Consider the following 144,179-nt stretch of genomic DNA (forward strand, 5'->3'; position numbering starts at 1 on the left):
TTTGTTTGTTCATTTATTTTTTTATATTTCACATACATGTGGATCATACAGTATGTCTTTGTCTGTCTGACATATTTCACTTGGCATAATAACCTCTAGGTCCATCCATGTTTTTGCAAACCACAAGATTTCATTACATTTTATTGGTGAATGCTATTTATTGGTAAATATACATACACACATATTATGTATATATATCAAATCCTCTTTATCCTTTCATCTAATGATGAACATCTAGGTGACTTCCATTTCTTGGCTAGTGCCACTAATGCTGCTGCGAACATAGGGGTACATACATCTTTTCCAGTAAGTTATTTTCTTTGGGTAAACACCCATACGATCCAGCTTACCCAAATAAGCTGGACCATATGGCAGCTCTATTTTAAAAATTTATGGAATCTTCATACTGTTTTCCATTAGTGGCTACACTAATCTACAATCCCACCAACAGTGTATAAGGGTTCACTTTTCTGCACATCCTTACTAAGACTTGTCTTACAGATTCAAAAACTTGAAAAACAAAAAAATTAGTTTGCCTTAATAAATATTGAATATATTCCACAAAATAGAAAAAAAACAGCTTACAAGAGGCACTAGAAAATACCACAAAATAGATCACAAGCAACATGTTTGTGCATACATCTATGCATGTGTCTGTTTATGAAAGAACATACAGACATGTGTACACCCATATGTACATGAACGCCCATGCGTGTATAACATCAGTTATGTTTTCCATCAGTTAACAGTACAGGAAAATGTAAATTAGGAAGTTAAAAATTAATACTAATTATGATAACAAGAAACCACTTTAATGTTTACTTGATATGTATACTGCCTTGGTAGTTGTCTAATTGGTTAAAATTGTCTATGTATTTTTCACTTTTCCTTATGTTTTCATTGCATTTCTTAAAAATCTATACAATGGAATATGGTAAAAAATATTGTTAGGACTAGGATTTATGGTTAATGTAAAAGTTGCCACGTCCAGCAAGTGGTAAATCCTGCCACGTCCAGTGCGGCTCTGGAAAATGTACCTGAGTGGGAACAGAGGGAGATGAAGAAAAGAAAGAAGACAGAAAGCTGGGATCAGGAGGTTCACTGCCCACTGATGGGGGAGCAGTGGTTCTGTTTTATTTTTGCACGCTGCTTTTATACAAGAACATAATAATTGGCATAAGTAGTTTCCCTTAGGCAGAACAACACTATTTCTTCTACTTTTCCCAAGCCATATCTCATCATGACCTTCAGCTTGTTTGCCTGCCTGTGGCTACATTTGCACATTCTTATTCTCAAAAGGAGTTTGCGGAGGCGAAGTAACCCTGGGTTGCCCTCGCAGACTGCAAGGACCTTGTCAGTTTACAATCTGCGCTCTTGAACGGAGTGAATGTATTTGGGACTGGATCGCCCACTTTATGTTCTTGACACTTATAATTTTTTTATCCATTCTTACTTCTGTATCAATTTATTGTAAATAACTATATTTATTTTAACAGATTATCCATAGAATTTTTTAAAATAATTTAATTATTTTAATTAGTTTCAAGTACACAGTACATTGGTTAGACATCTATATAGTTCGTAAAACGATCCCCCCAATTGCTCCGTCTCTCCCCTGACCCTCCACCTAGCCAACGTATTAATGCTAACTGCATTCCCTATGCCATGGTCCCCATCCCCTTGAATATCCATCAGCTACTAACTTGTACTTCTTTAACCCGTCACCCTATTTTCCCAATCCCCAAATCTCCCTCCCCCTGTCCATCACTAAATTGTCCAGTATATTAGTGAGTCTGTTTTTGATTAGCTTGTTCTTTTTATTCCTTAGATTCTGCATATAAGTGAAATCATATTGTATTTATCTTTCTCTGTCTGACTTAAATACCTTCTAGGTTCATTAAAATAAGAAAGGAGAGGAGGCATCTGAGAAATGCAAAGGAAAGGGCTTGCGGAAATGACCAACTCACCTGGTTAACGTCCATTCCTGACTGCCTTTTCCCTCCCGCTACTCCCCAGGACTCCCCCTACTCCCCAGGACTCTCCAGCTAACATATCTTCCCATAGCTACCTTCCCCACCTCAAGGACTCTCCAGCTCACATCTGTTGATTCATGGCTTGCATTCCAACTAATGTTCTTCCTTATCTCTGTAGCTGTGTAGGAATAACAAGACTGTATAAAACTGCCTGTCATGTTACAATCAGGGCTCAGCTTTTTGATAGGAATCCGCGGAGCAGGTGCCAGCATTAATAAGTGCTGCTTCCTGCCTATAGGCTCAGTGTCCCATCTCTCCGTTCAAAAACCCTATAATAGTGCTGGTAACACCAAGGTCACGGGTTCTACAAGACAAACACCTATAAATACATAAGACCAGTGGTCTGGAAATTCCTCCCCCATCTTGCAGCCCCCCACCTGAAACCCCCCCTCCCCATCCTGAGTCATGAGACACACATAAAACTTCAGACAAAGGAATCACACACCCCTTGCATGGACACTGCAGAGGTATATAAACTGTAATAAATCTAACCAAGGAGAGCTCGTGCTTTGGTACTGTTAAGCCCCACCCACTCTACTGGCTAATAAATTCTCCTTTCTCTAACAAAGTTGTCTGAGTGTACAAATTCCTCTGCCGGGTGTTACTTCCTGCAACAAAAGCAATATCTTTTTCCATCACCTTCCTTTTAGTCTGTGCGGGTCTTTTAATCTGAAGTGAGTCTTTCATATTTTTTCTTCTTAAAGAAGTCTCTCCAACATTTCCTGTAATACTGGCTTGGTGGTGATACATTCCTTTTGCTTATTTTTGTCTGGAAAGCTCTTTATCTGTCCTTCAACTCTAAATGATAGCTTTGCTGAATAAAGTATCCTTGGTCGTAGATCCTGGGTCTTCATACTGTCAAATATTTTTTTCCAAGGACTTCTGTGCTGCATAGTTTCTTTTGAGAAATCAGGTGCCGGTCTTATGGGTGTTCCCTTGTAAGCAACTATCTGATTTTCTCTTGCTACTTTTAATATTCTTTCTTCGTATTTAACCTTTGCCATTTTAATTATGATGTCTCTGGGTATGGGCCTCTTTGTATCCCTGATTTTGGGGATTCTATGAGCTTCCTGGGGTTTTATGTCCATTTCCTTCACCAGGTTAGGGAAGTTTTCCATCATTATTTCTTCAAACAGCTGTTCAACGTCTTGATTTTCTTCAGTTAGGCTGATCAGATAGGTATTTGGACCCTTAATAGTGTCCCATATGCTCCTTAAATTATTTTTATAGTCTTGGCATCTTATCTCTTGCCATTCTGATTGACTGTCCTTGGCTTTCCCATCCTCTAGATAGGGCATTTGATCCTTTTTTAAATTCACTTTGTTTATTCTTTTGTTTATTCCATTTAACATACTTCTCATTTCAGATAATATGTTCTTCATTTCAGACTGGTTCCCTTTTATAATTTCCATTTCCATTGTTATGTTTTTGATCTCTTTGTTGAAGTTCTCTACACTTCCCAAAAGTTCATTGAGCATCTTTATAACCAGTGTTTTGAACTCTGCATCTGTTAAATTATTTGACTCCATTATATCTTGATCTCTGTTCTGTTCTCTCGTATGGCTTCTGCTTGTCTTCCCATTTTGGCTGCCTTTCCATGTCTGTTTCTATGTACTAAGCAAAGCTCCTAAGTCTCCCAGTCTTATTAGTGTGGATTTATAAAGTAGGTGTCTGTCCAGTGGCACAGTCCTGAGAACGGTTCAGCTGCAGGCCAAACTTAGCCCAAGCTTCTACCCCTCTGGGGCCACCTATTAAGATTCAGCAAGCAATCCACACATGCTGTGCTTATAGTTGCCTCAAAAGCACAGCCAAAACCGAGGCCAGCTGCCTCCAGTGTGAGTCTAGGCGTGCTCAGGAAGGATCACCTGACTCTCTGAGGATACACCTGGATGTGGCTTGGGTGGGGCCACAAGTTGGGGGAGGTGGGGTTTCAAGGAATCCTCTGGGCTGAGTGACCTCTGTTATCCAGTTTGATGACCACACGACTATGGTGGCACTGTGTCCAGTGCACTGGTAGAGGGGAGGGCTCAGCAGGGAACAATGGATGCTGCTGGAATTTCTGTACAGAGCAAGTCTCGCCTCAGCCTTAACTCCGACAATGTCTCCCTGTAAGTCCCTGGTCCCCACTGCACGCAGCCCAATCGGCACTGTTTTCAGAGTGAGCAGGTCCCTCACTGTGAAAATCCGCTCACAGTCACAACCCCTTTAAGAGGCTTCTGCTGCTGCCACAGCCTCCGTCTCACTCAGCCACTGGGACCAGGCAGCCCCGTGTCCTCGCCTCATCTTACTTTCTGCCATTGCAGGGATTCTCCCTAGTTGTATGACTTGTTCATCTAGATCTCAGGCAATTTTTCCTTGCTGCTGCTCCTTGTTTCCATCACAACTTTGATTTGGTCGCCAGAGGGATGAACAGAACTTCTTACTATCTATGCCATTTTTTTTTCAGTCTATAGGAGAATTTTTTAAAACAGTCCAAAAGTGGAAAGAAGCAAAACCTCCACCAAACAAAAAAACGGATAAATAAACCATGGATGGGTACTCAGCAATAAAAAGTTATGTGTTAAGTGTTGCAACATGAATAACTTTTGAAATATTTTGCTACCTGGAGGAAGAGAAACATAAGGTTACATATAGTATGATCTCATTTATACAAAATGCCCAGGATAACTATACCCATCAATGCAGAATGTAGCTTAATGCTTTCTTTTGGATGGGGGTTAGAGTATAAAATGACTCCCGTAGGGCATGGGATTTTCTACGGGAGGTGGGGAAGGTGATGAACGATGAAAGTATTTTGCATGGAAAACATTGTAAATATACTAAATCCCACTGTACTGTACACTTAAAATGTGTGAATTTTGTTTTATGTAACTATATCTCAACAAAAAACAATCCAATATCTCCACATTTAATTCAGAAAATAGTTTTAATTCATAGACCATGGATAGCAGTTTCAGTGTCCATTGTAGTAATAAAAGGAAGATATAATGATGATACCAATGATAACAGCAAGAGGGGAGAATTAAGGGAGATATATTTTTAGGTCATTGCTTAAAGGTCTTGACATTTGCATGATTTCCATCTTATATGAATTCTTTGGTGATCACAAAGTGTACATTTTTGGTAAAGTTCATTGCATTTGTTACATTTGAATTGTTATCTTTCCAGAGGCTTAAATAGTGGATAAGCCTTGCCATAATTTGTGTGGTTTCTCTTAAGTATATTTATTCATATATCAAGTGAAGTGTGAGCCCTGGTTACAGGTTGTGCCACATACATAATTTTTTTTAACGCCTACAGCACCTGATATTCCTAGGTGGTCTCCCATCCAAGTACTAACCAGGCCTGATTCTGCTTAGCTTCTGAGATCAGAGGAGATCGGGCACGTTCAGGGTGGCATGGCTGTAGACCACATACATAAATTTTATCTCAATCATATTTTTAACTTTCTACCATAAATTCATTAATGAATCGCAAAGTTTGGGCTTTGAATAAAAGCATTATTACATAAATCAGAGGGGTTTTTTTCCTATTCAGTATAGATTTTCTGATTTCTAGTAAGGTTTGAAAAACTTTGGATAAATTTTAGCCACATTCCTTAAGTTTGTAAGGTTTCTCTATACTATGCATTCTGCAGTGATGTACAAGGTTTGAATTTTAATGAAAGACTTTGCCATACACATTACATTTGTGTGTTTTCTCTTCAGTGTTTGTGCTCTGATGTGCAGTAAGGTTTACAAATTGGGTAAAAAATTTGCCACACTCATTGCATTTATAAGGTGTCCCCTCAGTATGGATTCTCATGTTTTGTAAGAAGTGCATGCTCTTTAATGGCTTCATCACACTCATAATTACATTCATACGGTTTCGCTCCAATGTGTGCTCTTGAGACTACAAATGTGTGAACATATGACAAAAGCCCTATCACATTCATTACATTTGTAAGGGTTTTCTCCTGTATGGAATCTCCGATGTACCATTGGGCTTGATCTTTGGATAAAACCCTTGCCGCGCATTTGACTCTTGTGTGGCTTCTCTACAGTACGTAATGTCTGATGCATTGTCAGGTTTCCAAACAGGGTCAAAGCTATGTCCCATGCATTACATTTGCAAGGTTTATCTCTGGCATGAGATATCTCATGACTCCTAAATTGTGAGCACTGGATAAAAGCTTTACATTTAGTGCATTTATAAGGCTTTTTCCTGTGTGAATTCTCTTTTATCCCAAGGTAGAAAATGGTTTTAATTATGAAAATGTGAAAATTATATTAAAATGCATACTTTAAAAGAAAACTGATTATAAGTAAAAAAAAAAAAAATCCAGGCCACAATATGAAATGTTCATTATGCATGCATGAGGATGGCGAGAAATAGACAAGAATGGAACAAAATACAAATCGTTGAATATGGTGTAGGATTCTGGCTTGTTCTGTTTTTAAAGTCATTATGTCATCTATTCAATGATAGACTACATTTTAAGTTTTTGAAGACCAAGAAAAATATGGAACCCTTCAGGAATTTGCATGTTATCTTCACGCAGGGGCCATGCTAATCCTCTGTATTGTTCTGAATAGATTCTCTTATGATTCGTAATAAATGAATGCTCCTTAAAGTTTTTGCCACACTCATTACATTTGAATGTGTTCTCTCCAGTATGAATTCTCTCGTGACTACAAAATTTTGAACATGTGATAAAAGCCTTATCTCATATATTACATTTACAAGGTTTTCTTCCTGTATGAAATCTCTGATGTTCCATAAGGTTTGACCTTTGCACAAAACTCTTGCCACACACATTACATTTGTTGGTTTCTCTGCAGTATGTAATTTCTGATGCGTAGTAAGATCTCCATATAGGGTAAGAGCTTTGCTACATATTACATTTATAAGGTTTTTCTACAGTATGAGATATATCGTGACTCCTAAGTTATGAATGTTGGATAAAATCTTTACTACATTTAGTACACTCATAAGGTATTTCTCCTGTATGTATTCTCTCAACACTGCACCGGTGTGAACATGTATGTTACATTTATAATTACTCAAACTGTAACATCTATAATGAATATACTTTTCCTCCTGTATGAAATCTCTGATGTAATATAAGATTTGACTTTTGGGTAAAACCTTTGCCACACACATTACATTTGTATGATTTCTCTCCACTAGGTAATTTTAAATACTTAGTGAGGTTTGCAAATAGGATAAATGCTTTGCCACACTTATTACATTTGTAAGATTTTTTTTTTTCCTACAGTATGAGTTCTCTCATGATCCATAAGGTGTGAGATTTTGCTAAAAGCCTTCCCACGGTCATTTATCAGAGTTTTTTCTTGTTTTCTTGTAAATGTGTAGGTAACAACGGATATTTTTAAATCTTCCTATATTTATTACAAGAGTTTTTGACACTAAGAGGGATTCTTTGAAATGATGAAACAGAGCAATCATTGGTGATAGTCTTCTCAAATTGATTGCATTCATTAGTTTTCTCCTCATTTTGTACTCTCTGCAGATCCCCCTGGTGTGCCACGTCTATTATCTAAAAAACTTTACTTATTTGAAGCACTATTTTTTTTGTTGTTTTAAGAAAATCCTTACAAACAGCTTGTCCTGCATGAAATACTGGTTTGCGTTATTTCTAACAGAAACATTCTCCTTTTGAAAAAAATTTGGGGGTTTGTTATATTGCCAATCTTTTCTGAGATTTCTGTTATGGCAAAAGCATTTGTCTGTAATTTCTTTCATTGTATCTCCAATTCACTCTCAAAGGTATACATATATTCCAATACTGCCTTGAGGTCAAAATCCTTGATGCCATGGCTCTTATTTCTGTCCATTATCCGAAGATAGTATAATTCATCTTTACTAATGTCCGATCTTGTTGATAATTCCTTGATTGTGAATCCAACATAAAGGCTTCCTATTAGATTGGGAGATAAAGATTTGATATTGAATTATGTAATTACTCATATTATAACACTTATAATGAATATAGTTTGGAAGTTTCTGAAGCATGGTCTTCAAACAGTATTTTGATATAATAAATGTGAAGAATACTTCATAGTTGGAAATTTTATCTATGTCTTGATTATATAACTACATGTATGAAATCACTATTGAGATTTTGGACTATATTCCCTAAGTCTTAATCTTTATAATAATATGTTTTACCAATAATGTGTTTAATACTGTGTCAGGATATGATGCAAGCACAAGATACTGTGTAAGAAAGGTTGTTCAATGACATGAATGTAGCCAGATCCTCAAAATAGATCCAGCCAGAATTGGGTTAGAACAGACTTCTTCCAATAAATGCCCCCAGACACTATCCATGTACCCCCCATTCCCCAGGCACACTAGGTCCTGGAACTTGTAATTGCCCTTTCCAAGCAAGCATGTAAGGCATTTCCTCCCTATCTGGGTTGGGTCGCATCCCAGTACCTCATCATCTTGCTCTGACAGCTTAGCGTCTACCACAAGGCATGGAGGGTATCACTGTTGTCTTGCTACTGCTCAAGGCACATCTAGAATGTAAATTCTCTTAGTTAACTCTTAATGTAATGACGAACTCATCTGCTTTTTTTTTTTTGGGTCTCTTGTCTCCAGAAATTTTTTGGAAACAAAATTGGTGAGCCAGCAAGGAGCCTGAAGAAATCGGCCTTGGGAAAGAGTCATCCACGGGGCAAATTCCTGGTCGGCCACCTACTTCGATGTGTTGGGGGATGGCCCCTATGCAAGATCTGTGTGGATCATTGCGTATGGGGACATCCTGAAAATGCCAGCTGAAATTATCCATTTCTTTGAAGTAGTATTTATCACACTTTGGCAAAGAAGGAAAGCCCATGGTTGCAGCTGTGGGCTGGCCCCTCCTGTGAGTTGTTTGGGTGGCAACTGAAGCCCAGTGAGAGGCAGAAGTCAAGGTTACAAAACTGGAGAAAGAACTAAAACTAGAAAAATATGTTAGAATGTCTATAACTTTGTCCTTTGAACAGATCCCACTTCTTTTATGGAAGCCATGAGATATCTATTTACATTTCTTTGTATATTCATGTGTATCCACATGGATGTGTTGTGGACGTGTGGTATTTTCTACCTCTGCTTATGTAACGGAGGAGCCCCAGGCCTGGAACTTGCACTCGGGTTCAGATATTCCGGAAGAAAAACCAGGAGGACAAGAGGGTGCAAAATGCAATTTATTACTCATTTTTGAACAGTTACCAGGTAGGGAAGCCTCAGGAGCAGCTGGTTAAAGCTGCAGGAACAAAGCTCCTGACCAAGAGCAAGCAGTTTTTTATGCACACAAGCAGAGAGAGGGGTAATCTCATTGAGGGAGCAGCCACCTTCTCAGATGGACAGGAGCGAGATGTGCTGCTTGGTTACAGGAGCAGATAATGTTCACAGGAGCAGCAGGAAATGTCCTTGGGAGCAGACACTGCTGACAGCTCTTTGTGTACTGCCTTCCCTGGCTGCTGGCTGGGCAGCTATCAGTCTTCTGTGTATATGGAGGAGCTATGTTCTGAGTTAACCCTATACTCTACCACGACGTAGGTCCTCCATCTCACATTCTTCGCATCAGTTCTTCCAGACAGGGAGTCCCTGGGTGGTTAGAGCGTTTGCATATTGCATCCATGTATCACTAATACAATAAAGGCTATCTCCTAACACTAACAGTACATATAAGCCAAGTGGTCCTGTTACCAGGTAACGGCCCCAAGAGCCAACAAGGGCCACCAAGTGGTTAAGGGCTTTGCTCCAAGTGCTGCAATGCATGAGGTGATAATTCCTGTTACAATTCCCCCCAGTCTCTTGATCACTCCTCAATCTTGAGGGAAGAGAGGCAAGAACCGCTCCAGTCGTTGTCTGCTATAAACGGGCAGAGTTCGGGGGCTAGAGGGATGAAACTGTCCTACATTCAAATATATTGTTAGCTTCTGGTTTTCTATGAATACAAAGTACACTTCTTCATGATTCTCTGTAAGTCCAAACTCCCCCAGAGGTGTTACTGTAGGTTTAGCAGGTTGTATTAGCCACTGTATAGACACCTCCTGTGTCTATGAAAACAAGTGAAAAACAAAGGTTAATAATCAGAGCAAATTATAAACCAGCTTCTGAGTTTATAAGCCCGTCAGTAAAGATTTCTCATATAAGGCTGGAAGCATCTCCTGCAACTTGAAATGTTCCTGATGATGTCCTCAGACACCAGGGCAAATTCTCTATGTGGCCCACATAGCACAAGTCACCGCTCTCGTTCAAACATGAGCTATTGTGGCAATCTCTCGAATTGTATATAGAATTGTCCACCTTTAGTTTGCATGGCTTGGAAAAAGCAGTTAGAGATTTCAATAACTGCTAGTTAAAGGATGGGAGAAAAATTACAAAATAAAAACACGTTCGAAGAGCCACAGACAGATATTTCAGGAAACTGAAGAATTCAGGATCCAGTTGAATTTACAAGTAGAAAACAAATCAAACATAAAAGACAATGAACAGCATAGGAATCTAATATTTACATAGGTATGTTTCTGTTCTTATTGAAACATGTTTTTTCTTTCCTCTCCAACTATCCCTATTTCTACCAAAGTTAGCCAAATTAAGACTCATTCATTTGTGAAATGTCATTGCAATAATCTTGGCCTGATCATTTGCATAAACCTGGCGAAAATATTAATTAACTAGATAGGCACTTTTAATTCTGCTTTGCTGGAATTCTACAAGGAGCCTTCAGATTGAACTTAAAAGGCCTCGCAAGGCCAGAAAAGCCAAGGCAAGGACTTGCCCTCAGAGGATGCCTGTGGTACCTCCAGGTTTTGCATGAGCTCCTCTCTTCTTGAGATCTCCAAAATATCTTAAGTTTCCTGCACCTGCCAAGAAGTGACATTCTTTACTCACATGGGAAGGCTGCTGGGAACCATGACAGCCAGGTACTAGGCCAGTATTTCCAAAGGCTTTTATGGCTTCTGTACAATCTCAATTCCTTAAGTTGTTCGGTCATATCTGAGTCTCTGCATTTCTCTGATATATGACATTCCAGTCAAAGCCTCGGTAATCAAAATTAGTTTCCAATCATGTCCCGTTATAAAGAGAACACATTCTTATTGAATTTATGCAAATAATCACATTGCCATGAGAGTAAGAATACTTACTCCTTAAAAGTGTTTTGATTACGGCGGGATATGTGGGGAGGAAAGAGACACTCCAATTCTGCACAATTATTAGCAAAACTTAGTTCCTCAAGTAGCCAAGGGCCTGATTAAAACAATATAAAACACAGAAAATAATCCTGATAAAACACATAATCTTTGTTTTCTTCAGGCAGAAACCTTTTCCATGTCAGTAGCAGACCAATAGTCCCAGAAATTCTGCCTTGTTTGCAGAAGAAAACACAACTCCAATTTTGAATTAGCTTGCTTTTGACATTTAAATTTATTTCCAATCTTGAGTAGCTTAACCTAAAGTTTCTTCTTTCAAGATTTCTCTTCACAGATCTTCTGTAACTTTCATCATCCCGTCAGTTAGCCTCTTATTATTTAGAAATAACCAGCTTTAAGACAAACTACTTTCCTTTAATCGCCTATAAAATAAATCTCTATAACTTATACCTTCTGTCACTACATATATATTTCCCTTTTAATCGTAATACAAATTCTTAACTCTCAGAAACCACAATTTGTAATGGCATTTAGAAAGTACGCAATTGACACCCTTTAGATTGGCAAATTTATAAATATATTTTGTGACCTCTAGAAGTATTCCATTTGCCCTTAACAGTTTTTCAAGAGCTGGTAAAAGGTGGGGGCTGGTTACGGCTTGCTGTAAGTCTGAAAGAGAGTCAAAGGTTAGCATGACATCACTGATATAATTGTACAGTTGTATGGTGGAGGGTTTGGCCCAGCCAGTCAAATCCTCAGCCACAAAACCATGGCAGATGATGGGTCTATGGAGATACTGCATTGGTAGGACAGTAAAGGTCCATTGTTGTCGTTCTCAGGTAAAGGTGAATTGATCTTGTCTGTCTGGGTGAATATTTTGGACACTTCCCGGTCCTGCAAAAAGTCATCCAGGCAAGGAGCCGAGAGTTGAGTGTCTTCCGCTCGAAGTCCATTCCAAGGTGTAGAAACTGCCTGCCTGTCAAGCAGGGGTTGGAATTTCTGCTTTGGTTTAAGCTGCTGCCACAGGAAGACTGGTACTGTGTACTGGGTTGTTTATCAATCTTTTCTGGGTTGTCCCTGGCCCTTATCAGATCTGTCCATAGTTGCCTCCTGGTCACCTTTACCGGGCCATCCTTACTTTCTGCCTGCATACGCACAATTGACTCTCTCTCTTCCTGCTGGACCTGTGGGGCCCCATTTCTGCCTGGCCAGTTCAATTTTCCCCAAATGTATGAAATCCTGTGTTGCCTCCTGGCTTGTCCTCCCCACTAGGGTAGACAGAACGGGCAGGGAAGGACCATAATAGGTCGGCGGAGCCATCTGGATGATGCAGACCCACATACCTGTAGTAAATGGCACCGCATCAGGGTCCTCGAATGATTCGATGTAAATAGCTTGCCACATCCCCATCTCCCTAAGGAAGATCTGCAGTTCTGGCATGGACATCCAGCAGGGCTGGGCCATGGGCACTTCGCCTTCATTTGGACAAGCCACGTGACAGCCCACCGTGAGCCAATTCAGCAGCGACACATTTTCTGCATACTGGACTGCCCCATATATGCATAGGTGCAAAGAGTGGGTGGTGACAGAGGCCATCATACCCAGACACTATTATGCCATCCGCACCCCGTGCCCCAGAGGCGAAGCAGCCACCCTGTGATGGACTCTGATCCTTTCTGGCAGAACTTGGCGGCAAACTCTACCAACTCTGCTGACGGATATGGCTGGGCGGAAGTGTGTAGATGTTTAAGGGGAAGAGGCAGGTTCCTTGGATTTCGCCCCTCAGGGTATTCTTGTTGAGTCTTTAATTTTTGAACAGTTACCGGGCAGGCATGAGACACATATGTGGCTTCCCCTGGGAGGGACACTTCTATTTCTTCATCTGACTCAGACTCACTTTCTGCTGTTGGGTCCTATATTGGGGGTCCCTTCAGACTGTGCAATTCTGCCTATATGCAAGCTCTTGTTAGCTTTCACTCCCGAACTTCTGCAAAGCAGCAGCCTACGTCCTGCAGTTGTTCACTAGTCTGTTCTAACTGTCGTCCCAGGATATCCTTGCTATTGGCCTGTGTGACTTGCAGGTCTCGTTCTAGTCTGACTTCCTCTTCCACTTTTGTTGCCCTTTCCTTAGCCTGCAACTGTTTAACAGTCGTCTCACGCAGTGACTGCGGGAGGGGTCAGCCCACTGCGGCTGCCATGGGCCACAGCTCCTTCTGCTTTTTCTAAGGACACAATTCCCCTACTTGTGGTAAAGCATGTAAGAGGCCCATAGGTGCATTGCGAGGGAAGGTGACCCCCCAGTCCTTTGGTTGGCTCCATGAATCTAAAAGGCTGCCACCTCAAACATCATGGGCCCAGAGGCCCACCCTGGGTTCCCCCCAACCAACCCCAACAGGCGTGTTCCTCCCTCACTTTAGGTCGACTCAACAGGGGTACTTTCTGGAATATCCTGCCAGCTACGCCAACTGTAACGCAGGAGCCCCAGGCCTGGAACTTGCACCCCAGTTTGGATATTCCAGAAGAACCACCAAGAGAACCAGAGGAGTGAGAAATGCCATTTATTACTCATGAAGCAGGGAACCCTCAGGAGCGGCTGGTCGAAGGGGCAGGAATAAAGCTCCTGACCAAGAGCAAGCAGTTTTTTATGCACATAAGTAGAGAGAGGAGTAATCTCATTGGGGGAGCAGCCGCTTTCTCAGGTGGACAGGAGCAAGATGTGCTGCTTGGTTACAAGAGAGGATAACGTCCACGGGAGCAGCAGGAAACATCCTTGGGAGCAGGCGCTGCTGACAGCTCTTTGTGTACTGCCTTCCCTGGCTGCTGGCTGGGCAGCTATCAGTCTTCTGGGTATGTGGAGGGGCTATGTTCTGATTTACACTTACAGGATGGTACTGCTACGTTGTAAAAGAGCTACGTTTAACTGGCTTAAAAACAAGAAAGTGTTTGTAAGGACTGACTGTTCTAAAATTTTCAGAAATATAGAAATTAACCCAAATGTTTTTCGAGTTCATGGAATCTGAGATTAATTTTTGGAAAATAAAAGCTAGTTTAAGTTTGTTAGTTTAATTAAAACAGACATGTGTGTAGAGTTATCTAAATTAACTGTTTAAGAAATCTAATTAAGGTGAAAGGGAAATATCAGATATTTTGGGAAGTGAAGGTGTTAAGCATGAAAATACATTTTTGAATGAATGAAAATAGTTCATCCTGAAATAACACTGGCTATTTCTGAATGAGTAAGAACAGACAAACTAAAAGGGACAACGAAAGTTGCAGAAGGTTTGTGAAACAGGAACTTGAGAACAAAATTTTGTGTAGTCAAGCTGAATAAGGTTAGAATGAATTGAATTAAGTACATGAATTTAAACATCAAAAGTAAGCTGATGCAAATTTAGTCTTTTTCTTGACCTAGAAATGGCTTTGTGGTGGTCCAGAGGGTTCCTAGAATACCTCAAAAGATGAGATCTCTCCTTATAAAAGAGAAATATTAAACTAATTAAGCCTATTTTGTTGTGCTGAAATTACCTAGGAAGCACTGTGAAATAAAAATAAAAAATAACATTGAGCCTTCTTTATGTCGTATCTGTATATGTGTTATAAGTGTTCCAGAAGTTGTGTGAAATTCCTGGAAATCTGAGATGTCCTGACATAAGATGTCTGTCATCAAAACTGAGGCACAAGAGCCACTTCAGATCAAATGATACTCACAAACTGAAAGTAAAGAAATGGAAAAAGACATTTCATGCAAATGGAAATGAAAAAAAAAACCTGGAGTACTTATATAAAACAGACTTTATATAACAGACACTTATATAAAACAGACTTTAAAACAAAGGTTATAATAAGAAACAAAGAAGGGCATTACATTACAATAAAGGGATCGATAAGTGAAGACGACATAACCCTAGTAAACATATATGCACCCAATATAGGAGCACCTACATACATAAAGCAATTATTGACCATCATAAATGGAGAAATTAACAGTAATATGCTCATAGTTGGAGACTTTAACACCCCATTGACACAGTGACACCAATGGACACATCTTCCAGGCAAAGAATCAACAAGGAAACAATGGGCCTAAAAGACACACTAGACCAGATGGATTTAATAGATATTTTCAGAGCATTTTAACCCCAAGCAGCAAAATATACATTCTTCTCAAGGGCACATGGAACATTTTCCAGGCTAGACCACATGGCAGGACACAAAACAAGTCTCAACAAATTTAAGAAGACTGAAATCACACCAACCTTCCTCTCTGGTCACAATGGCATAAAATTAAAAATTAACTACAAAAAAAAAAAATGAAAAATACACGAACACATGGAGACAAAATAACATGCCACTAAACAATGAGCTTATCAGTGACATCAAGGAAAAAATCGAAAGATACCTAGAAACAAATGAAAATGAAAACACAATGACTCAAAATCTATGGGATACAGCAAAAGCAGTCCTAAGAGGGAAATTCATAGCAACACAGGTCTACCTCAAAAACAAGAAAAAGCTCAAATAAACAATCTAACCTTACACTTAAAGAACTAGAAAAAGAATGACAAACAAAGCCCAAAGTGAATAGAAGGAAGGAAATAATGAAGATCAGAGTGGAAATAAATGAAATAGAGTCTAGAAAAACAATACAAAAGATTAGTGAAATCAAGAGCTGGTTCCTTGAAAGGATAAACAAAATTGACAGACCTTTAAAAAGATCCATCAAGAAAAAAAGAGGAAGGACTCAAATAAATAAAATCAGAAATGAAAGAGGAGAAATAACTATGGACTCCACGGAAATACAAAGGGTAATAAGAAAATACTATGAGCAATTATATGCCAACAGATTGGACAATCTGGAATAAATAGACACATTCCTAGAAACATACACTCTCCCAAGACTGAGTCAAGAAGAAACAGAAAATCTGAACCAACCGATGACCACCAATGAAATAGACCAGTAATCGAAACCCTCCCCAAAAAACAAAAGTCCTGGATCAGATGACTTCATAAGTGAATTTTACCAAACATTCAAAGAAGAATCATCACCTATTCTTCTCAAAATATTCCAAAAAATTCAAAAGGAGGAAAGTTTCCCTAAGTCCTTTTATAAGGCCACCATTACCTTGATTCCAAAACCAGACAAAGACACTACAAAAAAAGAAAACTATAGGCCGATATCTCTTACGAACATTGTTGCAAAAATCCTCAACAAAGTATTAGCAAACCGAATTCAGCAATACATTAAAAGTATCATACACCATGCTCAAGTTGGATTTATTCTTGGGATGCAAGGTTGGTATGATATCCACAAATCAATTAATGTGATACACTACATTAACAAATTGAAAGATAAAAACCATATGATCGTATCAATAGATGCAGAAAAAGCATTCTACAAAATCCAGCATCCATTTGTGATAAACACTCTCAGCAAAGTGAGAATAGAGGGAACATACCTCAACATAATAAAGGCCATATGACAAACCTACAGCTAATATACTTAATGGAGAAAGGCTAAAAGCGTTTTCCTTAAGATCAGGAACAAGACAAAGATGCCCACTTTCATCACTCCTCTTCCACATTGGATTGGAAGTCTTAGCCACAGCAATAAGAAAAGAAAAAGAAATAAAAGGTATCCGAAATGGAAAGGAAGAAGTAAAACTCTCGCTCGCTATTTGCCGATGACATGATACTATGTACAGAGAACCCTAAAGATTCCATCAAAAAACTGTTAGAACTGATCAATGAATTCAGTCAACTAGCAGGTTACAAAATAAATACTCAGAAGTCAGTGGCATTTTTATACACCAATGATGAACTTTCAGAAAGAGAAATTAAGAAAACAATCCCATTTACAATTGTACTGAAAACTATAAAATACCTGGGAATCAAATTAATCAAGAAGGTAGAAGACCTGTTCTCAGGAAATTATAAGTCACTGAAAAAAGAAATTGAAGAAGTTACAAATAAATGGAAGCATATACTGTGCTCATGGGTAGGAAGACTCAACATCATTAAAATGGTCATACTACCCAAAGCAATTTATAGATTCAATGCAATCCCTATCAAAATACCAATGGCATTTTTTCAGAGAGCTGGAACAAACAATCCTAAAATTTATATGGAACCATAAAAGACTCTGAATACTCACGGAAATCTTGAGAAAGAAGAACAAAGTTGGAGGTATCATATTACCTGACGTCAAACTATACTACAAGACTACAGTAATCAAAACAGCATGGTACGGCATAGAAACAGATACACTGATCAATGGAACAGAATAGAGAGCCCAGAAATAAATCCACGCCTATACACTCAATATATGACAAAGGAGGCAAGAATATACAATGGAGTAAAGACAGTCTCTTCAATATATGGTGTTGGGAAGAACGGATAGATACATGCAAGAAAAGAAAATAGAAAAAAAGAAACTGGACCACATTTTTACGCCGTATGTAAGAATAGACTGAAACTGGATTAAAGACTTAAATGTAAGACCCAAAACCTTAAAACTTCTAGAAGAAAATAGGCAGTAATCACTTTGATATTGCTAGTGGTAATTTCTTTTTGGATGTATCTCCCCGGGCAAGGGAAACAAAAGAAAAATAAACAAATTGGACTACATCAAACTAAAAAGTTTTTGTACAGCAAAGGAAACTATCAACAAAACAAAAAGACAACCAACTGATTGGGAGAAGATATTCGCTAATGATACATCTGATACTAAGTTAATATCTAAAAATATATTAAGAACTCACACAACTCAACAACAAAAAAAAAAAACCCAATTAAAAAATGGGCAGAAGACCTAAACAGATACTTCTCCAAAGAGGCCAATAGACATATGAAAAGATGCTCAAGGTCACTAATCATCAGAGAAATGCAAATTAAAACCACAATGAGCTATTACCTGACACCTGTCAGAATGGCTATCATCAATAAAGGAATGGGCGCTGGCGAGGATGTGGAGAATAAAGAACCCTCATACATTGTTGGTGGAACTGCAAATTGGTACAGCCGCTATGGAAAACAATCTGGAGGTTTCTCAAAAAAATTAAAAATGCTCTTCTGGGTATTTATCCAAAGAAAACCAAAACAATAATTCATAAAGATCTATGCACCCCAATATTCATGGCAGCACAGTTTACGATAGCCAAGATATGAAGCAACCTAAATGCCCATCAACAGACGATTAGATAAAGAAGTTATGGTTCATATATACAATGGAATATTACTCAGCCATTAAAAAAATAAAATCCTACCATTTGCAACGACATGGATGGAACTAGAGGTTATTATGCTGAGTGAAATAATTCAGACAGAGAAAGATAAATATCCATATGATTTCACTTAAACGTGAATCTAAGGAACAAAAAGAACAAACTATTCAAAAACAGACTCACAAATACAGAGAACAAATTTGGCGACAGTCAGAGGGGATGGGGGTTGGAGAGCTGGGAGAAAGGCATGAAGGATTAAAGAAGTACACATCAGTAGTTGATAGATGGTCACGAGCATGGGGAGCATGGCATAGAGAATGCAGTTAGCATTAATATATTGGCGAGGTGGAAAAGCAGAGGAGAGAAAGCAATTAGGGGGATCATTTTATCAACTATATAAATGTCTAATCAATGTATTGTATACTTGAAACTCATAAAAATACAAAAAAAATAAATAAAATAAAAAGTAGATTCATATTAAAAAAAAACAGGCAGACACTAAAAGGACTGAACCTCGGTATCAGATTGTGGCACATGTGAATGAAGTCCATTCTGCAAAAATGACAGCTCATTGCCAGACATCTGCCATCCTGATGTCCTTCTAAACTTGTCAACAGTCTGCTTCTGAATAAGAGAAATTAAGATGAGTAAATGATGGCTGTAAATTAAATGAACAGTCAGGAATACATGAAATCCAAGACAGCCGATTGCTTCTTTTAGAGTCCCTGGCAAATACCATATTTTAGTTGTTTTTGTGTTTTTTTTTCACTCACGCACTATAGTGCATTTAAACTGGATTTCATTCAACTTCCACTTAGTATGGGTTATCAATATGTTCTTCATTGTTGTACAAATATTTTCTGGATGGGTTCAAGCTTTTCCCTGCATCATGGCTGATGCCTCCACAGTGACAAAGAAACTGGTGAAAAAATGTGTTTTCCACTTGGGGTATTTCTTCCAAGTGCTCCCCTCACAAGGCTATGCCATGAGATGGTGCCTCAGGACTTGTCATCATTTTCCTTCTTAATCTCTGTGAAATTGACTCATTATATTGCTGACATAACGTTAACCTGTGAGGATTCGCCTCTGCTACAGAAAACCTAGCAGGCTTTACTGGACCACCTACATGAGAGAAGATGGGCAGTCAATCTCTAGAAAATTCAAGGTCCGGCACTGTAGTAAAATTCTGGGGAGTCGTATGGTCGAGTAAGATTTACTTTGTCCCTAAGGCTGTGACAAACTATGAGCCTACCCCATAACAAAAATGTAAAGGAGGTATAGTCTTTTGTGGGAATTCTGGGGTACTGGTGAACTTGTAACCCCATTTAACGCAATACCTCCATCCATTACATCGCCTGGTTAAGGAGGGATCTATATGGGACTGGGGAGCCTAAAAATAGGGTGCTTTTGAGAAAGCAAAAATACTGCATAAACAGATTAAAGGTCTTGGAATCTCACAGGCAGGCTGCCTTTTGAATCAAATGTTTCAGTAATCTCAGAGGGCATGGGCTGGGCATGACAAGAAACAGCAAAAGGAGCAAGTGCCCCTTGGATTCTGGTCCCAATTGCGGAAGCGGGCAGAGATCATGTACAATCCCATAGAACAGCCAGTTACAGTGAGAACTTTCCTTCCCAGCCAGAGGTGGAGAGACGTGTTCCACTGACCAGCCTCCGTGGCTCAGACTCCTATGCTGACTGAATGGCCAGCATATTAACACAGGAGTGCTCTGCCACATAGTACTGCTTCTAGTGATGCAGCACTTGTTAGGTCCTGCTGAATATACACAACTGTCAAATTCTCCTGCTTGGATGCCTGTGTTGGCCTCAGCAACCTGCAAAGAAAGAACAGGAAGTTCTACTGGGGCCTGGCATACCGACGGCTCCAGTCAGAGCAATCCATGTACCTGGATGGCAGTTGCCATCCAATCGTCCACTGATACTATCTGGATGGGGCCAGGAACAAATCACAGTAGTCAGTGGCCTGAATTAAGAGTGGTCTGGTTGGTAATCACGCAGGAACCGCGGCTGCTGATCCTGTGTACTGACAGTTGGGCCATTTTAAAGGGACTGATGTTATTGCTCAGACAACAAAAATGGAGAGGTGGATGATGATGCACACACCTCTATGGGGACAAAAGACGTGGAAAGACATCTGAGCTCGCTTGCAAGAACCCAAGGCAGACCTCAATGTCTCCCATGTGCCTGCCCACACAGCATCTACACTGCGAGGTCATCAGGAAGCAGATGCCTTCACAAAATTATGTACTTTAGCAACTGACCTGGTAGTGGATACTATAGATACAGGCACCGTACAGCCCGGGTAGGATGGCCCATAGGTAAGGAGGAAGTGCTGAAGCTACGGACAGTGGCTCTGGAGTCAGCGAAGGCCCCCGTGTGAGTCAATCTATTCACTGGAGACCCTGACAGGTAAGGGATTGGCAGATCGACCACGTAAGCCCCTTCCCAGAGCAAGGACTCCGACTGCTCTGGCATGAGTCAACACTGCCTTGGGCTTAACTCAAGTCCTCCCATGTCGGTGGGCTAGTCAGGCCGCTTCCATAAAGGGACTGGAAAATCTAAGTACTAGGCACGGGCATCTCCCCATCAAATAGTGAGCAGGGGTCACATTTCAAAGGACATGATGTATGAGAATGAACAAAAGAATACAGTATTGAATGAAGGGTCCACCTCCCCTAAACCCTCAAGCAGCTGGGCTAGTGGAATGGAAGAATGGTGTCCTTAAGCGACAGATAACATTACTGAGTCCAGGTGGACAAAGGTGCTTTCTAAGTGTTAATGCATTTCAATGAGCAACTCGTGGGGCCTGTTGTCTCATATGCCAGACTAGGACCTGAGACTGACAGACTAATACGGTAACGGTGTGGAAAACAAAGCATCAGCAATAGTGCAAACACCTGCATGGAGCGGCGGGCTATGCTGGGGGCAGGAAGCCCTACTGTCTCTGGAAAGGGGACCGTTTACTAGATTCCGCAACGGGATGTTCTGCACGACTGGGTCAGTTACTTTACGCCCCTGGTGGGAGGAACTGCTCAGCCTCCAGTGGGACCCTGTCATCCTATTAGAGTCAGAATCCATGGAGACGCACTGTATATGGACGGTACGTGCACCAATGGAAGAGGGAGGAGGTAGGGTTCCTGGCATGCCATATTCCTCCCCCTACTCACATCCTCACGCCACAAAGCAGACTATTCCGACCACCACGTATGGTGTCCACAGCCTGACAGATCCCCAAAGCTTTGATGACCTTGACCGTTCTTAGCCTTCTGCTACTCCTGTGGCATCCAGTGACAGGGAGGGGGGCACACCTGTGCCATTCTCCAAACTGAATGTCATGGATTCACATTAGGTGAATCCGCTCATAGTTCTTTGTTAACACATGAAAACTCATGTAAGATCCCTGAGTGACCCAACCACAAGCCTAGACATATTGGCATGTTGGTTTGGATTCTGGGGGACAGGGTGGAAAAACTGTTACTAGTACTTGCATTGCATTTTCTTTTTCTTGCATGTTTCTATATTGTTGCTGTGTACTGGTTCCCAAAAATGCTCAATTGGTGACTAAACGAGCTACCTCCCTGCTAATGAAGCCCCTCACTGACCACTCGGGCGTCTCACAGAAGAGGGGCATGTGAAACTGTAAGAGCCGGTAATGAGGGGTGGAGGGTGGAGGAGGGACTGTTCAATGACGTGGCCATGGCCTGATCTTCGGGCTAGGTCTAGCTAGATTTGGGCCAGAACAGAGACTGCTTTCTGTAAATCCACTCAGAGACTGTGTAACCCCTCACCCAGGCCCCAGGCGGGCTGTGCCCCAGAATATGTAGCTCTCCCCGGGTAAGCATGTAAGGTGTCTCTCCCTCATCTGTGGGGGGCACACTCCAGTACCCCCACCTATCTTGCCCCATCCTACATAACTCCTCATTGCTTGCCATGCAGAGTGGAGAATATCCATGTCTTCTTGCCATCACCCAAGACACATTTCATTTTAATTTTCCTTAGTAAACTTTTAATGGTGTCATCAGCCTCTTTCTTTGGTCTCTACCCTGGGAAATTTTATGTAACAATCACTAAAAAAAAAAATTCTCTATGTAACAATAATAATAAAGAAAGAAATTAGTAACCCATGATAAATCTATTAGGCAAGTTAATAAGTAACATGATTATACAAAATTATTATTACTTTGCAATTCTAAAGAATTCTTCCTTAAGAACCAAAGAACCAAGTGAAAAATATGTTTTGAATCACTAAATTTTGAAATATCTGTTTCAAGTAAACACACATTTTTATGATGATTAAGGATTAGGAAAAATTGCCTGAAGTCTCGATTATGATTTTATGCCTGCAGTTACATAAATTAGCCAGTAAATAGATCAACTCCATCACTACAGAGTATCATTCAATGAACCACTTACATGGACAAAAATACCAGGGGTGCTTTAAAATCAGAGAAAATTGTTGGAGAAAGTCAGAGGAAATATTAAGATGAAAAAAATTACAAAAACAAAACATATAAAACATAATGCAAGCAAACCTCAATTTTGTAATATGAAAAAAAATGACAAAGCGTACTAACTAAAGGTATCTTTTCAGATCTTACTATACACCATGGAATAGTTTAAGCCTTCTAACACAATTAACTTACTATCCTTAAGATCAATTATCTCAACTGTTCATATAAAAACAAAGGGCCCACGAGATTTATGTATCTCTTCATCATTCACACACAAAACCCATTGGCCTGGGGTTTGAGCCTGGGTGTGCATACTATAGTGACATGTTCGCAAATGTTAAGTGAGCACCACTGCTTATCCAGGCAGCACAGATTATAACAGGTCACAGCAAATACCAGGAGCTTAGGAAGAAATGTTTCAAAGGAGGTACAGGACCTGAGTTGTATCACTTAGATGTGACTATATCACCATTCCCAGACAACAATATGAGTCATCATGTTCTGCACTCTGATGTACAAAGTGACCAGATCGTGTTGCCGATCTCAGCAAGCTATACTGTGTGTGAGCAGGGGTCTTTCCTCACATGGAACATGCAGTGTGGGGAGGGGCACACTGCATATCAAACATCATATAATTTTAAAAATAAAATTACCAATTTTGGCATAAGTGCCTTACTCCAAGTATTACCCACACACATATGTATGTATGTATGTATGTATGTATGTATACCTTGCTGGAATTTTTAAATTATTTGAAATCAAATCTTGGATATTTTAACATTACAATCCCAGACATAAAAAGACATCAGGTGAGAAGTTCTCTTATGACATGTACCAGGATAGTTATTCTTAATAGGGATCAATAGAAATTGATATCCAAAAGTAATAGGGATCAATAGAAATTAATATCCAAAAGTAATAAACTCTGAGTTCAGAAACATGAGAAAACAGTGCCCTTAAGATGCATTAGTATAAGACCTGGAGTACAGAACAGTGTATATTATATGGAAGGGCGATGTTAGGAGCAGCATTTAGCATATAATGTTTGGCAATGCCATGGTGATTGATGGCAAAAGTCTATGTGCAGAGATGTGGTCAGCAACATAAGCAGCCAGTAGTAGCCAGAACAGCAGGACAGCAGCGACATATATGGCAATAAGGACCAGGTGACTCTGTATGGAATTCAGTTGCAAAAGACGACAGTGAGCAAAACAGGCTTTGTGAGTTAATGAAACTATGTAATTACAAGAATTTAAAATTTTTTCTGGAAAATATGTGTGTTAGAAGTAGCAGTAATGAGGAAAACAAAGTGTAAAAAATCGCCTATGTTTTACGTGGGCCCCAGGTCTGGCTGCGATCCAGGCTCGCGGCTAGGGACAGGCCCCCCTAGGGACAGGGCTAGTATGTTACATTAAGGGAGTAATGCTCCTGCGCCTAGCTTATGTAAGAATGATTCAGCCAGTTGTATCACGCATGTGTGGCAGGATGCCACTATATGCCACTATTGTTCTCTGGCGTATAGAAGCCCATGCAGTCCCTTAACGCAGAAGCATGCGCCCCCCAATAAAGTCTGCGCCTGCTGTTTCCTGTTGGCTCCTCACGCATTCTTTCAACTGTGAGTCTCACCATCAAAACCTTCCCTTCTCGATCAGCTTGGTACTGACATTTTATAAATTAGATATTTAAATATCAGATAGAATAATGAGATGTGCATGATGCATCTACACAGAGAAAATAATTCTTTATAGGAAAAAATGTTGGTAAAAATAAAATTCAAAAGTTACTTTTAGAAAACTACATATAAATGGAAAAAGCAAAGTACTTTATATTAAAAACTGGCAAATCAATTGAATGATATGTCTGTAACTAAGACAATAACTGAATTAAAAAAAGGAGGTTCTCAAGACATTGAAAGGTCTCAGTTGAAATAATGCATAGATTTAACTGAGGAAAATGTGTGAAAACAATAAGATACCATTATAGACCCATGATAACAGCAAAAATCCAGAACACTAAACTCATCAAATGCCAGAGAGGATGTGGCGCTCGATGAACCCTCATTCATTGCTGGTGGGAATGCAAAATGATACTGCTGCCACTTTGGAAGACAGTTTACAGGTTTCTTAAGTTTCTAACAAAACTAAACATACTTTTAAATATTACCTAGCAATCGTGCTCCTTGGGATTTACACAAACAAGTTTAAAACTTAGGTCCATCCAAATACTTGCTTGCGAAAGAAACCATCCTAGAATTTGTGTGGAATCACAAGACCCAGAATGGCCAAAGAAATCTTGGGAAAAAAGAATACTGGGGGCATTTTTCTTCCTGATTTCAAACTCTATTAGAAAACTATGGTAATTAAAACAAAATGGTACTGGCATAAAAGAAGACACAGAGAACAATGGAACCGAAATAGAGAGCCCAGAAATAAACCCATGAATAGAGAGCCAGTTGATTTATGACTAAGGTGACAAGACAAATGATACAATGGGGAAAAAACTGCCTGTACAATAAAGTGTTGGGGATACTGGAAAACCCAACCCAAAAGAATAAAATTGGACCATCATCTTACATCATATACAAAATTAACTCAAAATGGATTAAAGATTTGAATGTAAGGTGTGAAGCTATAAAACTCCTAGAAGAAAACATACCAGGAAGTTCCTTGACGTAGGTGTTTCCAATGATGTTTTGAATCTCACACAAAAAAATGTAAGAGGAACAAAAGTAAAAATAAACAGTTGGGACTACATTAACATAAAAAAGCTTCTGCACAGGAAGGAAACCCATCAACAAAATGAAAAGGTGCCCTACTGAGTGGGAGACAATATTTGCAAATCATATATCTCTTAAGGGGCTAATATCTAAAATATACAAAGAATATACAACTCAACAGCAAAAGAAAAAAAATCCAACTGAAAAATGAGCAGAAAAGAGGAATACACATTTTTAAAGGAAAACATAAGATGGCTAACAGTTACATGATAAGATGTTCAGCATCATTAATTATCAGGGAAACACATATCAAAATCACAATGAGCTATAACTTCAAACCCGTTAGAATGGCTATCATTAAAAAGACAAAAAATAATATGGGTTGGTGAGGATGTGAAGATAAGGAAACCCTCATGCACTGGTGGCCGAATTGTAAATTGTTGCAGCCACTATGGAAAATAGTACAAGGTTCCTCAAAAAATTAAAAATAGAACTATTATATGATCCATCAATTCCACTTCTAGGTATTTATTCAAATACCTTCTAGGTATTTATCCAAAAAAGACAAAACAAAATACCAAATGTGAAAAGATATCTGTGTCCCCACATGCACCGCAGCACTATTTGTAACGGCCAAGACATGGAACCAACCTATGGGTCCATCAATGGATGAATGGAAAAGAAAATTTTGGCACATATATCTAAAATACAATATTATTCAGCCATAAAAAATGAAATCTTGCCATTTGCGACAAAACAGATGGACCTCAAGGGCATTGTACTAAAAGAAACAGGAAGAAAAAAGAAAGAGGAATATCATACGATTGCTTTGATATGTGGAATAAAATAAATTCATAGATATACAGAACAGACTGCTGTTTGCCACAGGTGGGAAGTGGGAGGTAGAAGAACAGAACAAAGAGGATCAAAGGGGAAAAAGAGTATAAACAAAGTATACATATTATGAATGCAACAAATATTTCTGGAACGAATGATGCATTTTTGTCCTACAACAAAGCTAATTAAAGACATCAACAACGTACTGTCTTTAAAGTAAATGACATCTATTATTGAATGTTCAGTTTTGGGAGTTATTCACATCAGGACTTCCTCATAACAAATGCACAGGTGCCCAGGACTAAAAAGCCAGGATGGCCCAGGACCAAAAGACAGATTTTAGTGCCATTTATTAGACAGATATTATATTAGGAAAAGGATCTACTAAGACAATGTCATCTTCCCAAAGGGTTAATGGAAGGTGGCTTCCTAGTCAAACAAGGTGACTCTATGTCCTCTAGACCAAGGATTTGGGTAGTGAAATCTTTCTGAACAGTAGTTTAGTCAAGAGTCTCACAGATATCAAGTCGTGAACTTGGACAGTGTTCTCCTTGGAATAAGTTGCCACAACTTTTACTGCCAGCTCAAAGGAGATAATTATATCATGTCTGATCAACACTCACACCACCCTAGAGAGGCTGTTAAATTCCATAAAAACTAGTAAAATAATTGGAGGCACTTATTACTCAGGCTCTCCTGATACTTTCTCATTATCCGGGGACATGGTGACCACTCTTCCCAGTGACTTCAACAGGCCCTTTTGAATGGAGGATAATACTGTGACAAATTAATCAATGTTCTCCTTTAAGAATTTCCTGTTGCCTAGTAAACCCGTCCTGTGACACAGGCAACCAGAAGCTGTGTATCACCTAAAGGTGGGTTACCACAGAGAAATAGAGAACAAAACTTTTAGAACCTTGAAATGTGCATTTCAAAAGCAAGTTTTAGAGGTGACATCTAGAGGAGAATAAGAAATCAGAAATACCAAAATCTTTCTATGTTCCTGTACTGTGTGAGAGCTGGAAGAGGGAGAAAAATACAAGGGAGTAAAATAAGAGGGTCAAATTATGTGGGTTCTTGAGAAGGGGCTGTGTGCCCCACCCACAGTCTGCACAGTGAACACGTGAGATATGCACCCATGCATCAGTGGGGACCAGAGAGGATTTCAGTGTCAATTCCTCATGTTACCTCTGAGTTACAAGCTCAATAGATTTACCTCATTGCTCTTTATACTCATATGACAAAAAGAAATGTCTCAGGGGCCTGAACTGGCACAGAGGGCCTGACACGGCCCCAGGTAGGTTCACTGAACCTCAGATACAATGGAAGGGCAGCCATTCTGTTTGTCTATCTCTTGTGACAATCCCCCAAGGACCTAAATGTGAATGGAAACTGAACAGGTCTTGGGGTAAAGACTACCCAGGCCTCTTCTCTGAACTGTATGGACTGAGAACCAAGAGAGATCAAGGGGAAAGAGGCCTCGCTAGAGACAGCTATCCCAGCCCCTCTCAATGGCCATGGGGGCCAGATGATAGCGTCGTAGGTCAAGATAAAGCCTTTCCCTGGGCTCTGCATGAGCTGGAGCATCGTGGTAGCCCGAAGTTTAAATACTATACATTTAAATGACAGAGTGGTAAGTGTGGGAATGTGTGTGTGAGATTTCCTCTGAAAATTTGTAAAAACTAAACTTTTATTTTCCCACCCAGCTTTCCCATTTGAGGGGTCTCCCAAACAGTACTGAATGCAGCAGCTCTCTCTGGGTCCATCTGAGCATCTGTGTTCACATCTCCACACATCCCCGCCTGTCTGGACTTTTCTCTATTTTCCCTTCACTTTCCAGGTCCAGGGCTCTTTCCCTTGTTCCAAAATGGAGATTGTATTTAGCTCCAAACAGAGTTTAATTTATGAAGGAAAACAAACCATAATATGCTATGCTTTCCAGAACACATTTCCAACTCTCTGCTCAGCTAAGAAGAGAGAGTACTATAGATGGGTCTTTTAAGGAGGCAGAGATCTAGCTCTCCTCCAACAACTACTAAATCAAAAGCACAAGGGAAAAGCCACCGAATCGGATATTCCTAAAAATCTGCCATAAGGTTTTCTGACTTGTAATGTTCTGCATCCAGCACTAATCCAGCACGAGCGTGCCAACCTTCTGAAGAAAGGGGACGTCAAAGTCCACGTGCCCCAGGAGGGGCCTTTTCTTCTGAATCCAAACAGCGTCACTCACTGTCCTAGAACAGGGAGTTGAAACTCAGACAAGTACATCAGGGGCTCCTGAGAGACTCGCAAGGAAAATCGCAGACATACAAAATAGTTACCGATTTCCAGAAGGAAGTCACCATCACACAGGGAGAGCAGGGTCCTGTAGTTCTCCGACATCACGTCCCTGTACAAGGCCCTCTGAGCAGGATCCAGATATTCCCACTCCTCCAGAGAGAATTCTATGAACATATCTCTGAATGTCAACCGTCCCTGAAAAGAAAACACATGTCACCAAGGGCTGAAGGAGCGAGCTCTTATTTTAACACTAAAGACAGTAGAGCTGTGCAAAAACTAACTTGGTCAAAGTGAGTATTTCGACTGATCCATGTTAGATAATCTTGAGAAATTTCTGTATGTTTTTTTTTTAACTGAGTGAAATTCACAGAATACAAAGTTAGTCATCTTAATTTTGGTGGCATTTAATACATTTGCAAATATCACATCTAGTTCTTAAATATTTTTAAGCCTCGAAAGAAACTCTTTACCCATTAAGCAGCTGCTTCCCGTGTACCCTTTGCCCCACTTTCTGGAAGCCACTATATGCTCTGTCTGTAGGGATTTGCCTGTTCTGAGCATTGCATGTAAATAGGACCTTTTGTGTCTGGCTTCTTAGAATAATGTTTTTGGTTCATCCATGGTATAGTGTGTATCAGGACTGCATCCCTTTCTTACAGCTGAATATTTCATTGTAAAACTATACCACATTTTATTTATTCATTCATCCCCTGAAGGACATTTGGGTTTTTCCAGCTTTTGACTAATGTTAACAGTGCTGCTGTGAACTTCTGTGAACAAGCCCGGGTTTGAAAAATTCCTTTTTAGGGGATGGCTCTATAGTATAGTGGTTAGCATGTCTGCTTTACACGCAGAAGGTCCTGGATTTGCACCCCAGGTGGAGCCATGGACCACACTCCGGTGCTCCGAGCGACGCGAGCGCGTGGGAGGGGACGCCCCACCTTCAGAGATCCAGTTCTTAAGGGAAGACAGCAACATCCATAGGTCAGGGGTGGAAGCGTGTGTGTGTGTGGGGTGGAAGTGTGTGTGGGGGGTGGAATGAAAGAGGGAGAAAAAAAAGAAAAATTTCTTTTCGATTCTTCTGGGCATATACCTAGGAGTAGAATTACTGGGTAATAGGGTTTAATTTTTGTGAATCTGCCACAGTATTTTCCACAGTGGCTTCACTATTTTACGAACAATGTATCAGAATTCTAATTTCTCTACTTTAAATACTTGTTATTTTCTGTTTTACTATAGTCATCTTAGTGGCTGTCACATGATATTTCATCGTGGTTTTGATTCTGAATTTTCCTAATGACTAATTCTGTTGAACATCTCTTTATGTGTTTCTTGGCCATCTGTGTATCTTCTATGGAGAAATGTCTATTAAAGTCCTTTGACCAGTTTTTAATTGGGTTGTTTGTGTTTTGAGTGTTGAGTTGTAGGAATATGTTAAAGATGATGGAGACTGAAGTCTTACCAGGTGTGTGATTTGCAATGATTTTCTCCCATTTAGTAGACTGTGTTTTTGTTTATGTGAGTGTCCTTTAATGCACAAAGTATTAATTTTGATAGAGATAAATTTACCTTATTTTGTCTTTCTTTTGCTAGTGATGTTATAGCTAAAAATCCACTGTCAGATCCCAGGTCACGAAGATATGATCTTATGTTTTCATCTAAGAGTTTTACAGTGTTAGCTCTTAAGTTTAGCTCATTTGTAGCTCCTCTTTACTGGCTAAATTACAACCACTTCTATCTAAGACACCTGCCGAATGAGTCCCTAAATTAACACCAGGGTATTTTGTGTGTGTGAGATGGATGCGCGGTGAATAATTTAAATAACATTGTTAGACAATTAGGTCTATTCTACATTTTAATACTAAGTATGTATCAGAACACCCTCTCTATCCCTTAGCTCTAACTCTGGACTTTCCCTTTTATTCCAAATTGTTAATATTTTGGAGTCAGGAACACATTGATTCACTTCCCTAACTTTAAATACATTTATAAAATCGGACAAAGCCAGTTTCCCCCATCACTCTTTTTTCCAGAGATTCCTGGGCATCTGTGCACATTAATGCATCACTATGTATGCAGTTTCTTTAATCCTGGTTTCTACAGAACTGAAACAGCATCAGATGGGGCCCCTGAACTATCCTCGCTGAACATCCTTGCTGATCGCACAGAGGCTACCCCCATGTGTAATCCACGCCTGGATACACATCCTTCACAAGACCTGAAGTCACTAGGTCCCAGTGAGATGGAATCAGCATGTAGATGAGAGGAGATCGAGGGAAGGCCCTGTGAGCCAACACTTTAGATAGGACACTTCAGAAACTGAGAAGATTAAATCAAGGCAGTTTAGGAAAAAGGGAGAGATCCACCAACTAGGAACATGACTTCCACCTGGGAGCCATTCCTCTTCTTATCTCTTCCTCTGGGCTTCGCAGGTAAGATTATTCTGTGTGACAGAAATTTGTTTAATGCTTATATTCCCTATATCTCCAATATCTGCCACATGTACACAAGAGGAGAACCTCAATATAGAGAAAAAAACAATCTTTTGTTGCTCACTGAAACATGAGGGATGCAGGGACAATAAACTATACAGAGACCTGTGATTCCCCACTTCTCCCCACCCCCACCCCCACTTGCTGCTGAAACTCATACATCCTGCTTCAACTGCTTTGTCCTTGTCCGCTTGGCAATCAGCCAAAGAATGCCTCATTCAAGTTACTGGCTCCTCCCTGGGCAGCTGGCATCCAATGCCTGGTGGATGTAGGATACAGAAGCACGTACATTTCCTCATGTACAACTCTGAAGGGCCATCACAATTCCAATGCTCCCTGCTGTAACCACACAGAAAAATTTAGGTGTTTGTCCTCAAGGTGATGGGAAATCATAAGAGGGTTAAATGCCAGGAGAGTACACTGTCAAACTTAATATTTACCCATGAAATGGAAAGGAAGAGAAGCAGATGGAGAGGCAGACCTCTGTCTCTGAAACTCTGCCCCTGCCTCTTTCCTAGTAGTTTTCTTTATATTTATAAGACTGGGACACATTTTCAATTCTAATTAAAATGGGCACCCTCTTCTAGAAAAGTGCCAAATGCAGATACATGTCTAATTCTGAAAATCATTTCAGGGATCCCGTTTTCTCACACTTAGGATTCCATGTCTACCCTATCATCTCTATGTTACAGTTGCATGCACTGAGGATCCGACGAGGAGTAATTTCACCAAATCATCGTGAAGATGTCTGAGTTCCGTAAGCAGAACTGGGTGTAAGTGAATTCTGAAATGGTGCCAAAGACAGAGCAGTAGAAAGGTCTATGCTAATTCCAGATTACCATTTCTATTCCTTAGCAAGAGAAACTTCTCTTTCACGAATAATCAATCTCATGCATTTCATTCATCTTTTCCTGAAAATGTGAAAAAAAAATGCAAATAGTTTTTAGTCTTCTTGGACAACACGAAAGAGTGTATCCTGTAGTGATAAACTGAGCAATCTCTTCATCGTGAACAGATGGGCTCTGCTGGCACAAAGTTCATCATTCCTGACCATCCTTCAATACTGCACAGAATTGACAAAGGGGACTTCAGGGGAGCATCTATTTAGTTTGAGACTTCGACTCAGAGCTCGCTAATTTAACAATTATTCAGGGGAAGAAAGAAGCTGTTGAAACCCTAACTGGTTAAACAGATTTGAGTGGTAAAAGATTACAACATCCTTATCAGATACACAGTAAAATATGGTAAAGTTACTTATTAGACATCAAAGAATAGTTCCAATACATGGTAGAGAATGATATAAACCTCATAATCTGAACAAAATGAAGAGGGAAAATAATTTGGAAATTTGAAAACTATCCAATCAATTTTGGTATTAAAGTTAAAACAAGCGTGAGGGATATATGGAATTTAGGGAAAGACATGAGCTGCAGAAAAAGAGGGAGGGGTAAATAGTACTGTTAATGAGCATTTTAAAATGCACCATGTGGTGACAAAGTCTTTTTTCCCCGTTTCTTAAAGGAAAAGGATGACCTGAGATTGACTGTGCCCGTCTCTGCCCTCTGAATGAATAGGGGTTTCAAATGGGGTTATCTTCAGATGCAATAATTAGAAGATGCAGACACTCAAACATCTGATTATGCAACCCATTCTCTTGCACGTAACTTAAACAATTTAACAAATCTCACGTTAAAAGGGTACACAGCCAAGTGTCAGTACTTCACTATTTAACATTCCGTGTCCAATCAACTCAATACTCACCTGGGGTGTGCACCTCCCGCTTTCTCCACCGGTTTTTTTCTCTGTATGGCTATCTTTTTCTTTGTATCATTTCCGCGTTCCCGTTTGTAGGCATTCTTTTGTTTCTCTTCCCTCTATGTTCCTCTTCTGGCCCCGACTCTCTTGTTACGCGTTTCATTGCCTGCCGTTCCTCCTCCTCTCTAACGCCATCCATTTGTGCCTCTCTCCCGGGTCTGGGGTCCACCTCCGCGCTCACTGGATGGGGGAGGGGAGGGCTCGCCACTAAGCAGCTCTGCTGGGGGAGGGGAGTCTGGAAAGTTTTCGAGTAAAGATCATGGCGGCCAGCCGGTGTCCACGTGGACCGAAGGTAGAAAGTTTGGGGTAGGTTCTGCCTCAGAACGATTTTAACTGGGAACCGACGGAGAATCCTGGCTCCGCACGGAGCGACAAGAACCAGAAGCGCTTACAGCGACGGCCCAAGAGGTAAAAGGGACGAACTCACAAGCTCTAGAAACAGGTGAGTTCAGGGATTTTAACTTAGGGCAGAGCATCGAAAGCGTGGCGGAAGGGACTTGAAGATAGTGGAGCGCGCGTTTAACTTGAAAACTGGGACTCCCCCGGAAATGCCTGTTAGTCCCCCATCCGCTTCCGGGTCTGCAGGAAACTGCTTGCGTAAAAGCCGGGATAGTGGGGTGGGAGGGACCCCCAGAGGCTGCAGTTGGGGACTTGATCGACATGTGGGCGGACCGAGGGGCGGGCTCTGTCCTTCCCGCCCCCGCAAGACTCTGCTCTTTTGTCTTCGGGTCCAACAGTCTCTGGTTTCTGCTTTTGGGTCCGTTGAATCTGTCCGGTGTTCTTTGGAGGCCAGGTAGGTACAGAATCAGAGGTACGTGGGCTGCTTATATTGCAAGAAGCAGAGCTAATTCCTCACAACAAGGTGAAATGGTTTAAGTGAAAAGTTATTTAGTGGCATTTAGGGGTGCTAGTCCTAGGAGCGAGGAGAGAGGAGCACTGGGACTGTGAGGAAGGGTGAGGAAGGGTGTCATTTAATCTAATCAAGCAAGAGCCGAAGATTTACCTATAGGTCAGGGGTCCCCAACCCCAGGGCCGTGGACCGGAACCCGCCTGTGGCCTCTTGGGAACCGTGCTGCACAGCAGGAGGTGAGCAGTAGGCAAGTGAGGGAAGCTTCATCTGTATTTGCTGCATCACCACCTAGCTCCACCTCCCATCATCAGGCATTAGATTCTCATAGGAGCACCTGTCCCTTGGTGCCAAAAAATTTGGGGACCGCTGCTGTAGGCGATGGAAACTAAAACGTGAAATGTAAATTGAGCCTGTGCGAGATCTGCATATTTATACTACGCACAGGAATGTAATTTTTAACTTATGTTTTCCATTCACTTGGGAGGCAGAGGCGCCTCCGGGGACTTGGTTCCTGTTTCTCCTGAGGCCGGTCTGGAGCTGTGGAGATCTAGGGCTGAGACACAACATTAAAAGAACAAAAATTTCTTCTTGCATGAATATAAATTAATATTTCTTTCTTTAAATTTGTTATTCTAATCCACACTTCTCAAACGCATTTGAGATATACTAGTTGGCATCCTGTATTTTGCTTGTCATTAATTACTAGATATAATTGTAATTTCAACTTTTGAATCTTCACTCTTAGTCATGTGGAAATTTTAATTTGAACGTTAAAGTAGCTAAATTAGATACTTTGACCTATCTTTTCTGTTTTTGAATGTTTTGTGTCAAGGAGTATAGAAAAATTCTTTGATTTTTGTTAGAACAAATGAGTTTTTATGGTAATATATGAAAGTAAATATTTATAGGATTAGGTTCACCCACTTTTGTGCTCTTCATGACACTTGTTCTATTTTCTTATTCCAACTTCTGTGTCAATTTTTTTAAATAACTTTTATTTCTCTTTGGAAGTTTTAAGTATCTTAGTTTTTAACTTAGAAATTAACTTTCAAAAAATTAATGATACTGCAGGTTTATATAATACTTTTTTAAAATTAAGTTTATTGGGGTAACATTGTTTAATACAATTATATAATTTTTAGGTGTACATTATAATTTGACATCTGTATATTTTTTTGTGTGTTTACCACCCAAAGTCCAGTTTCCTTTAGCTGGCATATATTTGATCCCCTTTACCCACTTCACCCTCCCCCTACACCCCTATATTTGACCCCCTTTACCCCATCTACCTATCCCTTCCTCTACCACCACCTACCTTCTGTAACTACTACTCCATTGACCATGTCCCTGAGTCTCTGTCATGTTCATTTGTTTCTTTTAGGTTTATATCCCCCATATAAGTGATATCATGTGATTTTCTACTTTTTCAGTCTGGCTTATTTCTTCACTTAGCCTGACTATCTTGAGTCGAGGTCCATCCATGTTGTCTCAAATGGCAGTATTTCATCTCTTCTTATGGCTGAGTAATTTCCATTGTATATAAGTACCACAGCTTCTTTAGCCAATTATCTATCATAGGACACTTTGATTGCTTCCATGTCCTGGCCACTGTGAATAATGCCTCAGTGAACATCGGTGTGCAAATATCTTTTTGAATATGGCTTTTCAAGTCTCGAGGTAAATACCCAGTAGAGGAATTCCTGGATCATATGGTAGATCAATTCTTTGTTTTTTGAGTACTCTGTGTTGTGTTTTCCATAGTGGCTGTACCAATTTGCAGTCCCACCAGCAGTGTATGAGGGTTCCTTTTTCTCCGCATCCTCTCCAGCATTTGTTATTACTTGTCCTGTTGATTATAGCTATTCTGACAGATGTGAGATGGTATCTCATTGTGGCTTTGATTTGCATTTCCCTAATAGCTGGTGATGTTGAGCATCTTTTCAAATATTTGTTGGCCATTTGTATGTCCTCTAGGGAGAAGTGACTGTTCAGATCCTCTGCCCATGTTTTAATTGGATCATTTATTTTGTTGTTGTTGTTGTTGTTATTGAGTCATATGAGTTCTTTGTATATTTTGGATATTAGGCCCTTATCAGAGGCGTTGCTTGCAAATATGTTTTCCCATTGAGATGTTTGTCTCTTTACCTTGTTGATGGTTTCTTTTGCTGAGCAGAAGCTTTTAGTTTGATGTAGTCCCATTTATTTATTTTTGCTCTTCCCTTGCCTTCGAGGTCAAATTCATAAAATCTTCTTTAAGTCTAAGGTCCTTGAGTTTAGTTCCTATGTTTTCTTCTATGCATTTTATTATTTCAGTCTTCTATTCAGGTCTTCAATCCATTTTTAGTTAATTTTGGTGTGCGGTGATAGACAACAGTCTAGTTTCATTCTTTTGCAGGTGGCTTTCCAGTTTTCCGAGCACCATTTATTGAAGAGGCTTTCCTTTCTCTACTGTATGTTTTTGGCTTCTTTGTAGAAAATTATTTGCCCGTATAAATATGAGTTTACTTCTGGACTCTCGATTCTATTCCACTGATCCGTGTGTCTGTTTTGCTGCCAGTACCATGCCATTTTGATTACTGTCGCTTTGTACTATAATTTGAAGTTGGGCAGAGTGATGCCTCCAGCCTCATTATTTTTTCTCAGAATGGTTTTGGCAATTCAGGGTCTTTTGCGCTTTCATACAAATCTGATGATTTTTTTGTTCTATTTCTTTAAAAACTGCCAATAGGATTTTGATGAGGCTTGCATTAAATCTGTATAATGCTTTAGGTAATAAGGTCATTTTAACTATGTTGATTCTTCCAATCCAAGAACACGGAATATCTTTCCATTTCTTTGTATTTTCTTTGATTTCTTTTAATAAGGTCTTATAGTTTTCATTATGTAGGTCCTTCACATGTTTCATTAGATTTATTCCTAGGTATTTTATTTTTTTTGTTGTTGCAATTGCAAAAGGAATTATTTTTTCTACTTTTTTTTCTAACACTTCATTATTAGAATATAGGAATGCTATTGATTTTTGAAAGTTGATTTTGTATCCAGAAACTTTACTGTATTTGCTTATTGTTTCTAGTAGTGTTCTTGTGGAGTCTTTAGGGTTTTTTATAGAGAGAATCATGTCATCTGCAAATAGTGACAGTTCGAATTCTTCATTTCCTATTTGGATGCCTTTTCTATCTTTCTCTTGCCTGATTGCACTCGCTAGGACCTCCAGTGTTATACTGAACAACAGTGGCAGTAATGGACAGCCTTGCCTTGTTCCTGATCTTAGAGGGAAGATTTTTAGTTTCTCACCATTCAGTATAATGTTGGCTGAGGGCTTGTCCTATATAGCCTTTATGTTAAGGTATTTTCCTTCTATATTGATTATGTTAAGTGTTTTGATCATAAATGGACGCTGTATTGAAGGATTTTTCTGCATCTATTGATGTGATCATATGATTCTTTTTAAATTTCTTTATGTAATGTATCACATTAGTTGATTTGCATATGCTGAACCATCCCTGTGCCTCTGGGATGGAGCCCACTTGATCGTGGTGTATAATCTTTTTAATATGTTGCTGTATTCGGTTCGCTAGTATCTTATTTAGGATTTTTTGCATCTGTGTTCATGAGAGAGATTGGTCTGTGGTTTTCTTTTTTGTGTGTTATCCTTACCAGGTTTTGGTATCAAAGTAATATTATCCTCATAAAGTGAGTTGGGAAGTATTGCATCCTCTTTGATATTTTGGAAGAGTTTGAGGGGAACAGGTATTAAATCTTCTTTGAATGTTTGGTAGAATTCACTGGCGAAGCCATCTGGTCCTGGACTTTTACTTTTTGGTAGGTTTTTGATGATTGTTTCACTTTCCATACTGCTGATTGGGCTATTTAGATTTTCCAGTTATTCTTGATTCAGTCAGTCTAGGAAAGTTGTATTTTTCTAAGTACTGGTCTATTTCTTCTAGGTTATTGAATTTGGTGTTATATACTTTTTCATAGAATTCTTGGATGATCCTTTGTATTTCTGCAATGTCAGTCATAATTTCCCCTCTTTTATCCTGATTTTGTTTATTTGTATCCTTCCTGTTTTTTCTTTAGTGAGTCTAGCCAGGGGTTTGTCAATTTTATTAACCTTCGCAAAGAAACAGCCCTTTACTGCATTTATTCTATTGGGTTTTTTTGGGGGGGGGGTTCAATTTCATTTATTTCTGCTCTAATTTTGATGATTTCTTTCCTTCTGCTGACGTTAGACTTCATTTGTTCTTCCTTTTGTAGTTTTTTAAGATGAAGCATTAAGTTGTCTATTTGGGCTCATTCTTGTTTTTGGAGGTAGCCCTGTAATGACATGAACTTTCCTCTTATGACCGCTTTTGCCGTGTCCCAAAAGTTTTGATATGTGGCACTATCATTATCATTCATTTCTATGTATCTCTTGATCTCCCTGTTTATTTCTTCTCTGACCCAGTTATTCTTCAGTATCATATTGTTTTATCTCCATGTATTTGTGGTTGTTCCTGATTTCTTTTTGCAGTTGATCTCTAGTTTCAAACATTATGATCAGAGAATATGGTTGGTATGATTTCAACCTTCTTGTATTTGTTGAGGCTCTGTGTCCCAGTATGTGGTCAATCCTTGAGAATGTTCAGTGTGCAATAGAGAATATATAAGCAGCTGTTTGGGGATGGAAGGCTCTGTAAATGTCAATTATTTCCAGTTGGTCTAATATATCATTTAAGGATGTTATTTCCTTATTAATTTTCTGTTTGGATGATCTGTCCATCTCCAACAGTGGGGTATTTAGGTTCCCTACTATGATAGTGTTTTGGTCTGCTTCTCTCTTTAGTTCTGTTAGTAATTGCTTTACATATTTTGGGGCTCCCTGATTGGGAGCATAGATATTAATAAGTGTTATATCTTCTTAGTACATGATTCCTTTTATCATTATGAAGTGTCCCTCAGTATCTTTACCTTTTTGATTTTGAAGTCTATTTCATCCGATATTAGTACTGCTACTCTTCGCTTTTCTCTGAATGCCATTTGCTTGAAATATCGTTTTCCACCCTTTCACTTTGACTCTATATTTGTCTTTGGAGCTGAGATGTGTCTCCTGGAAGAAGCATATGGTTGAGTTTCGGTTTTTGATCCATTTTGCAACTCTGTGACTTTATCGGTGAGTTCAGTCCATTTACATTTAGGGTGATTATTGAAATATGAGGCCTTCTTATAGTCATTTTATCTTTTGCTTTCTGGTAGCTCGGTGTTTCCATTGCTTCCTTGTCCTTATGTCTCCGTTTTCTTTATTTTGGTTCACTTTTGTGGGTTTTGCCTCTGGTTCTTCTTCATTTATGTTATATACTTCCATTCTAAATCTTTGGCCTGTGGTTACTATTACGAATATGAAAAGGATAGTTGTTTATATACAGTCCGTCCTTTTTCTTCTGTGTGTGCCTTATCACCATTCCCCTTCCCGAATTTGGATCTTTGAATCCTCCCCTTTTCAGTCATTGTTATCTCATTTTGTCCCTATGTATGCTAAACATTCATTACTATCTTGCTATAGCAAATCTCTTCTTATTTTAAGCTTATTATGCCCTGTTCCTAGTAAAGGTTGCATTCCTCTTCTTTTACAAGCCTGCTAGTCATCTTACTCCTAATTCTGCTTTTTTCTTTTTTTTTTTTTCTTTTTGTCATTTTGTTTTAGATGAGATGACTTCAGTATTTCCTGTAGTGCAGGCCTCGTAGTGGAGAATTTCCTCAATTTTTAAATGTCTGAGAAGATCTTATATCTCCTTCATATCTAAAGGACAGCTTAGCTGGATACATTATTCTTAGCTGGTAGTTCCTTTCATTTAATACTTTGAATATTTGATTCCACTTCTTTCTGGCTTGTAAGGTTTGTGTTGAGAAGTCTGATGATAATGTAATGGGTTTTCTTTTATAGGTTACCATCTTTTCCCTTGCTGCCCTGAGAATTCTGTCTTTGTTACTGATTTTTTATAATTTTAATACAATGTGTCTTGGTGAAGGCCTTTTTGAGGTGAGATAATTGGGTGTTCTATTGACTTCTTGAATTCCAAGCTCCAGCTAATTCCTTAGATTTGGGAAATTCTCGTCAACTATTTATCCAAAAATGCTTTCTAGTCTCTGCTCCTTTTCTTCCCCTTCGATAATGCCCGTTATCCTTATGTTTCCTCTCCTGATGGTATCAGCTAGTTCTTTATTTCTCTTTCATTATTTTTCATTATTTCTCTCTTCTTCCTTCTGATTTATTTATTTCTCTTTCATTATTTTTCATTATTTCTCTCTTCTTCCTTCTGATTTATTTCTAGATTTCTGTTTTCAATATCATTGATCCTTTCCTCCATTTAGTCAACTGTATTTCCCGAGCTTGTTATTTCATTTTTCAACTCTTGCAGTGTGTTTTTCATCTCCAGAAGATCTATTCGGTTCTTTTTGAGGGTTTCAGTCTCCTTGCTAAAGAACTCATGCTGTTCATCTAGTTATTTTTTCAATTCTTGAAACTGTCGATATGATTCACTTCAAATCTCACTGAGTTTTTTCAGAAGTACCATTCTGAATTCTCTGTCACCTAAGTCGCATATTTCTATGTCTGTAAGCTTATTTTCTGGAGATTTTTCTCTTTCTGAGATGCCTTGTCACCATGGTTGTTCATGGTGTTTAAGGGACTATTTCTCCACCTGGGCATTAATGGAAATGTGTTTTTTTTTTTTTCCAGAAAGAAGATTTATTATATAATGGTTCCTAACCTGTTGCAAATAAGGTGTTTTTCTTTTGGTTTCCAGTAGGTGGTGTCTAAGCTTCTTAGATCTCTGCTTTATATAAAGTGTTAATAATGTCTTTTTTTTCCTTATAGATGTTTAATCATGCTCACTACCCTCATTCTCAGTTCCTGTCAGTGTTAGTGACAGTTTTGGTGGTGTTTGCTCAGATTCCCCTGGGGCTGCGTTCCATCTCAGAGGGTATGGGGCAAGGGGCACTCTGGGTTGGGGGTTGGAGTCTGGGGCTCAGCCTCACTTTTGCAACTGCAGCTGGTAAAAATCAACTGGTTTTTTGCAACCCCACTTTTCTGCCATCCCTGTTTCTCTGCCTTCTGCCCTGATGATTGGGAACTGCCGCCGGCCGCGTGGAGCTCACACACTCTCAGGCAGGGCTGTTCAGGGAACTCGCCGCTCCTTCTCCCCTCCCCCTCCTCCTACAAGTGGCTCCTGCTGTGAGAGGCAGCTTCTTTGTTTCTCCCAGTCCACAGACCAACACCCGGGATTCTGACTCGTGGTAGCTCTTATGTGGAGATCCCACGCTCAGATGTGCTGGTGTGCAGTCTGGGTGTTTTTTGTTCAGTTTTAGATGTTCAGCTTATTGTTTCAAGGAGAGAGATCTGAGGATGTCTCTCATTCCGCCATGTTTTTCCCTTATTCTATTTCTTGATGTTTGATTTCTGACATCTTTTAAGCCTCACTACCACCTCTCCCTGTTCTACCCATCTGAGAAAGCTGATAGTACAAACTGAGAGCCCCCTCCTTTTATACCAGCTAGAAATTCAAACCGCAAGTGGGTACTTTCAACCGAGTCCTACCCTGTTCACACCCTAACACACTTAATAGGTCACCATTCCCCATTCCCTCAAGCCATTTCTTCATCAGCAGGAAGTCTACCATGCTCTCCTTAAGAAGCTTTCTATGTAACAAGTTATCTCTTGTTCACCTATTTCACTGAGTGCTCCGCACTCGAGATTTTTTTTTCCTTGTTTCTGAAATTTTCTTTGATTTCATAATTTTTCCACATTGTTACAGTCCTGTTTTTACTTCATGTAAATCAAGACGTGTGACATGGGTTTATTTGGGCACAAAAAAAGGACATAAAGAAACATAACCATATGGTGTATATTCATGATTGAGAAGAATTTTTAAGGGATCAGAGTCTGAAACTGCAGTGCTATGGTATTTTTGTCACAGCCCAATAAATGTCCTGGGGCAGAGTGTGTAGAGAATAATTGAAGTGCAAGTTCCAAGTATATAACCACCAAATTGTTCATTCTTTGGTCCCATGATGGAAGGAAATTGTTATAGATTCCTTAAACCTTGAGAGCCTAATGGTACCTTGTTAGTTATAAAGTATCCTATGAAGGTGGGATTAAACTGTTGGTAGAAGAAACATGACCCAATGTTCTAAAAAATGATTTTTTAAAATGTTTTATTTTCTTAAATACAACAGAATAAGATTTCAATGCATTGGTACCCTCACATAATCATTTTTATGAATTCTACATTCCATTTTTATAAGAAAAGGACAAAGAGAACAACTTGGACAGGAATTAAAAACAAACCTCTGGGTATTTTATAAGTCAATACAAATCCACTTTCACTTGTACTTCCTGTTAGTACTATGTTCAGATGGTGGTAGTCATAACAGTGATCTTGAGACATTGAGAGAACATAAATTGTCTGAGATTTGACTGTGACTTTGCTCTGTAGTAGATTGTTATGGTTGTGTCCACTCAGCAACTCTTTCATCTGAAATGACTGATCTCCCCATCAGTTGAGGACTTTTGTCACTTTTGGCCACTAATAAATCATCTCCTTTCCTAAATTCCCATTTCCTTTGGAAATTTACCCTCACCTATTGTGTTCTGAGTTTCTGGTTGGTAAATCGAGGGATATTCTCTCTTATGGTAAGGAGAATAATGACTGCACCCCCAAAAGTGTCCATTCCCTGATCCTCAAAACTATGTTATGGCATATGGCAAAAGAGAATTAAGGTCAGTGGATAAAATGGGGAGATTGTCCTGGATTATGGGGGATGATTAAATTTTATTAATTAAAACAAGACATAATACATTCTGAATAAAACGGCAAAAGGAATGCCAATAGGTAAATGTGAATCAACCACATGCACATTCTGTTCTGGTTCTTTTGATTAAATGCCCCTCTCAGATAACAGCTCTTTCTTCAATTTCCGAAAATAAAACTAATTTCCCACTAGTTTTTGATATACAACAGCTATTGCTACTCAACGGAGAAACTCACCACCATTTCTTCTCTATTATTTCTACTACGTAAGTGCTCCCTAGTGACCTACCACTCTCTTCCCATGGAAAGCTCAGTCCCTTAACGTCTGGGCCCATTTGTTTCATGGTCAGTTCGTAGAGCATTCTTTTCTATGACCTACAGTGGCCTGTCTGGAGAAGGGGACCAGAATAACCATGATAACATACCATAGTTTTACACTATTCTCTGCCTTCCCTGATGCTAATTCATACAATAATAAATATGATAATCAGTCTTTGTTTATCTAGGGAATATGGATATGAATGAACTATATCCAGAGAATATGGATATGAGTGAATCATACCCAATGAAGTTGGCCCTTTTACTCTGTAAATTCTCTCCCAAAGACCATCATGAAAGGCCTGTAAGGAAGGCATAGGATCAACAGCCCTCAAACTTCAGGTTAAGAATCATAAATAGTAAAAGAGTCTTTTCAAGAAAACTCAGATAACTAAATATTACAAACCTAAAAATAATGAGCTGTGGGGGTGGATCCACAGTATAGTGGTTAGCACGTCTGCTTTACACGCAGAAGGTCCTGGGTTCATGCCCCAGGTGGAGCCATGGACCATACCCTGGTGTGCCAGGCCTCAGGCGCGCCAGGCCCCAGGTGCGCGCTGCAAGAGCGTGGGAGGAGACACCCTGCCTTCAGAGATCCAGTTCTTAAAAAAAAGGAGATGGCAACATTCGTAAGTCAGGGGTGGAAGTATGGGGGGAGGGGGGCGGCAATTAAAGAGAGGAAAAAAAAAAAGAGCTGTTTGTACACATCCTGTCCCTGTGACATACAGCATATCGTGAGTTTTAACATTGTTTGACTTATAATTATTCTGCAGTATGTAATAACACAGGTTAATCTCAGAACTAGAGACTTATACCTATTACAGAATTTTGAATGGGTCAGTTGTGAGAACTGCTTAAATTTTTTACCACATTCATTACATTTGTAAGGATTCTTTCGAATCCCAAGGACACATTGTATCTTGATAGTATTTCGAAGTCCCATATATTTGTATACTTCCTGTCCTGCATGAATTCTATTGATCCAAATGCATAGATGTTTGATGAAAAGCATTATGACATTCATTACATTCGTAAGGTGGCTCTCCAATATAAATCCTCTGATGTCCCAGTTTTGATCTTTGGGTAAAAGCCTTAGTATGCACACTACTTTTGTGTGGTTTCTCTCAAAGATGTATATTCTGATGTCTAGTGAATTGTGAACCTTGAGTTTAAGGCAATACATTTGTTCTTTCACTAGTATGGAGTGTCTGATGATTGGTGAGGTGTGAGCCCCAAGTAAAGGTTTTGCCACACATGGCATCTGTAAGGTTTCTCTCCAGAATGAATTCGGTGAATCCTGAGGTCTGACCATTATCTAAAGGCCTTGCCACATTCAATACATATGTATGGCTTCTCTCCAGTTATGTAATTTTTCATGAAGCCCAAGGTGTGAACACCTGCTAAGTCTTGTCACATCCATTACATTTGCAAAGTCTCCGGCCAATATAGACTACTGGATGTTTGTTTAACCTTGAGTGCATACCAAAGGCTTTTTCATACTCATTATACTTGTAAGGCTTCTCTCCAATATGAATTCTCTGGTGACTGACAGGGTGTGAATTTTGACTAAAGACTTTGCCATGGTCATTACATTTGTAAGGTTTCTCTCCAGTATGAGTTTTCTAATGATTTGCAAGGTGAAACTTTTGACTGAACACCTTGGCACAAACATTTATATGGCTTCTCTCCAGTATGGATTATCTGATGTGCACCAAGGGGTAGCCTTGAGTAAAGCTTTGCCACACTCGTTACATTAAAAAGATATCGCTCCAATATGTTTCCCAAACATTGATGTTTGGGTAAAAACTTTGCCACGCAGTTTAATTTGTATGATTACTCTATAGGGTATATATTCCTGTATCTACTAAAGAGTGAGCACTACTGTAAAAATTTTTCCATATTTGCTGTATTTGTAAGAATTATTTTGGTGAACACTGAGTTTAAGGTAATACCTAAAAGCCTTGCCACATCCACTACATTTGTAAGGCCTCTCCCCAGTATAGATTACCTGACGGTAAACTAGGCAAGAACTCACACTGAAGACTTTGCCATGCTCATTACATTTTTAAGGTTTCTCTCCAGTATGTATTCTCCGATGTCTTGCAAGCTGTGATGAGTGACTAAAATCCTTGCCACACACATTACATCTGTAAGGTTTTTCTCCACTGTGGACTACCTGATGGTAAGTTAAGCTTGAACGCACGCTAAAAGCTTTGTCACACTCATTACATTTGTAAGGTTTCTCTCCAGTATGTATTCTCAGATGTCTTGCAAGATGTGAAGAGTGACTAAAGTCCTTGCCACACTCATTACATTTGTATGGTTTTTCACCAGTATGAACACGCCTATGTCTTGCAACATGTGATTTTCTATAGAAAACCTTGCCACAATCATTACATCTGTAAGGTCTCTCTCCAGTGTGGATTATCTGATGTCTACTTAGGCTTGAATGTACACTAAAAGCTTTGCCACACTCATTACATTTGTATCGCTTCTCTCCAGTATGTATTCTCCGATGGCATGCAAGGTTTGATTTTTCACTAAAGACTTTGCCACACTCATTACAGTTGTAAGGTTTTTCACCAGTGTGAATGCTCTGATGACGTGCAAGGTTTGATTTATAACTAAAAACCTTGCCACATTCATTACATTTGTAAGGTTTCTCTCCACTATGGATTACCTGATGGTAAATTAGGTTTGAATGCACACTAAAGGCTCTGCCACACTCATTACATTTGTAAGGTTTCTCTCCAGTATGTATTCTCAGATGGCATGCAAGGTTTGATTTTTCACTAAAGTCCTTGCCACACACATTACATCTGTAAGGTTTTTCTCCACTGTGAATTACCTGATGGTTAGTTAGGCTTGAACGCACGCTAAAAGCTTTGCCACACTCATTACATTTGTAAGGTTTCTCTCCAGTATGTATTCTCAGATGTCTTGCAAGATGTGAAGAGTGACTAAAGTCCTTGCCACACTCATTACATTTGTATGGTTTTTCACCAGTATGAACACGCCTATGTCTTGCAACATGTGATTTTCTATAGAAAACTTTGCCACAATCATTACATCTGAAAGGTTTCTCTCCAGTGTGGATTATCTGATGTCTACTTAGGCTTGAACTCACACTAAAAGCTTTGCCACACTCATTACATTTGTATCGCTTCTCTCCAGTATGTATGCTCCGATGGCATGCAAGGTTTGATTTTTCACTAAAGACTTTGCCACAATCATTACAGTTGTAAGGTTTTTCACCAGTGTGAATGCTCTGATGACGTGCAAGGTTTGATTTGTAAATATAAACCTTGCCACACTCATTACATTTGTAAGGTTTTTCACCAGTATGAATGCATTGATGACTTGCAAGGTATGATTTTCTACGGAAAGCCTTGCCACACACATTACATCTGTAAGGTTTCTCTCCAGTGTGGATTATCTGATGTCTACTTAGGCTTGAACTCACACTAAAAGCTTTGCCACATTCATTACATTTGCATTGCTTCTCTCCAGTATGTATTCTCCGATGGCATGTAAGGTTTGATTTTTCACTAAAAGCCTTGCCACAGTCATTACATTTGTAAGGTTTCTCTCCACTATGGATTACCTGATGTCTAAATAGGCTTGAAGGCACACTAAAGGCTTTGCCACACTCATTACATTTGTGAGGTCCTTCTCTACTATGGATTACCTGGTGGTAAATTAGTCTTGAATGCATACTAAAGGCTTTGCCACACTCATTACATTTGTAAGGTTTTATCCTGCATTCTTTCTTGTCTTTTGTCAATACTGAAAGATGCCTAAAATCATTCCTATAGTTATTAGAAATGTTGGCTTGGACTGAGCAGGTGTTGCTGACAGAATTCTCAGCCAGATTACATCCATAAATGTTCCCTTCAGTATGAAATATCTGCAGTTCATCCTGAAAGCTGAATCTCAGCCTATTTCCAATAGGCTTGTTTCCTGCATCCTTTCTACCGTGTTGATCTCTTCTATCAGTGAGATGTTTTCTATGGGTTATAGGCATTCTTTTATAATTTCTTTCATCATCTCTCCACTGACACTCAAAGGCTTGCATATTTTCCTTGATTTCCCTTAAGTAAAAGTCTTTGATTACATGGCTTTCCGGTCCACCAAACATCACTGTTCGAAATACTTCTCCTTTATCACTGGTTGTTGTTGGTTGTAATAGCTTGATCACATGTGGAGGAGAGATGTCTACAAGATATAAACAACCACAGATATCCTATTAACTACAGTTTCTAAATAAATGTTTCATGTAAAAATAATATGACACCAAAAGTACAGTTATACTGAACAGTTAATAAAACTTCCCAACCATGGTATTCGAATTTTTAAAAACAGTGAGAAAATAGGGTTCTTTACTAACAAAATAGTGGTTGTATGTAATTCAAATTAATTTTAGGGCAGCCTAGTTTTAAACACCTTATGATAAAAACACGTTGTGCAAACTTATGATAGCTCTCAAAGAAAGGTATTTTTCTACCATGACCCCAAAATATATGCCAATTTACAGTAACCATACTGCTATCTCATAACTGAGAAAAAAAATTATACATATTTTATACATATTACACATAAATTAATGCCAAAGAACAAATAACATTGTAATGGTAAATAATACAAATAAGATTATTTAAGTAATTTAAATAATGGGCAGTTTAAAATTGTAGAACAAATATCACATTAAAAACAATTTTTAAAATTATTTTAAGAACAAAATATTTTTCTAAATACCTGTTATAAAACTATCTGTGTACCCATTAAGAATAGGCATTTTAGAACATCAACAAGTGATGCATGTTAGTTATATTGCATAATACATGCTAAAAGACCATCATCTCCACATCAAAATAAAAGTTATTAAATAAAATGTTCTAGGAAAGCATGATAAACCAGCAATAAATAACAGGTAACTCTAGGAAACCATGATAAACCAGCAATAAGTAACAGAAGTCTGTAGTATAGAAAATTATACTCCATTAAACGGTAAATATTCCCCCATAAGAATAAAGAAAGAACTTTCAGAAAGATCACACGACATGGGAGCTGGAAACTATACTGGGATCATTGACTTCTGAAGTATCAGGTCAAGAAAATACGTAACATTATAAAGAAGACTACGAGAAGGAAGCCAAAGGTCACCATTATGATTTTATGGCAGCAGTTATACAATAGCAAACCACTAGAGCAATTCCCTGTGTACACAGTGCCCCACAATATATATAACACAGTCTGTGCTTTGAAAATTTGTTAACTAAGATGAGAGAACAAATTATAAAATAAAAAGTACAATATAGTACAGGCAAAAGGATATCTCATAATAAATATGACAATATCATTTATTACACAAAAGTAACTTTTGAGTCTTTAGTATAAAACGTGCACTATGCTAAGTCATCTAAAAGCACATATGCTTTTAAAAACTTTGGTGGAAATTACTACTATTTTTCAATAAAAGGATTAGACTCAAAGGTTTTATGTATATAACCTCCGTTTACATAGGAAGAGAAACACGATTTAAACCTGGACTCACAGACTCAGATGACATGTTCTTAAAGCACTACTGCCCACCCAGGCAGTGCAGATCACCAAGAGCTCAGAAAGAAATACTTCAAGGGAGGTGTGCTTGCTGGGCTATGTCACTGATAGTGTTCCTCAGCCGTCACCCCTGCACATACTAGTTAGGTCATGTCCTGACAAGGTGGTTCTGCTGATGAAGGGGGCATTTTTTACAGTCTGAGGAATGCAGGTGGGCGGAGTATGGGAGCAGAGACTTAACATGCTAGGAAATAACAGTGTATTCCAGCCAGATCAAGGTGCCAGGTGAGGGGGTCAGGACTGGGGAAGGCGAGTGGAGGATAGGGAGTAATGGGCATGTGGGAGGTTAACAGGAGGGCAACTAAAATCCTGACTTTGGAAGAAAGAAGAACTGGTTTAGCAAGTAGCATAATACTGTCTCATTTTAAACTATGGGAATTATACTATGAGCATGGGGCAAAATGAAGGAGATTTAAAAATGGAGAGTGTGGTGTTGTAAGTGGAAGCAGATTTATGCCTATTAGAATACTTGCTATGAAATTTATCAAATTGAGTATCATGTGAATTCCATTCCCAGGCATTTATTCATGAAAAACATACACGGATATTCCAGGACAATTGTGCAAGAATGCTCTTAGCAGGAGCTGGAAGGGAAAAACCACAAAATGTCCAACATGAGCAGATGGATCAGTTTACACCCATGCAGACATGATAAAATCATATCAACAGTTCAACAAAGTAGGAAGACCACGGGTTCATAATGATCTCCTGGCTGGGTGGGCAGAGTTTGTTTTAGGAAACAAGGCTAGCAATAGGTTTTGCCAAGGTCTGAGCATTTCAAGAATGTGAGTCACATTAGTTTATTAAAAAAGAAAAAGGAAAAAGAATCTAATAAAATATTACATTATATATTTTTGAAAAAGAATTTTAACAATTTTGGTGTAGAGACTTTTAGGTTAAAACTCCTTATTTGGTATTAAAAATAAGAATGTCCCTTTTGCTAGGGTCTCTAATGACTTGAAATCATATCACTGGATCTCTTTACATAATCTCTGCAAGAAACAAGACAGGAGTGATGTCAGCTAGAGAGAAGACCGGTCAACTCTAGGCACTGATGACTCCACAGGGACACCAAATTATCAGCAATATACAAACGAAAAATACTTTGGGAGAACTCTAAAAACCAGGGTTCTGTCCTATAAAAACACCCCTTCCCTCTCCCATTCAGATGCTAATCACGACTCCAGGCTGTTACCTGGCTTCTGACAGACCAGCTACAGATAAGAGGTTTCAACGACCCTTTCCTTGGGTTTGCTCTTTGGATTCGATTTATTTGTTAGAGTGGCTCACAGAACTGAGATAAACATTTTACTTACTAAACCACTCATTTATTATGAAAGAATATAATTCAAGAACAGCCAGATGAATAAATGCAGAGGGCAAAGTATGGTGAAAGAGCGAGGAGCTGCCATGCCCCTCCCAGCACACCACGCTCCCCAACCTCCACGCGTTCATTAACCTGGAAGCTCTCAGGACCCTCTCCTTTTGGGTTTTCGTGGAAGTTTCATTACATAGGCACTGCTGATTAAATCACTGGCCACTGATGATTCAATTCAATCTCTAGCCCCTCTCTCTTCCCAGGAGGTCAGGAGGTAGGACTGTAAGTTCCAACCTTCTAATCATATGGTTGGCTCCCCTGACAACCAGCCTTCCCATCACTGGGGGTTTCCAAGTCACCTCACTAACGTAAACAGAATTGTGACTTAAAGGGCTTCTTATGAATAAGACACCATTTCACCTTTAAGACCCTGAAGGGACTGCAGGAACTGAGGACAGGAGACTAAATGTTACAAGAGATCCTCCCATTGCTCTCATCGCTCAGGAAATTCCAAGGCTTTTGGGAGCTCATGTCAGAAATGGGGATGAAGACCAAATATAGGTTTCTTACTGTAAATCACAGTACCATAAAGTGCTACAACCTCAACAAGAACAACCACCCCAAATATCCTGTTTTAAAAAATGAGCAAAGGACTTAAGCAGACATTTCTCTAAAGATGATACAAATGGCCAACAAACATAAAGACATGTTCAGCACCACTAATCATCAGGGAACTGCACCTCTAAACCACAATCAGATATTATCTCATACTCGTTAGGATGTTGTACCATCAAAACAATAGGAAATAAGTTTAGGAAAGAATTAGAAAAAATGGGAATTCTTATTTAATGCAGCTGGGAAAATAAAATGTTGTATGCTATAGACTGAATGTTGGTGTTCTTCTAAAATTCCAATACTGAAATCTTCAAAATCCAATGGTGTGCCTTTGGGCGGTAACTTGGTCATGAGGATGGATCCCTCATGAGCAGGATGAGTGCCCTTAGATGAGACCAGGGATCAGCTCTCCTGCCATGCTTGGATACAATGACAGGCCAGCTGTCTGCCACCTGGAAGAGGGTCTCCCCCAGAACTTAACCATGCTGGCACCCTGACCTCAGACATCCAGCCCCCAGAACTCTGAAAAACACTTTCCTGTTGTTAATAGCTAGCCTGTCTATGGTGCTTTGTTATAGGAGTGTGAACAGAATAACACCACGATCCAGCAATTCCCCTTGTGGGTGCACACACAAAAAAACGGAAAGCAGATCTCGAAGAGATATTTGCACACCCATGTTCACAGAAACATTATTCACAATTGCCAAGATGTAGAAAAAACCCAAATGCCCACTGACAGATGATCTGCACAAACAAAATGTGGTCAAGACATAATGGAATATTATTCAGCGTTCAAAAAGAGTTGCAAATCCAGTCATTTGCTATAACATGAATAACCCGTGAGGACATTATGCTAATTGAAATAAGCCAATCACAAAAAAGACAAATACTATATGATCCTATTTATGGGAAGTACCTAAAATAGTCAAATTAATAGAAGTAAAAAGAAGAATGCTATTTGCCAGAGGCTGGGGAGAGACTGAGGTAGAATGCACAATGACACACATGGGATGAAAAATGTGGCATGAAAAATGGTTTAGTCAACAGCCTCAGTGATAGGAGATGTGAACTTGGACTATGTTCTTCTGAGGAGAAATTTCCATACTATTTCTTGTGACACAAAGGGGATAATAATTAGCATGTATGTGTGATCAACACTGTCACAGTGCCCTGGAGAGGTGCTGTTTGATGTTCTTCAAAACCGCAAAGAAAACTGAAAACACTTATTGGCCAGACTCTCACGATACTTTCTATCTCAGTATCATGAGACATGCTGACCAGTGCTGCTGCTCTATGTAGTAGGATAAAATTGCAATATATTAAAATAATCTCCTTCAGGAATATTCTGTGACTTAAGTAAACCCATTCTGTAAAGGAGTCCACCAGAAGTTGTCCATCTCCTACAGGAGGATTATCACAACAGGAAATAGGATAAAAGTTTAGATTGTGTATTTCAAAGGAAGTTACAGAGAATGCAAATTTAAGAGAGTATGAAATCTAGAAAAGTCTACATGCCCAACAATGTGGAGTGGTGCAGAGAGAAGAATATATAAGGTATGGGTCAGATATTGTAGGATCCTGAGATGGATCCTACAATATCACAGATACCCACAGGCACCAAGCTAAGATCCTGAAAGACTGATACATGCTCCCTACGTAGGACTAGAGATCAAAAACAGGATCTTTCTGCCCACTGTCTTCACAGTTTTCCTGAGTAAGAAATTTACAGAAGCTCCAACCCAGCTCCCTGTGACACATATCCCTCCAGTGTGTAGCAAAATCAGAACAGAAAATGGTTGAGGGATCTGAACAGGCAGACAGTGCTAGAGACAGCTCTATGCAGTTTCTGGGGCGCCAGATGGAAAAAAAGAAAGCCAGTGTTTTCCTGTTTCCTGGTCACGTCTTCCAACTACAGCAAATGGGGATGGAACAGGAGTCGGGACTACAAAGGCCTCAGCTCTGATCTAAATGGACTGAAAACTGAGCATCTGATCAAGTACAGAAGAGACCAAGGAGGTAAGAGACAGATTTGAAACAGCCCGCCCCATGCTCCTCAAAATCGAGGAATCGAAGAAGTCACGGGGCCAGAAAACAGTGTTGTGATCATTACAAAGATTGGCTTTTGTCTCTTTTATAGCTACAGCACCAGCAGAAGGTGACAGGATAAATTTTCCATGTTGAAGGACAGACTGGTAAGATGGGGAGAAGAAATATTTCTTTTAAAGTTCACAAGAAACAAACTTCTGTTTTACTTTAGAAGTCTCCCATTTTCCAAACACTATTAAAGGTGTGGCTTCCTCTCTCCCTTTCTGAGCTCTCACTTCTGTACACTCCTTGGATACATTCCAACTAATTTGGTTTTTTTGCTGTTTTTCACCTCACTCTCCACAGTCCAGGGCTCTTTGCCTTCCTCCAAAATGAAGATCATAATCAGGTCAGACAGAAATTCCTGATTATAAGAAAGGAATATCAAGTGCTGTGGCTTTTCCAGAATCCCAGCTGTTTGTTCAGCTGAGAGGACGTTAGAGATGGGTCTAGAAAAATATTTCACAAATCCATCCACTGCTTGCCTCCTTCTGTGCATATGGACTAATGTAATATGCAGAGGCCTAGTGCTCTTCCAAGAACTACTGAATCAGAAGCATAGGGACAGAAAACATAAAATTGGATATTTTTTAAAAAACTGGATATTTTAAATACATACCATAGGGATTTATAATTACTTAAGCTCTGGAACAACCCTGATGTATCATGAGATGGGCTGATCATCTGAAGAAAAAGCAAGTTTAAAGTCCTGATGCCAAATAATAAAACAGTTCATTTCTGAGTAAACAGGGCTTTGATATCAGTCAAGTGAACTCTAGAACTTAAGTCAATGGTAAGGGCTCCCAAGACGCACATAAGGAAAAATTTAATGATATCCAGGGCAGATCCTGACTTCTGAGGGAAGCCATCCTCACCCAGAGAGAGCAGGTTCCTGTAGTTCTCTGACATCACGTCCCTGTACAAGGCCCTTTGAGTGGGGTCCAGGCATTCCCACTCCTCCTGAGAGAAATCTATAAACACGTCCTTGAATGTCAACCATCCCTGAAATGAAAACCACATTTCATCAAAGAAGCCACGAAAACAGTTCTTATCTTCACATTAAACGAGAGAGGTGTAAGCATCAATTCAGTCAACATGTGCCTTCTGATGGATCCACATAAAGGAATTTGAGAAAGTTATATGTCCTAATTTTAATTTCTCATGCTTTTCCATAAGAGATTATGATATCCTCCAAAATAATGTAGATATCTCACTTTTGTGGACAATTCATGAAATATACAAATAAGAATTCAACACTCACCTCTATGCAGTAATGTTAGATATTATGTTCTCTACACAGTGATATTCAATATCTAGATGAGCTACAGCATGACTGGTGTCTTCAGAGATGACAAAGTTCACAGTGCCATTAAAGAAAGGTCAGACTCTTAAATTGTGATGACAGTGACAGCAATGACTAAATGTTTTCAAAAACGTGCTAAACACTGCTTTAAATGCTTTACATGTATTTCTTATCAACATGATAGATCATTAGAGAAAAGTCTGGTCCCATTTTACAGAGGAGAAAACTATGTCACAGACACTATAAGAAACTCACCTCAGATCAAACAGCTAAGAAATGACACAGCAAACACCTGAACTCATGTGGAAAAGCTTTAGAATTGAACTTAAAGAATCAAACAATTAAGTAACAGACAGACCATTAAAAGTATATTGGCAGATGGTGCCCTGAGAAACCAGAATGAAGTTCAAGATTAACATGGCATTGCATAAAAGGTCATTATAGTCTACAAGCATACATACGCACACACATGCACATATTTTGCTACTATTTAAATCATTCATGTGATAATGTAGAAAAAAATTTAAAGCCATGGAACATATTTAAGACATCACTTCAACTGCTAAAAATATAAAACTTATTTATGAAATGAGGTCTTTTATAGAAATTATGGATTTCAACATCTTTGCACTCATGTACATACATATAAACACACAAATTAACTGAAATGAGAGTTGTGTCTCAATGACATACTTTTGGATGATTTTTTTTCATTATTGTTTGTATTCATGTGTATTTCAGCATCTTTTGGACAATGAAAATGTGTCAATTATACTTAATTTAGTTTGCCAACATCATTCTATAAAGGCTAGTAAAAAGAATGGTACAAACATGTAAAAACCAAAGTATTTTAACTCCAGTCTCTATAAAATATCTACATTCAAAATTATAAATTCGATTTTATCCATTTAGATATATAGGCATAACAAATACCAACCAGTTTATTCCATTCATAAAACAATGAGTCAAGATTGAAAAAATTGCATGTTAAACATTCATTTAACAAATTAAAATTTAAGAACTCATCATACTAGTGGATATGTGAAAAAATGATTAGATAATTAAAAATCATGACAAAAGGAAATTGGGGAAAAGACTGTCATTAAGGACAAACGTTTCACCAAACATCATAATCAGCAGAAAACACTGTATGCATTTCCTCTGCCATCACATCAGAGAAAAGGGAGCCAGGCATGGCTCCTGCCATTCGCCACTGTACAGTATGCCTGATCAGAGTCCAGCAAAAGAGAGAAAAGGAGGGAAAAACAGAACAAGAAAGAGAGTCAAAGAGCTGGAACTGTTAAAATTCACAAATCTAACGACAGAGACAGGCTAAAAATAAAAGAATGAGAAAAGATAGTCCATTCAAACAAGACCCTAAAGACAGCAGGGGTGGCTTATTATAGCAAACACAACAGACTATTAGACAAAAACTGTCACAAGAGACAAAGGATGTTATAATGATAAGAGGGTACTTTCACCAGGAAGATACAGCAATTATAAATGTACATGCATCTAACATTAGCCCTCACAAATATATGAGGTAGACACTTAGAGAAATGAAGGGAAAAATAGGCTGCAGCACAGTAATATATGAGACTTCAGTACCCCCAGTTTTAGTTATGGATACAACACCCACACAGAAAACTTGAACAACACTACAGACTGATGGACCTAACAGACATATACAGAAGATTCTACCCAACAACAGCAGGAAACACATTCTTCTCAAGCACACATGGAGTATTTTCCATGACACACCACATGTTAGGCCACAAAATAAATCTTAAAATTTTTTTTTAATTGAAATCATAAAAAGTATATTTTCTAACCACAATACAACTAGAAACAAATGACAAAAGAAAAACAGAAAAATCCACAAAATGTGGAAATTAAACAACTCACCCTTAAACAATAAATAGGTCAAAAAAGAAATCACAAGGGAAATTTTATACTGTCTGGATATAACTGAAAACACAAAATATCGAAGTGTAAGGGATGCAGTGAAAGCAGTACTAAGACTAACATCTACAGTGGCATATGCTTACATTAAAAAAAGCAAAGATCTCAAATAAGAAATTATTTTACACCTCAAGGAAGTTAAAAAACTAAACTCAATTTACCAGAAGGAAAGAAGTAAATAAGAAAGATTAGAACAGACATGAATGAAATAGAGAATAAAAAAATGACAATATCAGCAAACCAAGAATGATTTTTTGAAAAGATTAACAAATTAACTAACTCTTAGCTAGACTAATAAAATCAGATGACTGTAATAACTAAAATCAGAAATGAAAAGGGGACATTGCAACTGATGTCACAGAAATTTTTTAATACGATAAAAAAAAGTATGGAAAAATATATGTAAGAAAATTACAAGTATAGATATATTTCCAGAAACATACAATCTATTAAGACCTAATCATAAATAAAAAATGTGAATGGAATTATAAGTGCAGAGATTCAACCAGTAATCAAAACTTCCATTAAAAAAAAAAAAATCCAGGACCAGATGACTTCCATGCAGATTTCTCCCAAACATGTATGCAGTAATACACTAATCCTTCTAAAAATCTTCAAAGGATTGAAAAAGGAACACTTGCAAACTCATTCTATGGAGCCTGCATGATTCTGATACCAAACCCAGAGAAACACACAAGAAAACCACAGACCTATATCCTTCATCGACACTGATGGAAAAATCCTTAACAAAATACTATCAAACCAAATTCAAAAGCACAATAAAACAATGATACATCATGATCAAATGGGATTTACTCTTCTTAGGCAAGGATAATTCAACATACAAAAATCAATTAATGTAATATGTCACATTAAAAGAAGAAAAAAACCATGATCATCTCAATTGAAGTAGAAAAATCATTTGACAAAATTCAGCGTTTCAAGATAAAAACACTCAACAAACTGGGATTAGTAAACTACCTAAACATAATAAAAGCCATATATAAAAAGCTCATAGCTAACATCATATCCAACAGTGAAAGACTTTTCCTCTATGTTCAGGAAGAAGGCAAAGATAAACACTCTCCACACTCTTATTCAACCAAGTACTGGAAGTCCTAGGCATAGCAATTAGACAAGAAAAAGAAATGAGTTATCCAAATTGGAAAAGAAGCAAAAGTATCTTTTTTTGCAGATAATAAGATCTTATATGTAGAAAACCATCAAGATTCCTCAAGAAAACTGTCACAGCTAAAAAACAATTTTCGAAAAGTAGTAGGAAATCAGCACACAAAAATCGGTTGTATTTCTATACACTTTGACAAGAAATAATAGGAAAAGGAAAGTAAGAAAAAAATTTATTTACCATAGTATCAAAAAGGATGAAATACATAGGAATAAACTTATCTAAGGAGGTGAAAGACTTCTACACTAAAAACTAGGAAACATTACTAAAAAAATAAAATAAAAAATACAAATAAATAGTAAATACCTTGTACTCATGCATTGGAAGGCTCAATATTGTTAAAATGTCCATACTACCTAAAGTGTTCTACAGATTCAATGCAAGCCCTATCAAAATCCCAATGGCAATTTCTGCAGAAATAGGAAAAAACATGCCCAAACACTCTTGAAAAAAGAAAAAAGTTGGAAGCTTCACTTTTTTAGATTTCAAACATATTACAAAGTAAGAGTAATCAGGTGGTGTGATTGTGGCATTAAACCAGATTCATAAACCAATTCAATAAAAGAGAAAACTTGAAAATAAACCCCTGCACATATGCCAAATGATTTTCGACAAGGACGCCAAGACTACACAGTGGGGAAAGGATAGCCTCTTCAACAAATGGTCTTGGGAAACTGGGTATCTACATGCAAAAGAATAAAGCTGGAACCTTACCTGCATCAAAAATAAAACCTGGGTGTCAAAGGATACAATTCACAGAGTGAAGATGCAACCTCTGAGAAATGAATGATAAAAACAATCTAAAGAATCTCCAACTGTCAGACATTTCGGTTGACTTCATATTTTAAAACTGACAATAGAATATAACAGCCTCTGTCACTGATGTCTGTTGGGGAACCTTCCAGTCCATTCCCAGTCATTACTATTTTGAAGTCAGTTACACACTCATTTAGCTTCAAATGTATTACAAAACAATCAAAAAGATTTCCACTTATTGGTCCCTTTTCCTGAACTCGTCAGGTACTGGCGAATATAAATACGTGACTTCCATGTGGATCTTTATATCCTGGTTGACAGAGAGGTGACAGTGCATCCAGACTGGCCCCCAAACAACCCCTGCTGCCTAACCCCGCTGAGGCCACGAGACCCATACCCCATTTCCAATCCAAGGGCGTGAAGCCCTGCCCACAATGATGCCCAGTGGAGACTCTTCACGGTAATAGCAAGACGGAGTCTAACTAGGATGAGAGGGACTGAAGGAAGGTCCAGGTTGAGTGTGAACAAGTGTCAGGCAGAACACTTCAGCTCACACAAGATCAGCAAGTCAAAGGGCATTTCAGGAAGGACAGACACAGCAATCAACTGAGAATACGACTTTACCTGAGAAAGAGCCATTCCTGACCCCTCTTTCTTTTCTCTGCCTCCTCTTCCAGACTTCTTCTCAGGCAACAAGAGTCTTTAGAAGTCAAACTGGAAAGTTGAAAATATACTGTTTATCAGCATCCCCGCTTCCTGTGCCACAACCACACACACAGGGGACACCTCATCCCATGAAAAAGACAATGTCTGCTGCCCCTGCTACAGGGAGATTCAGGACAGCAAACTCATACTCAGAGACCAACAGGTGAGCTTTCCCACCTCTTCAGATCGCACTCCCCTCCTGGTGAAGTCCTCAGACACACTGCAGCAATGGGGACCCTGGCTGCCCCGACACTCCCCTTCAGGTCACAGACCTGGCCCTGATCAAACCCAAGGCAGAGCCGGGCCCCCCCACCCTCACCCCAGATCTCAGTCCTCAGAAATGGAGGACCCAAAGCCTTGCTGCTCAATGCTGGATATAAAATGCCGCAGCAATCTAATGTGAGGTGGGATTAGCACTGCCTCTCACCTGCTTGTTCTTTTCCACTTTTACTGAGGCATAATCAGCAAATACATATTGTGTCTAATCAAGGTGTAAAAACTGATCATGTGAAATACATTTACACTGTGAAATAATGATCACAATCAATTGTCCATCAACTAACAATTACCATTTTTGTTTGTGTCTGTGTGGTCAGAACACTTAGGATTTTTCTCAGCAAATTTCATGTATGTAATTTCATGTAATACAGTATGATTAACGATAGCCACTATGCCCTACTAGATAACCAGAACTTATTCATTTTACAACTGAAAGTTTGTACCCTTTGACCAACATCTCCCCATTTTATCCCCTCCAAGCCCCTGGTAAACACCAGTTTCCTCTCCGGTTTTGAATTTGACCTTTCTAGATTCCACATATAGCAAGATCATACAGTACTTGTCTTTCTCTGTCTGGCTTAATTCATTTAGCATAATGTTCTCCAGGTTCACCTATGTTGGATCTATCTATGTCTATGTATCTATGATGAAATATTATTCAGCCATAAAAATAAAGGAAATCCTTTTCTTTATCAAAGACATTTAGGCTGTTTCCAATCTTGGCCGTTGTGAATAATGCAGTAATGCTGGGGGAGTGCAGGTATCTCTTCAAAATGTTTTCATTTCCTTTGGATATGTATCCAGAAGGGCATCCTCCCCTTTCTTCATTGCTATGCATTTCCCTCTCACCTTCTCTATATCTATAGCCTGGTTTTATCTCTTTTTTTTTTTTTTTTGCTATTCTGCTTATTTTGTTCTCCTCTGCTGTCCTGCTTCCCCTTTTTTGTATTTCTTCTCACACCTGTCCTGCCTCACTAACTTCTTTTTTTTAAATTTTATTTTGTATTTTTTAATTGTTTATTGGGGTAACATTGGCTAATACAATTATAAATTTTCATGTGTACATTATCATTTGACATCTGTATATTCTGCTTACCACCCAAAGTCCAGTTTCCTTCAGCTGCCATATATTTGATCTCCTTTACCCACTTCACCCTCCCCCTAAACCCTATATTTGACCCCCTTTACCCTATCTCCCTCCTCCTCCCCCCACATTAGTAACCACTGGTCTATAGTCCTCTAGTAACCACCAGCCTATAGTCCATGTCCATGAGTCTCTGCCCACTAACTTCTAACTCCTCTTGTTGCTCTTTCTACCCAACTTTTCTGATTGCCCCCAATCTCTCTGTATTTCACCACTTTCTTCCCTTTTCTTGGCTCCCTCTTTATTTTCCCAGTACATTTATCCTTCTCTGTTAGGCTCTGTGTCTCCCCACACTCTGGCATCCCAGGGTGGCTAGACTTCCTTCCTACCATTTGGTTCTCTGCTCTCCCTGTCACCCCTTGTCCTTTCAGCCCCAGGTACCATGTGGCTGTGGCCCACGGATCTAACTCTTCTATCCCCACCCACCTCTGTCTGAAGTGCCTCACCATTGTTGCCCCACACCTACTGCCTACCTTCCTTTTTGCTCACCTTCATCTCCCTGGAGATCCTACTTTTCTCTAAACTTCTATTTTCTCCCCCTGCTACTTTCACAGCTTATTCTTCCACTCTTACAGTCTCTTCCCAAATCCCTCACTCATTCTCTTCATTGCCATCTGCTCTCCCTCATCTTCTCTCCTCAGTTTTTCTCTCTCTCTCTATCGCTCTGTTTCCGTTGACCCCCTCACCCTCACATTCAGAAGGGACGGGGAGTAAGATGCCTGTAAGTTTTTACCTTAAAACTGTTAAGAGCTATTAACTAAAAATAGACAAGAAAAGAAAAGAAAAAGCTGCTGCACAGGAAAGAAAGACACTCAAATGTCTACAAAGAGCACATTTTCCCTTGGAGGGGAATTTGGGACGGAACACTGGGTGCCACAAGTCAGGCCCAGGTCACCTCCCCCAACGCAGGGCCAGGGGAAGGGTGAGTACGAAGGGGAGGCCTGAGGAGCAGAGGGACCCGGCCTGAGGTGGACGCGAGCAGAAGGGGAGGAGACGGTGTCTCAGGAGAGGGTTAGAGTCTCCAGAATCCCAGGACTAGAGAGAGGATGCCGCCTCACCTGAGGCGGGGTGACCGGCGCTGCCCCCTGGGACCTCGAGGGCGAAGTTGGAGGCCGCGAATCCACCTAGCGTAAGGACTTTAATGTCGTAAGCGAAGCGGAGAAATCGCTAAAGGGTTTTAAGAAGGGAAAAGAGGCGAAAGGAGGTGTCTACCTGGGCCAAAGGCAGAAAAGCTGAGAGCAGAGACCAGCCTCAGAGCCAATATAAACGCAAAGGAAAGCGCCCCCGGCCTCTCACAGCGACATCTGAATTTACTTGAGAGACGAGGTGAATGCGATGATGTTAAGGTCCGTGGCAACCTCATACTCCAGTATTGGGAGTGGGGGCGGCGAGACACAGGTTTAAAATAGAAAGACAGAAACTTACTCCCCGCAGCGCGACCTCGGTTTTGCCTTCTCCGCTTCCGGGTCTGTGAGAAACTGAGCGCACCAAGAGGAGAGGCGGGGCGACTTGAGGGCGGGGCCTGGGCGGAGCGCGACCAGTAGGGGGCGGGGCGTGGAGCGAGTACCGGCGTGCGCGCGGGCCGCAAGGGGGCGGGACAAAGCCGGTGTAGAGGCGGGGCGGGGGCGGGCCATTTCTCCGCCTCGCGCACAAGGTGTCTTCCGGGTTTAGAAATGCGTCGGTGTCTTTCGTGTCTTATTCAACCGCGTTGCTTCCTGAATGTTTTGAGTTACTAGCTCTAACAGTTTTAAGATAAAACTTGCAGTTGTGTGGCCACTTGTGTTGGAGACTGAGTTGTTTTAATCAGCTTGTAAACGGTTTAAATCAAAAGCTGTTTTTGCTCGGGGTTGCAACTAGGTCCTGCCGGCGAAGCCGAAGCAATTCAGCGTGAACTGGGATCTCTACTGAGGGGGTGGATATGAGGCGGTGGTTGGATCCATGAACATTTCGCAACTAGAATTAATGTAAGTTTACTTAAACAAGACCTGGATTTTTTGTAGGGATCACAAACTAGAATATGAAATAGAAATCTCTCCCCAAGTAGAGTAGGCCTTTTCATCCTGACACCCAACAGCATAGCATTTCTATTTTTATCCCCTTTCACCAAGACTCAACACTGCTTAGTACCAGAGACTTTCACAGGGACACGACCTGGGGTATGAGGCGTGGAGGATTACTGCATGTGATAATTTAGGTACTAAGCATTGCTTTAAAAAATTTATTTAAAAATTGCATTTATAAATAGTTCTTATTCTACTTCAAACTTGAGATAAATTACCATCAATACCTTAGAGATATACTTGTTCACATCATAATATACTTAAGTCAATAATATCTAATATAATGTAACTACTAATTCACTATATGTTTATTATAAGGGTAATCAGAAAGTACATCTTTATTCTAAACTGTAATGCAATTAGTCCTTTTCTTTGTTGTCTATTTCTGAATGTTCTTCCAGGCGTGGATAACAAAACCTGTAAAAAATATAGTTTTTTAGAAGACATCGAGATCCATTTTCACCTAAACAATCTGATTTTGCAATATTTCTCTGGGCATTTAGTAGGGCATTATATTCTCTTTAATATGAACTCTAAAGGAAGTAAAATTAGGTGATCAAATAACCCATAACTTCATTCCTACACTCAGTATTTTATGGCAATATCTCTTAGTTAATATCAACTATGTAGTATGTTTACTCACATTCCGACATGTGGAAGATTTCAGCCATAGGGAAATGACAATCAATTGAAACATTATGTCTAGAATGGAAAATCAACATGTTAAAAATGAACATATTTTCAAGAAATAAGAAGAAGAATGTCCTGATATCACCCAAAGGTGAATACAAGAAAATATGTTAGGACATTTTTAAAATATACGGTGACTAGGATAGATTTGGGAATGTTCAGAAGCTAGATTATTCTGTATTATGTAGTACTGCTAACTAGCTATGTTGGTAAGAGAGAAGTTTCTGCATGGACTTCCAGGATTCCAAGCAAGGAAATTAGTCGATAGTGCAACTTTTCATTAAACAGTATTGTGCAACCATCCACTCTAAGCCCCGGTCTGTGTGGTGCCCCCTGGGAATTGGGGCCACACCTTCATCCCCTTGTCTCGCACTCAGAGAGTTCCAGAAGCACCAGCAAGATGGTCCAGGCCTGGTAGCTCCACTGGTGTCTGCAGTCCACCTCTATTTCAAATTAAATAGAGGGGCCTTCCTGCCTTTTGTCCAGGTCAATACTGCCCACCGCATCATTTTCCTACTTAAAACCCTTCAATGACTTCCTCAGATTCCGGTCCCCTTCCCTTGTCAGCCGTGCTGCGTAAAGTCCTCCCATCCTGGCCCCCGAACCTTGCCCCTCTCGGGCCTTCCAGGGTAGAGATGGCCATGCAGACCTGGACGCCACATCTCCCTGGCATGTTTCTCTTTCTGTAGCCTCATTGGAAAGTGCTCTTCCAGTCAAGGGACATCTTTATTCCACACCTGTGAATGTCCTGGGCGGGAGGTGGTACAGAGACTGAGGGAGAACCAGAAAGACTGTGAGAGAAAGGAAGAATTAAAAAAGAGAGAATAAAATAGAGGATGGAGCAGGTGGATGTGGAGACAGTAAGAGCAAAAGAGTAACCAGAGAAAGAAATGACAGGAGGACAGAAAATAGAGAAATCTAGGTTAAAAGGTATCTCCAGAGAGACTTTGACCAGCCATGGGAGTCAGGGCAGCAAGAGGTGGGTACATCAAACTGAGAGAGTAGGGAAAGGCTAAAAGAGTTGGGGCCACAGAAGACAGACATGGTGCTTGGACCGAAAAAGGAGCAAGAAGTGATAGGAAAAGCAGAGGAAGAAACAAAACTGGGAAGGAATCCCCTTACCTTAATCCCTTCAATGCCTTCCCTTTACCCTCAGGACAAAAATGCAGGCTCCACTGTGTTGCTCCAGCAGGAACCTCTGGAGGTGGGGTGACCCTCCAGAGTTAGTGAAATTTGAGGCAAGGAGCAGGCTTGTCATTCCTGCACTGACCAGACACTGGACACTGGCTGCCCAGGCACCCTATCAGTTAACTACTGTGACTAATTTCATGATCTCCAGGCATGGGGTTTCCCCTGTTTTCTGGTGCTGGGTGGGTGCTTAGTAGCCCAGAATGTGAGAGCCAATTAGGGAAGTGTTTTGAGTGTGGACTTAATCATCTGTTCAAGAAATGGAAATGACAGTCACATAGCCAGGGCTTCAGCACTGGATCAGGAGAGCATTTTAAAATTATACAAATATATTGCAGTATATTGGTGGTGTATGGATGTGCTGGTGGTGATTAGTGGTCCAAGACAGAAATAGTGGGTGGGAGGAGAAGGAGCCTTGCAGGGGCAATGGGCACAAGGAGACTAAATGGTCGTAGGAGAGAACGTCACCTGGGAAAGGCAGTGAGCCTGAGGAGGCTGAAGACACAGAGACAAAGGGCAAATGTGGGGGCATGAATTTGGGACCTGGGGAGCTGATGGCATTCAATGTTTGAGGGCTGGGATTTGGGTAGGGGACAAGAGGACCTGGGAACTGCACTGAGTTCACTGAAATGGGGCAAATGTAAGTTAAAGGGAAATGATGATATGGAGGTGCTGGAAAGGGAGGAGTGTTGGGCTGCGGTCCCTGGAATTCTGAGGGGAACAGAGCTGGCGAATGATGGAATTCAAAGTGGATGCTTGATGGAGGTGGTCTATGAAGGCCTACAGGTCAGGTGGAGGTGGGAGAGGACAGGTGTAGGTCCAGGAATTGGAGGGTGATGGTGCTAGATCAAGGAGTCATTAAAGACCTTTGGGGTGGAATGGAGGTCACAGGGGCGAGAAGTGAAGAGAGGGGCACTATGGAAAGTAGGGGACAGAGGTGGTAGGGGCAGCTTGGAGGTCACTAATTTATTCCCCCATTCAATAATGTCCTCATTTACACTGGATTCACTGCTTGCTCATGGATTGTTTCTAATTCAATCCAAGATGTGAAAATCTTGCTCGTATAAAGTGCCCTTGGAAATCCTTTAAATTTTACAGACTGTGGAACCACAGATAAAATTGTAAGTGAAATTCCAGGTAGAAGGTGTGACCACAGTGAGGCTGACACGTGAACCTGTTTACTGGTACTGAGTATTCAGTGTTGGCAAGAGGCCTGACCCCTTCCAAATATTTGTGTCTTGAGAATTTTATGACCCAAGACCGACTTGATGAAAGTCCCTTTATTTATTGCAGTATTTCTAAAATGTAATGCATGGTTTATATAAAAAATAAAACATAACAAAACAGAATTCAAATATTTTAAGTAATGTGTTTCCTTTGTATGAAACCATCTCAAGAGGTAACCTCTGTTAATAGTTTTGTAGATATAACAATTTAAGATATAGTTCATTGCAAAAATCAACTGCTCTCACAATAAAGTAGGCAGAAGTCCATTCCCTGGTATTACTACCTTGGTTATATTACATTACATGGCAAAAGGGATTTTGCAGTTGCAATTAAGGTTACTAATCATTAAATTAAAAAATAGAGTGATTTTTTTAGACTGTTTGTATCTCCCCAAAATTCATACTTTGAATTCTTAACCATTAATGTGACGGTATTAGAGTGGGATCTTTGGAGGTAATTATGTCATGTGGTGGAGCCCTCCAGAATGGGAGTAGTGCTTGTATATGAAGCTGAAAGATAGAGCTTGCTCTCTTTCTCTCTGCAGCACGTGAATAATTACTGGATGGAAAATTACAGATTAATTTTCACCCCCCAAATTCATATGTTGAAGCTCTGATCTTCAATAGGATGGTATTTGGAGGTGGGGCCTTTGATAGGTTATCAGGTTTAGATGAAGTCATGAGGGTGGAGCACTCATGCTGGGATTAGTGTCCTTCTAAGAAGAGACTAGAGTGCTCTCTCCCAGCCAAGTGAGGATACAGCAAGAAGATGGCTGTCTGCAAACCAGGAAAAGGATCCTCACCAGACACCGAATCTACCAGCAATTTGATCTTGGATTCTCTAATGTCGAGGTTGTTCTCCTAGCCAACACAATAAAACTATCACACTTAACAAATTAACACTAGACGGTCCATTTCGTAGACAGTCTAAATACATATTACCCACTGTGATACAATGATGTCTTCGTAAATCTAGCATCCAGTCATGGTCAAGGATTGCATTTAGTTGACTTGACTCTTTTATTATTTTTTTTTAATCTAGATCAATTGCCACTCCTTTGCCTTTAGTAATACTGATGATTTTGAAGAGTGCATGCACACTGCCTTGTTTTGCAGAATGTCCTTCAGTGCAGATTTCTCTGATTGAGTCTCTCATTCATAAACTCAGGTACCATATTTGAGTAGAACTCTACACACAGATGATGGTGGGAACTTCTAAGTGCATCACCTCAGAGGCAAAGATTATGACTATTTTCTAGTATTGGTGGAAGCTAAGAAACTTCCCTGGGCGTGTGGCCATGGTGCAGGGATGGCACATCTGGCATCTGTGCATAGGCTGTCAGGCCACATCTGCTCTTGTTAGTAGCTGGACCTAAGGGCTCAGAGGTTTCTAAGTGGAAGTTGAATCCTGAAAGCCCTGTGCTTTGCTTCTGGCCTTATGTTCCCTCCTATGCAACACTTGGTGCCCAGGCAGCAGACCAGCACTGTCACTCACATAACCAAACTCTGCAACACAGAATCCCTCCTAATAGTGCCTGTTCTGGTAGAGATCTACTTTCTGCAAACCCACACCTGTGCCCAAAGTTCTCCTAGCACTTTCCACCCCTCCCAACCCAATAATGGCAGCTGCAACCTGATCCATCCAACCTGGGCCCCTGAATCATCTGCCCAGAATCCTGTTTCTCCTCAAGCCCACAGCCCTGAGCTGATTTCAGCCCTACCTGAAACCAGAATCCATAGCACAAATCTGTCTTTCCGCTGATGTAGGATATTGTATACTGTGTCCTAGATCTATTTTGTTGACTACAAGAATGAAGGTACCTGTTGAGAAGGTCTCTTGCTGGCTAATTGGGCTCAAATTAAAAAACAGTGCCTAGCAGCCATTGCTGACCAGGGGCCTCTCATGCAAGGCATGCTTTAGGGATAAGCCTGCACTGAACTGCCTGTGTGTACTGTGTTCCTGCTCTCTGAGACAATCCTTATAAAGGAATTTCTGGAATCATATTTAAACCAATAGGACTGAGACTTTCCCTATCCAATTGGAGCAATATCCCCATTAGCGTCTTTACTGACCAATCAGAGTGGGTCCATTCTGACCAATCAAGGCAGTGCTTTTTGGGCCAATTAAACTGTGAGGACTTGGAGTTCTCATTTGCATGACAACATATCAATCAGGACCCAGGGTCAGAGACTTCTCTCTATATAAGTGAGCTCCCCTTTGGCTCACACAATGAACTTTCTGTTTCCACTAAAGACTATGTTTCTCTGGCTAGAACATCAAAGCTGTATTACTTCCAACACTGAGGCCACACTGCCTCCGCACAGGACTGCTCTGCCTTGCCCCAGGGCCACCTCACAGCTCTGCTGTATCATAATTGAGCTTTATCACTATTGAGCTGTCTCACAGTTGTGCTATTCTACAGCCAAGCTACATTGCAATTGAGCTATTTGCACTGAAAATGCGCCTCCCCCTTAACCACATCCCAAATTGGGGATTCCTGTTGGCATTGAATAGGCACCAAGAACCATAAATTTACACCCTCGATTCCAACTTTTCCTTGCAACCCACACCCACACACACCCATATACATACAGTGCTTGGGGCATCATATTGGAGACCTGCATTCAGCACCTCCTAAAATCTAGATGTCCTTGAGCAGCACCATTGTTTTGGGACCGGACTCTAAATACAAATGGATAAGATAAGCCCCCAGTAGAACTTAATCCAAATGGTTCCTCACAGATTACGTTAATACCCTGGCCTCACATTTGCAGCCTGACACATAAGTGTGAGCACAAATCTCAGCTGCACCCAGAGTCTGCACCTAGTATTGGGTGCAGCTGTACTCTGCCTCCTTGGACTTGGCGGTCCTAACAGCATCATAGTTCCAGATTTCCTCAAAAGTCACCACCTGGGTGGATCATCTGCAGCTCTAACCAGGCCTCCCCTTCACATGGGTGTCTGTGGGCCAGTAACTGCTACAGAGAAAGAGTGGCACCATCTTGTGCAGCACCCAAATGTTGGGCATGTGCACAGAGGCTGCAAGCCTTGGTCCACATGAGCAGATGCCATAACCACCCACCAGCAACAAATGCTGTGTTTTTGTGCAGAGGTCACCTACAAATGTCCTGCCTCTCCTAGAATCTGCACCTGCAACTACAAGTCCTGCATCCTCATATTGAGTCTTCAGACCTTTGCTAGAATGGCCTCCTCCCTCTACACAGGGATCACCCATCCAAGTACCATTCCTTCCCCATCATATGCTAAATGCAAGGGATCAACAGTATTTCTGTTGAGATGTGACCGATAGTGTATAACGGGAGCGGGTGTGCTGTGCTCCCTTTCTCTAACTTAGTTCTACTGAAAGAGATTGGGGGAACAGGGTTTGGGGAAGAGAAGCAGCAGCGGCACAAGAGACCTTGTTAAAAGTGCAAATTTATGGGCCCCACCTCAGTGGTATCTTAATCTCTTAGAATGTGAGTCCCCTGCAGAATCTTTCAACTACAACCCCTGGAGACATGCATGCACATTACACTTTGAGAGCAGTGTTTAGCTAAGTGGTCCTAACACTGGCTTCCCATTAGGACCACCAGGGAAGTTTTAATAACTACTCTCACCTCAGTTCTCCCAACTCCTTCCCCCCCACACACACTTCATTCTGACATTCTGGAGTAGGACACAGCCTCAATGTTTTAATAAAAAGCCCCAGAGAATTCTAAGGTAGGAGCAAGGTCAATGACCTAGCATTCAGGACATAATTCTGAGGCCTGAGCCCAGGATCTGGTCCATTAGGAGGTTACAGGAGTCTGCTCTATTCCTAAGAAGTCTCAGTCCAGCTCACATCCCCATTGCCGAAGCAGGATTTGTGGGTGCTTCTGGGTGGGGATTCCCATGAAGATGAAAGGAGACACTCAAGCTATGTCTTCATGTCAGAGCTCTTTGGCTCTAATCCCTCCTGGGGCAAAGGACATGGAAGGGCAGCCTTTTCTGCATTTCAAGGTCATCGTGCCAGTGGATATGGAAGTGGTTAGGAAAGGTGTATCAGTTGGCTAAAACTTCCATAACAAAGGACCACAAACTAAGTGATTTAAACAACAGCCATTTATTATCTCACAGTTCTGGAGGTTAGATTTGCAAGATTAAAGCATCAGGAGACCCATGCTCTGGTTATGGCACAAATGCCTTTGCCTCTCTCAGGATAGAAATCAAGAGAGTGGGTGAAAGTTTTGCAGAAAGGTTTATTAAAACAAAAGTTTGATGCACCAAGGGAGCACGCTCTGGAGGAGGTTGGATGTGGATCTCCAAGTACCACAAGCACAGAGGTTTTATGGGCTCTTTGGGTTAGGGACCACCCTCTCCTCTTTCCCCTTTCCCTCCCCAAAGTGTGTTGAGGGAGGTCCTACACTGTGCCTGTGCAGTGTACCTACATGTATTTCATGCACCACATGTCTCATTAGCATCTTAAATCTCCAGCTAGTGGTGTGTTTTTTTACTATGATAATGAGGAAAAGTTAACTATAGAACAGCTCTTTGAACTAATGCACATGCACGACTTTAGAAACTTTTCCCGAGTCTGCTTATCTCTCTCCTGCAATTATGGTTCTATCTGTTCATTGTTTCTTATTGGCCGAGGAATGTGACTCAAGGGTATTCTCCCCAGCTGCTGGTTCTGGCTATGTGACTACTGACCATACTCCTACTTAAGGCAGTACATAAAGATCTGATCTGGGGCTGTCCTAGCTCTTGAAAGTTGCTCGTGGCAGCATAACTCAAGTCTTCACATGACGCCTTCCCTGTGTGCATGTCTGTCTCCAAATTTTTTCTTTTAATGAGGACATCAGCCATATTGGATTAGGGGCCCACCCTTTCCAGAGTGATCTCATCCTAATTAATTATATCTGCAAAGATCCTACTTCCAAATAAGGTCACATTCTGGGGTACTGAGGTTTAAAACTTCAACATATGAACTTAGGGAAGACACAATTCAACCCATAAAAGAAAGATTATGTTAGTGACATTTTTAAAAAGCATATTCTCAACATGCAGGAGATAGTGGGAAAAAGGCTTAGAGAAGGACAGGGGATAATGTGTCTTCTCAGCACACACTGAGTCCCAGGTCAGATGCTGTGTCCCTTCTTCCTGAAACACCATGCTTTCATACTTGAAAACCTTTTCTTCTCTATCTCTGCAATATTAAGCCAAGAACAACAGTATGTGCTAGTTGTGTGTGTGTGTGTGTGTGTGTGATGTGTGTGTGTGTGTGTGTGTGTGTAGTGCAGTTACGATACAATTCAGATATGTTCTGAAACAACACAAGAAAGAGAACACACCTCAATGGTGAAAGTGTGACATCTGGGGATGAAAATAGTACTCGTCACGGGTACTTGATGAAGACTGACTTCATCTGCCTCTGGTATTCTGAGACTGTTATTGGAGAGTGGGGTTCCCCTCTCAATGCGTCATCCAGGCTCTTGATGTCTTGAACAAAGAACTGAGGGAGACACCGAAGTACAGCAGCAAAAGAATACCTTTATTGGAAGAGAGTGTAAGGCGACAGTACACTTCTAGACATGGAATTGGGCCTGAGCAAGAAAAGGGTGCCTCAAAGGCCCAGTAACAAAGCCTTTGGGGTTTTTATCCCTACTTACTGTGGGTGGTTACTTTTCTTAGAGTGGGCTTTCTTAATAGATAACTAAGATGGATGGGACTCAGTGACTCATTGTTTACTTTCTGCACATGTTCATTCCCAGAATTCAGTTGGTTATAATGATATTACTGAACTTCTAGATATCTGCATATTATATTAATGGTATAATGAAGCTCAGGTGAATTGAAGGTAGTTATGGTCTTCATTATGCAGGTGCAAGTGACTGGCTTAAACTAGTACCTAATTATCTGCTTGCTTCCTTCCTTGTATAAGTTACTTTTAGTCCCCAAATGCCCTCTGGCTTGCTTTATTGTGAGCAGACTGGGGCGGACCCATCTAGAATAGGATGACCTCAGTGTCTTTGCAGGCAGACCTAAAATCCTCTATCTAATTTTCTTGCCTAACCCTTTTCTAAGAGTTAGGAACCCCTTATTATTAGTATGGATGTTGAGGGGTGGGAGATCTCTTCTATATCTGCTTTCTGCTGAGGAGGGTCGTAGTCTCTGCCTGCTGGGGTTTCATGGAGGTCTTTCCCTCTCTGCCTTAGTCAGAATGAGGTCTTGGGTTTCCTGCCGAAATGCCATCTCTGTCCTTAGATAAGGAAAAATGAAGATATGAATTTGTTATTTAAATCATTTATCTATTAATTTTCTTATTATTGATTTGCCTATTAAGTGAGTAGAGGAAAACAGGCTTGGTTAATATATTTCTTAAAGAAAAAAACCTTGGGTAAGAGTCTCCTCCCCTCTCAGACTCTAAAGGCCTTGCCTGACCTAAAGCCATTTCTGCCTACAATGGACCAAGAAGAAGCTAAGCTTCAGTGATCCTTATCAATAACCAGAGGACCTGAGTCACAAATTTCAGAGTTTGAAGGAGAGGGCCTCTACTCCAAAGAAAGGAGGAAAGAAAAAGACTTAACTGTGTATACTTAAAAAAAAAATTAAAAGTTCTGTAAGTACATATTGTAAATGATAGCCCGTATCAAGACCAGTGAAAGTTTTGCAAATAAATAAATAAATAAATAAATAAATAAATAAATAAATAAATAAATAAATAAATAAAATACATATCATTTTAAAATTTATCAATATATCTACAGTTCTGTTACCACTGGTTACTTCTTGGTATGGTTCCCTATAACGAAGAAGCAAGGGCAAAAATATCCTTAAATTTTTCAGTTATCTTGTTAATTTTCCTACAGTAATGCTTATAAATATAAGATCGTTACAGCTCATAATGCTTAAAAGGAAGTGTTATATTTTAGAAATACCAAAACGTCTAAAGGGATTTTAATCATATTAGTGTTGAGGCATAAAAATTCTTTGATGCATAACAGTTCTTCAGTAAATATCCAGAGTTTGGGACAGGATGGGCTGGCACACCTTCCCAGCACTTGCAGTGCTAGATACCAGTAAACAGCCTCTCCTGTCTGACCCGCCCTGGTCACCTCTTTAGGTGGGTTCCCAAAGGAGGAGTGTGAATGCTGCTAAGTGTTGTGTACCCAAAATTTGACTTTCCCTCCTATATTCTATGTTCTATATAAGCAGTTATAAGGAGCATTTTAGCAAGATGTTTGCCTCCTGAGCTTCAATTAGAAACTATCCATGACTGTTGTGATTTGACCATAAATTGGAGAATTAATGAACAAGGAATGAAGTTGTGGCCTCCAATCTGCCCACTGCCACCTTCATCATTCCCAGCTCCATTCCTCCTCTCCTCCGCCTTGGATTCCCCCCACCCCATAGATCCTCCGTCCCTCTACCCCTGTGAGCTGGAGCCATCTACTAAACCTTCACTCACCCCTCACCTCCACTCAAACCTTTCAGACTTTTATATTGTACCGCCGACCTCCCTCTTGTCACTTTTTTGACATCTATCCCTGTATGACCACTATTACAGGGACTCCAGTCCAACCCTCCTCACCTTCCATCACCCATGCAAACCATATCATCCAAGTTCTTCTCTTTCTTGCCTTATATCCATTCCTAGTTCACATATTGCAGCCCATTCACCATGTCTTCTACATCCCACATCATCAAATGTCCCAACCTCAATAGTCAGGCATTCTCAACTCCCCCATGCAACCAATTCACACCCCACACAGATTATAATCAATGCTATTGTCCCTGATCTTTCTCCTAGGCTCCTTGGCTCACTCATGCACACTATCTTTCCCAGCTCTCTCACTGTCCTGTAACTATTTTGCCTACCTCCTTATGCTCATTATCTCCTCCAGGCTTCATCTCTTCTCCTCACACTCTCTATCTGCCTTGGACCATACTATATTTCCAGCATCTGCCTACCACACAATACTCCTCTCCCTCCTCTCTCACCATGTTTTTAACCCCTCATAGACATTCAGTCTTCTGGGAGTTATACTAACCACTGACCTTCAACATTTTTGCTCCCAAACTCCCCATCACCATTATCTCCTTCATTCCCATGAAACCCACAACCCAATTTCCCCATAACTCAATATGGCCAGATCTTTAACTTCCCTGCAAACTTTGCCCCCTTGTACCCTCAAATATGGCAATGCACTTTAACCCCCCTGCCATATTTAACACAATTTTCTTTTATCCCTCTGCCTCTCTCTTCCCATTTTCCCATTCCCCAGGCTTTCTTCACTATGATCTTATCCATATACCGTCTTTCCTTGTGCCCTCTCACTCTGCTCTGTCACACACTCATGTACTACCTCTCCTCCGAACACCCCAACTTTCTTACCACATGTCCTGATCAATGGTGGAAATGCTCAAAATAATTTTTAAGGTTGTGTATTGTGAATATTGTCTTTGTGGGTTTTTGCAAGGTTGGAAGGATTACATATGATGGGAAGGACCCCCTTTTCTTGCATTTGGAGGTCTAGAGACACAACTAACTATTCTTCTCTATATGAACACGTCATCAAGAGAGACACAACAGTGATTGTATATGTTAATTTTATGAAAGTAAATGTGACTGTGTGAGTTTGTATGAATATGTCATGATTATGATAATGAGTGTGTTTGTATGTATTGTGTAGGAATGTTTGTAAATATGCAACTGAAACTATGTGACTGTATATATAAATATGAGTCAATGTGAGTATGTATGAGTGCGTATTTGCATCTGCATGTAAGTGTGTAAATGAGTGTGTGTTTGTGTAAAGTTTGGGTTGCCCACCATATGGCTCTAAACCCTGACTTGAAAATTGGCAGTTGCACATTGAACCTGCATCAAATGTGGATTTGTTTATAAGGAAAACCAAAGGATCAATTTCACTTCTAATTCATGTTTCTTAATTACCAAAGCAACAGGTGTTCATTACTGACAATTCAGCAATCAATCAGTAACTAAGTAAAAAGTGTAGAGAACTGTGGTAACCACTGGATCCTCCTAAATTAAGTCATCAAGCATTCCTAAATTAAGTCATCAAGCATTGGCTCACTGATATTTATAAGAATGGTAGACTCCACTTGTTGAGACATCTGATCTGAGTGTTTTTATTTGTGAGAAACTCTTAGAGCCTTCTCTCTTTTTTCTATGTATAGTTTTGTTTAATTTGTCTAATGCTTATTATTAATAAAGATCAGTAATGGTAAAGTACATTTTTCTACAAAATTTCCCTATTAATTGGCAGTGAATTATGCAAATGAGCCTAAATTAACTTTGTGCAAGTTGGTTTCTGTAGTGAGTTATTTACCTCATGTTCTTCCTTTTACTTGTATGTCTTTGAATATACTTCCTAGGTATTTTCTTATTCCATTTCTTTACTAATACCTTAATCGATGGTTCAGCTCGGCAGTCTGAAGATTAGGAAAGTACTAGTTTTGGAGCAGAAAAACTCAGGGAAGCAGAGAATCCAGTGAGATACACAGACTCATAGCCAGTCCCTCAGGTGTCAGACCTCAGCATTTCCTGCTGTCCTCCATTCAAGACACCGTTTACCTCTAGGGATCAAGGGAGAAAAAGAGCCTTGCTCCCAAACTCTCAGTGGTCTCCTGCAGGGAAGGGGAGTTGACCAGGCACTTGTAATTGTTTTAAGTAATTAACAACTGAGAGAAAACTTTTCAGAAATATTCTCAGCTCCCAATGCTGCTACAGGTGAAATGATAATTGCCGTTCAGAGGAAGGTGAGGTCACGAATCACAACCCATATTTGGCTGCCTCCCTCCCTCACATACTGGCTACAATGAATGTCACACTGAGCCCACTATTTTAGTAGAGGGAAGGACTCAGGTGAATATTTTCTGTTTCAGTCCGAAAGGCAAAGTCCATAAGAGAAATGACATATTGACAGTCTTGATAAGTGATCATATCAGAAAAAAGCAATCTTCTGTGTTTTAACCTGATTCAGTGCCAATGCCATGCAAGATGGAGGAAGGATTCTGATGCATGAGCTGAGCTAGTAAACGGAGACAGGGTCCTACTCCCTGATGGCTCCTAATGTGATTTAGTGTAATCCTAATGACAGTGATTGTTGTGGTTTAATCCAAGTGATGACAAAAACTGATTTCTAATATGCTTAAGAATGTAGTTGTAAAATCAATCTGCTGTTCATTCTACTGTATAGGAATCAAAAATATATTTCCAGGACTATGAGAGATGAACCTCTAGTACCTCCATGCTTGTAATACAGACTAGGATGACCTATAGGAATCATCTAATCCTGTGCAGAAAGTGTATCCAATAGTAATTGCTTGAATAGAAAGTTTTTCTCTAATGTTTAAGCAACTAATGGAGACAGTAATTGTGACTCCACTGAAACATCTATAGGCTGTTGATTATGATAAGGCTATTTTCACTTTTAAAGTTAGGAAATAAAGAGTTAAGGAACAGTTAACATAATAATTAGGTTAAGACAGCAGCTGTCAGTCTCAGATTATGTTGTTTCCATGTGTTTAAAGATATTCTAATATCAATCCAAAAATCTAGTATTTCAATTTATAAACGCACAAGAAAATATCTTGCAGATGCCATTTTGTGTATGTCTTGTATATTAATATCATTCACAAATCTTAGTTCATTACTACTAGTTTGCTTAACTTGGGTATTAATAAACAGATAAGTATATCATCTAAAATTAATAATTTTATAATAACATTTCTGCCTTACTCAATTTTGTTATGTATTAATGTTTTATGTCCCAAAATTTGGGACATTACATGAGATTATTCAATAATTCCTGTGATAGGTACCTTTATACTGTGTTCCTGACATAAACGCAAATGAGTCTTTCTATTGCCATCTTAATATCAAGCCACTCTAATATTCATTACATTAATTTGCTATGGGGCAGCTTCTTGCAGTATTCTACTGCCATCAGTGCATATACCTTCATAAAGATATCTAATGCTTTACTCATAATTGATATTGGCCTACAGAATAAATCTTTATAAATAAATGGAAACTTATTAAAATGAAAACTATAAAAGACCACTAGTCTAAAATCAAACAACAAAGTATAAAATCAAAACTAAATATAGATCTGGATTATTTGATGAACACAGTTAACCAGGATTTTAGCAGAGCATTGTAGTTCAATGCACTATCATTGTTAACCATCCAAACAATTTCAAGTCCCCACTCTGCACTAAGTAGCAAATATTGACAAATATTTGTCTGTGTGTTCTCTTCATCTTTTAATTAGTCATACTCGTCATATTCTTCACAAGCCTCGTAGACTTGTGAAGAATGAAGTTATTATGTGTACTGCCTTCAAAGTAGTGATTTGTCATTATAAGTGCTCTTTAAAAGTTAGACATTCAACCCTTGGAAAGCTGCTAGTAAAAGAAAAACATTATGCAAGTATTCCTAAGTAGGAACTAATGGTAAGTGGAGAACATTGGATTTCAGCTAACATGATACATGTAGCCCATGCCTCATATTCTCATGCAGGAAATTCTAGCTCAGAAGACAATTAGCTTTCCAACCTGATTAGATTTTAAAATGATAATGAGTTTATTTTCAGTATTAAAAGCAGCACTGGCAGATCATGGTATGATCTGGCAATAGAAATATGCAAAATATCTGTTAGACACTCCTAAACAACCAGTTATAAGAAGTATCTGGGTGACAATGTGTATTATACTTTCAAATATTTTTTGAAAACTAATGAGTATAATAACATTGGCTGGTTGCTCCTAATGTTTCTGAACAAAGAGGTGAAGGAAAAGGTTGAGCTCAGGATATGAATTTGCAGCTCAAGCTCAGTGTAAAAGACCTAAAGGTTTCTGTGTGCACACTGAAGGAGACCCTTACCTCCTGTGGCCGCTCAGCTGAGGGTGCTGAAAATCAAATGCAGACTCCCATCCTGCCACCGGCTGAATTATAACTGCAAATTGCACTCCCACCCTCTCAGAGTGTCTACTGTTAAAGTCAGGGCATTGACTGGGAAAGAATGGGATCCTTTAAGTTGGGATGGGGATGTGTGAGAAAACCCTAATGAAGCTGGTAGCCCCTATATTCAGATGAGTCTTCTCTACCAGTGGAAGAGGTCTCCCCACCCCCCAGCAAAAGTTGACTTCCTATCACCAGTGGAAGTGGCCTCCCTACCCTAAGCAGCATAATATCTCAACCCACAGTGGCCTTTTAACCTCATCTGAAGGGATTAGCCCTGCATTGCCAGAAGAATCTAATGACCTTCCCCAAAGCAGCTGCCATGAGAGACAATGGTCAGGACCTACCTCCACCACCCTCTTGGCTTCTAGAACTGCAACTAAACTCAAGTTCCAGCAGATCCCCAAAGGTGAGGTACAAAGTGTGATCCCTTTCCCTATGGAAAGGTGCAATATACCCCAGAAGAACTACTTAAGTTTTCTAATGTATACAAGCAGGAATCCTAGGAATATGTGTGGAAATGGATATTAAGGGTGTAGGATGAGGGTGAACTTGATGCAGGACAGGGCAAATTTCCCTGCGTGGAGGGGAGACCAAGCCCTGCGCCAAGAGTAGAAAAGGGTTCTTTGGTGGAGAGTGTAGAAAGAATTCAATACAGACGCCAAAGTTAGAGTCAAAAGGAAAGTTTATTAGAAAATGGATAATACTCCACAGACAGAGTGTGGTCTCTTCTCAGGCAGAGAGTAAGAGGGACCCAACTGTTCAGGGAATTCAGTTTATATATTATTCTTTAGTTCGCATTTCCTTTGATATGGTCATACAGTGAAGGAGGGGAAGGGGAAGAGTATGGAGCATGAAAGGCTTGCTGGCAATTCCCAACCTTTAATCCACAGGTTCCCCCATGGTTTTAGCCATAGGAAATGTTTTATTTGTGTAGGGCAGCCACTTAAAGACTAGATAGTTTCTGTTTCCCTTTCCACAGGTGTGGAGAAGGAGTTATTAGCAATCCAGAAATCTTCCTTTGTTCTGAAGGTATCCTCCTGGCCTGGCTGCAGAGCTGATCAGCACATTGCAGTCTGCAAATGTGGCTTGATTACCATTTTAATTCTCTTGCCTCCTCCCTACATTAGAAGGAACATAGAGTTGGATTAGGATAAACTCACTGATATGGTCTCACTAAGCAGAGATTCTGCATCCAATGTTACAGCTCATGGAGTTAGAAAGGATGCCAATAGTTTTTTTGGTTGGCTGAAATGTGAATCAAAAGATCCACCATGAGCAAACTGGAAATCCTTGACTTCCTCTGATTTAATGTAGAGGGACAGATTGAGAGGCTTAGGGAGAATGGAATGTTGGTATGGATCTGTCATTTAAGACCTACTCACCCACACTAGAAGGCTCCATGAGACATACCTTTTACTAATACTTTGAGAAATAAATCTGTGAGGGGAGCCTCAGCATCCTCCAAGAGCTCCTAGGCTGTTTTTCTTTATAGGTCAGACCTTACTTAGAGTGGGAACTACAGCCACTAAACTGGGAACCTGAATGCCATGGGAATAATTAGATCTAGGAGTGTCAGGGGCCCAGGGGGGTGTTCACTGGACTGTTAACGAGCATGTGGATGGATTCATATTGTGACTATTAGTGACAATGCTGGTATGTAAATTCTAGAACATTTTTTGAAGACACACACACATTTCTATTGGCTATACAGAAAGTAGAGGAATTGTTACGTCATAGGTTTCCATCTCTTCAGCTTTAGGATATAGTGCTAGAGAGGCCTGGGAAGTGTTTGTACCAATTTTCCCACCCACCAACAGTATATTTTAGGTAGCTAGTCAGACATAAGCGACTTGGGAATAAAGGAACAGGGGTCCAGCCTAGACACTGCCCAAAGAACACTCCAATGGTAGCGGCACATGCGAATTAGTCAAAGAGTTATATAGCAGCCAAGTGTCAATCAAACTGACCTCACATGCCAATTACCTAGGAATGCCTTTGGAACCACCCATCATGGCCCAAATATAAGGCAGACCTTCTGGGGGTTGTTGTCGTTGCTGTTGTTACAATGTTCTGTTACAGGTGTCATTGCTAAAACCATATGCTTCCTTGGAGTGTGCTTTGTCTTTCTAAAACATACTTTTAATAAATCTTTTCTAAATATCGCTGTCCTGTGATTCTTCACAGCACTGATGAGGAAGAAACGAAGGAAAATGTTAATTATACTTCTGCACAGTTATCTACCAATTCCCCCCTCAACACACACACACGCGCGCGCGCACACACACACACACACACACACACACGCCATTGGGGTGACACCAAAGTTCAAATTGCCCCCAATGGTAACATTTTTTTGGTGTGTGACTCGTATTCTTTTTTTCAATAAGCAAGCAAGCTTTGCCAATCTTGGCTGGTGGCTTTCTCATCTCTCCTCTCATCTTTTCTCCTATCTCTCCTGAGGTTAGGGAACTCAGGCATTACCTTTCGTAGCACGCACACCAGCAAAGAGTGTAAACAAGCCCTCTGTAGTTGCTGCTGGTTGCTAGGCATGGGGACCCAGGACCTATACTTCATTCATCTTTTGGGCGGGGGAGAGGAGGGCCTAAGGCCACTCCATGTATGTTTTCCTTTGTGCAGAGTGGACAAAAGGTCTGCCCGTGGGCGGAATTTTCTTTTTTCTTTTTACTAGCAATGAGCCCTCTCAGAGCCTTTCAGTTGCTTTTAGTCCCATCTGCTGCAGTGGAACGGACATCCATCTTTCCCCATCTCTGGTTCAACAAAACAGGTGCCATGCAGAGTCTCTCTGGCACATGCGGTTCTCTCTGGATTCAACAGACAAAGTGCCACCTGAAAGCACCATGGCAGTACTTGGCTTCAAGTACTGCAAAGCGCAAGCGTGCGCCTACAATGGCCGAGAATAATCTCAGATTTAGCTCTAAATTTTGTTTTCTTTTTCCCTTTTGCTCCTTTACTCAAAGTCTTCATTCCTCTCTTTTGCCAGTGGAGAAAAGGCGGTATTTTAGAGGACTTTCCATGCTGAAAGTTCCTGTCCATGTTAGAACCTAAGTAGATTTCCCTCTATCTGAGGAAGCACCCCTCCCACTGGCCACGTGACCAAGGCCTCACCGTCTACCTCTTGCCAGGAAGCCACACTGCATCATCTTCCCCGCCAAAGATGCCTTCTCCTTCTCCGCCCCGCCCACCATCTCTTTTGTCTTCAAACATGCAGCTGTTGCCATTGTGTGTTTAGGCACCACCCCTTACACGTCACTGTCCCTGGGGGAAGCTACTATTTTAAAACACAGATTTTCTTATAAGCCACTCTTTTTACTCTCTTAGGTTTTCTACTCTATTATGTGCAGTCATGTTTTTATTTCTTTCATATTATTGTCTAAGTTTACCAATTTAAAAATGCTAGTTGCTTACGTTTACTTATCACTTGTAATTAAAGGCCATATGAAGTTTTTCTAACTCTCAGTAACTTTCTAGGACTTGCAGAAATGTAACACAATGATTGCTGCCTCAGACTGAAACACCTAGAGAAAAAAGGGCACTTTCAAAACACAAGGTGTCCTCAGAGGGGTACAGGCTTGGGCTAAATTTCATCTGCAGCTGAACCCCTCTCAGGACTGTGCCACTGGACACCTATTACACAAAGCCATACTAATAAGACCGGGAGACTTAAGAGCTTTGCTTAGTACATAGAAACAGACACAGAAAGGCAGCCAAAATGGGAAGACAAGCAGAAACCATATGAGAGAACAGAACAGAGATCAAAGAATAATGGAGTTGAGCAATCTAACAGATGCAGAGTTCAAAACACTGATTATAATGATGCTAAATGAACTTAGAAGAAGTGTAGATGAACTCAGTGAGAACTTTAACAAAGAGATAAAACACATAAAAATGGAAATGGAAATTATAGAAGGGAACCAGAATACATTAACTGAGATGAAGAGTATATGAGATGAAGAATACATTAACTGAGATGAAGAGTATATTAGAAGGAATCAACAAAGTGGATAAAGATGAGGATTGAACCACTGATATAGAGAATGGGGAAGCCAAGGATATTCAATCAGAATGGCAAGAAAAAGAAGCTAAGACTAAAATAATAATTTAAGGAGCCTATGGGACACAAATGTAAAAATATCCATATCATAGGGGCACCTGAAGGAAAATAAGACGTTGAAGAGCTATTTGAAAAAATAATAATGGAAAACTTCCCTCACCTGGTAAAGACACAAATCCAGGAAGCTCAGAGAGTCTCAAGAAAGAAGAACCCAAAGAGGCCCACACCAAGACACATCATAATTAAGATGCCAAAGGTTAAATATGAAGAATCTTAAAAGCAGCAAGAGGAAAGCAGTTAGTTACCATTAGACAGGCAGCTGATTTCTCAAAAGAAATCATGCAGGTTAGCATTAATATGATGGCTAGGTGGAGGGCCAGAGGAGGGAGGGAGCAATTGGGGCGATCATTTTATGAACTATGTAGATGTCTAACCAATGTATTGTATGCTTGAAACTAATTTAAATAAATAAATTTAAAAAGAAAAGAAACCAAGAAGGCCTTGACACAAAATTTTCAATGTGATGAAAACCCAGAATCTACAACCAAGAATACTTTATCCAGCAAAGCTATTATTTAGAGTCAAAGGACCGATTAAGAGCTTCCCAGGCATAAATAAGCTAAAGGAATTTATCATCATCAAGCTAGTGTTACTGGAAATGTTGGAGGGACTTCTTTAAGAAAAAATAATGTATCAAAAACAGGAATAAAGAATGGTAATAACTACATTCCTATCAACAATTACCTCAAATGGAAAAAAATTAAGTGTGCCAACCAAAAGACAGAGTGGCTGAATGGATAAGAAAACAAGACCCCTACATATGCTGTCTACAAGAATCTCACTTCAGACTAAAAAACACACACAGTCTGAAAGGAAGGGGGATGGAAAAAGATATTGCTTTGATGGATCTCAAGGATATTGCGCTAAATGAAGTCAGATAGAGAAAGACAAATATCGCATGATTTCACATACATGTAGAATCTAAAGAACAAAGAAAACAACGACAAAAGCGGAAATAAACTCACAGACACAGAAAGTATTTTGAAGGCTAGATGCGGGGGGAAGACAAAAAAGGGCAAAGGCATTAAAAGTACAAATGGATAGGTACAAAATAGACATGGAGATATAAACTGTAGCATAAGGAAACTAGTTAATATTATGGTAATAAATATGTAAGGGGGAGAGGGGTACTAGATTTAGTGGGGTGATCACTTTGTGAGTTATATAGATCTCTAATCATTATGCTGTATAACTGAAACTAATATATTATTGTATGCCAACTATAGCTGAAAAAATACCTCCTTGAATTGTACAGTGTAAATATAAGCAACTAATTGTCTATTATATTTCAATAAAGACAAAAAAGGTAAAAAAAAAAAAAACAACACAAGCTGTACTCTACTCCTGCCTTTCCACAGCCCGTATAAAACTATTAAGGGCAAATGAATTACTTCTTTGCTTGCATTCTAATTGCCATTAGACATTAAGAAACTTAAATATCAACAGTAAACTAATACAAAATTAGAATTGTGTTTTTTTCTCTCTTTGCTGAATGAGATAATGTTTCCTAAAACTTCAGACTGCTACTGATATTATGAAAAAGTTTTCTGAGTAGAAAACAAAAATTCTATACCTCATTAAAATAATCTGTGTTTTAAATCAACAGTTGGGTACATTTGTTTCAAATTAAACCAACATCTTATGAGTCTCCCTCCACAAGTTCCTCCAAACAATGAACCAGAAGCTATGACCTATTTTTGTAACCAGAAAATGGATACATCTATGAACTAAATTCCCCAAATATTCGAGGTCCCTTTCAGTGTCTTTTGGTCCTTTTCAGGGCCTTTACTCTGCCTCTCTATTGTCTCTGTCCCTGAGTCTCTCTTAGATTCTCTTGTACCTTTGAATTCTTTCTTATACTTCACCAAGAACACCCTTCTCTCAGTGTAAGGCCTGAGTTTTCCCCCTACACTGGGAATTTGCCCTGTCTAACATAACTATTACCTTACAGCCACTCTACTCCCTCCCTAATTAATCTCACCATCTACCATTTCAGTCACCTCTTCTATACTAGAGATCCATACTACAGACCTTAACAGACCAGGCATTAGAAGCCAGGGTCAGGAATGAGAAAGGACAGAAGCTGGGATTGCTCAAATATTAGCAGCCTTTCAAGGCCAATCACAGCCCAGGTTCATGGGTACCCAGCTCCCAATGGCAAGAACTCATTGAAGTACATCATCTGCCACCAACTTGACCACTGGGCCAAAAAGTGTCTCCACAAGGACAAGCCTCTCAAATCTTGCTACAAGTGTTGGCAATTGTGTCATTGGGCTGCTCTCTATTCCAAGAGTTGAAGGACCCCTGGGTCAGAGCCAGCCACAGGCTTACAAATAGTTGCATGGGACTAAAGAGGCCTCCTCCAGCTGGCAATATATTTATATTTGTCTACATCATTGGACTGGAGCCAAGGGTACCAATGGATGTGGCAGGTAGGACAATTTCCTTTTTGGATATCAGAGCCACCTGCTCTGTCCTTCTTTCTTTGGACCCTTTTCCTCTCAAACCTGCAGCGTCTTGGGTGTCACCAGTAAGCCAATTTCTCTATTTTACTCCACCTTTATGTTACCTATTGGATAAATATCCATTTACCCACATATCCAGTAGTTCCCAAATCCATATATTCTACTGAGAAACATACCTCCAGAGACTAAGTGGTTTACTACTCTTAAAGGATACATCCTTTTCCATCCCTCTGATTCCACAGTCACAATTCTATTTGCCTTTGAATAGGATGCCCCTTATGGAGTACTTCCTCAGGGATTCCAGGGCAGTCCCCTCCTTTTCAGTCAAGCATTAGCTCATTATTTACAAGATTTACAACTTGAGGGGGGATCCATTTTACAGTATGTAGATAATCTCCTCTGTTCTCTTACCACACTAATTCTATGATCCAAGACTCCTATGTCAGGTACACTTTACCACTTTACTAATCAAGGTGTACAAGGACAATTCTCCAGCCTCTCAATTACAGCCAATTTAGAAAGAACCATATCCTGTTCTTTTATCTTCCCCAACTGCAGTAAAGGTCCCCAGAATTTCCAGTTGGGTTCATCACTCTTGAGTCAAATAAGATTCCAGAAGTTGCTGGAATCTTAGAAGACCTGAGGTTCCTCTTTAAGGAGGAACAACCAGGATGAGTTTTATAATTCTTTTGGCTTTCTCCTCATCTTTGTTAATTTTTACTTTGGCTATTCCTATTCCACCGACTCCTTATCAATTAGCCAACCGAACTGTCTCACTCAAGTTTTCTCAGCCCAGCTGGCTCTGCCTATCTACTCAGAGCTGGGGGTAGGTTACCCCAACCCCTGACTATTTGTGGGTCACCCTTCCAGTATCTTTATCTGCCTCCTCCTCTTCAACACTGGCTGGAGAAGTTAAAGCTAACCTAATTCTTTAAGGATATTTTAACCACAGCCATGACCTAAAACCTCTTCTTGTTAATCCAGTTTACTCCTTTTCTGGAGTTATATATTCTTTCTTCAGCAACAGAGGTCAAATCTCTTCCTCTTTGTATTCTCAGTAATTCTTCTTCAAACCCTTTTCTTGGTGAACATTCACCCTCACAATGTACATGGACATTCTTAATCTGGTCTTAAAGGCTCAGCGACCTGTCACCAAAGAGTTCCTCCCCAAACGGCCAGGCCTGAGGAGTTGTCAAAGCCCATTCTACCACTTCTAAACCACCTTATTCAATTTGTTTCTCCCAGGTTCCAGGCAATTCATCTACAAATGGTTCTTCAAGGAAACTATCACCCATTCCAGTCAACAGATTCTATACCATACTGTGGTCCCCCAGATAGGCATTCATAGCCATTGTTCCCTGTTGACAGAGTGCAAGTATAAGGGACCCAATCCTCCATCTTTGTCCCTTCTCCACCTGAAGTAGCCAGAGCGGTCATTGCCCAAAAAAATTCCAAAGATTTGGGTCCCTAATACGTGAAGGGGGAATGTTAGGTAGCTAGTCAGACATGAGCGACAGAGGAACAGAAGAATAGGAGCCCAGCCTAGAGACCACCCAAATAACAACCCAGTGGTAGTAGTATTCTGGGTAAGCACATGTGCATTAGGCAAAGAATTATTTAGCAGCAGTGTCAATCAAACTGACCTCACATGCCGGTCACCTAGGAATGCCTTTGGAACCACCCATTATGGCCCGAATATAAGGCAGACCTTCCCACTCCTGGGGGTTGTTGTTGTTGCTATTGCTGTTGTTATAGCTGTCATTGCTAAACCCATGTGCCTCCTTGGAGTGTGCTTTGTCTTTCTAAAATATACTTTTAATAAATCTTTTCTAAATCTCACTGTCCTGTGATTCTTCACTACGTCAATGAGGAAAAACCAAGGAAAAATGCTAATTACACTTCTGCTCTGTTATCTCCCCTCCACGCCATTGGAGCGACACTGAAGTTCAAATCACCCTCAACAATAACAATATGACTTTTGGTTATCCACATTCTTGTCAACACTTGTAATTTTATTTCATTTTCATTTTAGACTGATAGTTGGTGAGTCATGGTACCAAACGGTGATTTTATTTCCACTTCTTTGATTACTGAAGAACTTGGGAAAATTTTCCCATTTTTATTAGACAATAAGAAACCTCTTTTTGAAGCATATGTTAGTTTATTTAGTCCATTTTTCCTATTCTGTTATCTGTCTTTTCTTTTTCTTATTGATTTCTTGGAATCCAGATTCTCCCTCCCTTCGTGTGTGTGTGTGTGTGTGTGTGTGTGCGCGCGCGCGCGCGCGTGCGTGTTCATGTGCATGTGTCTGTGTACTTTTAGATAAGTTCTTAATTTTAATTTAACTGATTTGACATTTTCTTGTTGTAGATAATGATTATTGTTCTATGTAAGAAATATTTTCCTATTTTAAGACTTCAGGGACTTTTTTTTTGTTTTATTATAAGTGATTATTTAGCTTTAAATTTTAGATCAGCACACCGTTCAGAATTTATTTCTTCCATATGTGGGTAGTGAATTATACGTTTTTTCTAATAAACTAACAAATTTCATTTCATTCAAAAAATGTGATATATTCTGTTTTCATTTGCTCTCGCCATTTACTTGTGAAGTCTCTGAGTAAATCCATGTCCTCCCTGTCTCCAGTTTTAACAATCCCCCAGCACAACTCAACCAAAGTCAGTCATGGTATCAAAATTTCCAATGGATCATTTTACTTAATCAATTATTACAAAATGTTAAAGAGAAAGGTGCACCCTACTGGGAAACAACTCTCCATGGACCTCTCAATTTTTTTTCACATCTTGTATAAGCTTCTGTTCTGAGTGATCTTGCAAGGTTTTTTTATATAAGAGCATAGTGTCTGTCTTGGGGGCAAGGACTATTTAATTACCTGACCAATATGATAAAGATAATGCCTTCTTTTGGGGGAAAAGTTGGGCAGGTGTACTTATAACCCATGTGGAAAGATGGGGTTTACTTAAGCTTAATATTCTCTAGCTGTGATGCAAAACTACTATGTGTACAGCATATACCTGGACCTTTGTGGGACTAGAACAGATGTGAACACTAAGCTCTTGCTGCTTATTATGCCATGAATAATAATGTCTTTTGTCTCAGTCCCAGGAGTCTCATAGCTTGTGCAAGCATCCTGAAACTGACAGGCTAGCTTGGTTTGGAAATGATATGAACTCTTACATTTTTCACATTTCTTGACAGAGCTGTACATGGATAACCTTTGTTCATCGTCACAGTAGCAGAAGGAAGCTAACTTGATGAGGTAGTTGGGGCATATCTCAGTCAGCTCGGACTGCTATAACAAAATTCCACAGACTGGGTTGCTGATAAACAATATCTCCCAGTTCTGGAGACTGGACATCTGATGTCACGGAGCCAGCATGGTCAGGTGAGGGCCCTCTCCTGGGCTGCAGACTTCTCCTTACATCTTTACAAAGTGGAAGGGGCAAGAGAACTCTCTTTCATCACTTCCCCCAAGTCTCTACCCTCTAAAACTGTCACCATGGGGGTTAGGTTTCAATATACGAATTTTAAGGGACACAAACAGACCATAGCAGGACCCTCTGGAAAAATTCGACATCCTGTTGTTGTTTCTGCATCAGAATATAATTAGAATTGTCGTGTGTGCCTGTGCTTCCCCATTCCACAAGTGTTAGAAGGGATTATACCAGTCAGGTAGGTGAGATAGAGAAGGCAAACTACACTTTCACTTTCCACCAGAGGTGGGTGAGGGTTTAGATCAAGAGCCACTATCCTCTGATATCAACAAACTTTTCATTATATATATGACATTCTCATTGTTGGCAGGTTAGAGGCCTTAGTCGCAACAGTCCTGCCTAAGGTGTCATCACCTCCCTGACAGTGGGGATGGCTGATATAACTTAAACTAATTCAGAGTCTTGTTTTCCAATGAAAGTTTATTGGCACTCTATGGGCAGATGTACAGTGCTCAATCTTTCTAACAATGAAGGAACAACTGTTGCCACTTTGGCTCCTTATCACCAAAATGAGGCCCAGCCTTTAATGGATTCTTAGGATATGGGAAATAGTGCAATTCTCTGTAACTGATGATTCTGTCACGTAGAACATCTGGCAAAGGGAAGCAGCCTCTTCCTAGAAACCCCCCTGGGTGTATGAACCTGGGGTCACCCTGACACAACCTACAGGTACAAGCAGAAATTAGCTTGCCAGTGAGTTCTCCTCAAAACTGAAGCACAACTTTTAGAAACCTTGTGACTCTCCTGCTTGATATTTAATTTTGGACAATATTAACTGGATTCCACTACTAACAAGGTCAGGAAGGCCAGGAAAATTTTGGGTCTAATAAAAAGTACATACTCAAGAATGAAGCTAGACTAGCTCCAGCAACATCTTGGCTTTACCTAACTTGGTAAAGCCAAGTGGTACCTAACTCTTGGTGGTACCTAATTCTTTGGAGGAAATTTTAAGCTCCACGCTGTAGCCAAAGTCACTAGCACTAGGAACTCCCAATCCTCTGAGATTCCCCTAAATGCAGGGTCCAGGTTCACTGATAGTCTAGGGTGTTTACCAGCATCTCGAACACTACTCATTTGATGCCAAGAGCAACCTAAACCCCACCCCCCACCAAAAAATCAAAGTCTCCAAACATTGCCAAATGATCTCTGGGGGACAAATCACTCCCAGTAGAGAATCATTCTCTTAGATCAAATGTTTCTAAACACTGCTTAATAAAAATTCTTGGAACAAAAGCATTAAATTATGTTCATCTTCTAGCCTAAATATTCAACCTGCCTAATTAATAATTTTATTATTGCACTACCATGTAATATAGAGAATGAAACACACTATTAGATGTAACAATTAAAAGAGAGTAAATGTTCTTAAACATATCTGAAAAATAGAAATGACTATATTTTAAAACTTTATCTTAATACAGCTTACAAAACCAAGAAACTATAAATAAATGGAATAAAATCTGTGGTACCATAACTCCGTAAAGTGCATGCTTAATCTCTTCATGTATTCTTCGCACATTATGTTCTATGCCCAACACACCTAAGATATATATCTTGCATTGAAAAGATGACGATGATCTGACAATCTCCAGATGCTTTGTGAGAACCAGCTTTATTGCTTAACGTGGTTCATAAATGCCTTTGTATATCATCAAGTGAGTACTTAGGGCATCGTCTTCAGAGGTTTGTTTATATCACAAATTATTCAAACATCTTCCATGATTGCCTGTTTTAAATATTTTCACTTGATCCTTCTCAAACAAATTTGCGATGAAAAAACCTTCAGTGCCTGCAGGAATAATCCCTGATAACAAAGCTTGAGAAAATTACTAGGCAGCAGAGTTGTGGTTATAAAACCTCTTGATACTGAAGCCCAGTGTCTCCTAAGAGAGAAACTCAGGTGGAGGGAAGAAGCACACCAGGGCCACTGGCTGGGGACAGGGACAGGAGGTTCCCGCATCTGCATAGAGGCTGTTTGTTAGGCTGTTTCTCCTCCAGCAGAGGCTGGACCTGAGCACTGGACTTGACGTGGAAGATGATTCCTGAAAGCTGCATGCTTTGCTCTGGGACACGTATCCCAGTCCCTGGTAACACTGGGACCTGCACCAGGGCCTCTAGCGCGGCTCCAGCCCTCGGAGAACCACATTCTGTCACCAAGAATCCCTCCCAACAGGGCCTCTTCTACTAGAGGTGCTCCCTCCCCAATCCCGCACCTGTGCCCAAAGGTGTCCTGGCACGTGCCAGCCCCTCCCAGCCCAGAATCAGCAGCAGCAACCTAATCCCTCCACCACCCAGGGCCCAAGGACCATCTGTCCAGAACCCTCTCTCCCCAAGCCCACAGCCCTGAGCTGATTTCATCTCTACCTGAACTAGAATCTGTAGCACAAACCAATTCTTATAAATACTTACATCTCCCACCCCGGTTCGTTCTCAATTTCAATTCCTCCTGCCAGCCCAACTCTCGCACATAGGCACAGAGTGACCCGGGCATCCCTTTGGGAACCTACATTTAGCGCCTCCTAAAGTCTAGATGTCCTCCGGGGTAGCACCAGGATCCTGGGACGGGACTCTGAATATTAGCGAATAAGATAAGCCCGCCGGCAGAACTTACTACAAAACGGTCCCAGAGATGACGCTGGGTCCCCCGCCCCGCGCGTGCAGCATGACCGTAACGTGAGCACAGATCGCAGCTGCACCGGAATCTGCAGCCGGTAGATGATACTCTACTTCTTTGGGTCTGGAGGTCTTACCAGAACATTGTCGTCCCAGAGTCCTTCAAAAGTACCCGCCCAAGAGAATTTCGGCTCTAACTCCGCCTCTCACTCTTACTGGGAGTCTCAAAATTGGCGACTACTCCAGAAAACTCGCGAGAGGACCTAATCCCGGGCCCGGCGCACGTGCGCGCAGGGAGGCAGCCCCGCCCACCTCGCGAGCGCAGCACGGCCCCGCCCATGATCCTTCCGCGGTGCTCGCGCGGGGATGGAGGCCGCTGTGAGTATTTTCCTCTTCTGGTATCCCTGTCTCCTTGTCTTGGGCTCTGCGGGTCATTCTTGCCCACTACCCCCTACCCCCACCTTCATGTCCGGTGCCTATTGTGCCTCCTTTCCATGCTTGTTATCTCCCCCGGCTCTGATCCGCTTCCCACACCCTATAGCTAGCTGCCTTGAAACACTACCTACTTCCAGGATCTGCCACCACACATGTATTCCCCTCCCCACTCCACAACAGTATTTTTTAACTCCTTATAGACATTAAATCTCCTGTTACTTTTACCAATCACTGACTTTACTGCTTTTGCCTCAATTGCTCCCTATCCCCATATTGTCCATCATTTCCTTGAACCTCTGCACCCACTTCCAGAACCCAGTATGGCCTGTACACTGTTCTTAACTTACCTGGGCACGTTGCTCTGGTGAATCCCCAAACCTGGTAATGGAGTTTATCACCTCTGTGACATTTGACACCATTTTCCCTTAAATCCCGTCTCCCCCACCCCCATCTTATCCCTATGCTGCCCTTTCCCTGTGGCCTCTTACCCCACGCTATTGCACACATAAATAATGTCATTCTTCAAACACTAACTTCTGTATAGGTGTTTCGAACTATGATGGTAATGCTCACAGCAGTTTTAAGGCTATATATTGTGAGTATTGTCTGTGTGGGTTGCAGGGTTGGAAGGATTAAAAAAGAGCAAAAGAGCCCCATTTTTTAGCATCCGGAGGTCTGGAAATACGAAGATTCTTTTGTAAATGAACATGTCATAAAGAGAGACCCAACAATAACAGTATAAGTTGATTTTATGCAAGTACATATAAATTAATGTACTTAAAAGCCGAACAGGCTATGTGAGTTTGTCATGAGTGTTTATGAATAAGAGTTTGTATGTGGTGTGTGAATGTGAATGTACAGCTAAATTGTGTGAGTATAAGTGTATGTGTATAAATATGTGTGTGAGTATATTTGAGTGTGACTGAGTATGCACGTGTCTGTTTGCATGTGTGTGTAAGTCTATAAGTGAATTTCTGTAAGTGTGTGGTCTGGATGGCCCACCATTATTCCTCTACCCCTTGACTTGAAATTCAGGGTCAACTGGATTGGGAAACTAGATCAAATTGTGGGTTCGTTTGTAGGAAAAAAACAAAGAATCCCTTTCAACTACTACTTTGTTCGTTAATTACCAAAACAAGTGCTCATTACTAAAATTTAGTGGAAAATAAATGTAAAGAACAATGCTCTTGAATTTAGTAAGTAGCACTGACTTGTCTGACAGCTGTAAGAATGGTAGAATCTGCCTGTTAAACCATTTGATTCTGGTGCTTTATTTGTGGAGGACTCTTAGAACTTTCTCTTTCTCCTATGTGTATAGTTCATACTTCTTATCATTAATGGAAGTCAATAATGGTAAAATATATTATCCTACAAAATTCCCTATCAATAGCATTGAATTGTGCAAATAAGTCCAATGATTTTTAATGTAAATTATTGGTATCATGTCCTTCTTTTTACTTGTAGTTCTTTAAAAATTATGTCTCATAGTCAGGTATTGTTCACATTCTATTTCCTTGTTGATAACTTAAATGACGGTTCATCTCAGTGGAATGAAGATTGGGAAAGAACTGGATTCGGGTAGAAAAACTTCTAGGGAAGCAAATGTGCGTTCTTTGAGACACACATACCTCACTGCTTATTACTCATGTGTCAGAACTCAGTATTTTCTTTTCTCCTGCATGTGAGATCCTGTTTGCTTCTGGAGACCCTGGAAAAGAAAGAGCTGCTTTGTTTCAGATGTCCAAGAGGGCATTCAGAAATCTGGAGATACAACTTATTCTGTGTATGAACATGTTCATACATGCCTAGTGACTGTGTGAGTACAGTGACTGTGAGTGTGACTTTATGAAAGACTGTAAATATACATTTGCACAAGCGTGCTGTCTTTATTAGTGTATATGAATGTTAATGTGAGTTTGCCTGTGTTGTGTATGTGTATGAATGTTTGCAGGTGTGCAACTGAAATTGTGTTAGGACATGAGTGACTGTATATGCCTATGTGTAAGAGTGTTTGTGACTGCATTTGAGTGAGTGTGCATGCACGTGTGTGTTTGCACTAGCGTGTAAATGAGTTTGCATGCATTCACAGTTTGGGTTGTCCACCACAATTGTGGCTCTACCACTGACTTGAAAATTGGCAGGTATTGTTTCATGAACGTGGATCAAAGTGTGGATTTGTTTGTAGGAAAACTTGTAATTTACATTTCTTAATTATGAAAGCAACCATATTTTATTACTGAAAATACAGCAAACTATAAGTGTAGAGGACTATCTTGACCATTCAATGGTCTTGAATTAACTAAGCAGCACTGGCTCATCAGACAGTTACAGGAATAGTAAAAATCTACCTGTTAAACTGTCTCATTCTGCTGCTTTATATGAGTGGGACTTTTCTAGGGAAACTTTTCATCCTGTGGATATTATTCTGCTCTGCTTCCTATCATTATTGGGGGGCAATATAGTCTCCCACTAAATTTCCACATGAATTGTCATTGACTTGAGCCAATTAGTGCAACGATATCTAATGGACATTCTTGACACTATGTTTTTTCTGTTACTTGTCCCCCTTTCAATCCGTCTCAGATATTTGCTTCATTCTTTCTTTGCTCAAACAATAAATGATAGTGGAGCTCATTTGTATGAAGATTAGGAAATAACTCACTTGGGGTAGAACATCTCAGTGAAGCAGAATATCCACTGAAACACACAGACTCGCCCCAGTTCCTCACAAGTCAGACTTCAGCACTTCCATTTCTCCTTTATGCCTCCAGGAATCTTGGAAAAGTAAGAGTCTGTTACAAACACTCCAGTAGTCTCTTAAGAGAGTCTGGCTAAACACTTGTAGTTGTTCTTGGTATTTAGCAATGAGAAAAAGTTTTCAAAAATAGTGTCACCTTGAGAAAAAAAACTGGCATAGATGATAGAGGCTTTGTTCATCCCTCTTGTGACCAAATCAAAGTTGTGATAGAATTATGGAGCATACAGCAAGGAGAGTCTCCTGGGATCTCGATGAACAAGCCCTACAACTAGGGAGAGAAATGAGAACTCACCCTGCAACAGGAGGAGGTAGGACAGGGCAAGGATGTGAGGCTGCCTGGTCCCGAGCGGCTGAGTGGGACAGAGGCCATAGCAGTAGCAGCTACAGGCGCCTCTTAAAGGGGCTGTGTCCGTGACCGGACTTTTGCGGTGATAAATCTGCTCGCTCTGAGCACCCGCACTGGTTTGGCTGTGCAGGGGGCACCATGGAGTTACAGGGGGACACTGAGTTGTCAGACTAAGGGCCAGAGGCTAGGGTCTCTCCTGGACGGAAGTGCCAGCGGTATCCATTGTTCCTCTGTTGAGCCTTCCCCTGTCCCAGTGCACAGATTCAGCGCTGCCATAGTGGAGAAGTCATCAAACTAGATAACAGAGATCGCTCCACCCAGAGGATTCCCTGAAACTCCGCCTCCCCCACCTCCCCACCAAAACCACATCCAGGTGTGCCAGCTGACCCTTGCTGAGCAGAGCCGACTTACACTGGTGGCAGCTGACCTCGGTTTCTGGCATGGTTTCTTGAGGCAGCTATAAGCACACCATGTGTGGATTGCTTGCTGAATCTTAACAGGCAGCCCTGAAAGGGCACAGGCTGTGTCTAAACTTGGGCTGCAGCTGAACCCCTCTCAGGACTGTGCCACTGGACACCTACCACACAAAATCATGCTAATAAGACTGGGAGACTTAGGAGCTTTGCTTAGTACATAGAAACAGACACAGAAAGGCAGCCAAAATGGGAAAACAAGCAGAAACCATATGAGAGAACAGAACAGAGATCCGGGAATAATGGAGTCAAGCAATTGAACAGATGCAGAGTTCAAATCACTGGTTATAAAGATGCTCAATGAACTCAGGGGAAGTGTAGATGAATTCAGTAAGAACTTTAACAAAGAGATGAAAAACATAAACACGGAAATGGAAATTATAAAAGGGAACCAGCCTGAAATGAAGAACACATTATCTGAGGTGAAGAATATATTAGATGGAAAAATCAGAGTGGATAAAGAAGAGGATCAAATGACCTATATAGAAGATGGGGAAGCCAAGGGCATTCAATCAGAATGGCAAGAAAAAGAAGCCAAGGCTATAATAATAATTTAAGGAGCCCAGGGGACACTGTTAAATGTAAAAATATCCGTGTCATAGGGGTTCCTGAAGGAAAACAAGACGTTTAAGAGCTATTTGAAGAAATAATGATGGAAAACTCCCCTAACCTGGTAAAGACATACAACTCCAGGAAGCTCAGAGAGTGCAAAAAACCAGGAACCCAAAGAGGCCCACACCAAGACACATTATAATTAAAATGCCAAAAGTTGAATACAAGGAGAGAATTTTAAAATCAGCAAGAGAAAAGCAGTTACTTACCTGCAAGGGAGCACACATAAGACTGGCAGCTGGTTTCTCAAGAGAAACTATGCAGGACAGAAGGGTTTGGCACAAAATATTCATCGTGATGAAAACCCAGGATCTACAACCAAGAATACTTCATCCAGCAAAGCTATTATTTAGAGTTAAAGGACAGATAAAGAGCTTTCCAGACAAAAATAAGATAAAGGAATTCACCAACACCAAGCCAATATTACAGGAAATGTTGGAGGGACTTCTTTAAGAAGAAAAAACATGTATCAAAAACAGGAATAAAGAATGGTAACAACTACATTGCTCCAACCAAAAGATAGAGTGGCTAAATGGATAAGAAAACAAGGTCTCTACATATGCTACCTACAAGAGACTCACTTCAGATTAAAAGACACAGACAGACTAAAAGGAAGGGGATGGACATAGAGGGTATTGTGCTAAATGAAATGGGAAGGATAAAGGAAGACAAATATTGCATGATTTCATGTACACGTGGACTCTAAAGAACAAATAACAATGACAAAAGCAGTAATAAACTCATTGATACAGAGAATATTTTGAGAGTAACTAGGTGGGAAGGAGGTTGGGGATGGAAAAAAAGCAAAGGGATTAAGAAGTACAAATGGATAGTTGCAGAATACACGTGGAGATGTAGAGTGTAGCATGGAGAAGGAAGATGGTTAATAATGTAATAAGTGTGTAAGGGGGAAGAAGGGTACTAGATTTAGTAGGTGATCACTTTGCAAGTTATGTAGATCTCTGATTACGAGGATCTCTGATTTGCTGGATAATAACTGGTATATTATTGTATGCCAACTATAATTGAAAAAACTCATTATACAATGTAAATATGAGCAACTAATTGTTATATTTTAAAATAGCCAGGAAAAAAAATAGTCTCACCTCCTAAGACTATTATTGCCATTGCAACTGCAGGCGAATGATAGTTGTACTTCTGAGGGAGGTGAGGTCACAGAACCATAACCCATATCTCAAGATCCAGCTGCCTCCCTCCCACACACATACTGGTTCTCTTGACTTCATGATGAGCCAGAATCCTGGCAGCAGGGAGGGATGGATGGATATTCTCCACATCACCCTGAGAGGTAGAATCTGTAAGAGAAGGAATTGTATCAGGAGTCTAGGTGAGTAAATATATTGGTGAAAGGGGATCTTTGTGAACAGTCCTGGTCCAGTACCAAATCTACATAGGAAGCTGTAAGATTCCTGAGGCTTGAGCTGATGTAGTAAAGAGATGGGGTCTTAGACCTTCACCAATCCCTAATGGCTCCTAATGTGACGTAGTATAATCCTCACTGATGGTGATGGTTGTTATTTAATCCAGTGATCATAAAACCTGATTTTTAACATGCTTAAGGACTGAAGTTTCAGAGTCGATCTGCTATTCAGCATATGTGGCAGGAATCATAGACATACTTTTCAGGTTTCTATTTCATTGATTTCTGCTCTAATTTTGATGATTTCTTTCCTTCTGCTGACTTTAGGCTTTATTTGTTCTTTCTTTTCTAGTTTTTTTAAGATGAAGCATTAGGTTGTTTATTTGGGCTTGTTCTTATTTCTGGAGATAGGCCTGTAATGATATGAACTTTCCTCTTATGACTACTTTTGCCGTGTCCCAAAAGTTTTGATATGTTGTACTATCATTGTTATTCATTTCTATGTATCTCTTGATCTCTCTTTTTATTTCTTCTCTGACCCAGTTATTCTTCAGCAGCATGTTGTTTAATCTTCATGTATTTGTGGTTCTTCTTGATTTTTTTTTTGCAATTAATATCTAGTTTCAAAGCATTACGATCAGAGAATATGGTTGGTATGATTTCAACACTCTTATATTTGTTGAGGCTATCTCTGTGTCCCAGTATGTGGTCGATTCTTGAGAATGTTCCATGTGCACTAGAGAAGAATGTATAGACAGCTGTTTGGGGATGGAAGGCTCTGTAAATGTCAATTATGTCCAGTTGGTCTAATGTATCATTTAAGGATGTTATTTCTTTATTAATTTTCTGTTTGGATGATGTGTCCATCTCCAACAGTGAGGTATTTAGGTCCCCTACTACAATAGTATTTTGGTCTATTTCTCCTTTTAGTTCTGTTAATAATTGCTTTACATATTTCAGGGTTTCCTGATTGGGAGCATAGATATTAATAAGTGTTATGTCTTCTTGGCGCATGATTCCCTTTATAATTATGAAGTGTCCCTCAGTATTTTTCTTTACCTTTTTGATTTTGAAGTCTATTTCATCTGATATTAGCACTGCTACTCCCTCTTTTCTCTGAATGCCATTTGCTTGAAATATCATTTTCTACCCTTTCACTTTGACTTTATATTTGTCTTTGGAACTGAGATGTGTCTCCTGGAAGCAGCATATGGTTGGGTTTTGTTTTTTGATCCATTCTGCAACTCTATACCTTTTTATTGGTGAGTTCAGTCCATTTACATTTAGGGTGATTATTGAAATATAAGGTCTTCTTATAGCCATTTTATCTTTCGCTTTCTGGTAGCTCAGTGTTTCCATTGCTTCCTTGTCCTTGTGTTTCTGGTTTTTTTTTTTAATTTAGGTTGACTTTTGTGGATTTTGCCTCTGGTTCTTCGTGTTTTATGCTATATACTTCAGTTCTGAATATTCGATGTGTGGTTACTATTATGAATATGTGTGGGATAGTTTATATATACAGTCATCCATTTTCTTCTGTGCGTGCCTTATCTCCATTCCCCATTGCAAATTTCGATCTTAAATCCTTCCCTTTTTAGTCATTATTGTCTCAGTTTGCCCTATATATGCTGAATGTTCATTACTATTTTGCTATAGCAATTCTCTTCTTATTATTTAAGCTTATAATGCCCTGTTCTTAGTAAGGGTTGCACTCCTCTGCTTCTATTTGCCTGGTAGTCACTTTACTCCTAATTATGTATTTCTTTTGGTCATTTTGTTTTAGGTGAATTGAACCTTTTCAGTATTTCCTGTAGTGCAGGCTTCATAGTGGAGAATTTCCTCATTTTTTGTATTCTGGAAAGATCTTAATTTCTCCTTCATATCTAAAGGAGAGCTTAGCTGGATACATTATTCTAGGCTGGTAGTTCCTTTCACTTAATAGTTTAAATATTTGATTCCATTCATTTCTGGCTTGTAAGGTTTGTGCTAAGAAGTCCGAAGATAATCTAATGGGTTTTCCTTTATAAGTTACCATTTTCTTCTTCCTGGCTGCCCTGAGAATTCTGTCTTTGTTGTTGATTTTTTATAATTTTAATACAATGTGTCTTGGTGAAGGCCTTTTTGGGTTGAGATAATTGGGTTTTCTGTTGACTTTTTGAATTCCAATAACCAGCTCATTCCTTAGATTTGGGAAATTCTCAACCACTATTTGTCTGAAAATGCTTTCTAGTCCTTGTTCCTTTTCCTCGCCTTCGATAATGCCCATTGTTCTTATATTTCCTCTCCTGATGGTATCAGCTAGTTCTTGAATTTCTCTTTCATTATTTTTCATTCTTCAGTTTCTCTCTTCTTCCTTCTGATTTATTTCTGTATTTCTGTCTTCGCTATCACTGATCCTTTCTTCTATTTGGTCGACCCTATTTCCCGAGCTTGCTATTTTATTTTTCAACACTTTCAGTATATTCGTCATCTCCAGAAGTTCTATTCTGTTCTTTTTGAGGGCTTTGATCTCCTTGCTCTGGTCATCTAGGTGTTTTTATCAATTCCTGAAATTGTTGATATGACTCATTTCAGAACTCACTGAGTTTTTTCAGAAGTACCATCCTGAATTCTCTGTTATTTAAGTCACATATTACTATGTCTGTAAGCTTATTTTCTGGAGGTTTTTCTCTTTCTTTCTGAGATGTCTTGTCACCTTGGTTGTTCATGGTGTTTAATGGACTATTTCTCTGCCTGGGCATTAATGGAAGTATATTCTGCTTTTTTTTTCCAGAAAGAAGATTTATTATATAAAGGTCTCTCTTTAGCCTGCTGCAAAGAAGGCACTTTTCTTTTGATTTCCAGTAGATAGCATCTAAGTCTCTTGGATCCCTGCTTTATATAAAGCCTTAATAATGCCTTTTTATTTTCTGATAGATATTTAATCATGCTCGCTACTCTTAGTTTCAGTCCCTGTCAGTGTTAGCGACAGTTTCGGTAGCATTCATATTCCCTTGGGGCTCCACGGTGTTCGGTCTTGGAAGATATGGGGGGAGGGGCCCTCTTGGTTGGGGGTTGGAGGCTGTGGTTCATTCTAGGTTTTGCAACCACCCTGGTAAAAATCAACTGTTGTTTTTCTGCTGCCCCGCTCCTCTGCCTTCTGCCCTGATGACTGGGCCCTGCCGCTGGCCGTGGGGAGCTCATAGCTTTCCCAGTCAGGGCTGTTCAGGGAAATTACCGGACATTCGCCCCTCCCCCTCCTCCTATAGGTAGCTCCGGCAGCTGTGAGAGGCAGCTTCTTTATTTCCTCCAGTCCGCCGCCTAAAACCCGCGATTCTGACCTGTGGTAGCTCTTATGCACAAATCCCACACTCAGATGTGCTGGTGTGCAGTTTGAGTGTTTTTTCGTTGAGTTTTAGATATTCAGCTTATTGTTGTTTTAAGGGGAGTGATCTGGGGACGTCTCTCACTCTGCCATGTTTCCAAAGATCTCACTTTTCAGGTTTCTAGAGGTGCACCTGTAATAGCTTCATGCTTGTAATAAGGGATAGGATGAATCTGTAGGAATTGTCTACACATGTGCAGAAAGTGCATCTGAAAGCAGTTGCTGGAGTAGAAATGTTTTTTCTAACTCTGGGTGTATGAAGTGATTAATAATTTTAATAATTGTGTCTCTATTGATTATGTCGAGACTTTTCCCACTTAAAGTTAGGGATGCAGCCTTAAGAAAAACATAACTTTATAAGTTACAGATAACTAGATCTTATTAAATGTTGGGGTGACATTGGTTAATAAAATTATATAGGTTTCAAGAGTACAATTCAATAATACATCATATGTATACTGCACTGTGTGTTCATCACCCCAAATTAGATTTCCTTCCATCACCAAATATTTGACTGCTTTTACCCCTATAAAACTTCCCCCTCTACTTGCTTCACACTGAAACCACTAATCCACAATCCAGATCCACGAGTCTCTTTGTTTGTCATGTTTGTTGCTTTCAGTTTTATATCCCACATACAAGTGAAATCATTTGATTCTCAACTTTTTCAATCTGATTTATTTCACTTAGTATGATTATCTGAAGATCTATCCATGTTGATGCAAATGACAGTATTTCATCTTTCTTTATGGATAAATAATATTCCACTGTATATATGTACCACATCTTCTTTATCCAATCATCTGTCAAAGGATGTTCCAGTTGTTTACATGTCTTGGCCACAGTAAATAATGCTATGAATGTCAGGATGCATATTTATCTTTTCAGATAAATGTTTTCAGGTGTTTTGGAGTAAATATCCAGAAGAGAGATTTTTGGATCATATGGTAATTCAATTTTTAGTTTTTTGAGGAACTTCCATAATATCTTCCATAGTAATTGTACCAATTTCTATTCCCATCAGCAGTGTATGAGGGTTCCTTTTTGCCCACAACCTCTCCAACACTTGTTATTACTTGTCCTGTTGATGATAACCATTCTAACAGGTTTGAGGTGGTATCTCATTGTGGTTTTGATATGCATTTCCCTAATAGCTAGTGGACTTGAGCACCTTTTTCACATATCTGTTGGCCATTTGTATGTCTTCTTGTGAGAACTGTCTGTCCAGGTCCTCTGCCCATTTTTTAATTGGATTGTTTGGAGTTTGTTGTTGTTGTTGTTATTGAGTTGTATGAGTCCTTTGTATATTTTGGATATTAGGCCCTTATCAGAGGCTTTGCTTGGAAATATATTTTCCCATTCAGATGGCTGTTTGCCTTGCTGATGATTTCTTTTGCTGTGCAGAAGCTTTTTAGTTTGATATGGTCTCATTTATATGTTTTTGCTTTCACTTTTCTTGCCTTCTTATATTCCATTTTGAGTTAATTTTGGTGTGTGGTGATAGACAACAGTCTAGTTTCACTCTTTTGCAGGTGGCTTTCTAGTTTTTCCAGCACCATTTATTGAAGAGGCTTTCCTTTCTCCATTGTATGTTTTTGGCTCCTTTATCAAAAATTATGTGCCCATATAAATGGAGGTTTACTTCTGGACTCTCAATTCTGTTCCACTGGTCTGTGTGTCTGTTTTTCTTCCAATACCATGCCATTTTGATTATAGTCACTTTGTAGTATAATTTGAAGTCAGGTAAAGTGATACCTGCAGACTTGTTCTTTTTTCACAGTATGGCTTTGGCGATTTGGGGTCTTTTGAGCTTCCCTACAAATCTGATACAGGTTGACATACATTATTATATTAATTTCAGGTCTATCCTATGTTGTTGCAGATGCCAATTATATAATTATAGAACTTATGAAGTGATCACCCCATTAAATCTAGTATACATTCGACACCATACATAGTTATTACAATATTAATTCTTTTCCTTAAACTCTACTTTATGTCCCCATGACTATTTTGTAACTACCAATTTGAACTTCATAATCCTTTCCTCCTTTTCACCCTTCCCCCTAACCTTCCTGCCATCTAGCAATCATCAAAATGTTCTCTGTGTCTGTGGATTTATTTCTGTTTTGTTATTTTGTTCTTTAGATTCCACATACAAGTGAAATCATATGGCATTTGTCTTTCTCTGTCATACTTACTCCCCTCGGCACAATACCCTCTAGGTCTATCCTATGTTGTTGCAGATGCCAAGATTTCATTCATTTTTATAGCTGAGTAATATTTCATTGTATATATGTGCCACCTCTTCTTTATCCATTCATTCACTGATGGACACCTAGGTTGCCTCCGCGTCTTGGTTATTGTAAATAATGATGCAATGAAATTAGAGGTGCACATCTCCCCTCAAATTAGTGTTTTGGGTTTTTTGGGATAAATTCCCAGAACTGAGATTACTGGGTCTTTGTATCTTGTTATAGCCTTAATTTTAAAGTCTATTTTGTCTGATATAAGTATTGTTACCTCAGCTCTTTTGTTTGTCTCATTTTTATAAAGATATATTTTTCCATCCCTTTACTTTGACTCTGCATGTGTCCTTTGATCTGAAGTGAGTCTCTTGTAGGCAGCATATGTAAGAGTCTTGTTTTCTTATCTATTCAGCCACTCTTTATCTATATAATAAGGAAGATTATTATATAGTTCTTTTGCTATATAATAAGGACTTTAAGACTCTTATATCAGATATATTAAGTAGAATGTGAAGGCAAAGTTTATCAATCATTATGTAAATTTGTGTTATAATTAATTGGCATGATTTGGATTCCACCTGCCTTCCTCCAAAATCCATCTCTTTAATCCAAGAAAACCAATTAAAATTAAGGGGAAAAAAGATAAGATTAGTTGGGTGATGGGGGAGGGGAAAGTAAAAAGAAGAAAAAAAGAAAATTTGTCCTTCTGGTAAACTTCAGAAAATTTTGGGCTTAAGCACTTTGCCCTGATGTTTTGGGAAATATATCATTTATAAAATGTAATTTACTAGGTTAAAATTAAAGAATGACCTCTTACATTTAAGACTACTATGTCATACAAAAAGTTAATTGTTACTATGGTCCTCAAAAGGTAATGCAGCTATTCTTATGACTGCATAGTTACTCTGTTTTTTCCTTAGTTTATTCTCTATTGGTTATTAATAATTTTATAATAAAGAAGTAAATCTGCACAATGTTTACAAGTGTTTTTCAAATTTAAGTAATATAATAATCTCCTTTAAAAGAGGAAAAACATTCTTGCATATACTTAGAAAAAAATAATTTTCATTATAACTTTTCTTAAATATTCACAAACACAAATTACATATAATCTCACTGTGAATTTGCTGTTTCAACTATAAAACCAAAATTAATTTACATATTAAATGCTAACAAAAATGTAATGCTAATGAAATTCAAGTAATGTGTTTTTTTAGGTGTACACCATAGTTATTCAACATTTATATACCTAAAGAAGTGATCACCATGATATGCCCAGCAACCATCTGACATCATACAACACTATTACAATATTACTGATTATATTCCCTATATTGTATACCACATCCCCATGACTTACTAATTTTATACTGGAAATTTGAACCTTTTATTCCCCTTCAACTTTTCCCCCCTTTTTGATTTTTTAATTACAGTCGACATTCAGTATTATTTTATTTTAGTTTCAGGTGTACAGCATAATGATTAGACATTTACATAACTTATGAAATTATTCCTCTGACTAGTCTAGTAACCACCTGGCACTATATATAATTATTAACATATTATTGACTATATTCCCTATGGTTTATTCCCGTGACAATTTTGTAACTACCAATCTGTACTTCTTTATCCCTTCACCTTTTTCACTCCCTCCACAACCTACTCTCATCTGACAACCATCAAATTGTTCCCTGCACCTATGAGTCTGTTTCTGTTTTGTTTATTTTGTTCCTTAGATTTTACATATAAATGAGATCATATGGTACTTGTTTTTTTTCTGTCTGACTTATTTCACTTAGCTTAATACCCTCTGGGTCCATCCATGTCTTTGCAAATGGTAAGATTTCATTCCTTTTTATGGCTGAGTAATATTTGATGGTATACATGTACCACTATTTCTTCACCCAATCGTCTATTGATGGTCACTTAGGTTGCTTCCATATCTTGGCTATTGCAAATAATGCTGCAGTAAACATAGGGATATAAATATCTTTTTCAATTAGTGTTTTGCTTTCCCTTGGATAAATACCCAGAAATGGATTTGCTAGGTCATATGGCAGTTTGAATATTTCCTGTTACTTTATTCTGGCCTGCAAAGTTCCTGTTGAGAAATCAGCTGACAGTCTCATGGGAGCTCCCTTATAGGTAACTAATTGCTTTTCTATTGCTACTTTTATGATTCTCTCTTTGTCTTTAACATTTGGCGTTTTAATTATGATGTATCTTGGTGTGGGCCCCTTTAGGTTCATCTTTTTTGAGAATCTCTGCATTTCCTGGACTTGTATGTCTATTCCCTTCCCCAGGTTAGGGAAATTTTCAGTCATTATTTCTTCAAATAGGTTCTCAACCTCTTGTTCTCTCTCTTATTTTTTTGGTACCTGTATGATGCAAATGTTTTTATGCTTAATGTTTTCCCAGAAGCCCCTTAAACTATCTTTATTTTTTTGGATTCTTTTTTCTTGATGCTATTCTAATGGGGTGTTTTCTCCTACTTTGTCTCCTACTAGATGAAGCCCTCTGCTTCATCTAATCTACTGTTGATTTCCTCTGATGTACTCTTCAATTATTGTATTCTTCATTTCTGACTGGTTCCTTTTTATGTTTTCCAACTCCATTTTTTATGTTTTTATCTCTTTGTTAAAGTTCTCACTGAGTTCATTTATTCTTCCCCTATGGTCATTGAGCATCCTTATAACCAGTGTTTTGAATTCTACATCTGGTTGATTGCTTGTCTCCATTGTGTTGAGTTCTTTTTCTGGAGCTTTGCTCTGTTCTTTCATGTGGGACATGTGTCTTTGTCTCCCCATTTTGGCTGCCTTTTTTCGTGTTTGTTTCTATGTATTAGTTAGGTCTCCAAGTCTCCTGGACTTAGTAGAGTGGCTTTAAGTAGTAGGTGGGGCCCAGTGAAACAGTTTTCCCTGATCACCTGAGTGAGGTGCTCTAAGTGTGTTCCTTGTATGAGTTGTGTGTGCCCTTCTGTTGAGTTGAGCCTTGGTTGCTGTTTGCATGTCAATGGAAGGGATTAACCCTTGAGCTGAATGGTTGTGAGTACTGGACAGTGAAGGGCTGACCCTGCGGAGCAAGGATCACTTTAGCAGGGCTCTTGTGCATGCCCAGTTTGCCCTTCAGGTGTGTCCTTCCCATATTTAGCCAGGGGTGGTACTCCAGCTCTGGAGCTAGTCAAAGCAGGCCACCAGGTATGCGGGTCCAAGGGCCTCCTGGGAGGGACTGAGTTGCAGACCAAGTTCAGCTGCAGCCTGTGCACTTCTGGGGACACTGGTCGGAGTCACCAAGCAATCTGTGATGGCTGCCACCCGTTCTGGGCTTATAAGTGCCTCGAGAGGCCAAGCCAGCAACCAAGGTCTGCTGCTGCTAGTGCCAGGCTTGGGGCTGCTCAGCAAGAGGTATGGGCATGCCGACACCAGATGTTGCTTCTTTGGGTTTTGTGAGCCTTTCAGAGATTTTAGGAAAGTCTGCAGCATGAGCCAAGACAGACCATTTGTATGGAATAAATCACTGGAGGCAGCTTGGTTGGGCCCACAAGTTGGGAGAGGTAGAGTGATGGAGACTCAGATATGGTGGCCAACTGTGTACACATACTGGGAGAGAGGAAGGACTCAACAAGGGAACAATGGATACTGCCAGCACTTCTGTCTGGGAAAAATCCACCCCTCCAGCCCTCGCCCTGAAGCTCGACACCTCAGTGTCTCCCCATATATCTCTGGCACTCTTTAAGCAGCTGCCCCAGTTCTGGAGCTCAGAGACAGTGAGTCCATCAGTGGATAAGTCCAGTGTGGGCCCTTTAAGAGAAAAGTGTGCAACTCCTGCAGGCCTCTGTCTCATTCATAGCCAGAGGTTGTGGAGATTTCTCTTCCCAGCACTGGAACCCCAGGCTGGGGATCCCAGTGAGGGGCCGGGAGCCCTCACTACTCTGGGGAGGAGGGGGCTCTGCAGCCAAGACAACCCTCCTGATTCTCAGCTGCCACACACGGTCTGGGCCCTGGGCTGAGGAGCCTGGTGTGGGGCTGGAATCCCTTGCTCCACAGCTGAGATATCCCTTCCAATTCTCAACTGTCACACATGGGTGTCAGACTAGCCCTTTTCATGTCTCTGTCCCTCCTACCAGTCTCAAAGTGGCTTCTTCTGTATGTCCTTAGTTATAGGACTTCTGTTTAGCTAGATTTCAGGCAATTCTCATTGATGGTTATTCTGTAGTTTAGTTGCAATTTTGATGTGGTCAGGAGAGGAGGCCAGAACAGCATTTACCTACTCCACCATCTTGACTGGTACTCCTGATCCCCTTTCTTTAAGAGAGAAAACAGTCTCATCGATTTTAACGGACTACAGATATTTTCAGTAGAAAACAATAGTTGTCTCCATTAAACACTGCATACATCCACTGAGGGAAAAATTCCTAATCCTGCAATTGCCATCTGCAAAGAATGAAATGATTTCTGATCCAATTTTTTTTTAGGTAGTACAATTATGAGTAATTTAAATTTTCTTACTTATAAATCTTTTTGTTTTCCTCTAAGATTTTTACAATGACCTTGTATTTCTTTAATCCAAAGTTAAGCGATGAAAAACATCTTAAGTATGCAATACTTAAAACAATTTTCCAGTAGATTACTAAATCATATATATTGACTTTTTGGCAGTAGCATATACCCTAGGAACCATTTGCTGTCATTTTCACCTCCGAGAAAACACTTTGCAGTCCATAATGGTAATTCTCCCTGACCTGAAAGATAAGCCCCAAAATATCAAAAAAGATCATAAGAAATGGGAATATGCAAATTATGAAATACAGGGTAACAAACTTAAAAATTATATTAATCTATGAAAGACAGTATCATTTAGTGTCAATAGCAGAATGTCAATCTGATATTCTATGTAATCACTATGTAATCATAGCATATAATGTAGAACACAATATCAGTATTCAAAGCTATGATACCGCTTTCACAAATTTTATTTTATAGAAAGCAAAAACTTTATGTATATACGTTATATAAATATTATTTATAAAACAACTTATGAGAATCAGATTTATATTTTCTATTTTTATTGAATTTTCTTGTGTATTGCCTATTATATATTTTTCAATCCAATTAAAAAATGTTAACAAATAAACATTTTTTTTTTTATAAAACAATCTAAACTAGTAGATATGGAGATCAAGTGATCCTATTAGGCAAGCAAATTCCAGTTCTAATTTTAATCCATGTGCAATCATAGCATTTTACGTCTGGGAGGAATCTTAGTGCAATTTAATCAAACTTCTGTTGTAGACACAAAGGCTGAACCAGGATTCTACTCTTTATTACAAGTAGAAGGTATTGTAGGCACACCTGCAGTAATGCTAAAGATGTAGTCTGTGATTCCTGTAAATTACTCCAAACAGCAGATCAATTTCAGAACTACATTTCTTAAGTACATGAAAAATCAGGTCTCATTATCACTTGGATTCAACACCAGAATCAAGATCATTGCCGATTACACAACATCACATTCAGAGCCATTGGAGTTTGGAGTAGGCCTAGGACCCCACCTCTTTTCACTTAGCCTAGCTTATGCCTCAGAATCATTCCACCTTCCTTTGTGTCTTTGGCACCAGACCAGGATCAAAACCTGAAGAATCCCTTTTTTAGATATGATCACTTATCTAGATCCCTAATACCCCTCCTTCCTTGCACACTGTCTCAGATTAAAATAGAAAATTGTCACCTGACTCCTTTCTGTTGCCAGGATGGTGGCTTCGGTGTGATGGTCATGACAGCCAGTACCTGTGATGGAGGGAGGCAGCCAGACCACTAGAAATGTGATTGTGATTCTATGATCTCACTCCTCAGAAGTGCAATTATCTTTTCACCTGTAGCTGCAGTGAGAAAACAGACTTAGGAAACTGAGAATATTTGTGAAAAACTTCTTTCCCAGTTGTTAATTACCAAAAAACCCCACGAGTTTATAGTTATATTCTCTAAAGAAACTGTCGCAGTGGTTGGGAAAAACTATTTTCTCTAAATCTTGGAGGCAGAGAGGGACTCAGGTGGAGGAAGCAGGAAACACTGAGGTCTGATACCTACGAGACTGGAAGCAAAGCTCATATATTTTACTGATTTCCTGCTCCTCTGAGAAGTTGTTCTTCCTGAAAGTGAACTCTTAATTAATCTTTAGACCACTATGCTCTTCCATCATTTAAGTTATGAATTGAGAAAGTAAACTAGACCTGAGTACCTGAGAAGAATTTTTAAAGCAATGTGAGTAAAAGGAAAAACATGATGACAATTTACATTATATATCGATGGATTTTTTTTTGTACAATTCAATGTCAATGAATTTGGAAGAGTAGATATAAAGAGGTTTTCTAGTAAAATATGCTTTACCAAAATTGACTTTCTCCCCAGCAGTTATGGAAAGTCTAAACAGAACAACATCCATAGGATGATAGAAATTCATGTGTCTCTCCCAAATTAAAGCACCAGAGTTAGAAGGTTTAACACTTACATTCTTCAATTCATTTGACCAGGTAAGTCAATGCTACTTAATTTAATTCAATAGCATTAAATGTTTGCTACCATCCTCTACACATTTTTTTGTTGTTGTTGAATTGTCAGCAAAGTTGATTGCTTTTGTAAATAAATAAGATACAAACTATGAGTTCAAATTAATCTTTTGTTTTTTCTCCATACAAATCTGCTTTGTCCTGCTTTCCATTCAAGTCTTTCCGATTTCCAAGTCAGAGACCAAAGCCATACTGTGGACATCTCCCACAACTATTACTTTCTCTCTCTGTCTCTGTCTCTGTCTCTCTGTCTCTGTCTCTCTCTATGTATCTATCTCTCACTTAATCTTTCCCTAATGTTAGTGTAATTGAGATTGTCGATATCTGATATGCAAAGAGTAATAAACGTGAAATGGTGGCTTGAAAACAATTAGTAGGTTTCTGAGGGTCATGGCAGTAGAATCCTGATCCTCTGATATGCAGCATTTTTCAGCAGCACTGAGGACCAGACACTTTTGAGAGACAGAGATTATTTTACTTTCTATAGCTTCCAGCAGTGACACTGAGGATGGCAAAAATGTGTTGAATGAAGTTAACTGGAGAACAGAGTTTTCAAATATCCTGGTGATAGACTAGATGATGAAGATGAAAACTTGTTTGTGAAGCTATTTAGGCAGGATGAGTGAGCCATGTGCTGTGGGTATAAATGACTCCAATATCCCAGAGGCTAAGTGCAAAAAAATTTTTCCCTTTTGATTGCTGCCCAGGAGACTTTCTGGAGCAGCCGAGCTACACAGGGCAGTGACCTCCCTCAATTTCTACCCTTAGGTCATTGAAAAAACTGGTCGTGTGTCTTTGGCTCATTTCAAGGGGACTGAGAAATGTAGAGGTGGCTCAGGGGTGTCAGAAGTAGTGTGCATTGCTGCCACAAACCCAGTCCATCTAGTACTCAGAAAAGAAATTCACATGTTCTTTAAGGGCCTATGCAATCTTTACATGTAGCCTATGAGAAGTGGAAAAAGGATTTTGTCAGTTGCAGAAATTGGTACAATGAAGTTAGGTAGCAGGTTATACTCACACATTTAACACAGGTACAACTGAAATTATACTCAAGTTCTAGTAAATCCCAGTCTGTATCTGTTTGTGTTTAATTAAGAAATAAAAGTTCTGTATTTACAGAAAAGCAAGTTCTGTTTTGTCTTTTTTACAATCATGGTGAATAGGACACAGCCCAGAACTCTTAATGTGACTCCGTGACTCTCTCTAAAGGGAACCTGGTTTCTTCATGATTTCAAAATGACAGTAATAAAAACAGTATGGTATTGGCATAAAAAAGACATGTAGACCAATGGAACTAACTGGAGAGCCCAGAAATAAATTTATGCATTTATTGCCAGCTGATCTTCAACAAGGTGGCCGAGAACACACATTTGGGAAAGACTATCTTCAATAAATGGTATTGAGAAAACTGAATACCCACAAACAAAAGAATGAACTTCAACCCTTATTTTACACCATATACAAAAATCAACTCAAAATGGACTAATTGCTCAAACACTAAACCTGAAACTAAAACTATAAGAAAACATGGGGAAAGCTTTGTGATATTGGTATTGGAAATGATTTTGATATGACACCAAAAGCACAGGCAACAAAAACAAAATAAACAAGTAGCACTAAAGAAAGTTAAAAGCTTCTGCACAGCAAGGAAACCATCAACAGAATGAAAAGGCAAACTATGGAACAAAAGAAAATATTTGTAAACCATATATCAAAGGAATTAATGTCCAAAGTATATAAAGGAACACATGTAACTCAATAGAAATTTTTTTCCATTAAAAATTGGGCAAATTAATTAAATAGAAAATTCTTTAAAGATGACAAACAGCCAACTCATTTATGAAACTAATCTTCAAGGAAATGCAGATCAAAACCATAATGAAATATCACCTCACACTTGTCAGTATGGCTATTAAAAAAACACAAAAGATAACATTTGTGAAGATGTGGAGTAAAGGGAACACTTGTACATAGTTGATGGCACTGTAAATTGGTATAGCCGCTTGGAAAACAATATGGAGGCTCCTAAAAAAACAGTAATAATAGGACTACAATTTGATCAAGCAATCAATCTCACTTCTGGGTATATATCTAAAGGATTTGAAAATAGGATCTTAGAAATATCTGTACTCTCATGATCCTTGCAGCAGTAGTCAAGACATGAAAGTAATGTAAATGCCCATTGACAGATGAATGGATAAAGAAGATGTGAGATTATATATATATATATCATATATCATATATATTATATATATATCATATATCATATATATATAATATATATATCGAGAGAGAGAGAAAGAGACTTTGAGAGAGATTACTATATAAGACAATAAACACTTCATACAATTTTTTGGTGATAATTTATTTTTTTAAGTTTATTGGGGTAACATTGGTTAATACAATTATATAATTTTCAGGTGTACATAATTTGACATCTATTTATTGTAATTTTTTATTTTAAAGTATAAATGTTTAAGACATGAGAATTGTATCTTTTGCAATAATTCATTTTTTAGGTAAAAATTTTAATTTCCATTTCAAATGAGGCCATAGTTTTCCAAAACTCTTTATAAGGTACAAAACAAAGACACTAATATATCCTCTAACCCCAAAATTCTCTCATGAGAAAATAGCTTTAAACATCTGTCAAGATAAAAAATAGTGATTCTATGCACAAGTCCCATATGAACTTCCTGGAACCCTTATCTTCATTCCTGATACATGATCCTGCCAGGAACAGAAACTTTAACTTATTCAGAAGGAGAAATATCAGGAATGTCCTTTGTTACTATCTCAGCAGTTGGGACTCAGCCAGGGGTGGAGAGTATTGAAATTACATGTCACGGGTGTCTGAAACACTGCCTGTCTTGCCAAATAAACCAGGAAGCTCAGGGTGCCCTCTGGAGATTTGTATCCCATAAAGTGCATTTAAAAGGGAAAAGAAGGAAAATATATATGTTTTTTCGGTGTACCTCTGAATTTTTCTTGTCCAACATATATTGCATAGACATCATACAATTGACAGCAACATCATTCAATAGCTAATAATCTCTCAGAAGCTTGAGAGAAACAAAACACAGCTATTAAGGCTATGCAGAACCCTTCCAAGGCATGTAAAGTCAAAATAGTTGATAAATGCAGATGAGTACAAACAAGCAAGGGTTAAAGTTGGAGATATCAGCATAAATTCATATTTAGCTCTACAGATATAGACTCAGAGATATTTGTAGACATATGTGGAAACATATATTTCCTACTTCTCCATGTCAGGGGATCTAACATCAGTGACATTCCTGTAGCAATGAGTGCAATTTTGAATACCATTCTCTAAAAAAGTTTTCTTGGAATAATGATTGATGCCAAGGCCAGGAAAGGGAACACACAAGAACCTGGAAGATCTTGTAGAGGCAATAAATAAGTCCTCAAATCAAAATTTGGGGGCATATCAAAGGGACAGAGAAGCCAACCTTAAAAAGCTCCCAATGGCCAAAGCTGGAACAATTTGAACAAAATAAAGACCATAGTACTGAATTAGAACACCAAGTATAAAATAAATATACCAGCCCATAGCAATGTAAAAAAAAGTTATATATATGAATAAAAGAGAAGAGAAATATGTTTTTAGGGAAAGATTATGAATAATACAGGCAGATACCCCCCTTAAAATGGGGGAGCTTCTTTCATCCACCTACCCCTTTCTTGACTATGGGCTGTACTCAGTGACTTCCTTACAAAGAACAGAGACAGAAAGAAAAACATAATAACTTCACAGTGCAGAAACCCAGCAAAAGCTTTAACAAGTGATTGAGGTGAACATTACCTTAATGATAAATCATGTCAATCATTGTAGGATATGACATGATAAGATGTGGTATCCTTCTCCAAAATACCCAAATCCATTCTAATCATGAGAAAAAGATGGCAAAAACCCCAACTTGAGGGTTATTTTTTAAAGTGCCTAACCAGTATTCCTAAAACCTGTCAAGATCCCCAAAACAAGGAGAGATTGAGAATGTCATAAATAAGAGGAGACTGGGAAGCATAATGACTAACATACTGTGGTACTCTGGGTTGGATCCTGGAAGAGAAAAAAAAATAGAGTTAAAAATGGTGAAACATAAAGTATGACATTTAACACAAAGTAATGCACTAATACTGGTTTCCTAATTCTGACAAATGCATTACAGTAATGTCCAGTGGTACAATTAGAGAAAACTGGATGAGAGATATTTGGGATCTCTATTACTTTCTCAGCTTTTTTATAAATCTAAAATTAGTGCAAAAATAAGACATTTATCTTAAAATTCTGCAAACTATAATTTAATTGCAGATAGGTATATTAAAATATATCCTGTGTTAGCCTTCCCCCCTCTCAGTGTGTGGACACAGTGCCTCCATAGCAGAGACATCATCACACTGGATAACAGAAGTTGTTCTGCCCAGAGGATTCCCTGAAACTCTGCCTTCCCCCATTCGTGGCCCCACCTAAGCCACATTCAGTTGTGTCTTTGGCGAGTCCTGTGCCACTGACACTGAGCACTGCCATGACTCACTCTGGTGGCAGCTGGCCTCGGTTTCTGGAGTGGCTTCTTGAGGTAACTATAAGCACAACATCTGTGGATTGCTTGCTGAATCTTAACAGGTGGCCTTGGAGGGGCACAGGCTGGAGCTAAACTTGGCCTGCAGCTGAATCCCTCTCAAGACTGTGCTGCTGGACACCGACTACAGAAAGCCACACTAATAAGACTGGGAGACTTAGGAAATTTGATTAGTATGTAGAAACAGACACAGAAAGGCAGCCAAAATGAGAAGACCGAGAAGCAGAAACCGTATGAAAGAACAATCTCACAGATGCAGAGTTCAAAAACACTGATTATAAAGATTTTCAATTAAATTAAAGGAAGCGTAGATGAATTCAGTGAGAACTTTAACAAAGGGATAAAAAACATAGCAATGGAAGTGTAAGTTATAAAAGGGAGCCAGTCAGAAAAGAAGAATACATTATCTGAGATGAAGGATATATGAGAGGGAATCAACAGAGGAAGAGGAGGGTTGAAACACCAATATAGAAGATGAGGAAGCCGAGGACACTCAACCGGAATGGCAAAAAAAAAAAAAAAAAGTAACCAAAAATATAATAATAATTTAAGGAGCCTATAGGACACTATTAAATGTAAAAATATCCACGTCATAGGGGTACCTGAAGGAAAACAAGACATTGAAGAGCTATTTGAGGAAATAATGTTGGAAAACTTCTCTCACCTGGTGAAGGAAATAGACATACAACCCCAGGCAGCAGAGAGTCCCCCAAAAAATGAACCCAAAGAGGACCACACCAAGACACATTATAATTAAAATGCCAAAGGTTAAATACAAAGAGAGAATCTTAAAAGCAGCAAGAGAAAAGTAAATGGGCCCTACAAGGGAGCTCCCATAAGACTGGCCGACAATTTCTTAAAAGAAACTTTGTAGGGTTTGGCACAAAATATTCAAAGTGCTGAAACCCCAGGATCTATAACCAAGAATACTTTATCCAGCAAAGCTATCACTTAGAATCAAAGGACAGATAAAGAACTTCCCAGACAAAAACTAGCTAAAAGAATTCACCAACACCAAGTCAGTATTACAGGAAATGTTGGAGGGATTTCTTTAAGAAGGAAAAACATGTATCAAAAACAGGAATAAAGAATGGTAATAACTACATATTTATCAACAAGTACCTCAAATGGAAAAGAATTAAGTGCTCCAACCAAAAGATATGGAGGCTGAATGGATAAGAAAATAAGACCCCTATATATGCTGCCTACAAGAGACCCACTTCAGATTAAAAGACACACAGACTAAAACAGAAGGGGATGGAAAAGGATATCACCTTGATGGACGTAGAGGGTATTGCACTGAATGAAGTAAGTCAGATAGAAAAAGACAAATGCCACATGATTTCACATACAAGTGGAATCTAAGGAACAAAATCAACAACAACAACAACAACAACAAAACAGAAACAAACTCATAGATACAGAGAATATTTTGAGAGTTACTAGATGGAAGAGGGGTTGGGAGGATGGTGAAAAAAGGGCAAAGGGATTAAGAAGTACAAATGGATAGATACAAAATAGTCATGGAGATATAAAGTGTAGCATAAGGAAAATAGTCAACGATGTTACGATGTTGTAAAACATATGTAAGGGGGAAGACAGGTACCTGATTTAGTGGGGCGACCACTTCATGAGTTATTTATAGATCTCTAATCACTATGCTGTACAACTGAAACCTATATGTTATTGTATGCCAACTATAAGTGAAAAAAACTCCCTTAGTGATTTCAAAAACAAACTCCTCACTAACCAAAATAGATTAATAGATTAGCTTCTGATATTGCTCCAAGCATGATGAAAATCTCCTCCACAAATGTCAAATTTAAGAGTCCATCTTGAAACTTCTTTCTTTTCACACAACCAATTGGCATCGAGGCTTAACACAAGACAGTCTTCCTTCTACAGATCCTCAAAGTCCATTCATTTTTCCCAAACACCAAATCTTTATTTAATCGAGAGGTGTCAGCTGAAGTTTAAAAAGACTGCCCCCCACCTGCAGTCTTTTTAAACTTCAGCTGACACCTCTCCCTGCATTCTTAATGACTTTACACCTCACTCTTCTAGTGTTTACCTGAAAATATTTTACTACGATAATCTATCTCCATAAGCATGATTGTGTTTCAAATGCCCACCATTGATCTTAGGAGGTAAGGTACAGAATTCAAAATATGGCTTTTAATTCCTGCAGTAGCTGAAATATAACTATTTCTCCTGTTCCCCACTAGGCCATTAGCACTAATATTCAGGCCATTCCCGGCTCTCAGTTTCTTGATGGACTAACCTATAGAGAATTCTTATTTTAGGGAACTGTCCTTATAATTCCATGGCCTGTTAAATTTTAATATATCAGATTGAAAGTTATATACTCAAAGGCATTGACAGAATCTTTGTCTTATTCACTGCTCTATCTACAATGAGACTGGTTTGTAATTGTGCTTAAGTGTTTGTGAGAGAGGAGTTCATTAATGACTAAACACAGCCCCAAATAGCCATTTGTATTTTCCTAATGAGATTAGAGCAGCACATTTTTCTTCCACAGCAGAGCAGAGCTTATACACAATGTGGTCACAGCTCATGGGGAAAAAGGGGCTGAGAGCAGGAAAATGTGCAGTGATTAGTACAGAGGTGTTCGTCGTGCACCAACTGGGATTATCAGAGAGCCAAAGAAACAAAATATGGAGGGCATGACTCACTGTTATTGATGCTTTACATTTCTAGCATTTAATGTCCACAAGTGTGAGTTAGGAACCAATACTATTCTCCTTTTATAGACAGGAGAATGTAGCTACAGGAAGTTAAATGACTTATTTAAATAGCAGCATAGTTAGCGATTGAACCTGGATAGCTTGGTTGCAGTGACATGAGTTTTTAGCTTTTACTGCACTCTTAAAGCCTGTTTTGTTATCTACATAATAATAATATGATATAATATTTCAATATTTTATAGTTATATGTAGTTAAAATTTAAACTTATTTTATTTTATATTTGTAATCATTTTTAATTTGTCTATGCTTTTATTTTATGTTATGACATTTGAATGAAGATTCAGAGATCTTAATGAAATATAGATGCATTGACGTGTTTTCCATGTTTCAATTGGCTTTATTGAAGATGGAGCAATATAAGAATGGGAACAGAAAGAGTCAATTTTTTGCCAGGGACAAATTTACAATGGCAATAACTACAGAAATTATTGTACAAAATTATACTGTGTCCTAAATTATGTGACATGAAACATAAATGACAGAGCATTTTAGAGTAGAAATTAATTTAATATTCAGAGTGCAGGGGACCATTATTTTAGAGAAACTAACAAACATATTCAATTTTAGAAAGATATTAGAATGTAAAAAATGATGCTACCTGTGATTTGAAGTCATGACATCTTTTGCACCGAATACACTAAAATGGGAGAGAGATGAGTAGAGAGCCTGTGAATAACATCGGAATGCTTTTAAACCAGAGAAAATAGCATAAGAAACATCAGAGCTTTAAAACTCCCAAAGTCCTTAAATTTGTTTCCTGCTGTCTGAAACCCTCAATTATGCGATTAACTCTCCCTTAAAGGGCCTTCCCTAATTTCTGGTGGGAATACAGTCTCACTGTGATCAAAAGACCATAGGTATTTTCAGTGGAGACACATTTACCCTCTCCATTAAGGACAACACAAATTACAGAAAAATAACTATATTTCAGCTATTGCAACACAGTCACAGTTTCTGCTGAAAATTAAACAATTCAATTAGCCCCGTCATACTTATCACCTTTATAGAGCTTCTGTTGAAATAACTATACTACTTCTGAAATGGTTCCCGTGAATTTTGCACATTATATCAAATTTAGATTGATAGTCTTTGACTATTTTAAAATAGGGATTTTAATACTACTTGGTCAAATACCAAGGACCACTCTGAATGAAAATTTTATCAAATTATATTAGCAGCCATCTGAGGTGGCTGCTATAGGACCTTGGGCCTCTGGTCTTTCCATATACTTGGCCCACACCTCAGGAATTATCCATCTTCCTGTAGGGCAGGGATCCCTAACCCTGGGAACTGGGCCGCACAGCAGGAGGTGAGCGGTGGGCCAGCGAGTAGAGCTTCATTTGTATTTTCAGCCACTTCCCAGTGCCAGCATCGCCTCAGATCATCAGGTGTTAGATGATCACAGAAGCACCAGTCCCTGGTGCCAAAAAGGTTGGGGACCACTGCTGTAGGGTTTTGGTGCTGGATCAGTTTTTACCCCTAAAGAATTGCTTTTCCAGACATGAGCTCCTGCCCAGATTTGTGATTCATCGCCTCTTACAGAGTCTGCCTCTCAGCTGGAAATAGCAAATCCTCACCTGATCCCTTCCTGCTGCCAAAATGGTGGGCTCAATGTGATGGTCATAACACCCAGTACAGGTGGGCAGGAGGCAGCCAGACCCTGAGATATGGAGTAGTTATGCTGTGACCTCCCCTTCCCTCAGAATTCAACTACCATTTCACCTGTAGTGGGAGTGCATGTTTACACTTGGGGAGGTGAAAATAATTCTGAAAAACATTGTCCTGGTTTTCAGTGATTAGGAATTTCTAGTGATCATCTTTAATGAGACTGTTGGAGTGTCTGAGAGAGGCTTCTCCTGTTCTATAGAGCTTGGAGGCAGACAGGAGCTCACCTGGAGGGAACAGATGAGGTTGAGGTCTGAACCATGAGGAACTGGCAGAGAAGCAGGTGTGTCTCCCTGGATGGTGCACTTCCCTGGGAAGATCTCCATCGAAGCTAGAATTCCCTGTTAATCCTCAGCCCTGAGTACCACCATAATTCAGTTCTATTGTTTGGAAGAGCTTTCCTTTCACCTGCACTTACTTATTTATTCTTGTAATTGTTGATATATTTCTACGGATTCATGGACCCATGTCATTTTTTATAATTGTTATCATCATTAGCTATTTTGATGCTAACATTAGTTATTTGGATTTTGCCAGTGGAAATCCCTTCAATATTAAGCATTTTTAACAGTAAGAAATTTGAAATATAAAGATATACTTACATATAGGGTTTGGAATTTAAAAAATAAATGATCTCTTAACAATGGAAGAATGTGTCTACTTCCCAGAAAGAATACATGAGAATTGGACAATATGTTGGGAGTCACTAACTTTGACATATTGGGCAAACATAAATGTCTAATATAAAAGTGATTAAGGATGGAGAAGGAGGTAAGAACTCACATTTATGATGCTATGCCAGTAGTTACATAACATTGAACAAACAGAACAAATAACTATGGAGTGCCTTTTAAATCTCCAAGTCTGGGCCACTAAATATGTGTAATGCAAAGTAGGTGCTTTGAAAATTTATTATCTAAGATCAGAGACAACACTGATATGGGAGCAATTACATAAGAAAAATCAAAAGGACATAATGAAGGCCAACTTCATGATAAGCAGGACATAATGTAGACATAATTTATTAAACATAGGTAACTTTTGAGTCCTTACTACATGCTAAGCAATATTTTAAGCCCTTATTAACTTGTTTAAACACTCTTTGTCAACTCAATAACAACAACAAAAAAAAACGATCTAGTAAAAAATGGGCAGAGAACCTGAACAGACACTTCTCCCTAGAGGACATACAAATGGCCAACAAATATATGAAAAGATGCTCAACAATGCTAGCTACTAGGGAAATGCAAATCAAAACCACAATGAGATACCATCTCACACCTGTTAGAATAGCTATAATCAACAGGACAAATAATTACAAATGTTGGAGAGGATACAGAGTAAAAGGAACCCTCATACACTGCTGGTGGGACTGCAAATTGGTACAGCCATATGGAAAACAGTATAGCGTTTCCTCGAAAAACTAAGAATTGATCTACACTATGATCCGGCAATTCCTCTACTGGGTATTTACCCCAAAGACTTGAAAACTCACATCCGAAAAGATATTTGCACATCGATGTTCACAGCAGCATTATTCACAGTGACCAGAACATGGAAGCAACAATAGATGACTGGTTAAAGAAGCTGTGGTACATATATATATATACGGTGGAATATTACTCTGCCATAAGAAGAGATGAAATATTGCCATTTGTGACAACATGGATGAATCTCGAGATAATCATGCTAAGAGAAATAAGCCAGACGAAAAGTTGAAAATCACATGATATCACTTATATGTGGGATATCAACCTAAAAGCAACAAATGAACAGAACAAACAAACAGAGACTCATGGACATGAACAATAGACTAGTAGTTACCAGAGGAGAGTGGGGAGGGAGGATAGGAGGAGAGTGGGGAGGGAGGATAGGGAGGTAGACGGAGTAAAGGGGGTCAAATATGGGGTGACAGAAAGAAATCTAACTATGGGAGGCCAACACACTGTGTAAATATATATATGTCTTACTGTTAAAGTGTACAGCCAAAACTTACTGGATTTCGTTAACCAATGTCACCATAAAAAATTAATTTAAAATTAATTTAAAAAAATAGTCTGTTCTTGGTTCAGTAGTCACACAAATAGCATTATATTAGACTTATCAATCAAATTGCTTTCCTTAATCAATGATAATGAAGGTTATGGTTTCATACCACTAGAAATGATCTACAGCATTCCCTAAAGCATACATTCGATAGTACTTATGAATAAAACATTGCCGTTTACAGAGTTGAAGGTATCTGTCTCCTGCTATTGCACATGTCATGGAATGTGGATTGTTTATTTATGCTTATATGGATTTACTGGGTGCTTCTAGGATATGAGGCTTGTGTATCATCATGATTGAACATTCTCACGGTGGGTGGATAATTCTAAAACTGTCCTTGTCAGTGGAGATGAAGCCTAATATTCCACCAATTGTGTTCCCTCCCATTCCACCTTTCATTTTTGGATCATTTTTCTCACCTGGGGTCTCTGTGTTTCCCCAAGGACAGAGTATCCCAAGGACACATAGAGATTTCACTCCTTCCCCACTCACACACACCCACAAGAAAGCAGCACACTGCCCTCACTTGACCAGACTTTACTCTTGACGACTGATCATTACAGTGCTTGTGCTAGTAAGTTTCCCTCCAAATGATTCACAGGCACACAGAGGACTTCTGGCCCATCGTGCTCCTCCCAAGAACAAAAGCTGCAGTCTCATACTCCTCCCTTCATAAGCTCTAAATCCCATCTCAACCCAGCCCACATGCCTGAGTTCACAATTCACTTGAGCTGGGACTAGAAATATGAAGCACTGACCAGTCCTCTGTCTGAGATGCACTGTTACTCCTAGGGCTTTTCACACCTTCTCCTGATAATGCCTTTTCCTTTTGCCCGAATCTTTACACATGCACACATGAGGAACCCCTCAATGACCTGAATCCAGTACCTCCAACAACGCAGATGACCAGACTGAGGATCAGGGACTGGCCACCCAGAATCACAATGTGTAATATAAACACACAAGGTGCCCATCACTGTCCTCTGGAGTGGCCCCTCAGATGTCCCAATTCTGATTTATTACTTCAGACCTAACACGGCAGGCGCAGAGCTAAATGGCTCCAGAATTTGTATGCAAAATATGATCCCTCTTCCTAATGGGATTTGCAAAGCCTAATACAAAATTATCAGTTCAGCTGCTGTTGAAAATGACTCTCAGACCAAGAATTTGCCTTTCCATGGCAATTTCCAGCATCGTGTCCAGCATCATTGCATGTGAGCACGTAGTAACATGCTCGATCATACTGTTTTAATGAAGGAATGAATGCTCTTTCCCAAACACAGACATTACTGAGATATCACTGCCTTCTGTCGCCTCTCTCCTTGCACACAGTGAGTAGAGAACGTCATCTTTGGAAAAGCTGTTAGGTGATTTTCACTGAGAACAAGCAGTATTTGTGTTTGATAGGAGTTGGATGTAAGGCACTCAGATGCCATGCTTGCTTTTTCCAGTTTAGTGCTGCTGTAAATAAGGTCTTAGGGCAGATACTCAGTGTTAAAAATGCAAATTAAGGGGCTTCATCTCGGAGCTGGGGAGTAAATGATGGAGAGTGGGGCCCCAGAACCTGTTCTTTATGGGATTCTCAAAGGACTTGTTAAGTACATGAAAGTCAGGTGAGCAATGTTTACAAAGTTGTCCTCAGCCTGACTTCCCATTGAGATCCCATGTGGTTTTTAGAACTACCATCTCCTGTGCCCCACCCCAGAGATTCTGTCAGTCTTTGGAAGGGCCCAGCATCAATAATGTCTTAATAAAGTGGCCCATTATTCTGCTGTGAGGCCAGAGGTAAAAAACATTTCTGAGGACTGAATGCATGGTCTGGTCCATGGAAAAGCCTCCATAGGGAGGCCTGCTCTACCCAAGTTTTGTTAGGGGAGAGTCAATCTATCCCACATTCCCAGTGATGTGGCAGAATCCATAGGTATCTCTAGGAGGCAAGGGAACACAAAGATAAGGGAGACGACACTCACATTTTGGCCTCCACAGAGGAATTCCATATGTGCATAGATTTTTCAGGTTCCCTAAAGCAATGTAAGTAAAATGAGATGATGCAGGCCCTCTCTGACCATGGGGCAGCCTTTGGATCTCACTGTAAATGTGATGGAAGATCATGAGAGCAAAAGGAGGATCCTTAGAGGACTTAGGAGCATGATCAGAGTGGAGCAAGTGACGTCCCTCTGAGATAGCAAAGAAATAAACCTAGGCTTCTCGAAATCATTTACACTGAAGCAGACCTTCCCAAAGCACATTTTAAGGTGTGGCTTCTGCCTTGAGCTTTGGAACTCTCACCTGTCATTGGCTTCATTCCTTCCCAGCTACCTGGGTATATGGTTACCGTCTCTTCTCTGTCCACATACTAGGGCTTTTTCCTTTGCTCCAAAAGGGAGACCAGGTTGGGCTTAAGAGACAACATGACCTGTTTATTCAAAAATGGAACATGACTCTTGCTAAGAATTCATCAACTTCCAACCCAGTATTATGCTCAAGTGAGAAGAAAGAACATTATAGGTTATAGAAAATTATTTCCCCAAACACTGTACTTCTATTGAATCAAAAATAAGAGATAGACATACAAGTTTAAAATGTAGGTAACAATATTTTATGTCACTGATATTCTATAATTATCCTTAATCTAAAGCAAGTTGAAGTATTATAAAGATTTTCTTCTTTACACCAACAAACCACAAGTAGTTCCTTTAAAAAGGGTCATAAAAACAGTTATACAAAGCAGAAACTCCCAAGAAACATTCTAAAAGACAAAACAAAACAAAACAAAACCACTAAACCCTGAGGGTAGATTAGAGATTCTGGAAGGAAGTCACCCTCACCCAGGGAGAGAAGATTCCTGTAGATTTTGTAACTGAGAAGGGATATGGAAACAAGATGCCAGATCAGATTTGATAGTACATTTTACATTTTATCCACACATCCATGTATTTAAAAAAGTAACTATGTACATGGTAAAAGTAAAACAGCAGGAAACTTTTAATGTCAATGGAATTAAGTATTTTCAACTACATAAATTTATAAACCTATTTATGAAGTTTCGGTGTCCTTAAAAACCACTACAGAGGCAGACATACACAGTGACAAATGAATGAGCTATCGTTTCTGAGTGTGTATTTCATTGACACTTTTTATCTGTTATTTGCGCTGTTATATTTTAGAGTTTTAAGTCACTTGAACATATTTAAATTATATATTTCTTTTATGAAAATACAACAGTCATAAACAAAAGTGGTCTGACATGGTTTGGAATAAAATGTGAATGTGAGACCAAGGCCTGACTTAGAACCTCCACTTATAAAAGCCAATATCTCTAATAAACAAAGGTGAAAGCCTTTATTTTCCAAAGAAAACTACAAGCAAAGACAAACTCAGAAGAAAGGGATTTCCAGATTAAATGTTATGATTTATACATAATACTCAGTAAATCTTCCAAAATCCTCATCAGTGATGATGGGGGGAAACTATTATAGAGAAAGGCTCTGGCAGACAGGGCCTGAATCAAGTGAAAGAAGTTAACATCAACTGTAATGGGACAAACTAATATTGGTGCCTGATGCATATAGAAGGGCACAATATTCCTGTGTTATTGTTGGCAGAAAAGAGTAAATCACAGAATGAATCAACTATTGGATAAGTTTTATGTAAATTTCAAGCATTTATATCTACCATGTCCTGTAATCTTTTGCGTATTTTAAATAGTATGATTTTCTTAGCATTCTGCAGAGCAAGGCTCTTCCAATTTTCAGAACTTTCTGTGTAATTCTGGGCCACATTCCATCCTGTTTATTTGTGCATTTTCTTAATCCTGGTCTACATAGAGCTGATGGAGCATCCAGACGGGACCTAAACTGAAATATTCTCCTTCACTGATAGCCTAGGACCCAACCCCATTCCAGTGGGAATCTTGGATATTAACTCCTTCTCTTCTGATCTGTCACAAAGAAAACATTTTCAATAGTTGCAGGACATTAATTCATGGTGAGAACTGTTCACACTGTACAGGAAGCCAGTATAGAGAGTGGAGAGCACCTGTGGAACTCAGGAAAGAGGTGTTCTAAAGAGCTGACCCAAGACTGTCATAAGGGAAAGAGGAGAAAAGTAGTTGAAAATATATTGGTTAGGTAAGAACATCACAAGTAGAGAAGTAAAGATTTGCAAGTTCTAAATGTATGTCATTTCAGGAACAAAAAAGGACACAGCCCCTGACTTGTAACATGACACTTACCTGAGAACCTGCCATTTCTTCCTCTTCCTCCTCCTTCTTTACTTATATTGAGAAGTCACACCTGAATCTTGAGAACTTTATTAAATTAATTTGGGTGACCTTGGTTAATGAAATTATGTAGGCTTCAAGAGTACAATTCAACAATGTCATATGTACACTGCATTGTGAGTTTCCTTCTGTCACCATATATTTGACCCCTTTTACTCTTATCTACCTCCCCGCCTCCCCTTTCCCTCTGGTAACCACTGAACTGTTGTCTTTATCTATGAGTTTTTGTTTGTTGCTTTCAGTTGTATATGCCATGAGTGAAATCATTTGGTTCTCAACGTTCTCTGACTTATTTCACTTAGCTTGATAATCTCTAGATCCTTTCATGTTGTGGCAAATGGCAGTATTTCATCTTTTCTTAATGCTGAGTTTTATTCCATTATATATATGTACTACATCTTCTTTATCCAATCATCTATCAAAGGGCACTTTGGTTTGTTTATTTTCAAGGATCATTTCTAGTTGAGAATGTATTTAAAGGTATCAGCAGAGCCTCTTCACCTGCTACCACCATACCCACAGGCAGGATCTTAAAAGGCAGAAAAGACTACCCTTCCCTGTCCTTTATCACAGGAGAGTTTCAGTAATAAGTATCTACATAAAGATCAAATTGCTAGCTAGTCTCTCCTTCCCGATCTTCAGGGGCCCTACCCACCCAGACACCCACAAATTCTACTACATAGGCACAATGAGGGCTGCACTGGCCTGCTCCTTCCAAATCCAGGATCTTACCTATCTCTGGATCAAAGTCTCCACTCAACTCTCATAAATTACCAGGGAGCCCTTGTGTTTAAACCTGGCCTCGTCTTAGAATCAATCACTTGGAGCACCTAATTAAAACAATAGTGATGCTCCCAGCAGAACCGACAGAATCCATGGGGAGGGCACAGGTGATCATACTTAAAAACTTCATGTGATCCTAATGGGAAACCTGGATCAAGAGCCATGTGTCTGAGCTTTGCTTCTTAAGCTTCAATGTGATGTGCATACAAGTCACTTGTTCCAGATTGCACCCTAGAAACCTGTGATTCTGCAGGTTTGCAGTGGGGTCCATGACTTGGCATCTTCAACAAGTTCCATGTAAGCACTGATGCTGCCCACCCTGGACCCCACTACCCGTAGCACTATAGCAGAGAAAGCAGGCACAGCACACCTGAGCCCTGACACCAACCAACTTAACACAAATACTGTTGATTACCACTGAAGACCAACAATCACTGCCTTAAAAGAACATTTCTCCTTACTATGTGCTCACTAGTAGGTTACAGTGCAGTGCTGGGAAACTCACGTATTATGAGGATATAGATACTGGACCCCATTGTTCTCTTTGGTTTCCCTATCATTTATAACAAAGTACCTCTATACACTAGGAACTGAATAGAGATGCTGTGTTGCTGCAGATTCACAGTTCTGAGGTAAGGGGTACAAGGCTCAGGTAGTTGGAAGAAAATGTGGGGAGCCATAGGCAACTGTTACATAGCTCTTTATTCCAGCAAGGGCACAGCACTCCTCACAGGATGGCAGTTCTCCAGCAAGGGCATGGCACTGCCTCACAGGACAGCAGTGTTATCCAGCAAGGGCACAGTGCTGACTTGATGTAGTCATGGCAGGATTCCCAGGTAAGGGAGCTGTCTGCCCTGCTGGAGGACGGGAGGGACATGTGGTCCCTACAGAGCATGTGGTATCCCATGGCAGTGGTATTGATGACTTGGACTCCACCCGAGCCATGGGAGGCAGTTGATGGGTCCCCAATAAATATTGAGAAAGCGCTCAGGGAAAAGCCCGAGCCGGGAAGGCCTAGTGGCCTGGGTGCTTCTAACAGCTTTGAAGCAGAATATGGATGAAGCTCTAGTACAGGCCGTGCAGGTAAAGAAGCTGCAGCAAAAGGCAGATGCTTTGGACACAAGGGTGCAACAACTAGAAGCTGAACTCCAAAGAACTCTACCCTCGGAGTCACCCTCAGAGGCAGGAGACTCCCAGAATATGTGAGTAAATGGCAAACGTATGCTGAATTCGTACAGATTTTTCATGAACTGGGCATGTGACAAACTACGTTTAATTTGAATACACAGGAAACAGATGATGAATAGTTTACAACGGGTATGCGGCCGCCCCCTTTACTATTTTTAGCTCATTGGCTGCTATCCTTGCTCCCTATGTGGGGAAACTAGTATACATGAAGTAACTGCAGCAATGGCTGCTCTGGGGGATGTAGAGAGGAGACAACATGAGGTGGAGACAGGAGTGTCCATGAAGTAACGCGTAAACCTCAGAGGAGTGACAAAAGAAAGGTCCAGGGAAGGGTCCCACCCAGGTGACCTGAACCCAAATGTGGACTGATTTGCTAGCTGCAGGAATCGATCAAGACTGACCATCAGCCTAAAGCAGTGCTGCTAGAGTTATGGAGGCAGTTGAAACCTGAGCAGCAATTCAGATATGGGCAGAAACCTCCCACTGAAAGAGCCAAGGCTGTGGCCTTGAAGGATTTTTTTGAAATCCCAGGACTCTCTTTATGATCAGGGAGAAGATCGAGGTGCCCATTTGGAGGGGATAGATGGGGACTGGAGGCCGCATGTGGAAGTAGCAATCCACTGGTCTCCAAACAATGTGCAGAGTCCTAGCACTGGTGGATACTGGGGCCGACTGCAGTCTTATCTATGGCAAACCAGACAGATTGCCTGGACCAGACTATTAAGACTAAAGTTGTGACTTTGCCTCTTAGAATAGGACATTTGCCCCCACATCCGTATAGTGTATGTTTGTCTGGTGCCAGAGTACATTCTAGGGGTGGATATGCTCCAAAGACTCAATCTGCAGACCTCTGCTGGTGAATTCTGTCTGCAAGTCTGGGTGGTGAAGACTGTGGTGCAGGGACATACTCATCACCTTCCACAGAAAGTGCCAGAACCAAGGCGCATTGTCGATGTTAAGTAGTATCACTTGCCTGGTGGACATGATGTAATCAGGGCTGTGATTCAGGAATTGGAGAAAGCTCAGATTGTGTGCCCCACCCATAGTCCATATAATGCTCATGTGGCCAGTGAAGAAGCCTCATAGCTCGTGGAAAATGACTGTGGAATTGAATAAAGTGACTCATTGCATGCAGCGGTACCATCCATCCATGATCTAATGGATCAACTGACTACAAGACTGAGAATGTATTATTATGTCTTGGATTTGGCTAATGCTTTTTTCTCCATAGATTTGGCTCTTGAAAGTCAAGCCCAGTTTGCCTTCGCGTGGGAAGACAATGGACTTTTGTGGTACTATCCCAAGGCTTCTTACACAGCCCAACAATTTGCCATGGGTTGGTGGCCCAGGATTTGGCAACCTGGACACAATTAACAACGGAGGAATTGTTTCATTATATTGATGATGTCATGTTAACCTCTGCTTCCCTTACAGATCTAGAACAAGTGGTGCTGGCACTGCTGCAGCATCTGAAAACACGTAGCTGGGCAGTAAATGCAACCAAGGTTCAGAGACATGGCTTACCTGTCAAACTCTTGGGTGTTGTCTGGTCGGGTAAGACGAAAGTTATCCCTGATGCTATAATTGATAAGATATAAGCGTATCCATGACCCAGTACAGTTAAGGAATTGCAGTTATGTGGGCCTTTTTGGGTACTGGAGAGCATTTGTGCCCCACCCAGCACAGCTAGCATGGCTGTTGTATGGCCTGATCAAGAAGGGAGCTATAAAAGGACTGGGATGAAACAGTAAAGGCATTTACTGTCGCCAACCAGGTGGTGCAGCAAGCCCAAACCTTACAGGTAACAGATTCAGGTAAACCCTTTGAATTGGATGTGCATGTAACAGCAGAAGGATATGGCTGGAGCCTAGGGCAATGTTTGGAATGAACTAGGACCCCGGTGGGTTTTTGGTCCCAATTATGTAAAGACACAGAGAGCCGGTACTAACTACAGAGAAGTAATTAGTGGCTGCAGGCCACTGAGGCAGTGACTGACATGGCCAAAGTGCAGGTGTGCACCACTTACCCTATACAAGGTTGGTTATGCTCATGAGTACAGGGCCCTGAAACAGGGGTGGCCCAAACCCCTACCCTGATGAAATGGGGTGCCTATCTGGAACAATGGAGTACCATAGCTGCTAGCCCTCTGGCCATGGAATTACAGATGGTTTTAGGCCCAAGTGAGTTTATTACTGACAATACACTGGATGCTGAAGTTCCTACGGATTTAGAAGTGTCCCCTTACAAAGAAGGGAAGCCGCCCATGCCCGCTGATGCGTGGTACACAGATGGGTCCAGTAGGGGACAGGGAGCCAAGTAGGTAGCTATAGCAACCAGGTACTGACCACATTTGGTATGATACAGGTATGGGCCAAAGCAGCCAATGGGCTGAACTGTGGGCTGTGTGGACGGTTATAGCCCATGAAAATGGCCCACTGACTGTACTGAACTTGGGTGGTGTTCAAAGGCCTACCATTGTGGTTGCCTACATGGAAATGGCAAAACTGGCAAGTGGGCCATAAACCCTTGTGGAGACAAGCCATGTGGTGAGACCTATAGGAGAGAGGACAGGAAAAGGATGTAACTATCATGTTACAGGTCATGTCCCCTTCCAGAAAATGGTGAGGTAGATGCCCTCTCGTGTGTGCAATGGCTAGAAAAGGCTCCTTCCACTAATGTGGTGCACTGACGATTGCAGCACCAGGTACCAAAACTATGTGGACAATAAAGTAACAATGGGGCCTTTTCCTGAAGTGGAAGATGTCAGATGTTTGTGTCGTGTCCAGTATGCAGCCGGGATACGCCGCATCCTCATCTCATGAAATGGAAGCATGCGCAAGTAACAACGGGAAAGGTCCCATTGACTATGTGGCAGATAGATTACATAGGACCCCTTCCAAAAGCCCAAGGGGCATCGTATGCCCTTATGGCAGCAGACACAGGTTGTTTGCATGGCCTTGTGTGGACACATGGGCAGAACTAATGTCTACTTGACACTGGGTCTCAGCTCTCCTAGGAGGAAGAGCCTGCCTCCTAGTGGCATGTTGTTGTGCCCTGTATTGTTGTTGTGGCATATGGGTATGGAGCTCTGCCCCGCTTCTTCGATCATGCACCAAGCCTCCATAGGTGTACGGGAGGAACCGAGAAGGGGTGGCGTGCGGAGAAAGATAACTATAATCAGGCTCCCCCCACCCCCGCCACCTGTAGCTAACTTCCAGCAGAAGAAACTCAGCACTTCTCTACTTATGTAACCACGTGCCTGGTACATGTGCCACTACTGTTTAACCTGAGTATAAAAGGTGCTGCCACCATGCAGTTGGGGGTTGTGCCCTTGCTGGAATAAGGAGCTGTCACAGTTGCCTATGGCTCCCCGCATTTTCTTCCAAATGCCTGAGTCTCATACCCCTTGTCTTGAAACCGTGAACCTGCAGCAACACTGATGCAATGGAGAAATACAAAAAGGGTGGAGCAGTAGTTGAGAAGAATTTACCACTGTTGTGTTTACATTTATTTTTTTGGTAATAGACTTGTTTAAATGCTTAATTTTATAAGTAACTGCCAGTTTTCACTCCCATCAGCAATGAGAGTTCTAATTCTACATGTTCTCACTGAAATGTTATCCGTTTTTAATTTTAGACATTCCAGAAAATATAAATGTAGTACTTCACTATAGTTTCCCTGGATATTAGGATAAAAGAAAATGTGATTACACACACACACACACACATTCATTCTTAAAAAAGAAAATCCTTCCATTTACTACATGAATCTGGAAAATATTGACACATAAAGGCAAATACTGTATGATCTCACATACTGCAATCTAAAAAAGTCCAAGTCATAAAAGCAAAGGGTAGAGTGAGGGTTGCCAGGGATGAGGGGAGGGAAAATGTGCTGGTGAAATGGTACTGCAAATTCCAGTAATGCAGGATGAGTAAGTTCTGGAATTCTGATGTACTGTGTGGTGACCATAATTAACAACAGTATATTACATACTTGAAATGTGCTGAAAACATATCTTACGAGTTTTCCTTACCAAAAAAAGTCATACGTATGTCAGATCATGGACATGTCAATGAACTTGATTGCAGTAGTAATTTCACAATGAATGTGTATATTTGCCTTTTTGTAATTTGAATAACTCCTGAATCTGCAGGAATGGAAAACAAGCTGCTGGATGGGATGGCTCTTAGAGCATGGAAACATGAAAGAGACAAACTTAGGCACCAAAACATATAAATCTTTGCTCTCATTGATCTACTTTAGGGTTTGGGGAAATTCTGAACACAAATCCTAGAGGTGGGAGAAGCAGCCAAGCAAAATGCTGACCCCATGTTCTGTTCAGTGAGGGGAGACTCCAGGGTGCAGACAGACCCAGAGGGGTGGATCTGGGCATGCGTGGGGCAGACAGCAGGCCTTGACTTCTCTTCTTGCTCCTAGATTTTCAGTTGTGGCTTTCCTAATCCTGAACATAAAAACTCTCATGGACTTTATAATTTTATTTAAGCTAACTGCCTCATGATATATAAAATACGTAATTTAATGCACACACTTAAATTTTCTGGGACAATTATATTAGAAACTATTTTATATTTAACCAGGCCAATATGTGTGTGTGTGTATACATACAATAGTGTATATATATGTATACTACTACTACTAAGAAACTTTTCTGTCTGCTGATGGCCTTTCAAGAGGTGACTTCAGATCTCACATAACAGAAAAAGCAAACTGAACAAAATGAAGCCAAAGTCCTCTGTGAACTACCCTTTCCTTGTACTGACTCCTCAATCCTGAAGTCAGCCATCTGGCCATTTGATCCAGACTGAAAGGTCCATGACTGCTTCGTTTGTTTTTCTAATGACCAGTTGAACACAATCAATTTATCTATCATTTACATTGTGAGACCTCCTCGGTGTTCCTCAACAGGGTACCAGGAAATGGAGTAATCCCCATCTAGCTGAGATACTGTTCCTATGAATGTGCTGGGCCCTCTGCTTTGGCCTGTACAGAATAAAAACGATGGAGCCATTGCCCAGGCAATGAGTGCTAAACACAAGCATCATGAGTAGCCATAAATCTGCATATAAGAAGCCTATAGATATGTCACGCAGTACAGAACAGTACCCAATATCTATAGTTTCTATGATGTTGGTGCAGCCATATGCATAGGAACTCTGATATTTACCAGCTTGTGCAAGATGCAGCACAGGACACTGGAGAGGCCAATGAACCTCTGGGGTTTTACATCAGTCCACCTGGAATTCCTGAGGCTGATGGTGGTTTTGAAGACAATCAAGGGACAGTGCCAATGAATACACCTAGGGCCATGGTGTAAACAGACAATAAGTTTGCATCCAAAATCATGATGAAAATGTTTCAAATCATAATTTGCCATGGTCTCTGGGTTAGCTCTAGAAAGAATGACAAACAGCTGGCTACATGCAGATGACTTAGAAAAAAACCTGTTGAACTTGTCATGGTTCCACTGCAGTAGAGATGAAGTAACAGATATTCTTCACAATTCCAATGAAAATCAGGACCAGGAAGATCATTCCAATTTTCAACTACACAGATGCCATTCTGTTCTTTCCCAGCATGTAATATCTACACTCAGAAAGAGAGAACTCAGCATGGCTTCCTTGTTCAAAAGAAGATACAAAATTTTCATCGAAATCTGATGTGTCCTTGTGCTAGAAAAATTCCAAACTATAGATCAGATCTTAAAATGGCCTGCAAGAAACATGTGGGGCGTGGAGAGCACGGAGATGCTGTAGCCATCATACTTCAAATAAGAATGGTTGTGACATATATGTAGCTAGGAATGAAAATTAAAAGAAACTGATGAACTGGAGATAATTCGGAAATTAAACAAGTAGAATTTATCTTAATAAATTCAGGGAATCAGTAGTATAGCCTGAAACAGGTGACCTCTCTCCGCATGCAGAATTCTATCTCCTTCCTGGGGCTACAACATTGCTCCTATTAAAATATATTCTGCCTAATTATAGAGTATCTATGACACACGCAGCGTTGTCACATGTGTTTGTTCACTTCATATAAAAGTCCAAACAACCCAATGACTTTTGACATTGCCAAGCTGTCACCTGAACTAATTGGCAAAGAAGAATAAATAACTTTGGTGATATCGCTTATAAAAATCAAAAACAATAACTAAAGAACTATTGAATTAGTGTTTTTCTCTAATAGAAGAAATTAAATGTACCAAACGAACTCCAACTTAACATGCTCACTGTGGAATCACCTCCATTTTCTACATGATTTTTGTACACCATTAAATTCCTTGAAAACCACACTTAAAATCCCTGAGCAGGTCATATAAGCAACATTCCATTAACTATGGAACAAGGAAAACATATGATAGGTTTTACATGAGACACAGGAAAGTAAAACAAGACAGAACTCCAAAGGAAGACTCCCAAACCAAGAGTCACGATAATTGGGAGAAATAAATTCAATGTAATGTACAGAGAATTATTCGCATTATAAACCTGTAAGATTTCAGCCTACTAATAAATCATCTAATATTTTTAAATTACCAATTTTGATCCATTATTCCCTTCTTCCTGAAAACAACTATATGCATCACATTCCTTCCTCATAAGTCCTCTTATTCCTAAATTACATCCTTATTTACCTACTGCATTCAGTGTATATCAAAACCATGAAAATCTACATTATAGAGGCTCAAGAAAAAAACATGCAAAGAAAAATATGAGGTAAAATTTTATAGTGATTCAGAATTCCCAAAATAGGGCTTTTAATTATACTTCTTTGGATTCTGTCAAATTAACACATTTGTTAAGCAAAGCCCGCTAGTATTGGATGATGAGCAGCAGTTACACAAAGACCACAAGGGAAATTCAGAAAGACAAGTTGACAAGTCACAGGCCCTAAAGAAGTAGACAGCATGCCTGGATGCGTTACACGAGGAGGCCAAGACAGGAAGGAGGCAGAACGTGGCAGGACCCAGGGTAAATGCCGTTATTAAGGTCCCTACATGGAATGCTTTGGGGATCTCAGGCTAGGTCCAGATTGTTCAATTGAAACCAAAAATGGCAAGGTTTTAGGAAATTCTGTGGAGAGCCTATCTAAGGGACATACAAGGTGAAGGCCCTGAGGTGCAAGAAGACTACTGCTCACTGGAGCTGCTGGACAAGACACATCAGCTGACGTTTACTTGTGACTCTGTAAGCTGGTCTCTAGTATGTGCACTAGTGGAAGAGGGCAGTGTCCGTTCAAAACTCCGTAGCAACACAAAATAAATGTCAAGGCGGCAATATCATAAAGTAGTTTGGCTAAACTCTCAAAAATACTCCTGTGTCATCTTTATTGTAACCATCATAGTGCCCCGATATCTACAATGAGAAGAAAAATATAATGTATAAGTTATAGGAGAAATCTTTCCATATTATTGAAGGCTGAAGGGCACAGGAGACAGCGATTGCTAATGATGTCATTCCACCGTGTGACCAAATAGGACATTGTTCCGCACAACCTTGAATATGGTGGGACAGGTTGACACTCAGAGCAGGATAACACTTCACTCGTTATACAGCAGCATTAACACATTCAAATACACTCACCTTTATTAATGAAAACATTAAGTTCACACATATTCTAAATAAAGCATTACAAACTCACTGTATGATCACTGGTCAAAATACACAAACATTCAAATGCAGCATTCCTATTCTCCTGATACAATGATCTGAGAGCTGTACCTTCTACTACAGTTTTCAAGAGGGAGGATGATTATTTAGTAAACACAGATGTACAATAACTTTTTGCATTTAGGGATGTTATCTATACTTTTCTCAGATGTTGCTGAAGAACTCTTTATTTAAACAACATGGAATCATATTCACGACTTCAATCTATAGCTACTATGAAGTTACATCAGAATTTTAATGAAATGTTACTTTTTTCCATTCAAGAGAAATTGGTAACACTAGTTAAAATTCAAACTGTTTTCTCATCTTACACTAATGCAAGGGATGATGCCCTGAACACCTACTTCATGGCGACTCATATCAGCATTCTAAAAATCAGCAACTTCATTTAGATTTTCCTCAAAAATTGTATAATACATTGTCCTTAATCTTCCATTGAAAAGTGGATATAAATAAACCTCACCTATATAACTAGGGCACTCAGATCTTTGAGGAGCAACAATCAACCCAGTGACTTCACATACACACAAGAAGTAGAAGCATAGCACAAGCGGTTTAAGAGTTGAAACACATTAATATTTCCTTTCCAGAAATTTTTGAATACTGTCAATATAAAGGACACACTGTAAGTAACTACACCTTTCCAAACATCCATCTACTTGGTATTCCAAAGCAAATTAACAAGTTAGTTATCTTTTTGGACGGGTTCTTCTCTAAGTATTCTGATTTAATTTCTGAAAAGTGTTATTGACTTACTATTTTCTACTGTGAATTTTGGTATTTTAGGTTTCATTTTCGATTATATACGTTCCTACATTTTTTACATCTTTAAAGTCACTTTCACGTAAGAATTCTGTGGGGATTTCTGAAGCGTATATTTTGGACAAAGCTCTTTCACTATTTATTACGAATGGAGAATCTCTCTGGGATGCATTCTCTGATGCTGAGGCTGTAAGTCCAGCTAAATGGTCCAACACATTATTTACAGTGTTACTGTTCTAGTCAGCATGAGTTCTCACATGCCGATTAAGGAGCAAATGCTCAATAACGGCTTTGCCACATTTTACATTTGTAAGTCTTCTTTCCAGTATGAATTCTCTGATGTTTAGTGAGGCTTGAGCAACGGTTAAAGGTTGTGCCATGCTCTTCACATTTGTACTGTTTCTCTGCAGCATGAATTCTCTGATGTTGGGTAAAGTCTGAGCACTAGGTAAAGGCTTTGCCGCATTCTCTACATTCGTAAGGCCTGTCTCTTGTATGAATTCTCTCATATTTATTGAGGCTTCGACATCGGCTAAAGGTTTTGCCACATCCTTACATTTGTACTGTTTCTCTCTAGTTATGAATCGTCTAATGTCAAGTAAGACATGAACGCTGATTATAGGCTTTGCCAAATTAGTTGCATTTCAAAGGCTTCTCTCAAGTACGATTTCTGATGTTGAGTAAAAACTAAGACCTGGTAAAGGTTTTGCCACATTCTCTACAATGTGTAAGGTTTCCAGCCGCATGAGTTCCTAATGTTGAGAAAGTTTTGAGCACTGTTTAAATTTACCACATTCTCTACATTTATAAGGATTCTCTCCAGTATGAGTTTTCTGATGTTTGCTAAGGCTTGAATGCTGGTTAAAGGCTTTGCCACACTCTCTACATTTGAAAGGCTTCTCTCTAGTATGAATTATCTGATGGCGAATAAGTTTTGAGCACTGGGTAAAGGCTTTCCCACACTGCCTACATTTGTAAGGCTTCTCTCCTGTATGAATTTTCTGATGTTGAGTAAGGTTTGAGAAGTGGTTAAAAGCTTTACCACATTCCTTACATTTGTAAGGTTTCTCACCGGTATGAATTCTCTGATGCTGAGTAAGTTTTGAGCACTGGGTAAAAGCTTTGCCACATACTCTACACTTATAAGGCTTCTCTCCAGTATGAATTTTCTGATGTAGAGTAAGGCTTGAATGCTGGTTAAAAGTTTTACCACATTCCTTACATCTGTAAGGTTTCTCACCGGTATGAATTCTCTGATGCTGAGTAAGTTTTGAGCACTGGGTAAAAGCTTTGCCACATACTCTACATTTATAAGGCCTCTCTCCAGTATGAGTTTTCTGATGTTGAGTAAGGTTTGAGAAGTGGTTAAAAGCTTTACCACATTCCTTACATTTGTAAGGTTTCTCACCGGTATGAATTCTCTGATGCTGATTAAGTTTTGAACACAGGGTAAATGTTTTACCACATTCTTTACAATCATAAGGCTTCTCACCAGTATGAATTTTCTGATGTTGAGTAAGGTTTGAACGATTATTAAAGGCTTTACCACATTCTCTACATTGATAAGGCTTCTCTCCAGAGTGAATTCTCTGATGTTGAGTAAGACGTGAATGCCATTTAAAAGACATACCACATTCTTTACATTTGTAAGGTTTCTCTACAGTAGCAATATTCTGATGTTCAATAAGATTTAAAGAGTGATTCAAAGATTTGGCACATTCATTACATTTGTCTGTCTTCACTAAAGTATCAATATTCTGATGTATAATAACATTTGAGCTTTGATTGAAGACTCTCTGACATTTACAATGGTTCTCTTGACATTGAGTTCTCTGATGGTTATTAGGATATGACCCGTGGTTAAAGGTTTTCCCAGATTCACTGTACTGATAACTTCTCTCTCCATTATATGAACTCTGGTAATTGATGAAAATAGAAAAACCATTTTAGTGCAGGCTCTCATTTCATTACACATGTAAAGTTGTTCCCAATTAAATATTCTAATATCTACTGAACCATGATGATTGTATAAAGACCCTCCCAAATTTATGAAAATTATAGACTGAAAAAAGTAAGAATTATTTTGCCATGGAAGAATAATGAATCCTTGGTTAAGGGATTCTCAAACTCATCACACTTAGAATTTCTATCCTGATTTTCAAATATATTATTTTTAGAAATCTATGATTTAATGTTTCATCCAGTATGTACCCCCAGAACAGATTTGGCAGGCCTTAGAATTTCTAGCAAAGCTCATGGTTGTGTTCTCCTGTACAAAGTCCATAAAGCCTGGGAGCAGTGGCTGTTTCTTAAATATACAATACAGTAAATGGTTCAAACAATTATTTGCACGATGAACAAGGTGACTTCCCTAATTGTCAATTTTCCTTTCACAGAATATGTATCTTTAAAAAAATTGTTTTTGGTCCTTAAGTTCAGATACACATTGTTCTAGAAACATAAATGACTTAAAGTGGGAATTTTCTCAAGATGTTTTATATCCTTGATCTCTTTGGCAAAAATGATTTTGATATGGGTAATCATCCCAGTTTGGTTATATCCATTATAACACCCCTTCTGCCCTTCACACTCCCCTTCACTTTCCCAGTCTTACATTAAGTGTAAATTCTCAAGGCCACACCTCCCACATCTTACCGGCAGCATTTTGTGGAATGAATCTTCTAAGCCCAGCTGTGGCGACAAGCCCCAGGTTTTTTGAGAAGACATAGCTGAAAGATACCACACAAATTATCACACATATTACACTCAGGTAAATACACTTTAAATTCTAATGTATAAAATAAATACTGATCAGATGACTATAGCACCATGGCAGAGTAAGAAGCACCAAAAGTTCCCTCCGCCATGGAAATGAGAACTTACCAACAACTACTGACATAACTGCCTTTTCGAGTACCCCAGAAGCCACTCCCAGGAAAGCACAAAATGACGAAGAGTCACATCAAAGGAAGGAAGAGAAGTTGCTTACATTCACCCACAGAGATGCTTATCCTTCCTGGCACACTATAAAATGATTGTGGGAAAACACGCAATTCCCAATTTCCTCTCAGGAGGGAAATAAATGAGTATATTGTGTGTCTGATGATCCTGCTATTTTGCAGCTGCCGAAGAATTTGTTTCTGTTTTGCATGACACACATTGCTAATGAAATGGCAGTACAGTGAGAATGTATGTAGCTGCTGAGAAAAAAGGTGAATAATTGTTCAAAGACCAGAGACTGCAGTAGTGATGGCAGACATCAGGGATAGGAATGGATGCACGGGCTCTAAGGAATAAAGAGAAAACATTTAAAACTGAAAATTACACACAGAAAACAGAATACACACCCTAGAAGAGGTTAGGCAGCCCTCAGAATTTTGAGCACAGCTTATTGCAATGTGTGTTCTCCTGTAAAAAAACATTCATAAAGACTTGGAACAGAGCTCTTTTAAATACGCTAATCTCAAAGCAAGATCACAAGACATACAAGAAAACAGGAAAACATAGACCAGAGACACAAAATAAATCTCCAGAAACTGGCCCTAAATTAATGATCTACTGATTATCTGACAAAAAATTCAAAATAACCAACTTAAAGTTGCTCAATTAGGAAACAAAGGAAACAGATAAACAACTAAATAACATTAAAAAAAAAAACTGCATGAGCAAAATGAAAATATAAAGAGACAAAATATTTTAAAAAACACACACAAAAAGTTTGGAGCTGGAAAATACAATACCTGAATTCGAAAATACAGTCAAAGCCTCTAAAATAGATTTGATAAGCAGAAGAGTGGATCAGACAACTTGAACACAGTTTATTTTAAACTGTCAAAGTAGGGAAGCAAAAAAAGTGTCAAAAAGTGAAAGAACTCATGGGACACAAACGAGCAGACCAACATACACATTAAGTGGACTCCATGAAAAGATGAGAGTGAAAAAGGACAGACAGCTTGTATGAAAGATTAATGGCTTAAAAATTTCCACATTTGAAGAAACATACAAATTTAAGCAACGCACCAAATTCTAAGTAGGATGAATGTAAAAATATCAACAGAAACATGTTATAATCAAACTATCACGAATCACAGACAAAAAGTAAATTTTGAAAGCAGCAAAAAAAGAAAAAAAGAAGAAAAAACAAGTTGTGACATAAAAGAAAGGTCCTCTAAGATTATCTATCAGTGGGATTCTCAGCAAGAAACTTATAGGAAGAAGAGCATAAGATAATATTCAAGTGTTTAAAATACAAAAACTATCAAACAAAAAATACATCTGGCAAAGCTGTCTTTCAACAAGGGAGAAATAAACACCTTCCCAGATGAAAAACCCCAACAGGTTTCTCACTATTAGATCTGCCATATGAAAAATATTAACGACAGTCCTTCTAGATGAAATAAAAGAATTCTAAACAATACAAAACTATGTGAAAATATAAAAGTAAAGGTAAATATATACACAAATATTGAATTCTGTGATAGTGTCATGAAAAAATACTAATCATTTTATTTCTTCTATAAAAATTTTTTAAAAGTAATAGAATTTTGAATCTATGTCATAAGAAACAACATAAAAGATATGATGTGTTATCAGTAACACAAATGGGTACAAGGAAAGATATAAAAATATCAACAGATACACATAATCAAACTATCATGAATGGTAAGTAGTAGAGTTTCTGTAAACTGACACTATCAGTTTAAAATATAGCGTTATAACTTTAAAATATAGTAAGTAACCCTCATGGTAACCACATGTGCAAAAACATGCATGCACGCACACACAAACACAAATAGTAAAATGGTATCTGGTGACAGATGAAAGAATTTTATATTAAAAAATCCTAGAGAATACACACTCAAATACACACAAAAAATCTAAAAAAATGTGGCAATATGTAAGATACAATATCGATACTTGAAAATTGTTTACCCCACAGGTTTTACATGTGTAAATATTTCATTTTAAGATCTCTACAACAGATACACAGAAAACAGGTCTGTTTCTGCTAACGAGTGGTCCTCATGTGCACAACTAACTACCTGCTGTCTGCCTGGGGAATTTGCACCTCGTTCTTACAACACAGGGGACTACCTGAACCGATGCTCCTGCCACATAGACAGCAAGTCTGTGTCTCTCCCCGGTCTCGCCCTGTGAGACATGTTTTAGAGCTGCTAACTGAAACTCAGAAATATACCTGGTCACATTTCACTGAAAAGCATTTCTTTCCAGTTACACTGTGCTTTATGGAAGAGTCAAGATTGAGTCTTGTCTTTTAGGAAGAGACCCAGCTTCCTATAAACTGGGCGTTTATAAGAAGGACTAAGGACACACACCACAAGTGAGTCATTTTACTCTGACCCTGAAATTACACCACGGTCTGCACGATAATCTACTGTTGGAATTGGTGTGTTACAGTTACAACCACTTGATAAAGAGGGGGGAAGGTCATCATATCTAAAGTTCTTTCCGGTGATGCAAAAAAACCTGAACTTTTGAAAATCTGATCAGTTTTAATGCTATCAGATTTATTACATTGTTTAATTTAACATCCTTTGGATAATTCTTGGCTCAAGACTTCTAGTAACCTTTGAAAAAGGTTTAAGGTCATAAAATCAGCAATACTAGGTCAGAGGGCAGAGAGGCCAATTGAGGTGGAAAGAGATAGCTTATTTATATTGAAGGTAAAAATTTCCTTCCACTTAGAATGAAAAAAAAACCAAACCCTTTTTATATACAAAATTGGCTTTTAAATTACTTGATAAAAAAATTAATTAATTAAAATTTAAAAAATATTAAAAAACAAAAATAAATAATTTGCTTGTGAGAAGCACATTACGAATTTAAATCTACTAAGAAGAGTCATCAGCCTTTGGAATAAATTCCGTGAATGTTTTCAGTAAGCTCTTCTTCTGTATTAAATCCCACTAAAGGAAAGGTAGTTGACTTCAAAGCCAGAAAGGAGGGTTCACTAATCTGATTATTTAAAACAAGAAATGAAACCCTATGCTTGCTTTGAAATGCAAGTTTTCCCAGGATTTACTAAAACAAGAAACATATGTATAGCTTCCCTAATGTGTTTAACCATATTTCTACATAATTTCCACTTATTTAATATCGACACTTGTGATAGCAATGTTCTTGCTGAATGATTTTAAACTCCTGCTGACTGTGAGGAAAAGTATCTGACACTGAAGTCTGGGTTTTGCTCTCTTTCCACTGGTACATTCCTTGAGCCTCTGATTTAGATAACCCACTTTTCTTCAAATTAAATAAGGAAGCACATTTAAACTTTTAAAATCATGGTGTATTGATTGTTGGAGACCCTGAAAACAGTAAACCTTTCATTTCAGTCAGGTAATCCAGTTTTCTAAAATATAATGCCATCACCTTTGAAAGAACTTTAAAAACGTCTATGACCTCACATGTGAACACTGCTGCTCCCGTGTTCTTTACAGCACATGTCACAGCGCTAGCATAGATGCTGTGGAAGCATGCGGCATCAAAATAAGGGGAGGGGGGCAGGAATATCAAAGTTTCAAGATGGGAAAATAAAATAGTGAAACTTACATTTAAGAAAGCAAACTTGAGGTTTAACCCAACATGCCACTTTGGGATATAAAACACAAACAATTACTAGACTTCTTGTGATGATCCTTTCACAGTATATAGAATTAGTGAATCATTATGTTGTACATCTGAAACTAATATAATGATGTCAATTATGTCAATTTTTAAAAACTACAATCTTGACTTTGAACAATTTTTTGGAGCTCCTTTTTCTTGCTAATCAAGATACAAGATCGTCTCAGTTATCACTGTTTTCGTAAACTTGCACTTCCCTTTGAAGCTTTTCCTCTATTTAGTTCTGTGCGATAACTAAAATTTCTATAGATTATGATACTTTTCCCCTAAATTTTTAAAAATTGAAATAAATTCCTCCCAGAGTCTATTTTTTGAGTTCCTCCATTAACTCTGAAAATAAAGCACTCTTCCCCAATTCCGCCAGACGTTAATTTTTAATTTGTTATTTAATTTAGTGGCATCTTGAGAAACAAGAATGTTTTGAGGGAGGGCGTCTCCAGTCTGGGTTATGGATGACATCGCATCAGGTTCATTGCTGTCTACCAGCGCCCGCCTTGTGGAAGTGTGTTGTATGACTTGAACACAAATGCCACATTTTAAAGGGTATTTTCTAGTTTTCAAAAGACATTTGGTTTTTTATAATTTTTGCCAATAATCTGATGCCCACTATCAACACTTCTATTTAACACAGTATTGGCAGTCCTAGCTACAGTATTTAGACGAAATCAATAAATAAAAGGTGTCCAAATGGTAAAGGAAGACGAAAAATTCACTATTTGCAGACGACATGACACTATAAATAGAAAACTCTCAAGAAACCACCAAAAATCTCTTAGAATAAATGGATTCAGTAAATTTCCACTAAACAAAATATACAGAAATCTGTTGTGTTTTTACACATTCATAATAATCAGAAAGAAAAAAAAGAAAACAATCATTTATAATTGCATCAAAAAGAATAAAATACCTGGGAATAAATTTAATTGAGGAGTTGAAAGGCCTGTGTTCTGAAAACTAAGAAATAATGTTAAAACAAAATGAAAATGACACAAATAAATGGAAGGATATAACATACTCATAGATTTGAAGCATTTATATTAAAATGTCTATACTACTGAGAGCATTCTGCAGATTCAATGCAATCTCTATCAAGATAACAATGGCATCTTTCGCAAAGCTAGCACAAATATCCCTAAGATTTGTATGAAACCACTGTAAACCAAGAATAGCTAAAGTAATCTTGAGAAATAAAAACAAAGTTGGAGGTATAATGCTCCCTGATTTCAAACTCTACTTCAAAAGCTACAGTAATCAAACAGTATGGACTGGCACAAAAACAGACATATACATCAATGGAACAGAACAGGGAAAACAGAAATAAACCCTTAGATGGTCAATTAATCTACGACAGAGAAGGCAAGAATTTATAGTGGGGAAAAGACAGTCTCTTCAATAAAGAGTGTTGGGGGAACTGGACAGATACATGCCAAAAACAAGCTGAATCATTTCTTTAAACCATATACAAAAATAAACTTAAAATGGATTAAAGACTAAAGTGTAAGACCTGAAACCATAAAAATCCTAGGAGAAAACATAGGTAGTAAACTCTTTGACATCATCAGTCTTAGCAGTATTTTCTTGGATAAGGGCAACAGAAGCAAAAAACAAACAAACAATCAAACAGGATGACATTAAACTAAAAAGGTTTTTGCAGAGCAAAGGAAACCATGAACAAAACAACCTACTGAATTGGGGAAGATGTTTGCAAATGATATATCCAATAAAAGGTTAATATCCAAAATACATAAAGAACTTATACAACTCAACATCAACTAAAACAAGCAAAAAATCTGCTTAAAAAATGTGCAGAGGACCTAAAGAGAAATTTCTCCAGAAAGAACATATTGATGACCAATAGACATGAAGAGATACCCAACATTACTCATCATTTAAGAAAAGGCAAATCAACACCACAATCAGATATCACCTCACACCTGTCAGTTTGGCAATTATTAAAAAGCCAAGGATAACAAGCGTTTGCAACAGTGTAGACAAATAAGAACTTTCATGCACTGTTGGTGGGATCACAAATTGATGCAGCCACTATGAAAACCGGTATAAAGGTTTTTGAAAAAAATTACAAGTAAAACCTGCATAGAATCCAGAAATATCAACATCTGGACATTTATCCAAAGAATATGAAAACACTAATTCAAAATGACTTATACACCCTTATGTTTACTGCAGCCTTATTTACAGTGGGCAAGATATGAAAGCAACCTAGGCGTCCCTCAAAAGGTGAATGGATAAATAGGTTATAAATGTGTACAAGAGACTATTATTCAGCCAGAAGAAAGAAGAAAATCCTGCCATTGGGGGAAAAAAAAATAGATAGACCTAGAAGGTTTTATGCTAGGTGAAATAAATCAGACAGAAAAAGGCAAATACCATACGATTTCTCTTATATGTAAAATCTAAACAAACAAACAAAACAAATCAGAAAAAGACTCAGAGATACAGAGAATTACCCGATGGCTGTCAGAGAAAAGGCAGGTAAGGAGAAAGGCAAAAATGGTGAAGGAGATTGAGAGGTATAAACATCTAGTTATAAAATGAGGCACCAGGATGTAATGTACAGCATAGGGAATATACTCAATGATGTCGTAATGCCTATGTAAGGTGACAGATTACTAGATTTACTGTGGCAATCACACTGTAAGATATATAAAGAATCACTAAGTTGTACAACTGAAACTAATATACTGTATAACAGATATATTTTAATAATATAAATAAATGAAACAGTTGATCGCATTTTGAACAAAGAAAATTTTGATAAGTATTTCCTGTTTCACATTTTGTAACAATCATATTACTTTTATAATGCAAAAATCACCAAAATAAAGAAAAAAATCACCAAAATAAAGAAAAAAATCTAAAAAAGACCATCTTGAGGGTTGTACTGTACAATTAGACAAGAATTTTAAAACTTCATTATAGTCAGCACATATTGTCACAAAATGTACACATTAAGCTCCTCTCCCTCAACACGATTCATGTGTTTATTCCAACAATGAGCACAGGGCAGCAATTATGATTTAAATGTTATTAAATATAAACTTAATTTCATACACTTCAGATTTTTACAAGGCAAATTCTTAAAGTATTTTCCTTTTGAACCCAGAGTATTAAGTTTTGAATGCCCACGTTCCAAATCAAATACTGAAGAGCAAAACCAGACAAGTCATCTTCATCAAAAATACAAAAAGAGAAGCCACAGACTGGGAAAAAATATTTGCAAAATAGCTTTTATATTTTTCCTTTACATACTAGTAAAACACACAAGGAAGTCTTCAAACTCAACAGTGAGAAAGCTACCAACCTCATTGAAAAATGGGCCAAAGATCTTAAGACACCACACTAAAGAAGATATATGGATGACCAATTGTAACATAAAAGATGCTCCACAGCATGTCACCAGAGAAATGCACATTTAAACAAAAATTACATAAAAGCAAATCAAAAACAACACTATACACCTATTAGAAAAGCTAAAATCCGGAACACTGACAACACATAATCTTACCATATGATTCAGCAGCTGTGCTCCTTAGTATTTACTCAAAGAGTTCAAAAGTTTTATCATTAAAAAAGCCTGCATATAGATGTTTACAGCAGTTTTATTCATAATTTCCAAAACTTGGAAGCAACTAAGATGTCTGTCAAGAAGTACCTGAAGAAGTAAACTGGGGTACATACACATAACAGAGTATTACTAAGTGAAACAAACCAATCTGGAAAGGCTATCTAATATGATTCCAAC

At 39.3% G+C, this 144,179-nt stretch overlaps 2 protein-coding genes, 1 long non-coding RNA gene, 1 other non-coding gene and 1 pseudogene across 4 annotated transcripts; 1 reads left to right on the plus strand and 4 right to left on the minus strand.

The window, feature by feature from the left end:
* Positions 1-5,324: 5,324 nt before the first annotated feature.
* LOC120618869 (uncharacterized) lies at positions 5,325-5,443 on the minus strand (annotated as a pseudogene).
* Positions 5,444-6,528: 1,085 nt separating this feature from the next.
* LOC120618867 (U6 spliceosomal RNA) lies at positions 6,529-6,630 on the minus strand. The gene has a single exon (XR_005657319.1). It is a non-coding gene; the product is annotated as a U6 spliceosomal RNA (small nuclear RNA).
* Positions 6,631-33,702: 27,072 nt separating this feature from the next.
* LOC120618857 (uncharacterized) lies at positions 33,703-53,487 on the plus strand. The gene is made up of 3 exons (XR_005657318.1): positions 33,703-33,804; positions 52,436-52,536; positions 52,658-53,487. It is a non-coding gene; the product is annotated as an uncharacterized LOC120618857 (long non-coding RNA).
* Positions 42,038-61,444, minus strand: LOC120618855 (zinc finger protein 665-like). Its single transcript, XM_039882899.1, has 4 exons — positions 61,366-61,444; positions 58,437-58,526; positions 53,481-53,607; positions 42,038-47,183 (listed from the first exon to the last, which is right to left on the minus strand). Exons 2-4 carry the CDS (start codon positions 58,449-58,451, stop codon positions 45,034-45,036), a joined length of 2,292 nt encoding a protein of 763 aa, XP_039738833.1. The 5' UTR covers positions 58,452-58,526; positions 61,366-61,444; the 3' UTR covers positions 42,038-45,033.
* Positions 61,445-133,715: 72,271 nt separating this feature from the next.
* Positions 133,716-136,497, minus strand: LOC120618856 (zinc finger protein 501-like). Its single transcript, XM_039882900.1, is given in 3 exon segments — positions 133,716-134,303; positions 134,549-135,687; positions 136,427-136,497. Coding segments are annotated over 3 exon segments (1,401 nt in total). The 5' UTR covers positions 136,436-136,497; the 3' UTR covers positions 133,716-134,050.
* Between the last annotated feature and the right edge of the window lie 7,682 nt (positions 136,498-144,179).

Source organism: Pteropus medius, unplaced genomic scaffold, assembly GCF_902729225.1.
Source record: "Pteropus medius unplaced genomic scaffold, Ma_sr-lr_union100, whole genome shotgun sequence".
NCBI lineage: Eukaryota > Metazoa > Chordata > Mammalia > Chiroptera > Pteropodidae > Pteropus > Pteropus medius.

What these genes read in the sequence shown, in the direction of transcription:
- LOC120618855 (XM_039882899.1), bottom strand. An exon ending in CAGGAACCTGCTCTCTCTGG is followed by an intron (nt 47,184 to 53,480) that starts GTGAGGATGGCT and finishes TATATCTTGTAG; the next exon opens with ACATCTCTCCTCCACATGTG.